Source organism: Canis lupus, chromosome 4 (genome assembly GCF_048164855.1).
Source record: "Canis lupus baileyi chromosome 4, mCanLup2.hap1, whole genome shotgun sequence".
NCBI classification, from domain to species: Eukaryota; Metazoa; Chordata; class Mammalia; order Carnivora; family Canidae; genus Canis; species Canis lupus.
This window is the reverse complement of record NC_132841.1, coordinates 30,231,196-30,363,526: the sequence shown is the minus strand read 5'-3', so window position 1 is coordinate 30,363,526 and position 132,331 is coordinate 30,231,196. Positions and strand designations below refer to the sequence as shown.

Here is a 132,331-nt window from a genome sequence, read left to right as displayed (position 1 = left end):
GGACAGGTGGCCGCTGCAGCCGCGACCCCAGGGGCAAGTGCCGTGCAGACGATGGAGCATGGGCGACCAGAAAGGAGGCGCAGGTCCCCGGCCGCCCCGGCCATGGGATTTAATCTGCACCCTAATGCAGTTGCTTGGGGGGGGGGGGTATGCATGCAAGCCCGGCTGTGCCAGGGGCTGGAGACCCCCAGGGGGTCCGCACGCTGGGGGCGGCTCAGGACCCAACCCTGCACCTGCCACAAAGGACAGGCCAGCTGTGCGGTGGGCAAGCAAAGATGCCCACAGCAGAGAAAAGGAAAAAGGGACTCCCCAATGACTGTGCCCAGGGTAATAATCCAGTATTTGAATTTGTATGTGATGACTTGTGTGTAGACAAAGGAACACACACACGGCTTCTTGCTTTCTGCTGGCGACGGGAAGGGAGGCCACCATAGGCAGTTCTGTACTGTGTTATACCGTAAGGCATAGGACACTTAGGACCGACACCAAACGGATTTCAAGAGTCCTAAAGTGTGATTCCAAAAAATTGGCCTCCACGCCCACGCCAGGAGGGAGGGAGGGGCAGGCACAGCACCTAGAGGTTGGAGTGTCGGGATGGATGAACTGCTCAGGTCATCAGAGGTTCCTAGACCAGAAAAGGGCTTGGAGGCACTTCTCAGCTCTGGCCCTGGGAGGAAGAGGAGGCCAGAAGAGCAGAGGCAGGGAGGAAAGTCTGCAGGCTTCGGCCAAAGTCGAGAAGGTATGAGCACTGTGTAGGGGAGCTGGGGAGCTGCCAGTGGGGACCAAGGCCGCAGACTTGGGAGATATTTCTTATCCCAGGTTCTCTCTGCAGCTACTTAAAATCTTTTTAAAATGTAGATCGTGGCATTCTCTGCTCAAAACCTTGCAAGGACTCCCATTTCCCTCAGAGTCAAAGCCCAAGTCCTCACAGGGGCCCATAAGGTCCTCCAGGATCTGCCTCTCTCCACCCCCTCCCCATAAGCCCTCCCAGCCCCCTCCCTCCCCCCAGGCCCCAGCCTGCTGGCCTCCTGGGCTTTCTGCAAGCACACCAGGCATGCTCCCTCCTCAGGGCCGTCTTGGAGCTGTTTCTTCTCACTGGAACCCACGTGGCTCCAGAGCCTCCTTCAATTCTTTGCTCAAACTTTTAACTCCTCTGTACTCCTGAGCCTCTCTTATTCTGCTCGATTTTTTTTTCATTACTCTGTAAAATGCCATTTTCTTCTTTTGTGTTTCTCTCTCTCTCTCCCTATTAGACAGCACGCAGCGCTTCACTGATGTCCTCAGCGCCTGCCACACTGCTTAGCATGCAGCAGGTACTAGACAAATATCTACTGGAAGAGAATGAACAAAGGAACTTTCAAGGTGGAATGGATTAGAGCCTGTGCAAATGCTAGAGGCGTCCAGAACAGGAGTCTGAAGTGAGGTTGCTGGAGACTTGGACGTAGGCATCATGAGCAGCTATGAGCAGATAGTCTAAGTCTCTGGGGCATTAGGTAGACTGACAGCCCTGCCATAGGCCACCTGCCCTGGTTGCCGCCACCCCGCCCCCCCGCCGCCATGTCCTCACCACATGGTCCCTTGAAGGCAGAGCCCAGTGATGGCCAGAGAACCCCATCATTGTGGCCTCGGGAAGCCTGGGCACAGCCACCATACAGGATCAGTGACAGGAAGTATCTCCTTATGTCCACTCACCTCCCCTGTCATAGTCCCGTGGGGAAGCTGCTCCCAAGAACACACTTAGGATCACAGCTGGCCTCAGTTCTGCGACCCGTGGGCTCAGTAAAAGTCGAGAGTGGGTTCTGCATTGTCACCAGTTAAGCTCCACTGAAAGATCATAGTGGCCCTAAGGAGTTCAGCTACCACTTAGAAAACACAGTGCGAACAAGCTCCCACTCCCAGAAAAACCAGATAGGAAATACTGAGAACAAATTCGGCAAAGTGGGGAAGCAGAATGCCTTTTATTCTCTAATCTCAAAAGTGACAGATTACCCATTCCAGCGTTTTCCTTTCGTGGCCCAGAGCAACCCTAACACACGTGGGGCGGCTGCACAAAGTCACAGATACCAGGCAGCGGGGAGCCCTGGGGAGCCACGTTGGAGGCCAGCTAACACAGGTGAATTAGACATTTTATGGCATTAGATCTCTCTGACATGAATGTGGTATGTCCCTGTGCTTCCCCTCCTTGGGTTCTCTCTCTCTCTCTTTCCTCACTTTGGGGAAGCCATGTGAGCCCCACCTGGTAGGGAGCCGATGTCTCCCGCCAGTAGTCACGTGACTGAGTGAGGTTGGCAGAGATGGTCAGGTGAGGCACTGCAGCTCAGGCATTCCTAGATTCCCAACCCTCAGAAAAGGTATCAGACACGTATGTGTTGTTTTCAGCTGTTAGGCTTTGGGGTGATTTGTTCTGCAGCAGTGCATAACTAATGCAATATCGAATTAGTCTACGCTTAATGCCATTTCAGGCCAAACCTAAAAATTGGTTGGGAAGTGGGGGAGAAGCTTAAGAAAATGATTGCCAAGTTAAAAAAAAAAATGATTGCCAAGTTAGACCCAAAAAAACTGAATAGATGAGAACAGCCTAAAAAACACTGAGGCATACTGAACTCGGCACTGCCCCATTTGAACTCCTAAAGCAAACATCTCAGTTCGACACAAGAACAGGCAGATGGGAGTGAGAAAGCCCAGACATGGATCCAGATAGATGTCCAGAGAATTCTTTAGTACGTGGTCAAAATGGCAGCTTAATAATAGGGGGGGAAGGATGGATAACCGATCAATAAACAGACCAGAAACAGTGAGCTCGACCCTTGTCTGTCCCCTGTGATCCTACCAGGACGTCCCTCAGTGGCCACGGACTCCGGGGTTCTGCAGCACTAGTCATCAGAAGAGGGAATATTTCGAAGTAACTGTTGGGTTCAATAGACAAGGTTTAGGTTAGGAAATCATGGCAGGTCAACAGGATCGGAGGCTATACAGCCATGAGAATTGCCGCTGAGAAGAATATCTGTTGACATAAAAGGGTTCGTTACGCATTGCTAAGGCAGAAGGCAGGGTGTAAAATAAGGGTGTAATAATAATCATGTGTAGTATGGGCTCAGTTTTATGAACGAGGAAAAGAATACTTTAACCCCCACTGCCTCCGAAGGAGACTAAGCAGGTCCACCTAAAAAGGAAAGGCCCGGGATCTGGAAACCTGGCTGGGTCTGGACGTGCTCACTTGGGAGGCCGCGCAGGGGTGAACTGAGCAGCTCTATGTGTCACAGGCTGGACACCAGGTTCCAGAGTGGCAGAGATGGCAGGGGAAGGAGACAGAGAGATGACCACACCCTCCACAGCTGTGGACCATCCCGTCCCAAATCATCATCAGGACTATTTAATCCTCGGGTGCCTGGGTGGCTCAGCCTATTGTCTGCCTTCAGCTCAGGTGATGGCCCAGGGTCCTGGGATCGAGCCCTGCATCAGGCTCCCTGCTCAGCAGGGAGGCTGCTTCTCCCCCTCCCTCTGCCTGTCCCCGTCTGTACTCTCTCTCTCAGATAAATGAATAAACTCTTTAAAAAAAAAAAAATGATTTAATTCTCAAAAGGTTCACTATGAGATTTATTTACAGGAAAAACAAACAAACAAAACAAACCCTTAACCTCTATCCAATTCTTCCAGGAAAGAGGAGACCACCAAGGGGTCCAGGAGTTGGAGGCACAGGGGGGCTAGGGTCCCTGGAATTGGCAGAAATCGTGGGGAGGGTGGGGGCTCTCCCCACCGGGGAATCCGTGGGATCCGAGTACCTCTGAAGGGCCAGGACACCACGCTGACAACCGTAAACAACAAGACAACAGTACAGACACAACCACACATTTGTGAGAGGAGCAGCAGAGCCCAGGGCTGCCGCCAGCCCGGCCTCACCTCCCGGCCAGTGTGGCTCCTTGCACCGCTCATGTTCCTCCTGTGTATGCAGAAGGCATCAGGGCCCTGCACAGGGCTGGCATCAGCATCACACACACAGGTGATGTCGGAGTGGGCCGTGCATTCAGTAGGCGCCAGCGTGAGCTCTGCTCCCCCCACCCAACCCCACCCTGCTCCTTAATCTGGAGCCTGGTTCCCCAGTGACTTGGTGAATCCAACTATAGGTGGGGGGTGAGCTGTGGCTGCAAACTGCCCGACGGCTTCCACAGACATGCATGTGCCTTGGCCCGGGACTGACACACCTGCACCGGGAGAAACACGCTGCTTTCCTGCCACGGCTGGGACCTGGGGCTGCTGACTGTCCTGTGTCCCCGCAAGGAGGTCAGCCTGTAGGAGAGAGCAAGGCTGACACGCAGAGAGGGGCAGACACCCGCACGGAGGGAGCACCCTGGTAGTGCCAGGTCCCATCCTACCCCTAGGCCTCTAAGAATGTCCCCCTGTCCCTCCCTGCCATAGGAACCAATAACCTTGAGTTAAGGTCGCCGCCACCCCTGTGTCTGACTACCCGGGGGCTCTCTCTCTCCATTTGTCTTGCCAAGGATGCTTCAGGACAGGACAGGACTGCAGGCAGGTGCATCTCTAAGGGCTTTTCCCGAGGGTCCACCTCTCACAGGAAGTCCTCCCAGACCCGGGTGTCTCTCTGAATGCACAGTCCCACATCCTCGCTCCAGGAAAGCCAGGGACACCCCCCCACCCCCACCCCCATCTCCCTCCAGGAAACCAGGGACACAGCCAAGGAAGAGGCAGGTTCCAGAGGAGGTGAGCCATTGGTGCCTGTGCACAGCTAGTAGGGTGGGAAGCTCTATGTCCTCAGGGTGGGGGGAGTCCTGAGCCAGCTGCCCCCCCACCATCTGACACAGACAAACCACCTCCACTGGCCTGCACTCCTGCCCCCCACCCCCATCTCCCCTAGAGCCCCAGCCCTGCCAATGAGGAAACACTCCGCTCCCTCCAAATTCCCCTGGAACCAGGCCACTCAGCACAAATACAACCGACTGGCTACGGCGCAGCCCAGCGCTGAGCTCATTAACTCAAAGGGCAGAAGGCAACTCTAGAGACACAGATGGCAAACAGGCCACACCGCGGGCAGCGGCCCCCCAGGCCCCGAGGCCGTCCTGACTCGCGGAGAGCAGCAGCGAACGCCCAGAACCCGAGGGGGCCCAGCGCCCCCACCCCTGGGCAGGTTCTCAGGCACCGGGGGAACCCTGGGCCCCCGTCCAGGCCTCCCCAGAGGAGCAACCAGGGAAGAGCCGCTGAGGTCTCTTGCCTGCCCACTGTGCGGCAGCAGGCCCTGGGCCGGGGCTTGCTTTCTCCAGGATCTCATTTAATTCTCAGAACAAAATTAGGAAGAAACTCTATGATCCCAAGCTCAGCTTTATTGTTCCGGCCAAACAGCTGTTAAGGGATCCTGGACTCAAACCCATCATATGCTGAGCTGGAAGGGGCCCTCCCCTCCCCTCCCCTCCCACCCCTACTCTTATTCCGAATTGGACAGTCCTTCTGGGGCCCCGGAGCTGGGCCCACACCTGCCCCCTGGCCGACCTGGAGGGCCCCGGGGGAGCTCAGCGTGCGCGGTGCACTGAGCCGCTGGAGGACCACATCCGTGCCCTGGGGAGCCCACACACCTGCCCAGCATGGCGAGGGGCCCGGCGCCTCCAGCCACCGTGGAGCATGAGGTGGCAAGCCAGCCCTGCAGATGCTGGAAGACAGTAAATCCAGTTCCCGTCTTCGCTTCCCCAAGCTGTGGGACTTGGGGCAGGGACCACTGGGGTCCTCCTGTCAGACCTGTCCTCGGCTTCCTGGCCAGGTGGGTGGACCTTCACCGGCCCCTGGTGATTCAGCGCAGCCCCTGCGTTCCGGCCGCTGGGACGGGAGCCCGAGTGTGCAGGCCACCTGGGCTGCGTTCCTAAGGCGTCCCCCGCCCTCCCTCCTCCCCTTCTTCCCCAACCACGGGGAAGGGCAGCCCGGTGGTGCAGTGGTTTAGTGCTGCCTGCAGCCCAGGGCGTGATCCTGGAGACCCTGGATCGAGTCCCACATCAGGCTCTCTGCATGGAGCCTGCTTCTCCCTCTGCCTGGGTGTCTCTCTCTCTCTCTCTCTCTCTATGATAAATAAATAAAATCTTAAAAAAAAAAAGAAAGAAATGACTCCGAAGACCTGTATGTGTTTTTCGAAGTCACCAAAGTTTAGGGGAAGCCTGTTCTGACTCTAGCCCCATGCAAACTGGAGCACGCATCACGATCCCCTAAGGACTGGCGAAAAGACTCTTGGGCTCCCTCCCAGGTTTGTGGCTCCGTAGGCCTGGAGTGGGACCACAGAGTTTGCACTTCTGAGCAGCCCCCAGGTGCCACTGCCGCGGCTGGTCAAGGGACCTTGAGAACCTCAGCACCCCTGCCTGAGCCCCGACCCTCTGCAGGGGTGGAAGTACTCTCCCCATCTGAGGAGACAGCACCCGGTTCCTGGCTCTTGCATTGGCGCTGCTGGCGCCGAGCCCCTCCGGACCTTCCATTGCATTCTCTGTCATCTGAGAACACCCCCTGAGGACACCCCCGGAGCCGTCCGCCCCCTGCAGCTTCCAGGAACCACTTGGGGACCCTCGGGGAGCAGGGTAAACTCTCTTCAGAATGCAGTTATGGGGCAGCCCCGGGGGGTGGGGGGGGCAGCAGTTCAGCACCACCTACAGCCCAGGGCCTGATCCTGGAGACCTGGGATCAAGTCCCACGTCGGGCTCCCCGCATGGAGCCTGCTTCTCCCTCTGCCTGTGTCTCTGCCTCTCTGTCTCTCATGAATAAATAAATAAAATCCTAAAAAAAAAAAAAAAAAAAAAAAGAACACAGTTATGCTCAAAAAGAGACTCAAATGTGCACGTTACACCCAAGGGGAGTCCCAGGGATCCTGCAGAAGGACAAAAGGGACAATGTCACTGAAATCGGTCACACTGGTTGTCGCAGGGAGTGAAGGGCTCAGGAGCTCCCCATCAGACGTTTCTTCTGGAACAGACGCCCTGCATCCTGTTGACTCCGCCCACCCTCCCGGACTGGGCCGCTGGGTGGCCGCGGGCCAGACAGGGCAAGACGGACAGGAACAGTTTGGGGTGTGGGCGGGACCGGGCACTGGGGGAAGAGAAGGCAGATGCGGGTTTGAATGAGGCTCTGGGTGTGTTTGTAGGGGTGCCCGGGGAGCAGCTTTGCAGGCACCCAGGCTGGGGGGCCACAGACACGGCCTGAGCCATCCACCCATTGCCCAGAGGCCAGCCAGTGCCCCCAGGATGCCCCCTATGGGGGCTGACCTTTATGTAGGGCACGTGGGAGATACCCTAACCTCCAGACTCCATTTTTCACAGTAAGAGATTGGCTGCTTTGGATTCCCTGCCTGGGCCCCGTTTACTACAAGTGAGCTGTGCCAGAAAGACAAGAGGCGGAAGGACAGCTTTTCTGGAATAAGCCAAAAGAGATTCCAAGTGTGTCTGGTGGAAAAGGGTGCGTTGTTCAGTGCACAGTCTCCCAATGATCTGCTTCTAGGCTTTCGTTACCCTTGAGCAGCATCACAGCTAAGCTGTAGAGTTAATGCACGACACTTCTCGTCCATGGACGTGCGTCACTGTGCATCATATCTGAATGAAGCCCAACTATCCCCTTTCCCCCTGAAAAAAAAGTCTCCACATTCCTTTACTCCATATAGATTTATGTGATTTCTCCTTCGAAATGACTGTTAATCTTATCAGCTCCTCATTTAATGAATGAGTTAAATAAAAATTTTGACACATGCATATGTAATACTATATAAATAATGCTTTTTGGGGGGGATGGATTATCTCTAACAAAAGGCACAGACCACTGCCTCTCAGAGACGGGAAGGAAGGCTGGCTATGGGCCCTGCAGCACAAAACCCACTGTCAGCCCGACCCATATCACCCCCACCAGGAGACGGCTAGCCTGGGCTTGCACACCTCCAGAGATGGGGTGCTCAGTCCCTCCTGGAGGCCACTCCACCTCTCTCCATTTAGGCCCACAGCTGCAATAATTTTCAAAAAAAGGGGAAAAATAGATCTAAAATTAAAAGAAAATTTTTTTTAAAAAACTAAAAAAAATTTAAAAAATTTAAATTAAATTAAAAGAAAGCAAGGCCTGGGACCAGTCCCTACAGAGAGAAAAATGACTGCATCTAAAACAATCACCTATAAACAGGGCCGGCAACCCGGGGCTCTGTGCAGAGGCGCAGCGAGGCCGAACGGGCCGGGCAAGAGGGGGAGAGGAGGAGCCCCGGCCAGACGGCAGCAGTAGTGACAGTGACTGCAGTGACTACGGAGGTGAGACCACTGGACTCACACTGCCTTAGAACAGAACCTTGACCTGGCCCCCCTGCTGACCCTGGCCCTCCACCCCCGCATGTTTTTAGATGCAGAGATTTCTTTCCTGGGAGCAAGCATAGTGGGGCCCATGACCTCGTCTGACACACACACTCGTCTCCCTGGCTCCTGGCTTCCGTCCTGCAGGGGCCATCCCACCCCATCAGAGGTGGAAGGGACACAGCCGGCCTCCCCGGCTCAGGCCCTCATTCCGAGGCCTCGGCAGGTCCCAGCACTTCCCTGCACATCTGTTCTCATCACCAGACTGGGACCAGGTGGGGTCCACCCCGTCCAAACATGATGTCCTGCCTCATGTGGGGCTTGATCTCTTGCAACACCTGGTTCAGGGCTCTGTCCTTTCCCATCCCAAGCTCCTCAAGCCCCTTTCTCCCGCCACCACCCTTCCTGGGCCTCTGTGTGCAGGCTGTGCTGCTACGCTGCCTCCCGTGGGCCGGCCTCTGCACACAGTCCGGTCCCCTATGGGGGTGAGCGCCACTCTGCTTCCCCTGGGGACACGGGGGCTCTGGAGCTGTGCTGGTTTCCAGCAGGACCCACACTGCAGGTAAGAAGCGGCACCCTCGCCTGCCTCCCCACCTCAATGACACAGAAAACTAACAGACCTTGCACTCTGAATGCCTGCTGAGTCTCCCTACGGAGCTCCAGGCCTCGTTCCTGGGAGGACGGAGACATGGATCCATGGATCGTCTCGCTTCAGCCTGGCTGGAAGGCTGAGCTGTTACTTGGAGCCCAGGCAACTCGGCTTGGGGGGACTCAGTCATCTTATCAGCTGAAATTCAGGAGGCACATGCTAGGGAGCCTGGCCCCGTGTTAAACACTTCACCTGCCCCGTCCCAGTTAATCCTCACAACGAGGACAACGGGGAATTACCATCCCCATATTCTAAAAAGGGCTCGAGGAGGTGAAGGAACTTGCCAAAAGCCACACAGCTAGCGAGTCGCAGGGGGCTGGGGAGTCACGGCTCCCCGCGCTCTCATCTCTGCAAATTAACTGAATATTCCTGGACACCTTGAGAAATGAAGATAAGTATCCCCACTTTACAAGGGAGGAAACGAGGGTACTAAGTTTTAAATTAATTTAATTTTTTTTTTTTTTTAAGCCCAAACTCAACCTCAGGCCTCTCGCCACCACGGCACAGGTCCTACCCCAAACGAATCCCCCCAAACGGATACCTGTCCTCCTCTCACGTCACGACGCTGGTTCCTCAGCCTGCCAGTGCAGGGGAAGCAGAAGAGTCCCCCACAGCCCAACCCCCTCTCCACCGAGGACGTGGTCCCACAGGGCCCAGACCTCCTCCTCTCCCTTGGTTTTGCCTCCATGTACCTGATTCCCTGGGGAAGTGAGCACCACCCTCCTCCAGGAGCAGGGTCAACCAAGCTGCCAGGGGCGGCAATCAGGCAGCGAGCTGTGTGGACCCCAGAGCCCCGTCGCAAGGAACCAGGGCGTTCAGGGTGATGGGGCTGCAAGTGGCACCTCCTAGAGCTTCAGCCAGGCTGGCAGATGCCAGGCTTGTGTCTGCCCGGACCCTGCGGCTCACTCCCTATGCAACCTCGGGGGCAGCACTGCATCTGGAATGCTTGTCCTCCACTTGTTAACAAGGATGCCACCCAACACTGTCCCCATGTGACCCCATCTCCCAGGGCAAAGCAGGTGGCGAGGGCTCCCTTGCCCGACTTGCTCAGCCTCTCTGTGCAACCTGGGCTGTGACAGGGCCACGGGCTCCTGGGTGGAGTCCTTGGAGAGACGTTGCCGCCCCACCACCCAGACTCCTTGGTCCAGAACCAGCCCGTACTTCCATCACGGATGCGCATGCTCGTAGCACCCTCAGCACCCCAGCTACGGCCTCGCAGCGACGGGCATGCCCCACCCCCGAGTCCCCAGGCATTACAGTGTCAGTCCACTTCCCTAGAGAACTCCTTCAAAAACATGTTTTCCTTGCAAAATAATTCTAACAACAAAACACCATGGAGTCTTTAGAAGGCCCTGTAACAGCAGAACACACCAACTAAAACATCCACCGCAGAAGCATCGTGAGGGCTGTTGGCAGCCTCCTCGACGTTCACCCATCCACAGGCGTCTGCTGCCCTGACAGGTGGTTTAAGGGCAAGGACAGGCACGGGGGGTTCTGGTTGGAGGCAGGGGCTTCCCTCCATGGCTTCACTACCCGGCCATTCCATTCCCATCACGGAAAGGCCCCAGGTTGCCCATGATGCGTCTTCCCTGCCTTCTGCCTCGGCTGCCTCCACACGATGGAAGGCACAGCAGAGAGAATAAAAGAAACCAGATCCTGTTGGCATCAATGAGCCACTGGGATCAAACCAACCCCGAAACTCACCCCACCTCTGGACTTTCCAGTTTCAGGAGCCAAAAACCTCCCCTTCATTGTATAAACCAGTTTGAACTGGGTTTTCTGTTACCTGCGACTGTAAACATAATCCCCTGAATAGAGCCAGGTTCATTCACCGGCCGGCCAGTCCCGCCGTGGGCAGTGGGACCGTGACATTGCCCCGTGGATGGGTAGACACTCGCGGAGAGAGGGCCCTGAGATACATGATGCAATGCTAATTGTCAAAGGCTATGTTAAAATACTATGCTCACTTGTGTGAAAAAGATGTTTGAAAAAAAAAATATTTGAAAACACGTCCACATTTTCTGGAAGGGTACTCAACAGTGGTTGCCTCTGGGGAACAGGAAACCTACTCTTTCACATTACACTAGCACGTCTTTAGATTGCCTATACATATAAAATGACTAGTTTTAAAGTTGTTTGAGGTGATAAAATTACCGTAATTTATTTTGGTGGTTATGAAACCAAGTCTCTGAAGCCCCCACTGGACTACAAGATGCAGAGCAGGGCAAGGAGGCCAAGTGAGGAAATACGGTCTCAGACCTCCCCGGGGAAGACTTCATTTCCTCTCCCTCCTCCGAAGCCCGGTTCTCAGAAGTTGGTAACTGTCACCAGAACAGCATCCACGGGAAGGCAGTCTTGACCTTTTCTTCCCCTGGAAGTCATTTCCCAGTCCTTCCTCCACGGCACCCCCTGCAGGCGCCCTGCAGACCCCAGAGGCATGGGCTCGTTGTGAGAACCAGCTGCCCACACATGCAGTCCAGGGAGGAAGGGCCAGGTCTTGCTGAGCTCACAGGGAGCTACGACGACGACGGCACTCAAGGTACGCGGTTCTCGGGATTGCGGGGCGCCCGGGTGATTGGGAACTGCGGGGTGCCCCGTCGGGCCTGGCAGGCCAGGCAGCAGCCTCTGGAATAACACACACAAGCCTATGGAAGCATCTTTACCAAGATCCATTATTTGGGACAAGTTAGCACAGTTTAGGGACAGACAACCTAAAAACCCTGTGGCCCTGTGGGCAGGCCCCGCGCATGACCCTAGGGTTGGAAACGCGCACCTGTGAAGGTCGTCCAGTCACTCCACTCCCCCGGGCCAGCTAAGGCGCTGCGCCTCTGGGTGACTGAGCCCCTGAGCCTGGGCAGGCCCTTCCCAGGACAGGACGCCGCCCTGGGTGCTGGGCTGACTGACTGCAACAGCACCTCGCCTTTCTGTGCTCTGAGGCTGCAGACCAAGAGCCGTCAGGTGGCCCCTGCTACCAACACTGAGGGACACTGAGGCCGTCCCTTCTCTGCTGGTCTCTGGGCTGGCCTCCTCCTCTGGAGGGCTCCTGCCTGGGGTCTGTAAGATTGCAGAGGCCCACACTCCTACGCGTGCCCATCACCACCCCACGGCCAGCTCCCTCCCTAGCATCCCCTGGAGAGAAGGCCGCGTGGGAAAGACCACCCCCTGCGGAAAGACCTCTGTGGGCTTGCCTGGTGGACAGCAGCTCTGGCCTTGCAGGGAAGTGAGCCTGCTGCCCAAAGCCAGGGTCTTGGGAGCAAAGCTGAGCCCCATATTCTCTCAAATCCAGGTACAGATGCATGAACGAGCTCTCCCCTGCCTCCTCCAAACGCCTGTTGAGCCGCCCCAGAGCCCTGTTAGCCGGACAACCTTCAGGAAACTGCTTCTTCCCAGGCTTGCCCTTGGTGTGGCTTTGCTCAGCAGGAGCCGAAATTCCAAAGTCAGAGGGAGCAGACGCCAAACCTACTCTAATGGGTACAGGTTCTGGGGCAGGCTTCCAGAGTTTGAATCTAGAGCTTCCAAATCCTCAACAGGAATTCCCCTTTCGCTGAGTCTCACATTTTGGGCACGAAAACAGCTTCCTTGGAGCTTTCTGGTGACCGAGTTTAACTGTTAAGTACCCGGAGCACTTCCTATGTCCCAGGAGCTTCTGTATCCAATTCATTTTTATCGTTAATCGTGGGGGAAACCAAGCCCAGGCTTCCAGAGCACCAGCACAGATGGTTTTTCTGCCCAGCCTACAGCCTTGCCTTGGGGCAAGGGCCGCCCCTGGAGCCTGGGGAGCCGGGCAGTGGCAGGTGTGACAAGGACGGGCAGGCGAGGGTCAGAGACCTGGTGAGCCTGGGCTACAGAAGCAAAGGATGGTCCAGAGAGAGTACTGGGTGCTGCAGACGCCAACAGCGCTGGGGGCCTGGACGAGCAGACAGGGGTAAAAGAGCCCAGACAATGAGCCTCCCCACGAAAGGAAAGGAGGGCAGGCAAGGGGGCCAGGGCAAGCTTTAGGGGATGGGGAAACAAGTGATGGTATGAGAGGGAGAGAAAAAACGATGCAGCCGAGTCCTGAGAAGAGGGCGTGCAGGAGGGGCACGGGGAGGGTAAGGGAAGAGCCAGGAAGGTTACGGGGAGTACGTGGGGGCGAGCAGGCGACGTGGTCACGCTGGCCTCCCTGGGGTCTGGGAAGGCAGGGAGCGGGGCCTGAGCGGGGAATGGTCTGCTGGAGCTGGCCCCACCTGCACCCCTTCCGCTGGGCCTCCCCTCTCCTCTCAGCCAACCACGCCGAGTCACAGGGGATGCTGAAACGGCCAGCTTTGTCAACTAATTGAAAAACAAACTGAACTTCTGAAAAAGTCATAGGACAAGTTACCACAGTTTAGGGAGTCCTCACCTTGAGCTGGGCTGTGAGCTGCCAAGACTCGCAAGGGGTCCAGCCACCAGGTCGACCTCGACAGGTGGGCCAGCAGGAGCTGTCCGGGAAGCTGAGCTCTCAGGAGTCCATGTACCAGCAGCGACGGTCTGTGCCACCATCTCCCCGGGGCAGGATGGGTCAGAGGTACATGGCAAGGTGGGCAAGGCCACTAACCCTTCACAGACGGGACAGTAGGTCCAGGCCACACTCGTGAGCAGCAGGCCCAGATTCCCACCCAGTGTCCCCAAGCTCTCTTGGCTGGATCGGACTGCCCGGGGCTGAACAGAGGTAGCCTAATGCTTTTCCTCTGGCCTACAGAGTCAACGTTTGCTTCATGCTCCTAGCTGGGCATAACCCACAAACCCACTTGTTCCAGTCGTAACCTCCATTCAAAGGAAAATTGAAAGTGGCACACAGAATCTAAAAGACAATCACTTAAAAAAATAAAATAAATAAAATAAAAGACAATCACTTGATGACAGTTATTTCAGACTGTGCCAACCACGGATTGCCTTTGCCATCCACCGTCCTGTCATGTCTAGCGACATCCAATCCCCTGGTTCCCTTGGCAGCCGGGTTTCCCACTGCGATGCCTAATGCCATCCTGATGGCACTCGAGACAAAAACCACCGAGACGACAGCATTAATATAAAGATATATTCCATAAAAGAGTTTGGCAGTCAAAGAAAAGCATCTCACTTCATGAAAACACAAGCATTCTTCTTCCTCTATTCTACAGAGAAAATTGTAAAAAAACAAAAACTCATAACATCATCAACAAACACCCACCAGTATACACCATACTAGCATGTACACGTCAGCAAGTAAGTGAAGGTAGCACTCAATCCCTGAACGATGAGGACAGAACTGGTACGAGATCCAGAAAAGCATTAGAAAGTAGCCCAGCCAAAGATGCACAAACATCCCAGCTATCCCTAGCGGGGAGGTCGGGGGTGGCGAGGGTGGAGGGGGACCATTCAGTACGTAAGACAGACTTCATTTCCAAGAGCAAGCCCCAGGATAGCCCTGCCAGGAGGGGTGGACATGGTCACGGCAGGTATCCTCATTGGGGACAGTGGAGGGAGGCCTTCACAAAAGTTAGCAAAAAAAAAAAAAAAAATCAACACTATCCCGAGCTCCTACACGGCTGCAGGCTGGGGCCTGCGGCTCCACACAGGGGCGGGGCTGCAGTTTCACTCTCCAGGGAGAGGCAAATGCCAGGCCGGCCAGCGGCCCTTAGCACATGGCCTCGACGGGAGCCCTGGTCGAAGGTTCCGGGCTGGCCGCCTCTGGCTGGGGCTCCCTGGCCTTGCCGGGGGATGGGGGAGAAGGGGTGTGTGTGTCAGGATTCAAGTTCCGGGTGACGGTTTCAGTAGCACCAAGACCAGAAGACAGTGAGGCCAAGCTGGGGAGGGGAGTGGATGCATGTGAGCCGGGGTGCACAGGGGAAGAGGGAGCGTGTATGGGCACCCGGGTTGTTAGGGATGAAAAGGAGAAGTTGATGGGGTTGGTTCTTGAGACACTCGAGGGAACTGAAAGGGATGGCTTCAGTCCCGGACCCCGTGTAAGGCTGCTTGCAGGGGAGGCCAGAGGAAATGAAGAAATGGTGTGAGAACATTCTTATCCCTATAAATAAACTATTTACACGCTTTAAGAAAGGGAGCGCCGACTCTCAGAGGAGAACCCTGCCCGTGCTCCCCATCCCCGGGCCATCGGGGCATAATGCTGTGGAGTGGAGGCAGTTCTTGCCCTGGGAGGGGCAGCAGAGGAGGCACTCCGTGGCACCAGTCCACACATGGCTCAGGCTCACTTGAACATGGCTGAGGATCCTGCAAACACTCCCCGACTTGTGCAGACACCACAGGCCCCAGTGCCATGGTCCACTTGTGCCCCTTCCCCTGCCCGACTCCAGGCAGCGCCCAGCTGCTGCTGTGACGAGCCTTGTCCATGTCTGCTGGGCCACCCCCCCATGTCCCGCTCACAGCAGATGTGGCTGCCCTCCGGGGCAGCACCGATGACCCGATGACACGAGTGGGGAGGCCTGGCTGCCCTGCAGACACACTTAGTCTCCGGGAGAACTGAGTCAGGCCCTTTTCACAGCCAGGGGAGCCTCTGTCCCCCAGGGTCGCCACCCTCACTTAAAGACATGTTCTCTGTCTCTGGGTAGACCCCGAGTGGGGGGGTAGTGGTCCCCATCACAAGTCTGTGCAGGTACGAGGGGGCTCCTCAGTCTTCAGCAGCAGCAAACAGAAACAGAGAGGTCATGTCACGCTGATGCCGAAGACAGGTGCTGGCTCTGGCTCGGTGCATCCACTTCTCACCCTCTGGATGTCCAGTTGACAACAGCGACGGGCTCTGGCCTCCACGGCACGGCTCAGCTCTGCTTGCTCACTTCTCTTCCTCAGAAGTGATGGCCTGCCTTCACCGCCTCAATGTCCGAGATCAAGGTCTTCGCCAGGAAGATGCCAAATATCTGAAACCAAAGCCAGCAGAGCCTATCAGTGGTGGGGCCCGCAGGAGAGGGCAGGCGCAGAGCCCGAGGTGTGCAGGACACCCCGCGCTGCACAGCAGCCCCAGGCCCGCACTGCAGAGACTGAGGACCCGGCACAGAGAGGATGACTGGGTCGACGCCAAGACAACACCCACCCACCAGGAAACAGCAAGTCCTGGGGCCTGTTTTGCTATATCCGTGGGGCCTAGAAGTTTGGGGCAAACGGCAGGCAGCACAGAAGCCCGGCCTCCAACAGGACCAGACACGTCAATACCACGTACCTGAAAAAATAGCAGGGTCACCTGACTGGTTTTGATATAAAATAATAAATCTTGATGTTTCCTGTAAACCTGGTTTCCACCATAAAAACCAGGTCCTCCCTGATTTTAGCTGTGCTGCCTGCCGTCTGACCTCGGTGACCAGAATCATCACGTGGGAAGACGGTTTCTCTACCAGGAACAGACTAACATGAACTCAGAAACCTTAGGAAATTGGCTTTTTTTATTTCCCCTTTAAATTCCAGTTGCGGTTTATATTTGATGAGCCAGCCCTTCTGAAGTCTGATTGCCCATTTGGCAAGTAAATTAGTTCTTTCCTTTTCGAGATGCTTCTGTGTCTAAGCCTCCATCTGAGATCACTCAACACACACCGAGGGGCCAAGGAGGAAGGGGTGCAGGGATGGCTGGCGGCACCGCGGCCACACCAGGCCCCCTTTACACGGCAACAGAACAGCTAAACAATGCACTTTCCATGCAGTGGCGGCAGCTGTCCCAGAGGCTGCCTGGGCACTGCCAGCTTCTCCTCCGAAGCCCTGAGCACCCCGGACACCTCCTGGTTTCTCTGACGTGCCGAGTTCTTGCCTCCACCCCCCACCCCCCCAGTTCTCCTGGCAGCCACCAGCCAGCCAACCCACTGTTTGGCCACCAGTCCTCCCACATTTGAAATCTGGTTCAAACACACAGGTGTGAACCCCAAGGACAAAGAAAGCCATGAAGGGCAGGGGGGACGAACCTGTAGCAGGGAGATGGCGATGAAGACGCCTGCCACGATGTAGATATTGCGCGGCAGCCAGCCCTCCAACGCCTGGATGCAGCCTTTTGTGAAGATGGACTCGTCCCACTTGCTCTTCAGCTGCAGGGAAACAACACAGCGACCTGAGCCCAAGACATGCAGGATGTCCCCACCCGGGCTCCCCAGAGGGCTCCTGAGGCTGGCAGGGGGAAGCTCGGTGGGAGCCAGGGTGCGGGAAGGCAGGTGCCAAGGACAGACGACCTCTTCAGGACACCTGCCACCCACCTGCCTCAGTGTCCACCCACCTCTCATACCCTGCCCGAAGGCTCCCTGCCGGTGGTCTTTACCCACTCCTGTGAGGCCCTCCCCAGACGGAAAGGGGGACTGGTTTGGCACACGCCCTGAGCCCACATCTGAAGGACAGGGAGGGGCCTGGGGGCTCCGAGAAGGAAGATGCCCCTTTAAAGAGAAAAACTAGAAGGGCCTTCAGCATATTCTGAGTCAGAGCAGTTGGCTGGGGAAGGAGGGAAGAGTGGCTTCCCAGAGTGTGGCCCCTGCCCAGCTGAGCTGGGCTCCAGAGCCAGCAGGAACAGTCCTCAGCCAACGGGACTTCTGATCCTTCTGATCCTGCTCCCTAGCGGAGGCTCAGTAGGCACAGGGGAGGTGCCTCCAGCACACAGGGCCCACCTCACCCCCACCTGCCCACATACAGCCTCACCCATGGCAACACTGATGGGACAGTAATCCGTTTTAATGGGGTTAGGGGCTGAACTGGGTCCCCCTAAAATTCAGATGTCGCAGTCCTAACCCCCAATTCATTAGAACCTGATTGCACTTGGAGACAGGGTTTAAAAGAAGTAATACAACCCTTAACCCTAACCCTAAAACACCCCTCTACAGAGGTCTCTAAACTGCAGGATACCAGGCACATACCCAAACCCTAACCCTAACCAGAACCCTAACTCTCAAGTTCTCCCTCTGGAGAGGTCTCTGAACCACCAGACAATAGGCACACACACTCAAAACGTCCCTAACCCTAACCATTATTCTGGCTCTACACCAAACTCTAATCCTAGATATACGGCAAAAAAAGAAAAAAGAAATTTGGTATATTTGTACAGTGGAATAGTATTCTGCCATAAAAAAAAGAATGAAATCTTGCCCTTTGCAACAACACGGATGGATGCTAAACAAACTAACTCCATCAGAGAACGACAAATATATGGAAAAGAAGAGGCAAACAAATTAAAATGAGATTATTAGGGTGGGTGCTAATCCAATATGACTGGGGTCCTTAAAGAAAGAGATCAGGACCCCACAAGACACAGAGGGAGAACCATGTGGGGACACACACAGAAGGCAGTCACCTACAAGCCAAGGAGAGAGGCCTCGGACTAACCTTCCCAACACCCTGATGACCTTCGAACCTCAAGTTCAGAGGAGCGTTTTCGTTGTTTCAGCCACAATCTGCGGGACTTGGGTTATGACAGCCCTAGAATCTAATGCAAGCGACAATGAAAGGCCGAGGTTGGTACAGGCCCGCCCCTGTGCAACGGACAGAGGTCCCTACAGAAGGGCTTCAGGTCTCCCAAACCGGAGGCACATATCCTGGTGTCTATGGCCATCAGGAGGGGCACCTGGAGATGCCCCAAGTCCCCTCGTTCAGAACAGTAGTCACTCATACCACTAAAGGCCACCAAGCAGTGTGTGGGGTGGGGGGTACTCACTTCTCTCCACTCCACGCCCCTTGCAGCCTGAAGAAAGTCCTGGGGGACTGAGCCTTTCTCCTACCATAAGATCCATCTCCTTCCTTATTGTCACCCCACCTCCATATGGTGGCTAAACCAAGCCATGTGCTCCTGCAGCTTCATCCCGAACTGCTATAGAATAGACACCTCCTGGGATCCCCCCAAGGAGCCATTAAAAATGTAGCCTTTGTTCCCCAAACTCTCATCTGACCTCTTTCCACTAATGCAGCAACTGCTAGATTTTGTGACTGCGGTTCACGGGGCTGGGAATCACCCCATCACTGTTCCCCAGAGTCTTACTGCCAGCGGCTCCTACTCAGCTCGCTCCCCGCTTAGATGGCACCTCCCCTAGTCTCACCCACTCCAATTTGCACTTGTGCTAAATCAGGAAGTTGGACCACAGGGAATAAACCTGACGAGCTCCAAGTCGTATGCACTCACCTGGGTCCTGACATCATAGCCACACTGTGTGTTCACAACTTTTTGCTGTAAGAAAAGCAGGAAAAAACGGTCATCTTTGTTCTCATTCTCTTAAGAAGTCAGGTAGAAGGCTCTAGAAAAGTTCCAACCGAACATCAGCAAACACCTGTTCAAATTCCACTAAAGCTCATATCCTTTAATCCCAATGCCAACTAACCTTTCAGACTAGGACAAAGTGGCCTACTGTGTGTGTGAGGGAGGCCCGTGTATGTAGCGACCATTCACCTCTGCTCTCGTAGCATGAAAGGAGACACAGACAATACATAAACGAATGCGTGTGGCCGTATTTCAGTAGAACTTTGTTTATGGATGCTGAAATTTAAATTTCATAAAATTTTCACCTGTCACATAATATTATCCTTCTTTTCACTGATTGTCAACCACTTAAAAATGGCTGAAACTATTTTTGGCTCACAGACCATACAAAAACAGAGAGCAGGCCGGGTCCAGCGCATGGGTCATAGTCTGCCCTTGCCTGTGCTGGGAGATGTAAATTCTACTGGCTTAATACTTCACGGTCACAGTGGGGACCCGGGGCGCCTGCTGTGCAGCCACAGCAAACCCGAGCCTCTCCTGGGCTGGGGAGTCAGCTGTGTGACAGTGGCTACACCCTGCCTGCCCAGAGCCCCAGGGCCCAGTACCAGGCACAGCTGAGCACAAGAGCTGTAAAGGACTCAGTTCTGCCAAACATTCAGTGCTCCTTTGCAAGTCATCCCAAGAGCCCTGTTTCTGGAACCCAGGGACCTGGGCCATGGACTGGAAATGAGAACAGGTGAAGAAGAAAGGAGACACTTCTCCCCCCCGCCCCCAGATGGAGAGTACCCCCACCTCCCCAGTGGGGGCTTCTGTGCACTGGCCATTTCCTCCAGTGAACAGTGAAGAGGGGTCCCAGGGCTCACCACACTTAGAGCATTGCGTTCAGGTGCCCTGAGGCAGAGCCCCTCAAGGGAGGGACCCTACTAATCTTCCCCTGCTTCACCCAGAACACTAGAGCCAGGGCAGGCCATGCAAAAATGTGCCTGGGGTTTATACATATAGGATTTCGGAGCTGCAGGAGCCCAACAGTGGTAGGTGGAGAGAGAGCAGAGCAGAGCAGAGCAGAGAAGCAGCCCAGAGCGCTCAGAGAGCCAGAAACTGCTCGGCGAGCCCCGGGCAGGCGACTCACCGCAGGGTCCGGCACACAGCAGGAGAAGGGCACCCCACACTTCTCGCGGCTGTAGCTAGCACCACTGCAGTTGAAGTAGACGTTGAGGTCCCAGTCTTCAGGGCCATAGGCCCCACAGCACTGGTTCTGTGATCACAAAAGCCAAGAGCTGTCAGGGGACTCTGGCTCAGAGCCAGGGCTGTGACCACCCACAGGGGATCAGGGATTCGAGGTTTAAGCGCTGCCCCACATACCACACAGACAAATCAGGGCCCCCCACTGACCTCCCGCATGCACGGAGATGTGGGGCGTGGTCACCTAGGTAGCCTTTAAAGAAGGAAACCAGGAGCCTCAGCCATGACCACTCCTGGATCCAGCACGCAGCACTGGCTCCGCCAGGACACAGCACTCCGGTCCAGAGCCTCCCCGGAGCGTCCCCTTCCTCCGCTCCCCTCAGCCCAGAGCGGACTCCTCACTCCCGTCTGAGGCCACACAGGACCTCTGATGCAGTTCTCTCGTAGGACAGTGGGCAGTGAGTGTCTTCCTCCCAGAGACCTTTCCAACTTGACCTTGGTTCCCTTAATGTATCTCTTTACAGAAAACAGCTGCTAGACCCCAAGGACAGAACTGCGACGTAACAGTCGCAGTTGAATGAACAGTAACATAATCATTACTCTGCCCCCCTAACCTGGGGTCCCTGCCCTCCCCTTCCCACTACCCCCATCATCTGGTATAGTTACAAAGAGAAATGCCATTTGTCCAAAAAACTGTGAATCCAAACACACTGAAAACAGCAGTGTGAGGTCAACGGCATCCCCGACCAGGAGTGGACTCCCATTTTTACACGTGTCCTTACTGCTGACACGGCTGTGGCCGTGATCACAACAAATACACAACCAGGATTTCTGATTGTCTTCTTTTATTTCTAAGATAAAATGCCGTCTCCCCCGGCCGTCTACCCTGCCATGGTTCCAGCTGCTTTAATGAATACCGAATATTTCAGCATGAGGAGTCTCCACAATTTACTGAATACCCCTGCAGAATTTCTTTTCAAGAGGAAAGGACGACACTGGAGAACACTAACAATGAGGCCCACGTGGCGGGGGTTCGCCCCACTGCATGGGCACATCACACAGCTCGGGCTCGCCCATGCCCAAGCAACCCCACCCAACTGGCACATCCCACTGCAGGCCACGCCCCGCAGCAGGGCTCTCCACCCACTGCAGGCCACGCCCCCACGGCCGGGCTCCACCCGCTGCAGGCCACGCCCCCACGGCCGGGCTCCACCCACTGCAGGCCACGCCCCCACGGCCGGGCTCCACCCACTGCAGGCCACGCCCCCACGGCCGGGCTCCACCCGCTGCAGGCCACGCCCCCACGGCCGGGCTCCACCCACTGCAGGCCACGCCCCCACGGCCGGGCTCCACCCACTGCAGGCCACGCCCCCACAGCACAGCCACGCCCCCACATCCCCAAGGCTCTCCCCAAGGCCAGGGAAGCCATGTGCCAATGGGGACCGGCATGGGGAGGCTCGGGAGGGATGGTGGGGAGGGAGGGTCGGAAATGGTGGGGCTGGGGCTTTCGCAGATGAATGCAGGTCACTATTCCAACGTGGGAAAGGTCCCTGGCCCCGACGTGGTTTTGCCAGATGCCGGGATACAGGACAGAAGGGTAAACAAGTTTCAGGGAACATGAGAGCAGACCACAGTTATTTTTAATGCTTTCTTGATTATTTTCTTCTCAGAACCAAAGTGTTCCATGTGAAGTCCCCGAGGAAACGAGGTTTTCCGGCAGCGCGCAGAGGATCAGACACGCGGGGAGCGGTGCCCCGGGGCGGGGACGCTGCGGTCCAGGCCTCCAGGTGCAGCCGCACGCAGGGGACCGAGGCCAGCTGCAGTAAAGGCCAAGGCCTGGGACGGCTGAGCCAGGCCCCTGGGGACATATTCCAGGGAGGTCACATTCCTCGCCATCTGGGGAAGCTTCCTCCAGGCAGGTCTGCCCTCTCCAACAGGAAGGGGAAAAGGTCCCGGGGAGGAAGTGGACAGGAATAGCCTCAGACGGTGAGTCACGCGCCAGGGGAGGGGACGACCCGTCCCTGGGTACGCACAGCGCTTGGGGGCCTGCAGCCACCTGGCCAGGGCGGAGGGGCCTGGGCCCCTGGGGGAGGGCGCCAGGGCGGCTAGATGCCTGCCTCCTGCAGATGGGGGCAGACACACTTCGAACACGCCTGTGCCAGTGCGCAGGCACCAGCAGCCAAAGCTAAACCGACCAGAGCCGGGAGGCGCACCTCCCACTAGCCAGGCACGTGTGCCCAGAGCAGCAGGCACCACTGGGGACCCCCATGCTCTACCAGGGCGCCCAGAGCAGGGGTGCCTACCGCTTTCTGAAGGGAGTCAATGAGGTTCTGCAGGTCAATGTCGTCCCGGTAGGATCTGATGTTGCTCTCGAAGAACTCCCGGAACCGGTCCCTCACCCAGTCCTGGAATAGGAAGGCCAGCACGGCCACGGCCAGCTCCAAGAAGAAGATGAGCACGATGGTGCCGCAGAACTGCACGAGGACAAGAACCCGATGGAGAGTTATGACACCTGCAGCCTCCAGCCAGGGGAAACCTCGCGGGACCCAGGATCGACGCCTGCCACAAGGCGAGTGGGCTCCACATCCAGGAGACCAGCGCTGGCGCCCCCAGGAATCCCTGGGTCCTGGCCGGCAACCCTGCCCCAGCTCTAAGTGGACACATGCATCCCCACCCACATCACGACAGTGCTGGTAAGAGAGGAGGGAAAGGACGAGAAAGCTCCAGGCCACTGCCTCACCCCTCTCCTGTGATGTAGCCCCCCTACCCCACAAGGAAGCCTCATCCCAGTAAGGGATGGTTAACCTACCCCGCACCAGGCTATTGGCTCCTTTAGGGCTGTGCCCCAGACACAGGCTCTGACCACTTTCCTCACACACACAACCATCCAAGCTGCTAGAAATCTAATGCGTCGCCCACACATTAAGGAAAAGGAAACTGAGGGTCACCCAGGCAGGTAGATTGCTTGAGTATACACAGCTCACGAGGGACACGTGAGTTCCCCGGCAGGGCTCTTTACCACTACCCACCCTGTGTGTGGCAAGACCTCTCCAGAAGCACAGCGCCCCTGGGCACAACAGTGCTGCTCTTCTGCAAGGGCCCACCGCACCCGCACCCCCCACCTGGCAGACATCTGGCCAGCAGTGCGTGAGTTCTCCCGACCATTGCCATCACCGGTCACCCTGCGCTGTAAGCAGCCATGCCACAGCAGCCGAAGGTCAAGGACACGGAAAGCACCCGCACATACACACAGACGGGTGTACACACAGGGCCCTCCAAACCGCAATCACCGCTCACAGAGAAGGAAGGCACTAAATATATTTTTAAGAGGAGGAAAAAAAAAATGAGGGAAAAAAAAACCCACGTGTTTGCTTTTTAAATTAAGCCCAGGGAAGAGAAGGCTTGATCTAATAAATTCCACAAATAATATATTGCAAAACACGATTATGTGTTTTCCCCACCAGGTGCTATTTAATTTTAACTGAATGCATTTCAATGTGAATTTGTATCTAAATATAAAACCAAACTCTTAGTAATTGGCGGTTCTGGCAGGAAATTAAGGATTCTGCACCGCACATCCCAACAGATTTACACACCCTGGAGGAGGGAACCGATTTCCTAACTTTACTGGCAACATCTTTTGATCTTAGCCAAGAAGGGCAAAGGTGAGTAGCAAACAAACAATTCGTTTCAAACTTCTGGAACTTCTGAGGGAAACAGGACGCAGGGGAGGGGGCGAGGAGCTGGCTGCCCAGCCACCCCTTCCCTCAGGGAGCTGAACCCCGGGGGGCCCGGCTTCTCCAGGGCCGGGGAGCCAGCTTGGCCCACAGCTTCCCCGTGGCCTACCATTCGGTGGGAAGCAAGGTACCAACAAGGGCTGCATCCTCCCCACACTGCCGGGGCCTCGGGGGCCCACAAGAGCTACCCCCCCCCACCACGTAAGCTTTCACAAGCCTGCCCAGCAAAGGCCTCACCCCTACCTCCCTGACCCCCCCCCCCCCACCCCTGGATCTGGGGCTACTCACAAACTTGAGCAGGCAAATGTTCTCTCGCAGGGCCCCCACGCAGCCAGCGAACCCCAGCGTGAACATCACCACGCCCACCATCAGGACCAGCACCACAGGGTCGATCCCATGCAGCCGGGTCACTTTGGTGAGGTCAGAAAGCACCCCCTGAAAGAGGCAGAGACAGCATCAGCCTCAGGGAGTCAAGGGTGCCTCGTGGGGAGGGGGGCTTGGTTGTATCCAAAGATAAAATAAGGACAGGGACCTGTCCTCTGAGGCTCCATCCTCTCATTCAAAGCCAGGCCGGAGCACAGAGCGCAGCCCCTGCCCCCTGATCTTTGCCCACCTTGGCTTCCAGGGCCCTCACAGGCACCAATCCTGGGCTGCGCCTTGGCTGTGAGTCCCTCCCCAGGCACACTCCAAGCTTTTTTTGTAGACTGCAGGGTGCCTATGCCAGGCCTGGAGTGGAAGGGGTCCTGGGGACCCCTGAGGCCTCTGGTCAAGGCACCTTAGGGGCCAGAGCCTCACCCTGGCCTCTGGCTATGTGGCGGCTTAGGCCACTTGGAGAACCCCACCATCCTGCGCACACTCTTGTGGAAAAAGCCCACCAAAGGCAGGCGAAGGCCGCGCCGTCCACAAGACCCTTTGTGATCATGGGAGGTGTTCTACACCCGCACTGTCCCTAATGGTAGCCACTGGTCCCCGTGCTAGTGAGCACCTGAGTGGAACTGAAGAACGGAACCTTAACTGGTTTCATTTTAACTAATTTAAATACATACAGTCCCGTGTGGCTGGTGAGAACCAAAAGGGACAGAGCAGTCCTGTAGGGTTCAAAGGAGGGAAGAGAGAGGAGCCACCCGTCCGGGCACCCAGGGGCACCCGGGGGCACCCAGGTCTCGGCTCGGGGCTCAGCTGGAGGAGCTGCTGCTGCTCAGATGGCCACACGGTGGCGCTATGAGTCACGGTTTGCAGGGACAGGGTTGAGAGACGGTCAGCAGGACAAAGCGATATTGCACTTCAGCCCCTGACCTTTAGGGGTTCACAGGCTACCTTGAAGATGCCCCAACCCTAAGGCAGGCCTTATTCACCTCCTAAGGCCATGGCAAGAAAACCTGTAGATCTTTTAGTGCTCCCGCCTCCTTCTCCTGGAAGCAAAGGAAGGTTCCGTGCCTGAGGCCCAAGAGGATGCTGTAATTCCCACCACCTCCTGCCTGGCCCCATGCTCCTCACACCAGCCCTTGTCCTTCTGGACAGGAAGACCCTGGTCTGCCCACCTCACCTCTCCTGCACAGGCTGGGCCGGGAGGTTCCCAGGTGTGTAGGGACCTGGCTCTACCCCTCAGGGCACCCACGGGGCATGTAACACAGCCCTGCCCCTGCCCTCAGAAGGACAAGAACACAGGAATCAACACAACTGTGGTCAGGGACCTGCTGGCTCCCGGAGGCACAGACAGGAGCAGAGGTGGCCCCAGGCCCGCCCTGGACACAGCTGCACACAAGCCCCCAGGCCACCTGAGGCTTCTGGGAACAGCACAACAGGCTCCCCACACTCGCGGACCTCAAAAGCCCAACCAGCCCAGCCCAGCCGTGGCCCCCAGCAGTGACCCCACCACGGGGACGCAGAGCCAGGCCCAGGGCAAGCCACTACCGTGTGCCGGAGTGCTCATTGGGGAGGAGTCTGGATGAAGCAACAATTAAAGCTGAACAAACCTGGTCCGGGCTCCCTGATGCTTACCGTCCTGGTAACATGGACACCTACCTTTTCACTCCATGCCCACAGTCCAACTCCAAGGAAGACAACTCCAGCCAACTAAGCAGAGGAGGAACGGGGCAGTGGGGGGGAGACAAGTGGGGAAGGAGGGAGGGAGGGAGAGAGAGAGAGAGGTTAGATTCGAAATGAGCACCATGAACGTACTTCTTAGAGGAGCATCCACACCACTAGTCAAGGGTCGCTCCCGACAAATGTCCCTGCAGGCAGAACAGGAGCAAGGCAGCCCCCAGTCCCTGCAGGTGACGGGAACTCTACCCCAGAGCCGAGGGAAGGCCATGCTTTGTGCATAACCCACACCTACCTTCCCTGAACCCCTGGACAAACTCCTTCACCCACAGTGGCCCCCTGCCCCAGAGAGCAGAGAGGAAGAAGCCAGAGCAGAGCCTGGAGGCCAGAGTCGCAGACATCAGGCCCTGCCCTGTTTCTTCTGTGATCCGAAAGCCCCTCGGCTCACCTTGGTGCAGGATCTGGGGCACCGTGACAGCTCCACAGGTGCATTCACAGGCTCCCCGGGCCAGGTGAGCCTCTCTCCAGAGCACTGGGCACCACTGCGGGGGACGCAGGGCCCGTGGCACCTACACGCTGCGTGGGGCACACCTGTGCTCCATGGTCCTGGGTTATTAGTTACTGAATTAAAACAGGCCTGTGCCTAAGGACGCGTCCACCCCAGAAAAGGCGCCCCCCGACCCCACTGGGACCAGGTGCTGCCTCACGTGCACCATAACGGAAAGGGTTCCCCGCCCCCCACCGCATACACCCCACAGGCTCCTAAACCAGAGGTTTTTCCATATAAAACAAAACACCTGGTCTCTGAAAATTAAGCTGCCCGATTTTCTGCTTAAGTACTTTATAGGCCGCTGGCACCTGCCTGCCGTTCACCAGGACCTCCTGACAAACAGCAGGGCTAGGCTGGTCTAGGACTCACCTCTCCAAGGCACACCCTCACCCTTCAAGACATCCCTGCCTCCTTTGTTTGCTCCCGGCCCCGGGTGGGGCCTGGGGTGGGCAGGCAAGGCCCCTTCAAGAAAGCCCCAGGAGATGGCCACCTCTTCGGAATCACACAACTTCAGAAAATGCTGACGTGCCCACTGTTTAGGGTGGGACCCATGAGCACCTCCTTTCCCGCCCCAAGTGTCTGACGCAGGCAAGCCTGAGTGTGGCCAAGCACTGACCACCCAGCCCGCAGCCTTGCCCCCACCGCCTGAGGTCCCCGGTGACTTAGCCTCCTGCCAGCCCTGGAGGTCAGGTCTTTTTTCCCAGTTGATTTAACCTGACCAGACACACAGCCGGCCATCCCCTCCTGTCCTGAGGCGCTCAGCTTTGCCGACACGAAGCACTGGTCCCTCTTGCGGCTCAGCCTCCATCAGGGACACCCCCCCCCCGCCGGGTTCTCTAGAGGAGGCCGTAATTCACATGGCTTGAGACACTCTACAAGCTCACCCACGGATCCACCTCCCAAACCGAGCACCTGAGGCCCACCTGACTTGTGCACGGCGGACAGCTGACATTTCAGTCCTGCCACGTGCCCAAAGGGAGCCTTGCTCTCCCCCTGCCCCAACCAGCTCCGCCAACCCTCCCCCTTCTCATTAAACGGCACCACAGCCAACTCAACTCAGTTTCGATCAGAAAACCTGCACGTCACGCTTGATGCCTCTCTTTCCCTCTGACCGCCAATCTCCCTGCCCTCTGTTGGTTCTACCTTCAGAACGAGTAATGCCTCTGGCCGGTTTCCTCCCTGCCCTCTGCTCGCACCTGTTCATGGTCCACCCTGCAGGGGCCTCCTCCCGGCTCCCCAAGCAACTGGAGCCATCCTTTAGAAACAGCTCAGGTAACCCCCCTGCTCGAAACTCACCGAGTTACTTCCTTTCACGCTTAGGATCAAATTCAAACTCCTTGAAGGCCCACAAGGGCCTACGCGGCCAGGCTTTGGCCCGCACACGTCTACGCTCCAGGCCCACCTGGCATTGCTTCTGTTTCTGGAACTCACCAAACTCATCCCTGCCTCAAGGCCTGGACACTCTTCCATCAGCCTAGAATGTACCTCCACCATGTCCCTTGCGGGCTTGCCTCGCTTCACGCCGCCGTCGGTTCACCTCTTCAGAGGCGCTTCCCTTTACCATCCTAGGACAGCTCTCCGCCCTTCCCTCCTGACCTCCTTCCCGCTTGGTTTCCTTCGTGGCACGTACCCTAGACCACACGAGCCATATGTCTACCTACACGCGTACTGTTTTGCTCAGGGCTGCATCCCACGAGCCTGCACAAGGGCGTGGCTGTAGTCGGCACGGGCTAGGTGCAAGTGCGTGAGTCACCAGGGCTCCAAGACCGGGGCGGCCTCTGCCCGTGCTCCCAGCTCTCTCCCAGACGTGCTGCCGAGTCTCATTCCCTCCAAATGCATTCAGAGCAAACGGGGCCAAGTGAAAGCTCCGCCTGGCCCCAATGCACAGCCAGGCCCTCTACAGAGGCATCAGGAGCAGGACAGGAAGCTGTCCTGGAGGTTGTCGCGCCCTATGCCTCATCCAGTGTCCCCAGCAGCACTGCAGCCCCTGCCTAACCGAGTTCTATGACAGCCTGCCTACCATGGAGGGTGGGGAGAGACTCCTGCTCCTCAGAGACCCCTGGCTGAGTCATGGCCAACTCCCTCTGCTGCAGCACCAATTTCCTTCTCTTGCAATGATTGGGGACTAAGAAAGGGGGTCATGTTTTTTTTCCATTCTGATTTAAAGGAATAGCTAACGTTAACTTGCACCAGAATGACAGGAACCAGCAGGGTGGGGGGAATCACATGGCACATCGTGGGTTCAGGATCTTTGGGGACCGATTTTAGAGATGAGCCTGAGGAAGGACCAGACAGGGGAAGTGGTGTGTCTGGGAGCTCACCGAACAGCCCCGTGCATGAGCCAGGCCAGGACCCTTGCCAGGCTTCACCCAGCTTCCAATGGGGCCTCTTCCCTGATCTCTCCGGGGCAGATGGTCCAGGGCTGGGCTATTGTCCCTGGCTGCCAACCATCTGGGAGCGACAGTTCAGCTGGGTGCTTTCCAGCCTCAGACTAACCTTCTTTGTCTCTCTTTCATGACCTGATTAAATCCCCTCCCAAAAGATGGGGCCTAACTCCCACTAAGGGCAAAGGGAGGCCGGCCTTGGACCATCAGGTGGTCACAACGGCAAGCAGTACTGCTCTTTCCTGGGTGCTGAGCAGTGCATTAAACACTTCATACACTTAAAAGACCCCTTTCACACCCCATCACACTGCTACTATTACCCTCTTTTTCAAACAGGAAAGCTCAGATGTAGAAGCATTTGGTTATTTGCCCAAAGTCACACAGCCAGACTGAATGAAAACCAAACCTGGGGGGCACCAGGGTGGCTCAGTCAGTTAAGCGTCTGCCTTTGGCTCAAGTCATGATCCCAGGGTCCTAAGATCAAGCCCCTCATCAGGCTCCTGAGGGGAGCTCAGTAGGGTGCCTGCTTCTGCTCTCCCTCTGCCTGCTGCTCCCCCTGCTTGTGCTCTAACAAATAAATAATCTTAAAAAAATAAAAAATAAAAACAACCCTGGGTGTCTCTGACCGTCCTGAAAGTACATTATCCCAACACCCACAGGGCAGCCTGAGACCTCCTGCACAAAAAGCAGGCCCAGGGACCCCACGGCATGGGAGTTCTGCAGAAGGGGCTTTTGGGCTGTGCAACTCTGAAGCCAAAGGACCCATATCCTCAGGTGGTGAGATCATTCTGTGGCCAGGAAGCACTCTCTGAGTGTCACTGTCCAGATTACTGATCTCTCCACCCTAGGCAAAGCCCCCCTGTGGAAGTGAGGATACTCTTCTGGCATTCTGGGCTGGAAGCTGCATGGAATCCACTCACCATGTGAGCAAGCCTGTGACACTTCACCCAAATAGGGTCAAAGAACAACAACTGAAGTGTAGATCCATTCTGATTTACCTGGCCAGTCCTTGCTGGACGGGAGGGGGGGTCCAACACCTGCAGCTCAAAAGCAGCCCCCATCACCCACGATTTAGTGGCCTGGGCCTCTTGTATGATTGCATTTCGGCGTCTATAAAGGTACTTCAGCAATTCTTGCAGGCCTCAGAGGCCTTTCTGCAGTGAGCTCAAGGCAAATCAGCAGTGGCAATGCGACCCTCTCAGGGTCTGCCCCATTGGCCTCTGGTTCTTGCAAGCCCCCTGGCTGTCAGAGGTTGACATTCACAGAGCTGCTTATGGGAGTCCCAGAGTAAAAAACAGGAGGGATGCCTGGGTCCCCTGGCTCAGCAGTTGAGCGTCTGCCTTCGGCTCAGGACGTGACCCCAGTCTGAGGATCGAGTCCTGCGTTGGGCTCCCTGTAAGGAGCCTGCTTCTCCCTCTGCCTGTGTCTCTGCCTCTCTCTGTGTGTCTCATGAATCAATCAGTCAATCAATCTTAAAAAACAAAACAAAACAAACAAAAAAAAAAGCTAGAAGGAAACCCAAGAGTAAGCCAAAACTCAAGGCCAGAGCAGTGCTGAACAAACAGCACAAGTCAGCTGGTCCTAGTTCCAGTCTCTACTCTGTAACTTCCTGGTGACTGGACTTGGTACTAAGTCCAGGAACTCCTCTGTGCCTGTGATTTCCTCTGCAAAATGGCCTTTCCTGGGTCATAGGAGAGCTGTAAGGATTGAAGGAAGTATCACAAGTGACTTGCTTACCCCAGGGCATGGAGTCAGTCCAAGGGAGCTCTGACCTCCTGCACGGGAGGGGCACAGAGCAGAGACATCGAGGGGCCTTCCAGATGCCACCAATATTTGCTGGCCTAAAGACTCTCCGCGTCACCCACCCCCAATAACTCCGAGCTCCAGTCTTCGTCCTAAGACAAAGTCCTCCTTTCCAGGGGCATCTGTTTCATTAGATCTCAGAGACAACAGTGAAATAGAGTTTAGGGAAACAGAGCCTCTGAAAGGGTTTTTGAGCAAAGTAAGAAAGAATGATGGAAAGAAAATAGGACAGAGTGGAAGCAGCTAGAACACAATGTCAGCTCTGTTTCTAATTCACCCTGTGGCTTTGAGCAAAACATCCCTCTCTTGGAGCTCAGTTTGCCAATCTGCAAAACTGAGCAGCTGGGAGGCCAATAACCTCCAACGGTCTATACACCTCCCACTGCCTAAGCTCTGCCATCTAAATCATTAGGCAGGTGGAAATCCCATGGTCCTGGCACTCTCCGGGATAGGGAATCCTGACTCTAGACCTGGTTAGTTCAAAAAACACCAAAGATGCCTGTGGCCACTTAAAACACCAACAATTCAAATTATTGGCCAGAAAGGACACCAGTGGGCACAGACTGTAACCCAACCTGACCCTGGGCTGAGAGTGAGTCTCAAGATATACCTGTCGGGGTTAGGAAGCCTCATCCCTCAAGACTGTAGCCACTCTGAACCCCGTACAGTTCAGGGAATACCACTGTCATATAGTCCCACATTCAAAGAGTCTAAACTAAGCCACTTCTCAGTGGGAGTCTGGAAGGTCTGGGAGCCAGAAGGGATGCTGCAGCCCAGCTTCCTCATTACAGAGGGAACCAGGGCCCAGGGCAGGATGGTGCCTTGCACAGGGTCACACAGCTATCACACACCAGCTTTTCCTCCTGCCGGAAGGGTGGTTCTGAAAATAAGCAGCATGTGTGCCCTTTCCAACACAACCAACAAACATGCTAGGGGCCCCAGTGAGGAGGGGTAAGGACTACCCAGAGGACTCTGGGGCAGTTTCCACAGATGTCTCTGCATTTCCAGATAACAGAGAACCCACCCCCACCAAGCCCCGCCCAGGAATAACTGTGCCGAGACCTCCCAAAGGAAGGAAGGAGGAAAGGCAGAGTCATCCAAGGGAGGTTATAGGCAGCTCTCCAGGCCATGGAGAGAAGAAGCCCCAAACCAGCCTCGGCCCCACCTTCACCCCAGTCTCTACCACTGCTGGCACAGTTCAGTGAGGACAGTGCAGAGAAGACCAAAATACTAGGCCAGAAGCTGGTATTTCTGTAACGGGCCAGATAGTAAATATTTTCAGCTTTGTGCTGGATAATCTCTGTGTCGACCACTCAATACCGCTTTTATAGCAGGAAAGCAGCCATAGGTAATAAGTAAACAGGCAAGGCTGTGTTCCAATAAAGTTGTAGGTACATAAACCGGCAGAGCACCAGGCCTGCAGGCCACAGTCAGCCAAGTCCTGCACTGGACTATCACACTGCAACCATCTGGACCTCGAGACAAAAGACAGGATTTCCTTCAGCTTGGCACACGAACCCCGGGGCACCCCTATAATTCAAGTATCCAACCTAAACTGTCTTTATAGTACCTAAACAGGTCGTAATAAATAGTCTAAAACTGTAAAAATTCCAAATAATACATTTCCACGATGCGGTATTTTACAGCAGTGAGAATCAATGATCCACTACATACAACAGCATGAATGAATCGCATACACAATAGTTAACAACAACAACAACAACAAAAAATGCCAGAGTCAGAAGACTATTAAGGGAGTGTTACGGACGAGATGTTGTGTTCCTCAAAATCCGTATGTTGATGCCCTAAGTCTCTTAACATGGTGTTTGGAGGTGGGCTTCTGGGAGGTAATAGGGTTAGATGAGGTCATGAGAGAGGAGCCTCCAATATTTGTATCCTTATTAAGAGGAAGAGAGACCGGGACGCCTGGGTAGCTCAGTGGTTGAGCATCTGCCTTAGGCTCCGGTCGTGATCCCAGGTCAGGGGATTGAGTCCCACATTGGGCTCCCTGCAGAGAGCCTGCTTCTCCATCTTTCTGTGTCTACCTCTCTCAGTGTCTCTCATGAACAAATAAATGAGTAAATCTTTAAAAAAAAAAAAAAAAAAAGAGGGAGAGAGACCAGAGCTCTCTCTGCCATGTTAGGACACAGCAAGAAGGCATCCATCTGCAAGCCAGGGAGAGAGCCTCACCAGAACCCAAGCATGCCAAGCACCCCAAGCCCAGACTTCTAGCCTCCAGAAATGTGAGAGATTAAACCTCTGTCCTTTAAGTCAACAAGTCGATGGTATTTTGGGATGGCACCCTGAGCTGACCAAAACAGGAGGAATGCTTCAGTGAAAAAACTACATCTAGTATCTAATCAAAAGTCACTAGACAGGGGCGCCTGGCTGGCTCAGTATCTGAAGAGAGTGGGACTCTTGATCTCAGGGCTGTGAGTTCAAGTCCCACGTTGGGCATAGAGCCTACTTAAGATACAAAAAAAAAAAAATTACTAGATAATCAAGGAGGGAAATAAACATGATCTATAACAAGGAGAAATATTCAGTAACTAGAAAAGGATACAATCAGGACAGAGAAGGTGTAATTAGCTAAGACATGAAAACAGATATTGCACATATCCTGGGGGATTATAAAGGGAAATACAAACATGAGGAAAGAAACAGAGAACAGAAAGTCCAAATGGACTTTAGAAAGTACAACACTGGAAATGAAGAATTCACTAGATGGGTGAATTAGACACTGTAGAAGAAAAGATGAGTCAACTTGAAGACAAAGCAATAGACACTATTTGAACTAAAGGGTAGGGTGTGGGAGGAATTAAACAGAGCCTCAGTGACCTATGAGACAACAGGAATCGGAGAAGAAAAAGGGGAAGAGGGTTATATTCGAAGAAATAATGGTCAAAGTAGTCCTAAAACTAATGAAAACTATAAACCCCAAAATCCCAAAAATGGGTATTATTCTATCAAATTACACCCCAATAGAGGGAATTTTTTTTTTAAGATATTATTTATTTGACATAGGGCAAGAGACCACAAGCAGGGAGACGGATAGAGGGAGGAGAAGCAGACTCCTTGCTGAGCTGGGAGCCCAACACGTGAGGCTCCATCCCAGGACCCTGGGATCATGACCTCAGTCAAAGGCAGACACTTAACCAACTGAGCCACCAGGTGCCCCAGAGGTGATAGTTTTAAAAGTATTTTTGGGAAAAAAAAAAAAAGAGAGAGAGAGAGAAAGAAGAAGGTGGGAAGATGGGAACCAAGATGGGAACTGGGCATGCCCACACACAAGACCAATCAGTAGACTGCGCCATGCCAGCAGTCTACTAGGGGAGGATGCAGAGCTGTACACATTACCAGCTACCTGGCCTTGACACTACCCCATGAGCAGGTAATAGTCATACGTGCCCCGTGAACACCCCTTCCTCAGAAATCCCTGCTGGTGGTCCCAGCCTCCCACGTGCCCAAGTGAGATCAGGAGCTGAAGCCCCGCAGGGAGTAGCATTCACGGTGTTCTAGTGGAATCCCCGATTAAACAATCCTTGTCCTTGGCCAGTGAAAATGTGGAAAAATACACATACACACCCAGGAGATAAGTCGGTCTACTTCGTATAAATTGGGGCAGCCCTTCTAGAAAAGTAACTTTGACTATAAATATGTCAGCCAGGTCAAAACAACATACACACCCCTCCCTCCTGACCCATTTAGTCTCCTGGAAATCTGTCCTAGCAAATCATTTCCCTCCTTTGCCCAGAGGGAGGAATCTGTACCACACCAAACTAATCACTGCATCCTTATCTAGGATAGTAAAAAAAAAAAAAAAAAAACTGGAAACAACCAAAATGTCCAATATGGGAATTTCCAAAAATACAATCAAGAACACTATGTGGCAACCTAAGATTGTTCTGTGCTAGGGGATGCTGACCCACGACTGCAAGGGGCACTCCCTGACCTGGGGGTCAGGCCTTGGGGTGTGGTGTTACCCGGACAGAGTCCAGCTCAACTAAAGGCAATTCTCCATCATCAGTCCAAGTGATCCAGAGACAGGAGCTCACCGCGGGATGTAGGGAGGCCCCTATCAAAGGAGCACAGTAAAGGCCTAGGAACAGTAGACCCTCTGCCCACAGAGATGCTGGGAGCAGGGGGAGGGAGCGGACTGTCCACTCCTGCACCAGACCCGCTCTGCCTCTCGTGTCCCAGCTTGCCTGGGACAGTCCTGGGATACACCTGTCGTTCTGGCTGAATTCTTAATAACCTCTCTTTTAAGGTCTCTGGACTTGGACCATCAACTCCAGGTTCACCCTACTCATGGGAGGCCTTTGTGGCTTTGAAGGAAGGGACCTGAAGCCTCGCTGGTCACAGAGTACAAACACCCATGGCTCTCGGGTCACCACCAAGAAACAGGCTGCCTGTTGGGCTCCAAAGCGAATTCCCGTACACTCCACAAGCAGGGAGCTGGGCTGGGCTCAGACCTGCCTGAGTCTCCGCAAAGGCCAGTGGCAGGGGCCTCTCCTGTCTGTGAAACACAGGCCCATTGTCTGTGCCACAACAGGCCTTGGTTCTTCACTTTTAATCCATCTCTGAAACAGCTCCAGGCAAGGGCTTTATCTGAACCTCTGCAGATTAAACTCAATGCTGGTGGCGGGAGGCAATCCCGGAGTTGCAGACATGAGTTGCAGACATCATCTGAATCATCCCCTGCAGAGGATTTACTCAGTGAAACCAAGAGAGCTCACATTCTTGGTGGAACCAGGTGGGGTGAGAATGAAAAGGGCCACACACAGCTCTTCCTCCAGGGTCTACCTCCCTGGGCAGCCCCTCTTCTGCAAGTCAAAGGAGATGGTTTTTTCTTCTTAAGCTGGGGGGAAAGTATACACAATATACAGTTTAGACATCTTAACCATTGGTGAGAGCATAGCTCAGTGGCGCTCAGGACAGTCACGGCGCGGTGCACCACTGCCACCATCTTGCAAACCTGGCACTCTGTACCCACTCAACACTAACGTACCCCTGTCCCCTGCGCTGGCCGCTGGCAACCAGCCTTGTACATTCTAGCTCTATGAATCGGACTCCTCTAGGTGCTGCATATAAGTGGAACCACACTGCATTGGTCCTTTTGGGATGACGGGCTTGTTTCACTTGGCATGATAGCATCAGAGTTCACCCATGTCGCAGCATGCGTCACAATTTCCTTCCTTTATAAGGCTGAAAAATATTCCACTGCATGTACAGAGTACATTTTGTTTATCTACTCATCTCTGGGTAGACACTGCGGTTACCTCTATCTTTTGGCTGCTGTGAATAATGCTGCTGTGAGCATAGGTGTGCCAACATCTCCCTGACACCCGGCTTTTTAATTCTTTTGGGTCTATGCCCAGCGTGGAATTGCTGGATCATATGGTAATTCTTTTTTTTTTTTTTTTTTTTTTTTTTTTTTACATTTTGAGGAACATCCACACTGTTTTCCAGAGTGGTTGCTCCATTTTACATTCTCCCCAACAGTGCACGCAAGTTCCAATTTCTCCACATCCTTGTCAACACCTGTTACTTTGGGGGGGGTGTGTGTGTGTGTGTGTGTGCGCTTTAATAATAGCCACCCTAATGGGTGCAAAATAGTATCTTCTTGCAGTTTTGATTTGCATTTTTTAAAGATTTATGTATTTATTTGAGAGAGAGAGAGAGAGAGAGAAAATATAAGCAGGGAGGAGAGGCAGACAGAGAGAGAGAGAGAGAGAGAGAAGCAGGCTCCCTGCTGAGCAGGAAGCTTGAGGTGGGGCTTCCCCCCAGGACCCCAGATTACAACCTGAGCCAAAAGCAGCCACTTAACTGACTGAGCCACCAGGACCCCTTGATTTGCATTTTCTTAAGTCAAAGTCATTTTGCACTCGAAACAGGTCTAATATAACCAAAGAATACCAATAATTAAAGAAAAAAGGCAGAGGGACACCAGGCTGGCTCAGTCAGTGGAGCACACAACTCTTGATTTTGAGGTCATGAGTTCAAGCCCCACATTGGGCGTGGAGCCATCATACACACACGTACATACGTACATAGAGAAATACATTAAAAAAAAGTAGGGGATCCCTGGGTGGTTCAGCGGTTTAGCACCTGCCTTCGGCCCAGGGCTTGATCCTAGAGACCTGGGATCAAATCCCACATCAGACTCCCTGAATGGAGCCTGCTTCTCCCTCTGCCTATGTCTCTGCCTCTCTCTCTGTCTCTCATGAATAAATATATAAATAAATAAATCTTAAAAAAAAAAGTAGAACATGCCAGTGCTCCCACAATGCCATGTTGTCTAGAAGCACTGTTTCCCTGACAGTCCGGCGGACAGCCACATCCCCGTTTGTCACCCCAAAAGAGTATTAACAGTCCCTTGGAAAAAAATCTCAGCCCTGAACTGAAGGGAGAGAGCTTTAGAAACCCTGTTAGAGTGTACAGGTGTTGGCTATAAAGCATGCCAGTGTGCAAATAATTCTGAATGAGGCAGAGGCTCAATAAAACCTCATGTTTGTTGTAGCTCCAGCACTGGTCAGAGAAACGGCAGGCTGCCTTCTGTATATCAGAACCTGCCTACTGAGCCCAGGTCTGCCAGCAAGGCTGCAACCCTGTCCCTCTGCTCACTGTTAATTTGTCAAAACAGAACAAATACAGAAACTCTCTGTGCAACACAATTACCTCTGTCCTGCTTCAAACCAATGGGCGGAGGAGATATAAAATTAAACAGGACTGGCTCTGAGTTGTTAAGTGTTGATACAAGGTGATGGGAACATGGGGGTTTGTTTGATTTTGGTATTTCTTCCATTTCAAAAAGAAAACTTCTCTGATGACATAAGGCAGGCATGTGATCGTGTACGTTTCAGCAAACCCTGGGAGGCAGGCGGCAGGCCTGTGACACCGACATTTCACAATGAAAACACGAACACTACGCAGGATCACTCAGTGTGGGTGCGAGGCCAGACCAGCCCCTGCGTGAGGGCCTCCCACGGCACCCAACATGCGCTTTCTGGAGGGCTCAGCACCCCACGTCTCGGGCCTCCCCCTACACTGAGCTCCTGTGCAGATGAAAGCAAGTTGCTACCAGGGACCCAGCAGGGAGGCGTCTGGGCCATCCTCCCAACCAAGCTCTCTCCTGCCTCGTTTTCCTGACTGCTCCTTCTCGTCCCTTCGCACACTACTTGGGCCCCAGTGCACACTAACTGAGAAACGGACCCTGACCACATGCACTGTCGGTCCTGTGGAAGGCCGAGAACACAGCAGAACCCTTCAATCAAGCAGCCTTGCTGTGATTCCAGATGCAGGACCTCCACTCTGCCAATTGGGCTGCCCAGGTGTCATTAGTGGGCAAGTTGGTAAAGCTTCCCAAGAGCAAAGAATCTGTTCTTTAAAAAAAAAAAAAAAAAAAAAAAAAAAATTATTTATTTATTCATGAGAGACACAGAGAGAGAGAGGCAGAGACAGGCAGAGAAAGAAGCAGGCTCCCTGCGGGGGACTCAATCCCGGGGCCCGGGAATCACACCCTGAGCCAAAGGCAGAAGCTCAACCACTGAGCCACCCAGGCATCCTGCAAAGAATCTGTTCTGCAAAGAATGTGAAGAAACGGAGATTAGCAGGGCCCTGCCCCAACAACGGGAAGTTTTGCTCTCTCTGCAAAATTCGGGACGATCTTCAGAGGACAAGGCACAAGACCAAGCAGGCACAGCCTGGGGGTGGGAGGGAACAACAGGACTGCCGGGTGTACCAGTGTCCAAAGTGTCAGACCGCCTGCCTAGGCCAGGGGACCCTCCACCAGACACCTGGCCAGTGGGCGGGGCCTCCAGGTGCGCCAGGGAGGGAACATGGCAGTCCGGAAGCCCTTCACTGAGGAGATAAGGCAAGCACAGGCCTCCCATTAAGAGAAGCCCGTGGAAACCACATCGAACGCCCTGTATTAATCTTGTTTCAAGGGAAATGATGAAGTTGCTGGTGACAGCTTGTTCAGGGACAGAAAAAGATGAGGGGTGAAAGGCCAAGCCACTGAATCCCACCTTGTTTCTCTAGGACAGAAAGCCCCCAAAACTTTGAGATAAATCATTAGGAGATGATGCTGTGAATAATCAATGGTGAAAGCTGAGAAGCCCCCGTAAGTCTGCTTTGTTTGCAAGAGTTCTGGCCCAAACAGGCCGCACCAACAGCCACAGTAGAAGCACAATGTGGCGTCACGGCCACTCGTCCTGTCCCTCCTTCTCCATATGCACCCCCGCCCCCCAGAAGGTGACAAGCAATGCTTGCTGAAGATGCGCAATCACGTCCCCTCAGCCACCTGCACAGACTCCGCGTCTGCTTCTTCCGGGACGGATCACACTGGTGACACACACAGGCTGCGATACCTCCCCCGGTGCCCTGACCATCTCCGGCCAGTGCCCGGGTTTTCTGCTCTTCTTTAAGGCAGGGGTCCTTGGAAGAACTGTCCTGAGTCACAGTCTCCACTGGCTCGCATCCCATTGGCTCCTCAGCCAGCTCCAGGGGGTCTCCACCCCCCGGAGCACACGGCAGCCCCGGCCAGGGTCACCAACAACCTCCACTGTGTCAATGTCCATGCCGATTTTCCATCCTCATCCTGTGTCATTCCCACCCCCCACCCCCAATGGCACAGCTGACTGGTCCTCTCTACTTGAAAGGCTTCTCCGGCACCAAGTCTCCCGGCCTTCCCTCGGCCCACCTGCTCACAGCCAACTCTGGAGTGCACTTTCCTCTTTGGGGTCACCTCTAGCACCCCAGGGCTCCAGAGTCACACCTCTCCCCTTCTCAGTCTATAAGCCCCCTTCACGTCTCTGTTGTCACTTGTGTCCCCTCCCCCTGTACTCCCCGTGCTCCAGCCCCATGGCCTTCTCTTGGCCCCTTGCACATGCCTAGTGCATTCCGGCCTTTGCAAATGCTGCCCTTCCAGCCCACAGCTTTCTTCCCAGACCCCCCACCCGCTGCCTCTTCACTGATATTCTGGTCTTGCCTGCCTAAGTCACCTCCCTGGAATGTCCTGCCCCGGACTCCCCAGCCAAGGAGCTTCTCCCTCCCTGCTCTGCTGCTCATCAGTAGGCTAATGCCATTACTGATTAAACACAAGCACCGTAAGAAACAGGGCTTTACTGCCCTTGTCCACTCTTACCTCTCAGAGCCTAGAACAGGGCCTGGCCCCCAGTCAAAGGTGCACGAGGCACCCTGCTGCCGATGTCTCGTTGGGAGCACTCCCAGGGCAGGGAAGGGGGAAAACAGACATGCACGTGGGCCAGAGCTCCAAGTGTTCCTGAATTTCCAAGTCTGGGGCGGGGGCCCGTTAACCCGGCTTTCGGTCACCCCGGCCTTCCTGTCAAAGTACTTACCAGTCTACTTTATAACTAACCTGCCGCTGGTTCTGCCAGGGCAGGGCTCGTTAACCTTGCCTACCTTCTCCTCCAGAGCCTTGCAGGGGGCCTGGCACATCAACTGTACAGAAAGAATCACGATCTACTGAATAAAGGATGAAGCGAGGAAGCGAGGCCGCTCTCAGTGACTCACCCAGAAGACAATGTTGTAGCTGAAAAGGAGGTACTTGTACCAGCAGCTGACCTCGGCATTAGAGTATCTATAATAGTGCATCTTCTGAGAAGCGGGATCTGTGGACAGACATGGGAGTGATGAGAAACTCAGTTACATAACATCTCCTACCAAACCCACTCCCCAAGAAAAAGCAAAGGTGAGGTTCACACACAGACTCCAGAAATCTCCAAAGTGTTTCTGTGTTCCTGCATGAGTCTAGGCATAGCTTTACTACCAGTGCCAGCGACAGACTAGGCAAAAATCATGTTAAGTCAACTCTCCAAAAACAGACAAAAAAAAAGAGAATTTTGAAAGAATGGAGGATGCCAATTTTTATTTCTTTTTTTTTTAAAGATTTTGAGAGAGAGAAAGAGCGAGCGAGAGAGAGAGAGAGCATGCAAGAGGAGCGGGGTGGGGGGTAACGGGAGAGGGAGAAGCAGGCTCCCTGCTGAACAAGGAGCCCCACGCAGGGCTTGATCCCAAGACCCCGGGATCATGACCTGAGCTGAAGGCAGGTGCTTCACCGACTGAGCCACCCAAGAGCCCTGAAGATGCCAATTTTCAAAGTGTCTCCTAGATACCAGGCCTTCCCAGACATTTATCTCATCACCTCTCCACTGGGTGTTGACTTTTCAACTTTTCAGTTAAGGAAAGAGGAGTTAGGAAGGAAGGTCATGGGATTTGCCCAAAGCTAAGACAAAGAAAAAAAAAAAAAAATACTCGACGAGGCCCAGGATTTGAACCAAGGACAGGGGGTTCCACAGTCTACATCCCCTCCACCCAACCACTACCTGGGGTAGGACAGCCAGGGGTAGGGCGAGCCAATGGAGAAATGGAGACTTGACCACTGAGAGGCACTTTGGGAAGAAGAGATGAAAAGCAGGCATGACCTAACCCAGGCCAGGGAAGAAAAGTCAGAAATAAGGCCCCATCCCATTATTTGTTCAGCTAACATGTTCTCAGACAACCTCCCAAGCTCTGTCCTCACAGAACGACGAAGGTGATGTGGCCCCAGGAGCCCACAGCAGCCAGCATACACCCCATTCCTCCCTCCCGTCCCTCCCCTGCCTAACTCCCCCCCCCCACCAGGTTCGGCCTCCTGAGGCTGTGAGTAAAGCTCAGACCACAGAACATTCTGAGGGCTGCACAGAGTGGGCGGGACGGGGAGGGGCATTTTTGCTTTAAATCTGTGTTCATTGTCCAAAGCCCCTCAGAGAATCCTACAGAAAGGAGGGTGCCCTCCAAAGGGAATTCTGAGGACCTGACCCACCTTGACTACTTTCCATTCTGAACCCAATAGCAAACAACCCAGGTGGGCCCTAACTCCTCCACCCCCCAAACCCACTGCCAAAGCAGTGGCTCAGTGGTGGGAAGGAGGGGGTGGCCTCACGCTGACCCATGGATGGGGGGTGGGCAGGACCTAGGGCGCACAGGGGAATGTTCACCACCCGCCATCCTCAGTTCACCTCCTGCTTCCCGGGGGTGAGGAGAGGGGCAGATCCGACCAGGGCCTGGGAGTGACCTCCGTGGCCTGGCTGGAACATTCCATCAACACAGTGATGACAAGCAGGGCCAGGAAAACCACATCCCTCTGGAAATGGGTGCTGTGACCACTCAACCCTCCGGGTGCAGCACCAACGGGCACAGCAGGCCACGACACCACCACCCAGCTCACCTCCTCCCTTGGGGGGGGCGCGGGAGGGTCTGGCCCCTGTGGTCTCAAAATCCAACTAGGAAGGGGACAGCAACCCAGCTACCACCCACCTCCCCACCCCCCGCCCCACCGTCAGCACAGCACTTGCTCAAAGGTCCCCTCCAGGAAGGGAGCAGGAGGGCAAGCCCAGGTACCGAAGGACACCATGGGTCACAGGCCACACAGGAGGCCTCAAAGCAGCCTGGGCCATGCTGGGCGGCTGAAGGGCCCCACTCCTTCCTGGGGCCACACCAACTGCCCCGGGCCGTTCCTGCCCTCTGGAGGCCCCAGCATCCTCACCTAGAACTGACCCTAGCGTCGCTGGTGTTGAGGCCCAGCTGGCAGCATCAAAGGACTTACTCCAGACACACCTCGGGGCTCCACCCTCTGCAGGTTCTGCGGACAAGGTGCGGGGTGGGACCCAGAATCCACATTTTTGACAAATTCCCCGGCGATTCTGACACACAATCACGCCTAACATACCAGGCATTAGCCTGGGGCTTCTGCACAGGTAGAAGGCCCTGCTTGTGCGGCCAGCACACGGGCCAGGCCTGCGGGCGAGACGGCTCTCAGGAGGAAGCCAACCACGTTTCACACATTACAAAAACCCCAGAACGCTGGGTTTTTCTCCAACTACAGAGGCCTGTCTTCGTGCATATAGACAAACACTTCTTTTAAACCTAAAACCCAGGGATCCCTGGGTGGCGCAGCGGTTTGGCGCCTGCCTTTGGCCCAGGGCGTGATCCTGGAGACCCGGGATCGAATCCCACATCGGGCTGCCGGTGCATGGAGCCTGGTTCTCCCTCTGCCTGTGTCTCTGCCTCTCTCTCTCTCTCTCTGTGACTATCACAAATAAATAAATTTAAAAAAACAAAAAAAAAACAAAAAAAAACACTAAAACCCAGGTCAGTTTATCCCACAGAACAGTCTGCTTGGCCAGAAATGGCCTAGAAGGAAACACAATGCTCTAAATGGTGGAAACCCTGTTAGGGGCAAAACAGGCTGCTCCTTGGAATCATCCGGCACGACTCTTCACGGTCCCTAGAGAGGCCCAGGTGGGTGGCCGTACCCCCATGGAACTGGCCCCCCGACACGGGGGAGAGCTGCTCAGGCGCGGGCCTGCAGGTCAGGAGTCGAGGGAGGGCGCCCTGGACAGCTTCAGGCCACCGTGGTGAGGCTCTGGCTCTCAGGGCCCTGAAGCACTACACACAGCCCGACTCCCCCAGGAGACCCACTGATCAGCGCCCGTCTGTCTGTCTGTCTTCCGCAGCATTGGCACCCTCACCCCTGCCCCGGCTTGGGGCCTGTGGGAAAGGACCACCCTGAGGTGATACGGGAACTCTCCCCGTAGAGACCCCTGTTCTCCAGCTCTGGCCTATTAACGGTGGAGAACACAGGCCGCAGGGACTTCATGGCCTGCAGGCTCTGGAGAGGGATCTCTCCTCCCTCACCATAGGTTTCACCCTCTTTCATGTGGTCCCGAAGGCCTCACCCCACAGACACACACAACCGCCCAGGAAAATCTCTGCTTTCATAGACGTCGGGCTCCAAACCCACACCCAGAGAATCTCAACAACTGGGACATAAACTCCCAGCCCTTATTTCCTGGAAACTGAGCCATCTGGAACAATGCTAGCCAGGTCCACACCGGGAAGGACTAGAAACACCCACATCATCCACGTACCACACTCCGACGCATCCCCTAAACACCTGCCAGGCCCATCCCAGAGCATTCACACCGGGCATCACACCATTTCTGTTGAACCAAGATAATTCTAGGAGGCCTGGGGGTGGGGATGTCCCAATGACACTATTTCCCCACCCAACTCACAAATGAGGAAACCGGGGAGGGGAAGCAGTTCAGTCTTTCTTCACCCACTTGTTTAGTCCTCCCCATGGGACGATAAGGCACTGAACTAACCACGAGGTGGGGAGAGTCACCCCACTTCCCTGCCCCTACGGAACCTAGGGAGCAGGAAGGAAAAAGCTGCCTCGGGCTCTTGCACAGCTCTCTACTCTGCTGGCCAGGGGGTGGAGAAGCAGATCCTAAACTGCAATGTCACCAAAAGATCCTGTCTCCATAGGGGCACATCCCAGAGTATAAACTGAAGGAGGCAAGGGGAAGGTCTGTTTAAACCCCAGGCTGCGCCACATCCTCCCACACAGGGCCCTTTGGGTGGAGCCTCAGTTGGAGAAGGCCAGTGCTGAGCTCTAGAGGTCTGGCTCAGCAGCTTCACCGCCTCAATGAAGGAAAAAGAACGCACAGGTACACCTGAGGTGCCAACCTGAGAGTTACCCACAAAGAACCCCAAGGTGGACAAACGCACTGGGGCGGCAACTAGAACCCAGATCTGACTCAACATTCAGCAGAAATGACTCCAAAGTGACTGTGTCCCTGACAGCTCACCGTATCTCCTAAACCAAGTTACATCAGAGGAAAGCAGAACTTAGATCCCCAGCAACAAATTCAATTCAAACCAAGGCCATTTAGGGGCACCTGCTGGCTCAGTCAGTAGAGCATACAACTTTTGATCTTGGGGTTGTAGGTTTGAGCTCCACGCTGGGTGTAGAAATTATTAAAAATACCATCTTTTAAAAAACAAACAAACAAAAAAAAACAATCAAGGCCATTAACCTTAAAATACACACACACACACGCAAAGAATCTTATTTTAGCAAAATAACAAAATATCCTAAAAGATGAATCAACTTTTCACAAATACTAATTATCACTGCAACAGAGAAGACTCTCCAAAAGCTATTCTGTAGCTTTTGTATTATGTAGAAATACACAGAAAACCACCATCAGAAAAATTTAATTCCAAGCCCTCAAACTGTCTCCGTTCCAGAACTTATTAAAACAGAATAAAGCGTTTACATGGCAAATAGGAGGCATGTTGTTTGTCAAAACATCAACTTCTCGAAACAAGGGGGAAGGTTAGAATCCTTTAACAGTGCTGAGAGAGCTGGCTAGCAGTCTGGGAGCTAACTAATAAGCCAAAATAAATCTAAATATTTAAGGTTGCAAGCACACACACACAACACAGCATTTCAGGACATCACCTTCACTTTTGAGCCAACAGGAAAAAATAAAAGTATTAAAATACCAATATGAAACAGTGTTCATATTCCCATACAATTAAAGGTAGCATTATCTTAAAGGGAACACCAATGATGTCTTCAGCAGCTGCAGCGATTATGACGAAGGGTAAAAATCTACAATATATAAAAATCCATACTTAAAAGACTCCCAGCATTAGACACGAGGGCAAAGGATATGGACATTATATGAAATGGAAGGACAATATAACCAATACACGGCAAAATAACCAACACATCCCCAGAAGTGAAACCTAAAAACAATCCAGAGACCCTACTTCATGTTACACTTTCCAACAAAATCACCATCCTACTACTGACAAGCCCATGGTGAGGATGGGCAAGTTCGTACCAGGTTGCTGGGATGCAGAGTAAACTGCTACTACCTTTGGGTAAGTGATATGGTCACCATATTCAAAACCAAAAAACGAAAAAGTCACACCCTTAATCCAATAAAGTCATGACTAAGAATTTGCCTCCAGAAAATAAACCAACAGCGGAAAAAAAGAATACGCATTAAGTATGAAATCTGAACATCATGGTTTGCAATTATGGAACAATTTGTAACCATGCGGTTGAAGGCCAAAATGGAATATAAAAGTATGGAAATGGTTGCACGGCGCGGTGGACTTCTAAGTGGTTCTGGAAAAACATCTCCAGTGTTGTACTTACCATGACCACCTCTGCAATGCAAACTGGCCATTGCTGGGGAGAGGGTGTGTCAATCTCAGAGGTTACTGGCCCCCCAACGTGATCACCTCTACTGGCATTATAGACAGGGCTGGTCTACCTTGGGATTATTTCAACCTGTACGATTCCTTCCTTCTCCCTCTCCCTGTTTATTTATTTTTAAAGATTTTATTTATTGGAGAGAGAGAGTGTGTGTGCACGTGGCAAGGGGAGCACAAGGAGGGAATCCTCAAGCAGACTCCCAGCTGAGCACAGAGTCCAACTGAGGGCTCGATGGATCCCAGGAGACCCTGAGGCCATGACCTGAGCTGAAACCAAGAGCCGGACACTTAACCAAATGAGCCACCCGGGCGTCCTAGCTCCCTGTTTATTTTTAATTAAAAAAAAAAAAAAGCACATGCTCAACTGTAAAATAGTTGGAACAGTTCAGAAGTATAAGAAGTGAACTGGCAGTGAGAAACCACTGAACACTGGTTTTCACATTTTCACCGTGACCCACAGTACGAAACACACTAACAAAATCAAGCCAGCGCCCACATACTCGCAGGTGCAACTGAGCCTCATGAAACAACACCTCCTCTTATGGTGTGTCATGCATTCTAGATTTGCTGTTTCAATTTTTTTTTCAAGATCATGCCTGAACTTCCTTTAAGAAACAATTACTGTAAAAGTTTTTTGAGAGAAAGAACAGGGCAGCCCGGGTGGCTCAGTGGTTTAGCGCTGCCTTCAGCCCAGGATCCAGTCCGACGTTGGGATCCCTGCATGGAGCCTGCTTCTCCCTCTGCCTGTGTCTCTGCCTCTCTCTCCCTCTGTCTCTCTCATGAATAAATAAATTTAAAAATCTTTAAAACAAAAAAACAAAAAACAGAACCTAAGCCAGGCCTCCCTTCACCTTTCCAGGGGACCCTTTCAATTGTTAGCTGGTCTTGATATTTATACCCCATAGAATGGCTCTTAGAAATTTCTGTATACAATAAATAGGCCTGTGTTACTATTCCTTGGCTTTCCAGGTCTAGGTACTACCTACCTACTTCCTACCCTGGAAGGAAATGAGGGGACTCTTTTTACTCCCCCAGAAACCACTTGGCCCCCAGGCCCCTTTACTCTTCTCCTTTCCTGTACCTCCACCCCAATTAAACTCTGGCCATGGCTAGAGTGATTTTCACAGTTAACATTATTATGACCACTTCTGCCATCAAAGTGAACCATATAAACCATAATTACTTTTCCTGCACAACTTCTTGTTCTCTGGAGTTAATAATTCTCTTATTTTTCTGTTTGATTTCCTCTAAACTTCTCAATATTCAACCCCAAATTCAATGCCAGTTGTCCAAGTCTCCTCTCAGTAAGTTCATTCACACTAGATGTTCTATTTCTGTTTCTTCTTCCAGAAGAACACTTCCCTGGAGCCTATGGAGTTCGATCTGGACTGGTGCACAGAAGTCCCCTTACCTCAATTCGGGATACAGCCCGTGAAAGATCCAGTCTTTGCTCCCCTTGGTGAAGAAACGTTTCAGCGCAAAAGGCACAGTATGCCTGAAAACAGCTTTAGTCTATCTTCATTCCTGAACAGAAGTTTGTGTACAGAACTGGAAATCAATTTCATGGAGAATGACAGGAGTGTCACTCTACCTTCTTCTATATTCCAGCGTACCGAGAAGCTGTGAAACCACTTGGATTTCTGATCCGCATGTTTGATGTGTTTCTCTCGATAAAGCTGTAGGGTCATCCCTTTCTCCCCAGCACACTGAAACTTCAGGGTACTGGTCTGGGTTCATCTTTGTCCACTTGGCTCAGCATCTGATGAGCCCTTCCAATATGGAAACCAGTATCCTTTTAGGCAAAATTTTTTTTGATCATTTTTCTCACTGAATTTCTCTCTTTCTGCAACTCCTATTAGGTAATGGGAACCCTGCCTCATCCTTCTGCTCTATTATTCATCTTATCTTTTTTTTTTTTATCTGTTTCCTAGAAGACTAGTTCCTTGAATCTTACCTTCTAATCAGTCTGATACTCTTGTCCTGCCCTTATCTTTTAAACTTTTAATCATTTTGGTTTCAAAATATCCTTTTTTATAGGGCCCTGTTCTTATTTCATGGATAGGAGATTTCTCTTATCTCTGGGAAAAGGTCTAATTTTTTTCAAAATGTTCTTTCTAAATAGGATGTTTCTCTCAAGTTACTTTCTTTGTTCTCTGTTTTGCTTCCTTTCACGTTAGGCATCTTCTTCAGATGTTGGTATTTCTCATAACGAAATAATTGTCATGAGGAAGGGTAAATGCCTAAAAACTAGCTAGAAGCCTTGAGTTCTGGGGCAGGTGAGTTTCTGTGTAGGCTGATCCAGAATTTGCTGGGAAATCCTTGTTGTTGGCTTCACTAATTCTTTCCTCTTAGGCCACTCAGGTTCCCTCAATGAGGACTCTCCTCCCTGGAAGCCAAATGGAAGTAGAAGGCTGGGATGTGGTCTTCCATATGCACCTCCAGAAATCCCTAGAGTTTCATAGGTCCCTGGTGTTTCCTTCTAAAGAATAAATCTCCAATGTCCAGCAAAGGGGAGAGGGTGTCACCAAGCATCACGGAGGAAAGAAAGTAAACCAAGTATCTAACCATGTCAGCTACTTTCCACTAATTCTTACATTTGGCCATGTCGGCTGCTTCTCTGAACCCCAAACCCAAAATAACAATGTGGTGACACCAACTTCCATATTTTAAACTGGGTCACTCATCCATCTATTCCTGGCTGGCAAATTTTTTCTTGTCATTTCTTCTCCCATTCCTCCTGTCCTTGTAGACAGATTCCTTTTTAAAAATTCCCTTTACCTTGGGGCACCTAGGTGGCTCAGTCGGTTAAGCGCCCTGGGCTTCAGGTCGTGATCTCAGGGTCTTGGGACTGAACCCCACGGTCGGGCTCCCTGCTCAGAGAGGAGTTTGCTTGAGGATTTTCTCTGTCCCTCTGCTCCTTACCCTGCCCACTGGCTCTCTCTTTTTCTCTCTCTCGAATAAATAAATAAAGCTTCAAAAATAAATAAATAAAAAGTCTCTTTAACTTTTGTGGAGTTCTATAATAAAGTTAAGTTAGGTGTGTCCCAATCCACCCATTTACACCCAGATCTCTAGGAAGACTGCAAAATACTTTTAGTTGCCATCTTTTTACTGAGCAAAGTGAAAAACCAGGAAGCGTAATTTATCACCATATAAAAGAAAGGGAAAAAAAAAACAAAAAACAAAAAACTTGCAGATGTAATTAAGATAACTGATCAATCAACCTTAAAACTGTGAAATTATCCAAGTGGGTCCCATGTAATTTATGCGAGCCCTTAGAAGCAGAGCTTCCCACCAGCTGAGGGCAGAAGTAGAGAGGTTCCAAGCAGGAGAAGGATGCAGTGCCCTGTTGCTGGATCCCAGATCCAGGAGCCACGTGTGGAGCAGGAGTTAAGGGTAGCCTTGGCTGACAGTCAGCAAGGAAGCAGGACCTCAAACCTGCAACAGTCAGGACCTGAATGCTGCCAACTACCAGCATGAACTTGGAAGTAGATCAGTCCCAGAGCATCCAGAAAGGAACGCAACCCTGCCAGCACCCAGGTGTGGGCCACGCAGAACCCTAAGCAGACGTCCCAGCTGAACTATGCTCTACCCAGCAGCACTGTCCACCTGTAACCTGAGCTGGGACCCCCACCCCCCACAGTACCCTTGCTGTCTCCTCTCTCACTCACTCTCCAGTCAGCCATTCACCAAGGCTCGACCTTTCCACATGGCTTGCAAGGCCCCAGCATCAGCATCTGGCCTAATCAAGGCCCATCCCAGGAAAGGGAAGCCGGATTCCAAGGGAGCTGGGGGTCCTGCTGCACTTCCAGGTAACACAGCTTAAGCCCTGGACATCCCTACCACCCAAGACGAGATGGGATGCCCGGGGGGCTCAGCGGTTGAGCACCTGCCTTCAGCTCAGGGCGTGATCCTGGGGTCCCGGGATCACACATCGGGGAACCCGCTTCTCCCTCTGCCTCTCTCTCTCTGGGTCTCTCATGAATAAATAAATAAAATCTTTTAAAAGAGAGAGAGAGGGATCCCTGGGTGGCGCAGAGGTTTAGCGCCTGCCTTTGGCCCAGGGCGCGATCCTGGAGACCCGGGATCGAGTCCCACGTCAGGCTCCCGGTGCATGGAGCCTGCTTCTCCCTCTGCCTGTGTCTCTGCCTCTCTCTCTCTCACTGTGTGCCTATCATAAAAAAAATAAAATAAAAAAATAAAAAATAAAAAAAATAAAAGAGAGAGAGAAAAGAGAGTCCTCAGGGCTCACTGGGTGCTGGGGAACATTCTCAGGCCAAAGAAAGAGGCAGGCCTCAGGCGACAAGTCTAGGAAGGGATGGGTAACTATGGAATGGGAATAGGTTCCAGTGAGAGAGAGGGTCACAAAGGCAGGCCAGAGTGGGCTGGCTCATTGCCCACAAGAGTGAGGTGGCCTCAGCCCCAAGGCACAGCCACCCACAATGAGAAGGACTCAGATCCACAAGTTCTCAACTGCTCTCTGAGTCATGCTCAGAGTCAGAAGCCCCATCTATGCCCTGCTCTAGCCCTTTCCCCTGAGGGCCCAACTCCTCATGGCCAGGGTCTGCCAGAAACAGTGTGAACTGACATGGTGGCAGCAGCCACGCAGAGGTATCCAGAAGTTTGATTCTTCCTCAGGGCAAGACACTATAAAGCTACACGAGGATGAAGGTGGCACCCTCCCTTAACACGGGGTCACAAGCACCCTGCTGGTACACAGGTGTGGGAAAAGGAAGGTTCCCAGTGTTCAGAGACTGGAGGCCCAAGGGATGGCCTCCATGTGGATGTCCAGGAAAAGCCCAGGCCACCAGCTCCAAGCCCCAGCACACTCCCCCATGAGCCTGGGGTTCTAACACTTGGTTTCCTGTATGAAACCCTGAACTTTAGCAAACACAGCATTAGGAGTTTCCACCACCAAAACCCACAACCCAAAACCTGCTGAGTCTAAGGCGCACCAAGGGGCCTCCTTGTCGATCCGGTGAGAGGTGAGACCTTTGTCTACCTTAGTGCTGTCACCAGGAAAGAAGCAGAGGGAGGGAGAGAAGTGGGTCGGAGGAGGGAAGCGGAGAGCCAAGGGCTCAGCGGGAGCCATGCTGGGCCTGGAATGGAGGTCACTTCATCCAGTGATTTTCAAACTTACTATTTTTATTACTTTGTAAGCTATAGGAGTTTTTGTTCAAAGAAATTCTGACCCAGAAACCCAGCACGAAGACAGACAGAGCAGGTCACTCATCTCAGGAGTCTGGGAGGAAAAGGGGAGGCTCCGTGAGGCACACACTTGAAAATGAGGGGTCTGGCCCAGAGGATCCCAAATTCCAAAGAACATGAGAATCACTCAAGGAGTGCTTGCCAAACTGCACACGGAGAGACTAGTCCAATAGAACTGTGACAGACCTGGAAATTCATGTTTTTAAGAGCTGTCCTTCACAGCAGTCAGTGTGAAGGGACCCTTGCTGGCCAAATCTGGAAGAATCTGAGCATCAGAATAATCAATTATAGTAAGTGGATTTTTAACTCACTGAGTAAAATAAGAATCAGCGAGTCCACTTTGATATACATAAATACGTGGATACATAAACGGAGAAGAGAAAGTTCTTTACAGCAGAATGCCAAATGATGAATGTAGAAAGGAATTCATGGAAATAAAATATCACTGTTCGACAACCAGGACAGAAAGAAATTGTCCAGAATCTTCTGTCAAGAATCATCAGTGGGGGATCCCTGGGTGGCTCAGTGGTTTGGCGCCTGCCTTTGGCCCAGGGTATGGTCCTGGAGTCCCAGGATCGAGTCCCACATTGGGCTCCCTGCATGGAGCCTGCTTCTCCTTCTGCCTGTGTCTCTGTCTCTCTCTCTCTCTCTCTCTCTGTGTCTCTCATGAATAAATAAATAAATCTTAAAAAAAAAAAAAAAAGAATCATCAGTGTTTGGGTCCGTTGGTTCTGTTTGGGTCCGTTACAGCTGCTACAAAAAAAGTGGCACAGAGTGGGTAGCTCATAAAGAAGGGAAATTTCCTTCTCACAGTTCTGGATCCAAGATCCAGAAGGATCCTTGGATCCAAGGTCCAAGATCAAGGCCCCAGTATGGTTGAGCAAGCCTTCTTCCAGGCTCCAAGCTGGGACCTTCGGCTGGGCCCCCACCTGGAGGAAGAAGCAAGGGAGCTCTGTGGCGTTTCTCTGAAGGGTGCTAATCCTATCCACCAGGGCTCTTCCCTCATGACCTAAGTCACCGGGCTTAGGTCATGATTTCAACATGTGAATCTGGGAGACACCTTCAAACAGGAACAGGTTCTAAAAACAAGTTGATGAAAGTTTGATGAGAAACAGCATGTTTATGTCGTCTCAGAGTATCTCCCCATAGGACACTTATTAATTACAGAGAACATAAAAGTAACTCAGCAGGGGAGAGACCCAGCAGAGCCCACCTTATTAACTAAGTCATCACGGTTTCCATCACCCGTAATGAGGCAAGCCAACGTGGGTCCCTCCAAGAGAGGACACATTTCTGTGGTATCCCTGATGAAAGCACAGAACATGAATCTAATCCGAAGGAAAAATCTAAGAAATTCCAATTAAGGGAGTTTTTTTTTTTAAAGATTTTATTTATTTATTCATGAGAGACACAGAGAGAGAGAGAGAGAGAGAGAGAGAGGCAGAGACACAGGCAGAGGGAGAAGCAGGCTCCGTGCAGGGAGCCCGACATGGGACTCGATCCAGGATCAGGCCCTGGGCCGAAGGCAGGCAGTAAACCGCTAAGTCACCGGGTCTGCCCTGATTAAGAGAGATTCTACAAAATAAGTAGCCTCAAATCAAAATGTACAGCTTGTGGCCATTTTCCTTAAACAAAGAAACAAACACCAACAAACAGAACTACAACCTTAGGTCAAACAACCAGCCTGGGGCCCCGGGAGAGATCCTGAGGATGAGTCATCCCACAGCTCACCGGGCAGCATCCAGATGTGCAGGCCCACCCAGGTGAGGCAGGGCTTAGTCACCCACAGCTGCTGCCCCCCAACTTCTCAGAAAGCTGGGAAAGGAGGCCCCGCACCTCCCTGTCTTCCCAGCTGCCGTCCCCTCTGCGGTGGCAGGTGAAGCTGTGGGCTGGCCAGACGCCGGGGAGCCCCCGCTGCCTTGGGGCCTGGCGCCCCGATCAGCCCTAAGTTCTTGAAACGTCTGCCCCCAGAAGCGGGTAGTACACACAACGTGGAGCATCTGGACCCCGTTCACAGTGACATCTCCAACGTGGGCAAGACCCCAGGAGGCCAACACGCTGCGAGGTGCAGACCTCGGGAGGCTCGGGGTGCACCCCAGGCCCCCCTGAAATCTCAACTAAGGGCCCGGCGCAGGGCTCCCTAGGCTGGCGTAGGTGTGCCAAGGAATCCTCCAGTGTGCAAACCCGCTAGGCCAGTCCCTCCCAGTGCAAAGGCTTTTGTTGTGGGAGACAAACACCCCAGACTTGATTCTACATGTCTGGGCACCTGCTGTGTGCAAGGCACCCAGAATGAGGCTGGGGAGACCGAGAACTCACCCTGACACCCGGGCCTGACTCAGGGGCCTGGGGCCACACCACCCTCCGTGAATCCCGGAGTCTTGAAGGTGCTGGAGGGCAGGAGCCCGCAGGAAGGAAGGAGGAGGAGGCGGGAAGCTGGTCAGGAAATGCTCTACAGCAATGATGGATTAAAGGTGAACGAGGTGAGAGCTCCGCCTCCAGACAGCTGCCAACTTGCCCTGACATGGGGACACCACACTGCAGCTCAGCAGAGTACCCCCCAACTGTCCCACCCACAGCACCCCACCCGGGGGGTGCCCCAGCTCAGGGCCAGGCCTTGTGGATGAGACACTGGGCGCGGCTGCCCCCGCAGAGCTGCCCCCGCTGGGGCCCCAACAGCACACGTTCCGGGTGATGAGGGGGCCCACGCGTGGGGAGAAGTCAGCTCTGCTCCAGTGACTGCGTCTTGGCCACCCCTTCCGGGGAGGGTTGGGCCTGCCCAGATCTGCAGTGTGCTCTCTGCAGGAGTTTGCCCTGCGCGCGCCCGGCTCACCCCCGACACACAAAACTATGTAAGAGACTTAGAATTACACACACTGCCTCCCTTTCCTCCCACTTTCCATGCCTGAAATGCCTGAAGATTGTGGTTCCAAAATATCAAAAATCTCTGTACCCAAAATTGCACAGTCTGCTAACGGTAATACTGTGTTTTGAGACAACCAACCCACTTCACTCCAGGGACAGCACTGGGAGCACCCCGGAATCCTGCTCGGGTCCGCAGCCCTCTGAGGCCTGAGGCCAGGGCAGGGCCTGGCTTCTGGCTTCCTCCCAGCAATGCAAACAGCCCGGGGTGGGGGCGGGGGGGAGGTTCACAGGGCAAAGAAAACAAAACAAACTTCCCAAACAAGCTAAGAAAAATGAAGCCTGCTAGGAAAAAAATAAAGAAAACTTCGTGCCCCAAAAACACAAAGAGAAAAGGAATGGGGGGGGGTAGTTTTTTTTTAATGCAAATCAATGGTGGGACACTGCTGGAAAAGGCTGAGAGGGGTCAGATTAGCAGCTCAGTCCCTAAGCAGAGTCCCAGAAGGCCAGCCTCCCCCCCGCCCCCCGCCCGTGGCTGTGCAGGGAGCCCTGTCTCCTCCAGCCTGCAGACTGGCGCCCCCAAACCCCCCCAGAACGAGGTGGGCAGGCGATCCTAGTGCTATCAAGGGAGACCTCAAACTTTGTTCTGCTACAAAAATAAACGTGTGGTCCTTTCTGAACTATTCATTTGAACTTCAACATACACCATAACCTCCTTCTAGAGAATGTTTTGTGTTTCTATTGAAAAAACAACATTTACAACCTGATTCTGATCCTGTCGTCCAGCTGGGACAGATGGGGCGGGGCGAGTGGCACCAGATGGCTGAGGGAGGCTCCCTGCCACCCTTCACAAAGGAGGGCTCCGATTACCCCCTCTTATCCCCTCGGCTCCGTGCCCCAAGGATGACCTCGCCAGCAGGCTTGGAGGAGGTGCCCGCAGCTGCCGGCAGAGGGGCTTCCTGGGGGCCCCCCCCCGGGGGTCCCCCTCCCCGCACCCAGGGATAGCTGCTGGAAACCGCACAGCCCAGTCGGCAGGGCCAGCAGGGCCGGCAGGGCCGTCAGGGCTGCCAGACCTGTGTGAAGTCGACGACTTTCAGGAGGGCAAGAGGGCGCGGTCTGCAAAACCACAAAACAGACTGAGGAAGGTGCTAGAGCAACAGGCAGGCAACAGGCAGGCGCAGCCTAACTCAGGTGCCTGAGCCAGGGCTTCTCAAACTTGAAGTGTATGCAGATCACCTGGGAATTTTGTGAAAATGTCAAAGCAGCTCAAAAGCTGCTCACGCAACTCCCAGGTGTTGCCCAGGACAGGCCTGTGGCCAGTGCTCTGAAGGGAGAGGACCTGAGAGAAAAGCGACAAGCCTTAGGACAAGTCCTGGGAGGAAAGTCCACCCACCCTGGTTGCGATTAGATTTCCGGGTGCGTAATCCGCTTTCCTGGAGTAGTTTGGGACTTTGGTATTTTAATGCATCCCACTGGATCCTTACAGGTTATTTTTATTCCCATTTCACAGCTGTGGAGGCTAATGTAACCCAGTGACTAGAGAAGCTGGACTCCCTGCCTCTTGGGCATCTTCCAAGAAGGCCTCCCGTGACGTCTGGCAGGAACACACTGCCTAGAGCAGTGACACGGAGGCTGATCCTGGCGAGGCAGACAATGGGAGGAAAGCCACTGGGGCCGCTAGGCCCAGGAGGCCCAGGGGATGAAGGCTGGGTGGGGAAAGGCAGATAAAGGGCCAGAAACCAATCCTGAAGGGGCACCAGCGAAAGAGACAGTTCTGGCTTCTGGGATCTACAACTTTTATCTTAGAGATAAAAGTTAAACCTAGCCCCCCCCACAGGAAGAAGAGAGGGAATATTTATTTATGTACAGAGGGTATCTTTCTGTCAATGTTTCTGTTTTTCCTTAAAACAGCCTGGCCTCACTTTAAGGGAAGGTAAAATGCAGAGCTTTTGCTTTCTTCCCCTGAGTCCACCATTCAAAAAGGGAATGCGGGCCTTGGGGACTCACTCGGCCACACCCAGCCCTTGAGAACTGACAGTACAGGTTAGGCCTTGGGGTGGGTGGGCTTCTATATAAAAAAACAGACATCGGCGGAGGCTGACCATCACCACCACCCCTCAAGAACCTAAGAAATGCCTTCCGTTAATCCCATCTGATAAACTTTCTTCCCCCAAGAGATCCTGAATTAGCAAGAGGGGCTGTCAAGGTAGTGACCAATCACTTTGGAATTAGAAATCAAAGAACTCAGAGTCATAGCTAAAAAATTTCGGCAGTTCATCTGTGCAACCAACCCTTGCATTTTCCGAGACCGGAGCCCATGGAAAAACTGCCAAGGTCACCCGGAGCGAGCAAGTGGCAGAGCTGTCTTTCCCCAGCCTTGCACCTCCATGAGCTTTTTCCAGAGCACCTGCTGCTGCAGTCATGACCTTTCCCAACCCCTCTGCGTCCAACTACCATCAAGGCAGCACCGGCGTTTTAATGCATCTAAAAGGAAACTTAGCTCTTTTTGCTGCGTCTTGTACAGCATGTGCCGAAATGACAAACACTCCAAACTGCAACCCTGTCCAGGGCTGGAACTCACTCCCTAATTTGTGAGACCTGGCTAATGAGGAGGGGAGCAGGATCTGCAACCCCCAAATCTGCCTCTCTGGCATAAGGATTATCTTGATCTCATTATTTTTAAAAAAAAACAGCAAGCAGGGGAAAAGCTCTGAAAACCACGTAGAAGTTACTGAAGGGAAATTTACATTTACAAGGTAAGTCTCCACTTGAAAGGGTGTCTCCTCTCAGCACCAGGAAGAGGAGGGTGACACTAAATCACAAGAAACTCTTATCGGGAGACAAAGCCCAACTTAAATCTGCATAACAATCTTATCCTGTTTCCAGGTCTTCTCTCCCAGCCCCAATCATCTTTCTTGTGTCAGTAGCTGGAGAACATATTTAAGGTGACGGCTTGGGCCATTTTCAGGGAGTTCCTCAAGTTCTCCTGGATCGCTCTCACGGAAGCAGGTGTACCTGTTACTCAACTTCTGTTTTTCTCCTGCTCATCTATCTCTTATTACAGGAGCTCTCAGTCAAGAACCAAGAAGGGCAGAGGGAAAATTCTTTTTCCTCCCCTGCAACGAGCCAGGCTGATTTCAAAGATGGCTAGGTTTTGGACGGGTAAGATAAAATTCTAAACACAAGAAAAATAGTGCAAATTACTCGTTCTCATGCAAAACAACTCTACTTCAGAGGCAGGTGACTGTTCAGAGTCTGGCTGCGGTTTAGAAAGCAAAGCAAGAGACTTCTGGCTTGGGGTGGGCACAACTCCAGAAAAAGGTGCCAGGGAGTAGCCCTCAGCATTGCCTGCAACCCCCCATGTGGGTGAAATCGCCCCCCCCCCCAGGAGGGAGCTCTTGTTACGCCCACCAAAACCTGAGGGAGGTGAGACACAGGCGGACATGAAGGGGCAGCTGGGAGAACAATCCCCACAACCAAACAGAGACCAAAAAAAAAAAAGAAACTTTCTCAACCACCTGTGCCACTAACTGCCAGGAGCTCTTCCTCCCAGGACTTGATCATGGACTCCACGGAGGAGGGGGGCCAGAGCCAAGGAAGACCACACTGGTTGCCTGGGAGGAGCTTTTCCTGTCAAAGACCAGGAGGCCTGTGCTCCCGAGGTGCTGTGTGTTTTTCTCGCCCTCTCATCTTTCTCACCCCCTCAGTGGCCACTAACAGGTGGGATCTCTCCAGGCCCCCACTGTACAAGTCACCAAGATTCTGATCCAGTAAGGAGGGGTGACCTCTAATCAAACAGATCTTGACACTCCTGGGGGAATGGGGGTACAGCTGGGAGAACCGAGTACAGCCAGGGGACCGCCTATCTTTGCCTCAGTGGGAAGATTCCTGTCCTGGGGGCTTCCACTGGTGCTGCACACCTGCCTCCTGCCTGCTGCCCCCCAGCCTGCCCCCCCCCCAGCCTGCTGACTTCCCACCCTGGGGCAGCCCGGGGGGCTCAGCGGTTTAGCGCAGCCTTGGGCCCAGGGCCTGATCCTGGAGACCCGGGATGGAGTCCTACGTCGGGCTCCCTGCATGGAGCCTGCTTCTCCCTATGTCTCTGTGTGTGTGTGTCTCATGAATAAATAAATAAAATCTTAAAAAAAAAACCCACCCTGCTGCCCCCCAGCCTGCCTCCCCCTGCCTGCTGCCCCCCACCCTGCTGCCTGCTGCCCCCCACCCTGCTGCCTGCTCCCACCCCCCTGCCTGCTGCCCCCCACCCCCGCCTGCCGCCCGCCCGCCGCCGCCGCCGCCGAAGGTTCCAGAGCGCGGACGCGGCAGAACAAAGGAAAATGGCCGTGGCTCAAGCGGCGTGGAGTCTCCGGGCAGAGACCGGGCCGCGCCAGGCGCAGGGCCAGCGGGGCCTGGGGCCGACGGCTCCTGGCGCACCTGGCGCACCTGGCGCACCTGGGCCCGGGCGCCGGCGCAGGAGAGCTCCGGCAGGGGCGGGGGCGCTGGCTCTCGGCTCTCCGCTCCCCGCCCGGCTGCTCAGAACTCTGGCGGGAGACCTGACCTGGCTGACCTGGCGTGACCACCCCGTCGGGGGGGGGGGGGGGGGGGAGGCAACCAGCGGGGGGGGCCAGCGACAACAGCAGCCGGGCCGCCCCCCGCCCCCCTCCCTGCCCCGCGCAAAGAACCCACAATGGGAGGCAGCAGGAAACCAGGGCGGCCTGTGAATAGCCCCACTGTCACTCCCCAGGCCCCACCCCCTCGGCCCTACAGGTCAGCCCCCGCGGCCACCAGGCCACAATGGGAACCTCTGTACTGGCAGCCCCAAGCCCCAGGCAGCAGCGCCCTGGGCACGGCCGCTCTGGACTTCCCCGGGGGGCAGCCAGTGATGGCCACGGTGGGAGAGAGGGGGCAGGGCACCGGCAGCAAACCCTCTCCGTCAGGGTCGCAGCAGCCCCCTTTCCTCTGCCTGAAAATCTCCCCACTGGCCCTGCCACCGACGGAATGACTGTGGTCACTTCAGAGGCACACAGTGGCCACGGGGATGGGGAAACGGATGGAGGGCTCCCAGAAGTCCCAAGAGGATGCCAGGCCATGGCTCCCACAAGCACCCTCTCTCATTCCTCCCTCCCTCCTCCCAGCCCAACCCTGGAGGAAGAACTCAGCTGCCTTCACCCCCCACCCCCACCCCGCTTCTGCTCTGAAAGGAAGCCGTCTGAGAAAACCCATCTATTATTTACACCAGGTGCCTTCCACACTGGCTTTTTAAAATCACAGGGTGGCAATCAGACACAAAGTGGCCTAAAGTGCAGAACAGGCAAGAGACGGGGAGGGGCGCGGGGGGCATCCCAGAAACAACAAAGGCTCTGGTGAAGCCAGGACAGGAGGCCTGACTCTCACACCAACCCCTGAAACCGAAGGAGGAAGTGGATGCGAGAGCCCCTCCTGGCTTCTCAGCCAAGACTCCCAGGTCAAACCCCTACCCAAGTCCAGCACAAACCCACATCTGCAAAGCCTCTCCTCCCTCCCCAGACCTTACCTGGCTCCGGCTGCCTCCTCTTACACACTTTTGGGTATGCACAGGGCCCAGCCAAAAGCTGCAAACAACAGGTGCTCTGCGGAGACAGGCTAACCTGAGCTGAACCAAAACCAGACCGTGTTGGGAACCAGGCCACCAGCACCCCACAGTGTGCCCTCCAGCTCCGGGCTCTGCCTGCAGAAATAAATACAAGATCCCTCAGAAAAAAAGCTTGGAAACTTTCCTTCTCCCTCTTGGAATCAAAACAACGTGCCTCTCTTCTCGTTAAGCACTCAATGCCGGGACTCCTCTTCCAGCCGTCTACTACAGACCTGTGAGCATGTGCGAGGCACTCCTGCAGCTTGGCTTCCAGAGACAGAATTGGTACTGAAAGCAACCTCAACGTCCATCAATAGGAGGCTGACAAAGTGAATCACGGTTTACCACGCAGCAAAAGAACATGTTACAGGAGAGTGGACTGTACTGGGCTGACATGGAGCAATCCCAAGATAAGCTTTAGGGTAAAAATCACTAAGTACAGAACAGAGTAATTAGTATACTAGCAAGGGGATAAACAAGAGGAGTACAGAGAGGAGACGCTTGACTAGGCAAGCCAGCAGCTGGTGATGGAGGCCTCAGGGGAGCAGAACTGAAGGGGTCAGGCATGGAAATGCTAATTTTCACTGTGTATCTTTATGTGGCGGGTTTTTTTTTTATCATGTATACATTTTTTAATTAAAAAAGTCAAACCTAAATTGACATTTAAAATCCCTCACGTTTGTGACTGTAAGCCAAAACAAAATAAAACAAAACAAAACACACCTGTAGCTCTCCGCCTGCAGCTTCTGGTATCTCCCCAGAACAGAGGACGGGGGAGAAGTGGGGGGAGGAGGGGGAAGGGGTGCCAGCCTCTGTCATCAAGAAAAGAGGACCAACTCAGAGAGGTCCCTGCTCACAACTCCTCCCTGGGTCCCAAAATAGAAGTTTTCCCAGGAAGACCAAGAGCAGATTCTGCCAAAGGCGGAAAAGACACTTGAAGGAGGGCCCCTGGGGGCAGGTCTCCTCTCTGGGGAGACTGGAAGACCCCAAGCTTCAGGCAATGTGCGCATGTGGGGCTGAGCCTCAGGCATCCCAGGCCTCAGACACGGACCCTTCTCAGGGCCCTCCCCAGCCGCTGGTGAGGCTCAAGATCCTAGTGGTAAGAACCCATCCCAATTTTAGCAGCTAAAGAAAGCTATTTCAACAGATTTCTAGGCCTGGCCCAACTCCAAGTACAGGCTAAAAACAGTTTCTCCAAAATCCCAGCTCAAAACCCTGATCCCTTAGCCACTAAACCCCATGCATATACCTTTCGGGAAATGGGAACTGCAAAATGGAGTCAGCGAGATGGGTCTGTATATTTATTTCTTACTAAAGGGATACACACATGTTGTTTAAAAGCCTCCCTTAACTGCATGTCAATACTCTGCACTCAGAAGCACTGATGTATTTCCTCCAAGTGATTTTACCCCTAAGGAACAATATAATAACCATCCCAGTCTCTCCTGCTTCTGAAGGGTATGACACAATGCCTAGTACCACCACGATTGGCCAGGCTGTTTGGGTGAGACCATTTGGAAGGCAGGGAGTGGCTCGTGAATGGAGCTCTTCCTCCAGAGCGGAACTAGGCCCCCACTTAGTGCCACCACCCCCAGGCCGCCACCGCAAAGATCTAATGACCTCAAGCTCACAGGCTGCCCAGGCCTCAGAGAAAGAAGGCTGCAAAGGGGCGAAGTGTATGTTTGGCTCCCCCGTTCCAGAAAATGCTCTCTGATGGCTGCTCAATGTTCAACTAGTAGCCCCCCAATTAAAGAGCACAAATGAGATTTCACAACAAGCAGAATCAGGCTGGCACTGGGAGCCGTCAAACCTCAGCTGCCAGGAAACAAGTCCCTGCCCCTCTCAGCGAGCCCTCCGCAACCCCTCAGCAGCTCTTGCCCTGAATACTAGAACCCTCCATCAGACCAAGCCCAGCCCCTCTCCAGGCATCTTCCTGCGTGAGTGGGCCAGGCCCCCACCCCTAAGTAAGCACTGATCCTCAACACACCCAGTCCTGTGGCACCTCAACTGGCACCTGCCCCACTACGTCATCTGTCTGCCCTCACCCAGAGGGGCCCTGAGCCACCCCGGCACCTGGGTACATGCCACTCCCTCCTCCTTGCCCCCTGGGAATGAAAACCCCGCCACTACCACCACCTGACTCCCTTGTCAACATGCCCCCTCCAAATGTGTCCACGTTTACACCGTTGCTTGTATTTCACGGAAAACACCTAGGACTCAGGAGACTATGAGGGTACAGGGCCAGCTTCTGGCCTGGAGCCTTCAGGAGTGAGGATGGCCCCCAAACCACAGCCAACAGGTGCTCTTCAGACCCCCTTCTTTCTCACAGTAGCAGGTGGCCTCCTTCCTAAGCAGCTGGCTGCTGAGGCAGGAGCTGTCCCAGGAGCAGAAGATACACCAAACCAGATCATCAGTGTGGGGCCTGACCAGGTTGAGAGGAGGGACAGAGAGAAAACAAGGAGTAGCACAGCAGCATGAGTGGTTGGCTGGAAACAGGGATGGGAAGGGCGGGGAAGGGGGAGGAGCTGCGGGGCTCCCACCAGAAGGCCCTGGAGTACACAGTTCCCCCCACACCCCCCACACACAGCACCTCCCTGGGTCCCACTCAGACAAATGAGGCAGCTCAATCCCTAGGAGGAGGGTGAGCCACAAAGTTGTCAGACTGGTTGGCCCAGGATGGAGAGAACAGGAAATACAGGGTACAGAGGCCAAAGAACAAGGGCCAGACAGGGAGGGTCGTCCAGCCCTAAAGGGCTGCTGTCTGGCACCCCGACAACTTTGGCAACAGGAGCCAGTGGCAGGGTGGGCGGTGGGGGGCGCTGCAGGGAACCCAGGCCCCGGGCTTCGCTGTTTCGCGGGTGCTGAGGGGTGATCCAGCAGCCGAGAGTAAGGAGCCGGGAGATGCTAAAGAGGAGGACTCAGGTTTCTGGAAACAAGGAGAGCCACCACTCCTGAGGAACAAGAGTGGACAGTGAGGAGCTCAGGGCAGCGCGAGGACCAGGAGCAAGCCTCGGAACCCTGACAGACGGGCTCTCCTCGACCAGACTTAGCCAGGCTCTCTGGAGCCCTCCGCGAGGCCAGGCCTGACCCAGGGCTGCCATCTCCGTCCTCGCACAGGCCAGCTGCCGCGAGACTCCTGCTGAGTCTGTTCAGCCCAGAAGCCCTCACCCTCCATGCCTGAGCACCTCAGCTTCTAAGAACCCCGGGGTAACAGCGGATCACCCTAGCCTGCCTTCCTGAGGTCAGTCATCGAAGGATCACCCTACCCTCTCCGAGACGCCCCATCCGCCAACCCCCTCCACTCTGCCCCTTGGCTATTAATCTCCGCTTTTCCAGGCTGTATTTGAGGTGGAGCCCAATCTCTCTTCCCCGCTGCAAAACCCCAAGCAGAAGTCCTCCTCTCTCTTGCAGTAGTCCTACATCAAGTCCGCTTTGCTGTCTTAACAAGTGTCAGAGTAATGCTCTTTAGCAACATGGAGCTCCAAGCCTTCGGGGACCCAAAAAGGTGGGACCCACCTGGCCTGGGGCTGGGGCTGGCCTTCCACACCAAGGCCCAGGGACAGACCCATCGGCCTGAAATAAGACCGCCAATGTGCAGGCGGGCCAGGCAGGAGGGAGGTCTCTTCATGGCAAAAGCCACTCCATGAGCAACCAGAGCCTGTCTCCAGAGCAGTTGGTGACAGCAGCCGGGAGGCACAGATGGAGGATCACGACGTTCCTGCTGCTGAAGGTCACACGGTGGCGTGAACTGCTGCAGTGGGTGTGTGGGGCCCAGTCACCCCTCCCCGGGAGGCCCACATCTGAGCACGAGGTGGCTCTTTTCCTTAATGCCACCTTCTGATAAGCCAGGCTTTTCTCGGGTGGCCCAGAGGGCTGGCTTCTGAGACTGTGAGCATGAAACCCTGCCTTGGGCTATGTGTCCTGGGAGATAGATGCTCCAGCTCTCGGCCCTCCCAGGCTCACGGCTCAGACCTCTGGATGTAGATGATGAAACCGATTCAGGGGACACTCGTTTCATTCCAGCAGCTGCTAGGGACTCTCTCCTGGGTGTCAGGACTAGGAATTCCTCAAAGCCTCTCTTTTAAAAGCTCTCTGGGCCCTGCAGATAGCTTGGCACAGGCCCCAGCAGCTGGTACACGTAGTCAGGGAAAACCCAGAAAGGTCATCAGACCTCTTCTCAGCTCAAGCCCTGCCCAGCCCCTTGTCTTGGCCTGCGTCTCCCCAAGTCTTAACCCCCAGGAAAGCCTAGCCTTAGCTCTCCCAAATCCCAGGGAACACACAGTCTCCGAGAGCACCAGGAACTCACCTCTCACCCACGATCCCAGAGGCCACTTTAGAGCCAACTGCCGCGGCTCGCAGCCACATGGCGCCCGCTGACAGAGCCCAACAAGAGCGGGGCCGGTCCCTCCAGTTATCCAGCTGATGGACACCAGGACTCGAAACCTTCTCCCTGGCTGCTCAGCAAGGGAAGCAGAACAGACCCCAAGAAGTGAAGGGTTTAACCCCACCCTGCCCAGGCCCACTGCAGCTCGGCTGACCAGGCCTCCAAGAGAGAAACCACAGCACAACAGAGCCCGGCCCAGCCCTACCCAACTCCACCAAGCCCAAGAGTAGAGGAAGTGGGGTTCCCAGAATCAGCTCCAGTGAACACTCTGCCGAGAGCTGTCACTGTGACAGCAGCAGCCCCCAACCAGAGCGTCGGGCCTCACTAATCCTGGGGCTCAGGTCCTGCTTCTCAGACCTGAGGTTAGTGTACGGGAGCTTCCCAGTAACCCCACGAGAGACAGAAAGGGCAGACTCTTCTCTCATTACAGAGGAGAAAATCATACGGGGGAGGGAGGATTAAAGACAGATACTCTAAGTCACTCAGCTAGAAAGCAGATACAACCTGAAAGCTGGCCTCCCCACTGTCTACCCTACAAGCCAGACAATGTTATTCGTCTTCGTGCTTGACTGGCAGAGGCACTGAACACTTCCCACCACCAGCCAGGGCCTGTGCTATTCCAACACAGGCACCTGCCCTTGTCTGAACCAAAAAATATGCTCTTAGGTAGAAAATGGATGTAGAGACATCATGAATACCCCACACTGATTCGGAGAGGACACTGCTGTAACGGAAGAGAAGACAAACCAGGAACACTGGCATCCACCTAGGCCAAATAGTACCCTGGGAACTCTGCTGAGCAGCCAAGAGTGCAACCACTGCCGTAAACCCCCGTGACCTCGCCCTCTATTCCAGGTGGGAAAGCAGAGAGGCCCCGGAAAAGGAGGAGTTAGGAGTAAGGACAGGAAGTGAACCCAATACAGAAGAATCTGGGGTCTCACCACCTCCACCTCCAGTGCTTCCTGGCCCTGCTGGAAGTCACCAGAGACCATGCAGGTGACAAAGCACAAAAGCAAGGTCCATAGTGTGGCTAGCTCTTTAACACCCCGCAAGGGTGACTCGAGTGGGAAACTGCAATTAACAGAGAGGTTCTGACCCCTTCGCTAGGCCAGAGAACCATCCGAGCCCCACACTCAATCAAACTTGCTCTCCGTATGTTTCCATCTTTTAGTGCCCTTGTTACCTTTCCTTTCCATGCCAGCAGGCCTACAAGCTCAGCCCCAAGGTCTCAGAAATGGAAGAGGAAGAGCAAGACCTACCTGTTACTGCTTCTAGAAAAGGTGGCTGCCCCTACCAGCCACACACAGGTAAAGCATGGGGATGTCCAAAATCTTCAGGGCTGGGGTGCCAGGGCTGTGATGGGGAGCGGAAGCCCACTTCCCTTCCCACGGGCATTAACATCCCTCTTTAAAGGCCACCAGGACCCAGCAACAGAAATCCAGGGTCATCATCCCAGTGCACAGCCCTCAGCACGGGGCTAGGAGCTGAACGTGTGCTTGGGGGGAATCCACGGCCTGGGACTCACCACGAGTCCTTGGGCCCATGAACAAATAAATGAATGAGCAAAAGAAGACCCAAGGAACTCCCATAACTTGCCCAGGGTCGGAAAGCAGGCTGCCTCCACAGACTACCTGGTATCACCCTGACGCGCACTCTCGTTCACCCCACCGTGGCACCTCAATTCACCTTCTGCCTCAACTGTGTTTCTTTAATTTATGATCAACGTTTCCAGTGACACTCCAACCCAGGCCTCGAGAACAAGTCCCAGAGGAGGACACAAGGGCAGGCAGATGGGAGGCATTCCAGTGCTGTTCACCAAATGTCCCCAGTCCTCTTCCTCGCCCCACACTGTACGTATAACTAGGGCCACATGGCTGCTTCGGCCAGCAAAATGCCGCTTCTGGGCGGAAGCCTTAAGAACCAGGGGGAGACTGATCACATTCTCTGTCCCTCCATCCAAGTGTCCAGGAATATTCCAATTAATCGGTAGGGGTTCACAGTGAGAACAACAGAAAGATATGCAATGGATCGGGTGTGAGCAGTAAATAAACCTCCGAGATTTGGGGACTGTCACCACAGCAGACCCTGATCTATCTAGACAGACAGAGGCCGTGACTCACTCCCCAATCTTCTCTACACGGCAGTGCTGGGCTTCCCATTCCCAGGCCCATAGGAGACAAAATCGATGTCAACAATTATGCAACAGGGGTCAAGGGTGACTGCTAGGTGCCCAGACAGACGAGACGCTTTCAGAAGCAGGGGATAAAAGGATCCTGCGCTGCAGCACCTACCAGTTCCGCTGTGGACTGGCCATGGGCAGCACACTGACCACCTTTCGATTAGAAATGACGAGAGCTGCTACCATGGAGACCTTGAGCAAGTCACTCTGTGACCTCTCTAGAACAGTGTCCTCCTCCATCATATGGGACATAAATGTTATCTATCATACTGTGTCGGTTCAAAGGTTAAGTGAGTTAATGCGAGTGAAGCTTCTAGGATGGCACTTGGTGTACGCGTCCATGAAGAGCAAGTCTCAATAAACTCTTTGTTACCATATATATATATATATATATGATTTTACTTACTTATTTGAGAGAGAGAGAACATGAGGGGAGGGGAGGAGGCAGAAGGAGAGGGAGAAGCAGACTCCCCACTGAGCAGGGGCCTGCCGCCAGGACCTCAGGATCAGGACCTAAGCCAACGGCAGACGCTTAACCGACTGAGCCACCCAGGCGCCCCTGTTACTACTCTCAAACCCTCCAGAGAACTGCTGTAAGCTTGTCCATAACCTCTGCTAGGTTTTAAATCCAGCGCAGGTCGCCCAGCACTGGCACAAGGGCACTCTGGAGGCTCGGCCAAACTGACAATGCGTCAAATCCCTGAGCACCTGGTGACCGGGCTTCCAAAACACCCTGGCCTCCACAATCACTATGACATCCCGTCCCCTCCTACATGTGTATGAGCTCTATCCTCCCGGACTCAAGCATGGGAAGGGAGGCACCCTCACCTGTCCTGGGAGATTAGCACAGCTGCCCAGCTGGTAAAGAAGGGGAACTTGCCTGGGCAACCAACCCTCCACAGGCCCTTCTTCATGCCTTTTCTTCCTCTGGGCAGCCACCTCCAGAAGCCCCACTGGGTTTGCCCTCCTGCTTGCCTGAATAATGCCGCTTAGACTGAGATCAAGGGCAGATCAATAACCACCACCACCCACCCCCCCAAGCACATCCTACCTGTGTCCGGCCTGGGCTCTAAGACCACACAGACCTTTCCTACAGGTCAGTCAGAGGGTTGTGGGCCTGGAACAGTGCCTGCAATCAGCACCTGGCACCTCTGGCATCCCATAGACTCTCAATCATGCTTTTGTTAAATGACCTGAAGGTCACATTTGATGGTCCAAGCAGTGCAGTTTGAAGATGGAGAAATGGAGAGAGATCAAGAAATGCTCCAGCTGAAAGTGGAGTGCAACAAAGGATGAGGCAGTAGGAGGGGAGGAGGAGAATCCCTCTGGTGGCCTGTCTGCCAGACACACAGGATCCTCAGACCAGGACAAAGTTTGGAAATAGCAGAGAGGAGCTAGAAGGACATATGGGGCCAAGATGGAAGAGTGTGCATTCTGAGGGTGCCAGGGCCCAGGAGGATCCCTGGAAGGAAGGGTGCCTCTGCCAACCACATGGCTAGTTGAATGCAGAAGCATAGAGGATGCTGGGGGTGCTCTGATGGCCTAGACACCACGTTTCCCTTCACAAATGGGGAAGGGTGGCCTAAACACTCAGTAGGCACTAACTTCCCCTAATTTGAGGTTAAAGGGTATGAGGAAGGCTACTTTTGAGGATTTGGCAGGCAGCTACACCCACTCCTATGGGCCCAAGCAATCCCCATCCCAGAAGGGAGACCTCTAGAGAGCAGACACCGATGCCCCCGGACACCAGCAACGCTGGACGGGACAGCCACTGAGCCTGCACATACCAAGACGCTCGTCACAGCCCGCAGCCAGAGGCCAGGCCCCCACCAGGGCCCACGTCTTCCCCCAGACTCCCCCCAGCAGGCACTGCTTCTAGCAGGAGACCAACTCCACACACATCCCAGAGGTCCCAGGACTGAAGTCTACACACACACTTCCTACCAACCTGCACCACCATTGCTACACACACACACACACACAAACTTCCTACCCATTGCACCATCGTCCTCACACACACTTCCCACCTGCACCACCACCCCTCCACGCACACACCTCCCACCCGCCTGCACCGCCACTGTCAACACACACACCTCCCGCCTGCACCACCACCCTCCACGCACACACTTCTCACCCACCAGCACCACCACCCTCCACGCACACACCTCCCACCCGCACCGCCACCCTCCACGCACCCACCTCCCGCCTGCACCACCACCCTCCACGCACCCACTTCCCACCCGCACCCCCACCCTCCACGCACAGTTCTCACCCACCCGCACCCCCACCCTCCACGCACACACCTCCCGCCTGCACCACCACCCTCCACGCACACACCTCCCACCCGCACCGCCACCCTCCACGCACCCACTTCCCACCCGCACCCCCACCCTCCACGCACAGTTCTCACCCACCCGCACCACCACCCTCCACGCACACACCTCCCGCCCGCACCACCACCCTCCCCAGCGGCAGGAGCGGCGGCGAGACCAGGCAACTCCGTACCCGCAGACCCAAGTCCCCCGGAGCTCCAGGGCGTCCGGAGTCGGGCTTTGCCCCCAGGCACAGCCTCCACGGACAGCGCGAAGCCTCGGTCCCCGCCGCGCCGCCCCCGGCCGCCCCCACCCCGCGCGGGGCACAGCGGGGCACGCGGGGCGCTCCTCGGGGCACACCCACCGCGGGCGGCAGGAGCCCCGGCGCCAGGCCGCTCCCCGGCGGCGCCCACCCCGCGCGGCGCCCGGCCGGGCCCGGCCCCCGCGCCCGCGCCCGCGCCCGCCCCCGCCCCCCGCGGGCCGCCGCACAGACAAAGCCAGCGCCGCCCGCGGGGCCGCCTCGGGGCAGGGGCGCGGACGCGGGGCGGCGGGGCCGGGGGCCGGGGGCCGGGGGCCGGGGGCAGGGCAGCCCCGCAGGGCGCGCGGGGCTGCCCGAGACAATGAGGCCGCAGGGCCCGACGCTCCAGCGGGGACTCCGCGCCCCACTCACCCGGGCGCGGCGGCGGCGGCGGCGGGGCGGCAGCGGCGGCGGGAGCGGCTCGGCCCGGTCGGCCGAGGAAGTCAGAGCAAGTTCGGAGGCGCGGGCGGGAGGGCGCGACTCCAGCCGTCCGGGCGCTGGGGGCGGGGCGCGGCGGGCGGGGCCGGGGCGGCGGGCGGGGCCGGGGCGGCGGGCGGCGGCCGACGAGAGAGCGCCCTGCCCTGCGCCGCGCCGAGGCCCCGCCCCCGCCGGGCCCCGCCCCCGCCGGGCCCCGCCCCCGCCAGGCCCCGCCCCGCCCGCACGGCCTTTCCGCCCGCGCTGCGGCCGCGGCTGGGGTCCGCGCGTGGGCCCGCCCCTTTGTCCGGCTTGGGGGCCGCGGGCGGCGCTCGACCGGGGGTGCCCCGCGCGGAGGCCCCGCCCCTGCAGGCCCCCCCGCCCCTGCAGGCCCCCCCGCCAGGCCCCCGCCAGGCCCCGCCCCCTCCTGGCCCCGCCCCGGCCCCGCCCCCAGCCCACCCGGCCTTTCCGCCCGCGAGGCGGCCGCCGCTGGGGTCCGCGCGTCGGGCCCGCCCCTTTGTCCGGCTTGGGGGCCGCGGGCGGCGCTCGACCGGGGGTGCCCCGCGCGGAGGCGCCGACCGCCCTGCCCACGCCTCGGCGGGCCCCCAGCCCGGGAGAAACCCCGAGTTTGGAGGCCGAGGGGAGCCCACATCCCCGGGGGTCCGGGGGTGACCGGTAGGGGGGAGGGAGCGCAGGATTAGAAAAATGACCATATTGCAACTAGGCGGGGCGCGCCCAGCTGGCTCCCACGGCGGAGCGTGCGACTCTTGATCTGGGGGGTCCTGAGTTCAAGCCCCTGTTGTGCAAAGAGCTTACTTTAAAAGAAAAAAAAGAGAGAGAGAGAGAAAGAAAAGAAAAAAAAGAAAAGAAAAGAAGAAAAGAAAAGAAGAGAAGAGAAAAAAAGAAAAGAAAAGAAAAAAAGAAAAAAATAGGCGCTCCTGCCTGGCCTGGGAGGCCGGGCGGGAGGGTGCTTCAAGAGAAGGGCAGTAAGTTAACATTTTGCATTTCTTTGTACACTGGGCAGCAAAGACCTGCTCCTTCTAGTCTCGGTGCTAAAAATACCCAGCTTTCTTTGGACCGCCTGCTGAGATTTGTTCCTAAAATCTGTCCTGGGGACATGGCTGAGAGCACTCTTGGGAGGAAGGAGGGAGACCCGAGGTATGGCTTGCACAGGGGTGGTCACGCCGCTGCCTGGTACTGAGATTAGAAAGGCTGACCTCAGCGGTCTCCTCCGGCCTCTGTGTGAGGAGGCGCAGGCACACTTCTGATTCTTCAACTCCTTCAAGTGGAAGAGGGTGAGGTGGGCAACAGGAAGGTGGCAGCTATCGAAACTGGGCCACGTTCTGGTGCCAGCAGCCAACAGGTTGGTTTCTCCATAAGGAGGACATCTTGCAAGGAAGACAGTTCTTATTAAGGAGAAGGCAGCCTGCTTGTGACATCCCAGGCAGCTGAGGGACCTGCACAGGGAACCTGTCCATTCAGTCACCCTTAGGCAGATAGTGAGTGCTTGACTGAGGGCGTTATCTGTCCCAGGCCCTATTTTGACCCTGAGGATGCAACAGTAAACGTGCAGCCGAAGCCTCTTGCTCCACAAAGCCACTTTCAATGGAGCTGGCAGCGAGGGTCTTTGAGAAGAAGATGCTGAAGTCAAGTGGATGAGGAGACGGCCTGGGGAAAAGCCAGGCGACACCTTCCAGGTTGAGAGTAGCATGTGCCAAGGCCCTGAAAAAAAAAAAAAGGTAAGCTCTGGATGCGGGAAGGAGCTGATGGAAAACAGTGTGGCTTGAATAATAGCGGGCCTGTGAAGGAGAATCAGGATGAAGTGGGGAGGTGGGCAGGGCATGCGAGACTGTCTCGCATGGAGGCTTTATATTAAACCATTGAAGGGTTTTATGCAGAAGACTAACATGTTCTGATTTACTGTGTGAGGAAGACATTGCGGGGGTGGGGGGTGGCAGGCAGAAATAAAAGCAAGAGGACAATTAGGCTGTTGTGGCAGCCCAGGCCAGAGATAATGGTGGTTTGGACCAAATTGTGGCCACACTAAGATGAGTAGTTGAGAGAAACTATTTTGGACATGAACTCAACAGGACACATAGGGAGGACGGATGTCGGGAGGAGAGGGAGAAACCAAAGATAACTGCAATTTCTGGCTGGAGTAAGCAGGTAGACAGGGCCTCATTTGTTGGATGAGGTTACCTAGATGAAAGGCACTCTATAGCTCGGGGAGAAGCGTCGAGAATTCTGCTTTAGCAGTGTTGACTTTGAGATTCCCGCCAGAGACTCAGTTCAGTTGTTGAGATGAGGAGCTCAGAAGAGAAGCCTGGGCTGGAGGTGGGCCTTTGGGAGGCATCATCTTAAAGACGTAGAAACTGTGGTATCTGAGGAAGTCACCTCAGGTGAGCCGGTAGTTGCAGAGGAAGGGAGGGCTCACGAGGAACCCAGAGGAGCCAGAGCAGGGAAGAAGACGGAAAGGCTGAGCAGGCAAGGGGAGAACCAGGAGACTGCTATGTCCCAGAGAGGGAGAAAGGAAAGAATTTCTAGAACAGAGTGGTCGGCTGAGTTAGATGCTACTTAGAGCTCAGACCAGCTGAGACAGGGAGGGATCCATTGACTCTGGCAGCATGAAAGACATTGGCGAATGTGATAAGGACAGCGTGCCTGGAGTCCTGGGACAGAAGCCAGACCATGGTGGAGCTATCGTGTTTGGACAGCCTGTGTAGCAGGGAACAAGAGAACCTGGGAGGGGTCTCGAAATGGACGTGGAATCACAGGAGACTTTGGCAGAGATTGCTAGGTGACCCTGATAGCCATTCTCCCCCTGGCCATGTGGCTCCCCCAGAATAAAAGCAAGTTGTCAGACTCCCTTGCAGCTAGTTATGGTCCTACGACTTAGTTCTAGCCAACTAGCAGCAAGGCGGGGCAGCGTCAGGTGTATGTGTAGCTGAAGCTCAAGCAACCATATTAGACTTCAAAGTGGAAGGCATGTGTTAAGGATGTTGTCAGTGCTACAGGTTAGAAGACATCGGGGTCCTAATGTGTAGGGAGCCACCATACCTGCTCTGGAAGACCTGCCTCTTGACTTTGTGAAAGAAAGAGATTTCTGTCTTGTTTAATCTTTTGTTTTCTGATACTTGTAGCCATATCTAGTTTTAACTTTTAGAATACAGAGGGGGTTCATTGAAATATGGAAGTTGCTAGAGCAAGTTTAGGGACTGATAGGAATGATCCAAGAGAAAGGCAGGTGTGAGGATTCTGAAGAAAGGGAGATGGGGCGTGGGCCCTAATGAGAGGACACCTCTGATAGAGGGGCAGACACCTTCACCATTCTCGAGGGGGGTAGTGGAGGCAGAGATGTTGGCAGTGAGGTTGGCCTTGAAAAGAGAGTCATTCACACCTGATGACAGCTGCTGAATTCTGGATGTGAAGGACGTTGTGAGCTTAGAGCAAGGAAGAGAGAGAGAGGATGAAGCCACCAGTAAGCACCAGGAACTAGATGGTGGAGGTCCCGCCAGCCTCAACAGCATGAGGACTAGCTGTGAAGAGGGTGGAGGAAATGCCCACAGAGCCACCATGGCCTCCACCCACCCCACCACCCGGCCTCACTTAACAGTTCCTTTATGCCATTTCCCCTGCCAAATGAGACCCACTAAGCCTTACCTGACCCGTTTTTATGGGTCACCACTTTGGGTGCCTTCAGAGCATCGGGGATACACAAAACAGAGCAGGCCCATTTTATTTTCCTGTTTTAAAAAAATAAAACGAATCCAGAGATGGACAGCCCCAATCCGTAAAGGGGCCGACTGTATTATGACCAGTGACTTGGTTTCCAAGTCTGTAATTACCGAGAATATGGCTGAATTACAGTGCAGACTAGAAGCCTGAGCTGTGGATTATGGGAACAAAAACCAGTACAGGAAGGAAGAAAAAGAAGCTGACAGACAGGCTCCAGGCTCTTCTTTTCCTGGACCTGCAGTCGACTGTAAGTAAAATTTTATTTTATTTTATTTTATTTTATTTTATTTTATTTTATTTTATTTATTTTATTTTATTTATTTATTTTTGTAAGTAAAATTTTAAATGGCAGAGCTTGGTCTTTATTGTCCTCTGACTTCCTCCTTCCCCCCACTGGCTCCATCCAGTTCCCATTTGGTGCTGCCCTCGGTGTACGGCCAGGTGGGCGGAAGGCACTTGAGGAGAAGTGGGGCTCGGTGTTCGAGAAGTCCCTGGGTGAGCGGGGCGAGGCCGGTCAGAGCTCTCCGCTGCAGGAGGAAGCTGGGCATCACCCCTTCCTTCCTGAAACCTTCCGTGCGCTTGACTTGTATGCACACCGGGCTCCCGGCCCTGCTAGGGCCCCACAGGCCACTCTTTCGGCCTCCAGGGCCCTGTCCTCGATAGATATCGTCCTGCTTCCCCGAGTCCCTGTGCCTCAGAATTCTCCCTTGGTCTTTATCCCGTCACATCTCCCCAGGCTCAGTCCCTCTGCCCCCAGGGTCTTAACTAGTGTTCAGGTGCTCCCTCTTCCCTACGTGCATCCTCTCCTTTCAACCCCGCGTGGGAACCTGCTTTTTCAAAATTACACTCCGCAGCCTCCCTTGGATCTAAGACGTGCCACGCGGCCCGACCTGGCCCAGAAGACCCCAGCAGGTGTGGGGGGGATCCAGTTCAGGAAAGTTTCACTTCCCTCACACATGTGCCGCTGCTCTCTGCTTTTTGCCCTTCTGCCCGTGTCGAGTGCACGTGGGAAAGAGCTAGAGCAGCCCTCCCGGGACCACCAGCCGCTGTGAGGAGGGCCGCTTCCTCAGTAAGGAGAGCCCGAGCAGACCTACGGAGCCGACGGGCCTGAATGGAAGCCTGTGCCGGAGATGACCTCCCAGTGCCCTTCCAGCCCTGCCCCTCCGTGAGTCACCCATACCGGAATCACTTCAAATGAGAGAAGATGGCTTTGCCAAGATGTGGCCAGATGAGACATGAGAGGGAGGGAGCATGTCAGAGAGGCTAAGACAAGGCCCCGTGAGGCTGCCTGCCCTGCCCCCCAGCTCTGTCCCTCACAGCTGGGATGTAAGGGACAGACACAGAAGTGAAAGTCACCTGGAAGTGCAAAAAGTGCTCCTTCGGGAATAATCTCATGTGAACTGACCTTCACAAAGCTATGCATTTATGAAACAAATGTGGTAAGTGGTCTCAGGGCGTCACACAGCCCATAAGTGATAGAAGCAGAACCATCAGCTTTATGTCCAATCTTCCCCCCCAACACTGTGCCCCTGGGGAATCATTAACACAGGGATTTGGGGATCTGCTGCTGCGCCCCAGGGATCTCTCTGCTCAGGCCCTGTCAGAAGGAATCCTGGGACTCTCTTCCCAGAAAGGGGAGAGAGAAGCACCCACACACGCCTGAAGCAGAGCAGAGCATTGGTGGATGCTGCAGGCATCGTGGGTGACTCCGGGCCCCTCACAGCTTTTTGCTTGCTGGTCCCCTGGGAGAGCCCCGCTGCCCCCCTTCTGCTGGGCAGTTCCTGTCATGTGCGCACACTGCCATCTAGGGGCAGTTGGCTGACCTGGGTTGATCAGGCCCCTGCCTGGTGCGTGTGTTGGGGGAAGGGAGGAGGGCTTCTCAGTCCTTGTCTGACGCTGTGGAGCTCGCCTTCCAGGGGCTTCTGTTCCCTTGGCACTCCTATTTAGCCACCCAGGAAGGTCCACGTATTGCACACCAACTCCTTGGAGCCTCCTGATCTCCCCTCCTCGTAGGTGTTGCTTCCCTTCCCAGGCTCTGCGCTAAGCCTTCCCCCTGCCCTCTCGCCTCCACAGGCCTGTGAGGTCTCAGCCCCTCCTGTGTCTTTAGGCCTCTTCTGTGCACTGGCCTCGCTCCACGTTTACTGCCAGTCCTGCTCCCTCTCCTGGGCCACCATCCCAGTCTAGAATGGAAATCGGATGCCGTCAGCCGCCTCCTCTAAACTCGTAAAGTTGTTTTCACTGAATGTTCTACAGAGACTGACCAGGTGCGGTCACTGCAACCACCTCTCTGACCACAGGCCACCCTCCCACATTGACCCGGCCTGGCGCCTGGGTGTAGTGGCAGCTGCACGCACGGCCCTTCAGGACCAGGTGTGGGAATCGGGTCTCTCAGGAGGGAACTGCCCCCCTGGCAGAAGGAAGCTGCTTCACCCAGGGCTGGGGGGCCCAGCGCTCACCAAAGCCCCCTTCTGTCATTTCTGGACAACTGATGAGTGGCCCCAGCCCCTGCCTCCCCCTGGAGCAGTTAAGGCCTTCCTTGGAAGGGCCTCCTAGTTCATCCCCCACCCCCACCCCCCCAGACATGCACTTCCCCTCACTTCCTGCACACAAGTCTCTGGATCTGCTTCTGTTTTCTGTGTGCCTGGCCTCCTCATGTGCCATCACCTCAGCTATGAACCTCTTCTGTCCCTTCCCTTTGACGGTGTGAAGACCTGCAGCGACGTAGAAGCCACTCAGGCTGGTCCCTTAGCCAGATTCTTCAGAATACGCCTGGAGGTGCAGCCACGTCCCTGGCTCCCACAGCGTCCCTCCTACTCTGACACTGGTGTGTCTCGCTTTGTTGCTGCTGTTCCAGCTGCCACTGGCCAGCTGGTCACCGGCCTCCCTGGTGCTCCTGCCTGGCATCTGCCCACTGCCTCTGTGGTGAGTCTTTGGCTTTCGCCCTCTTCCTCTGAGTGGCACCTGCCGGTGCCCCAAGTGAGTTACTGGTTGCTTTGCTCAGCTGTCACCACCCACATCCTTTCTTAGGGAGAACTTTTGTGCCAGTCTCGTAGGTGCCCGGCCAGCCCACGAGGTCCTACTCGGAGTCCGGAACCCATCCCAGGTCCTCGGATCCACTGTGCCCGGGGTGGATGGTTGGTGGCAAGAGACCCGGAGAGGGGCCTCCTGGAGGAGGTGCAGCGTGCCAGCTCTCGCAGGTCCCCAGGAGAGGGTGGCGACACGTGGCATACGGGCACATGTCTATCCTGTCCCCTCTTAGGGCTGCTCAGACAGACAGATAATAAGAAACAAATTTACATCCGTGCAGTAGCATTTTGTAACCAGTCTTAGTATGAGTGTGCAGATCCGGTGTGGTGATGCCTGTGTTCTCCTCGATTTTGGAAGGTGGCTGAAACATTTATGAGACTCTGAATCATTAGAATTAGGAAGAGGGATCCCTGGGTGGCGCAGCGGTTTGGCACCTGCCTTTGGCCCAGGGCGCGATCCTGGAGACCCGAGATCGAATCCCACATCGGGCTCCCGGTGCATGGAGCCTGCTTCTCCCTCTGCCTGTGTCTCTGCCTCTCTCTCTCTCTCTCTGTGTGACTATCATAAATAAATAAAAATTAAAAAAAAAAAAAGGACAAAGTTTAAAAAAAAAAAGAATTAGGAAGAGCGTAATTGATTACATGTAATGTTTAAGTGTTCGGGGAAATCTACTTTGTTAAAATCATAAAAATTCAATTTATTAGTTGTAGAAATAATGCAGGCATCCTTTGCCTTGTGCTTTGCTTTCAGAGGCTTTGCAGATACTGCATTCGTCACAAACTGAAGGTTTGCGGCCACCCTGTATCCAACAATTCTGTAGGTACCGTTTTTTCTGACAGCACTTGTGCACTTGTTACATTCAGTCATTCTCATAATATTTCAAAGTTTTTCATTATTACTGTATTTGTTCTTCTGATCTGCGATTAGTGATCTTTGCTGTTATTATTGGCATTGTTCTGGGTGCCTCGAAACGACGCCCATGTAAGACAGACTCTCGGGACACCTGGGGGGCTCGGTGGTTGAGCGTCCACCTCTGGCTCGGTGTGATCCCGGGGTCCCGGGATTGAGTCCCGCATCAGGCTCCCTACAGGGACTCCTCTGTCTGTGTCTCTGCCTCTCTCTCTGGGTCTCTCATGAATAAATAATAAAGAAAATCTTAAAATTAAAAAAAAAAAACTTGCATTTGTTCCATGTGAACACATTGACTAATTAAACATTTTCAACAAAGTACTGAAAAACTTCAAACAAAGTACTGAAAAAGCACACACTAGGCTGTGTGCTTAGTAAACCTCAGCAGCTGGTTCACTGGCCGGAAGTTTTTGTACCCCCCCCCCCGCCCCCAGGGCTCCAGGTGTGGTGTGAAACTCAGGTCACATCAAGCTGCACAAAATTCCTAATGGTCCAAGGAGCTTGGGGAGCCCCACTGGCCTGCTTGGGCAGAGGCTTTAGGGGAAATGCAAATTCAGAGAAGCCTGTGGGAGAGCTGCCCCCCTGGAACCAGCAGACCTAGGGGAATGGAGCCTTCCGTGTACGCCCCGACGGTGCTGGGTTTGCCTGGGGGAGGGAAGGCGGGTTCTGCCGCCCAGGCCCTCCCCTCGGCAGGTGCAGGCTGGAGGAGGAGACCCGCTCCCTCGGGCCCAGAGACACAGCCAGCTCCTGGCCTGGGCGCTGCTGCTGGCCCTTTGAAGCAAGGAGCTCCTGAACTTTCCCTCGGCTGCCTTTATCCGGCTCTCATCTTCCCCTCAGGCTTCATGACTCAAGAGAACCGTGGGGCAGACCTCAGGCCTGCGCGCAGTGAGGGTTTGGGGCGCCAACAGCAGCGAACCCCTCAACCCAGGGCAGGGCCAGCTCCTCCCACGGGTCCCAGCTGGGCCAGGTGGCCCAGCACAGGACGGACACCCTCCTGTCCCCCGCACGGACAGTGCAGGTCCCACGCCCTTGCCTGGCTCCCAGCCCCCCGTGGGGCTCCCCACCGCTGTTCTTTACCACCCAGGGGGCTCTGCGCACAGAGAGGAGCACGGAGCTCTACACCTCGTGTGATGTGCAAGGGAGGGAAAGTGAAACCGCCTCGCTCTGCATATTCACGGGCAGGCACACCTCGGAGATGCTGTGGTTCCGTTCCAGGCTGCACAGTAAAGCAAGTGAAACGAAGTTTCTGGTTTCCCGGTGCATATAAACGTCACGTCTCCACCACAGTCTCTCACTTGCATCTATAAAGGATGCAATGGCCTATGTCTGAAAAGAAACCCAGTGGACATGCCTTCATCAGAAACTGCTTTATTCTGCTTCTCCCTCTGCCTGTGACTCTGCCTCTCTCTCTCTCTCTCATGAATAAATAAATAAAATCTTTAAAAAAAAAAAAAAAAGAAAGAAAGAAACTGCTTTATTGCCCAAGGACACTAACCATCTTTTTGCTGGTAGAGGGCCTGGCCTCCGTGTTGATGCTGAGACTTATGGGGGTGGGGGGCGCCCGGGGCAATTTCTTAACATAATTCAACAATGAAGTTTGTTAACCTCCATCGACTCTCCCTTTCACTTGAACACTTGGAGGCCACTGTAGGCTTATTAATTGGCCTGCTTTCAATATTGTCGTGTCTCAGGGACTAGAGAGCCCCAAGGAGAGGGAGAGAGATGGGGCAATGGCCGGTGGAAGCAGCAGTTAGGACGCACACAACTATTTATCAAGTGAGTGCTCTTTCTTTTTTTTTTTTTAAGATTTTATATATTTATTCATGAGAGACACAGGCAGAGGGAGAAGCAGGCTCCATGCAGGGAGCCTGACACGGGACTCAATCCCAGGACCCCAGGATCACACCCCAGGCCCAAGGCAGATGCTCAACCGCTGAGCCACCCGGGTGTCCCCTATTTCTTCTTATGTGAGTTTTGGCAGATTATGTCTTATGTGGAAATTGTTCATTTTATGTAGGTTACCACATTTGTGAGTCTAGTTATTCACAGTATTCCTTTATTATCCTCTTCATGTCCGAGGGGACTGTATTCATGTCCATTCTTTCATTTCTGATGATAGTAATTTGTGTCTTCTCTCTTTTCTTCTTAGTCTGGCTACAGGTTTGCTAATTTTAGGGATCTTTTCAAAAAATTAACTTGCTGGCTTAGTTGGTTTTTCTCTATTCATTTTCTGTTTTCCATTGCCTGGATTTCTACTCTACTTTTTGTTTCTTTTCTTCTGCTTACTCTGGATTTACTTTGCTTTTCTTTTTTACTTTCCTAAGGCAGAAGCTTAGATTAATTGATTTTAGATCTTTCTTCTTTTCTAACACATGTATTCTATGTTATAAATTTCCTCTAATCACTCCCCTCACTGCATCTCACAAATTTTGATAAGTTGCATTTTCACTTTCACATAACTAAAAATATTTTCGTAGTTCTCTCTAGACTTCTTCGTTGGCCCATATGTTATTGAGAAGTGTGTTGTTTAATATCCAAGTATTGTGGGGTTTCCAGCTATCTTTGTGTTATTGATTTCTAGTTTAATTCCACAGTGGTCTGAGAGGAGACATTGTAGAATTTCAATTCTTTTAAATTTGTGTAGTTGTGTTTTATGCCTCAGACTGTGGTTGGTCTTGGTGAGTGCTCCATGTGAGCTGGGGGGAGAATATGTATTTGTTGCTGTTGGATGAAGCAGTCTATAGATGCTCATATGTCCAGTAGATTGATGATTATTGTTGAGTTCAATTATATCCTTACTGGTTTCGGCCTGCTGGTTCTATTTCTGATGCACAGGTGTTGAAGTCCCCAGCTGGAATAGTGGATTCATCCATTCCTCCTGTGGTTCTATCAATGTTTGCCCCATGTATTTTGATGCTCTCTCGTTAGACACATACACACTAGGATTATTTTGTCTTCTTGGAGAAGAATGCCTATATCATAGGTAATACCCATCTTTATCCCTGATACCTTTCCTTGCTCTGAAGTCTGCTCTGTCTGAAATTAATACAACTGCTTTTGTTTTCTTTGGATTCTGTTAGCATGGTGTATCTTTCTCCATCTCTTTACTTTTAATGTATATGTGTCTCTACATTTAAAGTGGGTCTCTTGTAGATAACATATGGTTGGGCCAGGTCTTTTGATCCACTGTGATGATCTCTTTCCTTGGTGTATTTTGACCATTGCATTTAAAGTGGTTACTGATAGAGGCACCTGGGTGACTCATTCGGTTGGGCATCCAACTCTTGGATTTGGCTCAGATCATGATCTCGGGGGTGGGATCAAGCCCCACATTGGGCTCCATACTCAACGTAGGGTCTGCTTGAGATTCTCTCTCTCTTCCTCCCCCTCTGCCCCTCCCCATTCCCACTCTGCACTCTCTCTCTCTCTCTCTCTCTCTCGCTCTCTCGCAAGTAATAATTGAAATCTTTAAAAAAAAGTGGTTATTGATAGAGTTAGATTAATATCTATAATATTTGGGGCAGCCCAGGTGGCTTAGTGGTTTAGCGCTGCCTTCAGCCCAGGGTGTGATCCTGGAGACCCAGGATCGAGTCCCACGTCAGGCTCCCTGCATGGAGCCTGCTTCTCCCTCTGCCTGTGTCTCTGCCTCTCTCTCTCTCTGTGTCTCATGAATAAATAAATAAAATCTTTAAAAAATATATCTATCATATATTTTGCCTTTTTTGTTATTGTTCCTATTTTTGTCTTCTACTTTTTTTATCTTTTGTGGTTTTAACTGATTATTTTTTTATTCCATTTTCTCTTTGTTAGCCTATCAGTTATTCTTCCTTTTACTTTTCTCAGTGATTGCTCTAGAGTTTGAAGTATACATTTGCAACTAATCCAAGTCCAGTTTCAAATAACTCCACACTACTTCATGAGCACTGTGAGTACCTTCTAATAACAAAATAATCCTAATTCCTCCTTTCCACCAACTGCATCATTGCCGTCCTTGATTTTACTTATACATAAGCATAAATATAAGTATATATAATTGAATGTACTGCTATTATTTTGAACAAACCTATCTGTTAGATCAATTAAACATAAGAAAAGTGTTTTTATTTTACCTTCCCTTATTCCTTTAATGCTCTTTCTTTATGTAGATCTGAGTTTCTGATCTATATCATTTTCCTTCTCTCTAAAACAGATATACTTGCAAAAAGTCCCTCAATTTATGTTTGTCTTCGAAAGTAATTCTCCTTCATTCTCACGGGATAATTTCACAGGATACAGAATTTTAGGCTATGCTAATTTTTCCCCCAACACTTGAAAAATTACACTCCACTCTTTTCTTGCTTGCATGGTTTCTGAAGTCTGGTGTAATTCTTATCTTCGTTCTTTGATAGGTAGGGTATTTTTTCCTCTGATTTCTCAAGATTTTTTTCTTTACTTTTGATGTTCTGTAATTTTAATAGGATATACATAGGTGTACGGCTTTTGTTGTTATTGTTTGTGGTTTTTTTGTTTTTTGTTTTTGTTTGCCATTTATCCTGCTTGGTTGGTGTTCCTTGGGTTTCCTGCTTCTGTGGTTTGGTGTCTGACATTAATTCGGGGGAAATTCTCAATCACCATAGTTTCGAATATTTACCTCGTTTCTCTCTTCTCCTCTTTGTATATATTCCCATTATGCCTGTGTTATACCTCAGTTTTAGTTGTCCCAAAGTTCTTGGATGTTCTTTTCTATTACTTTCAGTCTCTTTTCTTTGCTTTTGAGTTTTGGAAGTTTCTCTTGAGATATCCTCAGGCTCATAGATTCTTTCCTCAGCTGTGTTCAGTCTGGAAGCAAGATCATCAGAATCATTCTTCATTTCTATTACAGTGTTTTTTATCTCTAGTTTTTCTTTTTTATACTTTCATAAATTTCTCTGCTTACATTGTCTGTTCTTGCATGCTATCCTCCTTTTTCCTTTTAAGATTTTATTTATTCATCTGATGGAGACAGAGCACAAGCAGGGGGAGTAACAGGCAGAGGGAGAGGGAGAAGCAGACTCCCCGCTGAGGAGGAAGCCCAACATGGGGCTTGAACCCAGGATCCTGGGATCATGACCTGAGCCAAAGACAGACACTTAACTGATGGAGCCGCCCAGGCACCCTGCATGCTGTCTACTTTATTAGACACAGCATATTTATCATAATTGTTTTAAATTCCCAATCTGATTATTCCAACATCCCTACCATATCTGAGTCTGATCCTGATGCTCATTTTGTCTCTGTAAACTTGGACTTTTGCCAATTAGTATACCTTGTCATTGATGGACATGATGATGGGTGGACATGATGTGCTGGGTAAAAGGAATTGCTGTAGGTCCTTTAGTAATATGGCAGGAGAATTGAGTAACGGGTGTGTTGGCAAGAGACTGTCCTATAGTCCCCTGATTAAGTGTGAGTCTTTTATTGAGCCTGCTTCTGTGGACTGTGAACTTCATAAGTGCTCCTCAGTGCACCCCAACTCTCACCAGCCCCCGTAAGTGGCATGAGATGGCCACAGTGGGTCACAGTTCAGCATCTCCCTTCTCCCACACGGCACTAGAGCCCGCTGGTGTTAGCTGTGGTAATCCCTCCATTTGGCAGGGGGTATGTTCCAAGACCCCCAGCGGATGTCTGAAACCATGGATAGTACTGAACTCTATATAAGCTATGTTTTTTTCCTGTACATACATACATATGATAAAGTTCAATTTATAAATTAGGCACAGTAAGAGATTAACAATAATAACTAATAATAGGACAATGATTATAATGCCATACTGGATGAAAAGTTATATGAATATGGTCTCATTCTTTCAAAGTATCTTAGTGCACTGTACTCACCCTTCTTCTTGTGATGATGTGAGGTGATAAAATTCCTATGCAATGAGAGGAAGTAAGGTCATGATGTTAGCATGTGATGTAGCGTTAGGTTACTGTTGACCATCTGATGATAGGTCAGAAGGAGGATCATCCGCTTGCAAATTGTGGTTGACTGTGGGTAAATGAAACTTCAGCAAGCAAAACCACAGATAAGGCCACTCTATCTCTCTTCCCCTGGGTCAGTTAGGCTCTGACAAAACTGCATCAGGTTATGCTCCCGTTAAATCGTTTTTTTCCCTAATACTTTGTGGGTCTTTTGACTTTGCTTATAGTTCTTGTGCCATCCAAGTTCTATTATTTATTGAGTGCCAGGCTCTGTCCTGCCTGCAGAGGAAACCTGAGTGATCAAAACCAGCATTTCCCTGCTTTCCTGGAGTTTCCAGTCCATCAATCCAGTGGAAGATGGAACAGCACCAAGATCGAGACTATAGGTTTGGTCCTGATGAAGGAATTGTAGGGCCTGTGGCTACAAAGTCTAGAATAGTCCCTATGTGGTACAGATGGAGAAACAGGCCCAGAGGAAGAAACCAGACCAAGGTTTCCTGGCAAATTGGTGGTCTAGTTCTGGAGACTTAGAGCTCTCTTCTATCAAAAAGCTGTTCCTGGGATCCCTGGGTGGCTCAGCGGTTTAGCACCTGCCTTTGGCCCAGGGCGCGATCCTGGAGTCCCGGGACTGAGTCCACGTTGGGCTCCTGGCATGGAGCCTGCTTCTCCCTCCTCCTGTGTCTCTGTCTCTCTCTCTATGTCTATCATCAATCAATCAATCAATCTTAAAAAAAAAAAAAAAAAAAAAAAAAAAGCTGTTCCTGACCAGCGCTGGGTCTTATAATATCATCACCCCAGAATTCTATTTTCGTTCTAAAAAAGTGAGGGGTAGGATCAAGATTTTAACTGATTTCATCTGTGTTCAGGAATATTTAGAGTAGGAAGCAGACTGCCACATCCTGCTGGATAAACAGTGCAGATACAGGCCTCATCTGCTGAGGGGGAAGCTCTGCAGGCAGCTGCCCTATAGACCAAGCCCGCAGGCATTACCAGGGGCTTGGCTTCTCCCACACCATTTCTAACTGTGGCCAGACCAACCCTGAAGGAGCACTTCTGTAAGAGACACTTTGCTCCTGAAATCTTTGATTACTCTGAAGTGACAAGGGCAAGTTAGAGGCTTACTGCTATCCCCACCCCCACCCCCACTTTATTTATTTATTTTTTATCATCCCCACTTTTAAAATGAACTGATTTCTTATCAATATCCAAAACATTTTTTTAAGGATCATTATGAACTTACGGTTTTAAACACATATGACATGCTTTAATCCATCACAATTATGATACCCAAACTGCCCCATCTTTAGCAAGGAAGGATCTTCTCCCAGGGTGGATCCTGAGTCCTTTCTTTCCACAAGCCTTCAGTGGTCTTGGAGAGCTTGATTCACATTTGGTACAAGATGTTCCAGGCTTCTCTTGTACACTTTCTGCCCCAAGCCCACAATCAGCCATTTCCCTAAGGAGTCCATTGGATATCAGAAGGCTCCAGGCTGAGCTTGGCTGTCCCAAGGCAAAGTTTCTTCACATTTCCTGGCTGAACAACATGGAAACCAGGGCATGGGTGTCTCTTGCCTAACTCTAACACAGATACTCTGTCCAGGGGTGCCTGGCTGGCTCAGTTGGAGGACATGCGAATCTTGGTCTCCAAATCATGAGTTTGAGCCCCACATTGAGTGTAGAGATTACCTAAATAAACTTAAAAAATAAAATAAATAAAATAAAATAAAATAAAATAAAATAAAAATAAATAAAACATACCCTGTCCAAGGCTTAGACATAAAAAGGGAAAGTTCCTTGTGCTTCTCAGATTTCACAATCATTTCTCAATTTAAGGCATTGGTTTTCCACCTTGCCTGCATAGTGGATTCCCCAGAGAGCTAAAAAAAAAAAGGATGCCTGGGTCCATCCCCAGACATTCTGGGATCTGTCTTGAGCAATAGGATTTTTTAGAGTGTAAAGCAACCAGATGGTGCTCAACCCTGGCTGCACACCGTTTATCATTCCGTATGTGTTTTTACACTTCACTATGTATGTATGGAGCTCTAAACAGTACTGTTGTACGTCTGAAAAATTTATGAAAATTGCATCCTATTGAGTGTACCATTTAGAAGCTTGTTCTTCACCCTGACACTGTTTATATGCAGCCCGAGTTGATACTTAACACCTCTGGTTTGATCGCTGTAAGTGCTGGAGCACATTAAAGCCTTTCCTCCAACTCATCATCTTTTGTCCCCTCGTCTCCGAAATTCATGTGCAGTTTAGTTGCACAGGCCCCAAATCTTAGAGTCATCCTTGACTTTCTCTTTCATCCCACCTCCAGTTGTTCATGAAATCCTCTTAGCTCTGCCTCTAAAGATAGCTGGCATCTGGCAGTTCCTCACCCCTCTACTGCTACCCAGGTCCACCCATCATTATCTCGCCTGGATTTGTGCAACCGTATCCTAAGTGGTCTCCCTCACGGAACCTTTGATCCTGTACAATCATTATCTCAAAGCAGTCAGGATAATATAAATCAGATCGTTAGTCCTCTTCTCAGAACCCTCCAATGGATCCCCATCTCTCTTAGTAAAATTCAGAATTTCTCACCATGACTTGTCAGAGCAACATGGCATGCCGGTCTACCATCTTCCCACCTTCGGCTGTCATCTCCTACTTTCCCCCCCTTACTCCTGTTGCTCTCGCACACCTTGAACGTAACAATCCCATCCCCACCACTGGGCCTTTGTACATCGTTGCTGTTTCCTCCACCTGGAATGTTCTTCTTCCAATATCCCTAAGACTGTAAAAATTAATAAGAAGAAATCTCACTAAAGGAGAGTCGGCAAGCTAGAAGGGGGAGCCATAGCACTCGATGTCAATTATAGGAAAAATGGTCAATAACAAAATCCACAACAGGAAAAAAAATCAATTTCAGGCCCCAACAGGAAAATGTGTATATTGTAGCTCCTACAGGAACTTGACAACTCTGGGGCAGAGATCTGCCTTTGGCTCAGATCGTGATCCTGGGGTCCTGGGATCAAGTACCACATCCGGCTCCCTGCATGGAGCCTGCTTCTCCCTCTGCCTATGTCTCTGTGTCTCTCATGAATAAAGAAATAAAATCTTAAAAAAAAAAAAAAAAGGAAAGAAAGAAGAAAAGAAAAGAAATTGACAACTCCTTGCAACCCAGCCAATGAGAAAACATTGTCTCCCTGAAACCTTGCTTTCCTCTGATACACTTTAGTTCAAAACAACCCCTCCCCACTTCCTCCTTGTTCTCCACAAAATAGCATTCCTCTCTTTTGTTTGTTGGACTCGCCTATGGGTTTGCCACAGCTTATAAGGTCATGAGTTGCAATTCTCCTGAATAAACCCATCTTTGCTGGTTAAAAACTTATTTTTGAGGTAAACAAAACCTACTTTCTTCTGCTTCTAAGTTTCTGCCCAAATATGTTATGAAAGAGGCCCCCTCTAATCATCTGTCTCCAGTAGACATCCCATCAGCCCCTGTGCTCTTACTAAGTTGTGGGAAGAACTAACTTCTACTTTCTTTTGTTTTTTAAGATTTTATTTATTTATTCAGAGACACAGAGAGAGAGAGAGAGAGAGAGAGAGAGAGAAGCAGAGACACAGGTGGAGGGAGAAGCAGGCTCCATGCAGGGAGCCCGACGTCGGACTCGATCCCGGGACCCCAGGATCACACCCTGGGCTGAAGGCAGCGCTGAACCGCTGAGCCACCCGGGCTGGCCTGACTTCTACTTTCAACAAGTTTGTTGGGCTGGCCTGGACCATCATTACATAACACAGAAGAGTGGCCCAGTCTACCAGGGAAAGAGTCCTTGAATGGATTCCACACACCGCCCCCGCCAAATCCAGGGACCCCCTCCCATAATCATCCTTCATGGCAATTGCTTTAAAAACAAACCAACCTCAAAAGAGACCCTTCTCCTTTAGACCTAGAAAAGGATTTGAGGGATTAAACCAGAACAAGACAATTTATCCATCCCCTCCGTTCCCAAACATAAACTCACAAATACTTCCCTGCCTGCTTGCCCCGTGGGACATACGCACTGAGAAGAGAGGAAAGGTAGCCAGGGCCGAGGAGCAGTGTTCAGCCTAGAGTTCAGTCTGGACCCTCTGAATCCAATCCACCCTCCACACACACAACCCCCTCCAGCCTCTTCCCCGCAGCTCACCTTCTCCACCAGCCCTCCAGCACCCCCAAATATGCCTGGCTCTGGGAAAACGGGTACTGCTTTCCAGGTGCCCCACCTCCACCCCCCAGTAAAATAATTTTATTTTAAAATAGTCACCCATGTGGAAAGGGCACACTCCTTTTGAGAAATCCGTGTATTGGGCAAGAGGACGTTGAATCAGGTAAGCAAAACCCATCAGACTCCTCCCTGTTCCCTCATACCTACTGTTTACCTTTCCTCTGGCTACACCTCGGTTCAGGGACTTGATCCTGCCTGAAATGACCTCTTTATCCAAATCTCCACCTTGAAAATTCAGTTCCAGCCCAGCTCCCCACACATCCACATCCAAAGCACCCCTGACCCTTGCCAACTGAGTGACTATTTTCCAAACTCATCAGAGATTATCAGGAGCCCCCTGGTTCCGTGTCAGTTCTCCTAAAGCTGTGACTGCTGGTCTTCCAAACTTGACCCTGACCTCTTTGGGGATGGTTCTCAACCTGGGAATATTGGAATCATCCTGTAGCTTCGAGAAATCCTGTTGCCCACAGATTCTGATGTAATGGACTTGGGGGTGTAAACAGGCATCAGGTGGTCTTACTGTGTATCTATATTGAGAACCATCAGCTTTCCAGCAAGGACTCTTTCTTGGATTCTTTTGGTAGTTTGCTTTATTCTGGATTGCCAATTCCTTTTCAAAGATTTTATTTATTTATTTACTTATTTACTTACTTACTATGATTCATGAGAGACACAGAGAGAGAGAGAGAGAGGCAGAGACCAGGGCAGAGGGAGAAGCAGGCTCCATGCTGGGAGCCCGATGTGGGACCCGATCCTGGGTCTCCAGGATCAGGCCCTGGACTGAAGGCAGCGCTAAACCGCTGAACACCCACCCCACCCCCTCACCCCACCCCCGGGCTGCTCAATTCCTTTTCAAATAAAGAAAAGGGAACCGGCTAATTAATGCGTGTCAAAGGCTGCTGAAGCTTCAATGGCCAAAGCCCACAGATACTAATGTCTTTGATTTCTAGCAGCGTTTAGATTCTTGCTTCTCAGAGTGTGAGCCATGGACCAAGAGAACACTTGAGACCATCAGGAACTTGTTAGAAATGCGGAAACCCCAGCCCCGGCCCCGGCGTGAGAACTGTAAAACCTTGAGCATAAATGATTTTGTCTACCCACCCCCCCCCTCCCCAGGGGACTTGAACAAGCACTAGCATAGTTTCTAGCAGCTCAAGACTGTCTCCGTGAGACAACCCAGCACCCTTCAAGTCCCTGCCTGGGAAAGCTCAACGCTGCAAAAAGAATTTACCGTTTGTTCCAGCCAAACACCTGACCATAGCCCTCTGACCTCCCTTTTCTTAGAGTATTTACTTTAAAGAAATGTTTTTTTTATACTTGCAACTCCTTTCTCTGTCCCTTTGAGATGTCTGTGCATCTCCTGAAATGCAAGAGTGTCTGTCTGTCCCAAAGACCTGAGAGTCATCCCTTTGCAGCACAACCATCAAGGCACAGGACTGCACCTCTCGGTCTCTGGGGGCGGGGGGCAGAAGCCTAACCTGGCAAGCTAGCCAGCTAGCAGAGACCAGCCTGTCACCTTGACCAGCCCTCACCACCCACTTTCGGTAATTTTCCACTTCTCTGACTCTGCTCAAGGCATCGTTGGTCTCCTGCCCCCCTCCCTCTTTAAAGTTCCAGTAACCTCTGCACAGAGCCCCGCCGAGCTCAGTCCCAGATGGAGGCCTCTCCCCCCCTGCAGTGGTCACTGGATAAATCTGTCTTTCCTGCCTTTAACGAGCGTCCAGCTTCTCTTTAACTGTCTCCATCTTAACAAGATTCTTAGGCCCTTTGCATGTACAGGAAAGTCTGAGAAGCATTGTGTCATGCTCATCATTCCCCCAATGACTTTTTTTCCTAAAGATTTTTTTTTAATTTATTTATTCATGAGAGACACAGAGAGAGAGGCAGAGACCCAGGCCGAGGGAGAAGCAGGGTCCCTGCGGGGAGCCTGATGTGGGACTCGATCCTGGGGTCCCTGGGGTCCCACCCTGAGCCCGAGGCAGGCGCTAAGCCGCCAAGCCCCTGGGCGCCCCTCCCTCACAGCCTCCGATGAGCAGCCCTGAATGAGCAGTAGGCAGGAATCACGATGCCCCTTCTGCTGAGGCTGGAGCCCCGCCGGCACACGGTTCCACGGAACGGACTGGGTCACGATGTCGGGTCACGATGCGGCACTAACTGGAGAGAGGAGCCCCCAGCCCAGCGGGGCCCAGCAGCCACAGCACATGGCGGGGAAGGAGCGGGCCTGTCCTCACGCCCCATCCCCGCCGTGTCCTTGCAGGCTCTACTCTTCCTTAGTTGCAAGAGAACCGTTTTTGCAAGCATTTTGTAGGCACCAGCGAATTCCGATCCGAATGTCTGGAGTCCCGGGGAGCACAGCCACCGACCCACTCGGAGACAGAGGGGGCCTGTCTCAAAGTCCGCAGAACCCAGGCCTCCGCACTGCACTCATTGCTGCTGCTCTCCTTCCAGCCCCACCTCCCACTGTCCCCACCCTTGCTTCCCTTCCCCTCCTGCTGCTCTGCTCCCCGCTTCTCTGGCCTCCCATCCCCAGGGCAGAGCCCCCGCTTCGGGCTCAGACTTACATGTGGGACAAAACTTCAAACGTAACACGTAAGTGAATTAGATTATATTTCACCCTCTGTGTCCCTTCTGCTCATTCACCTCACATCGGGCTGAAAGACTATCAGTAGGAAAGTCGCTACCAACCTTAAACAGCAGTCATTCCCCCAGGGAGACCGCAAGATCACCAACACCAAGGGCAGGATGAGGTTACCCGGGCACCTGCAGGCCTCGGAGAGCGTGAGCTCGGGAGATCCCCCGCCGCTACCCCTCCCTCATACACACGGAGAAAGCTGCTTTTTCATGCTCAGCGTCTTTGGCACCAGTGATTTAAATTCAGCCATCGTTACAGTAAATATTTTTATTGTTAAGTTTTATCAGAAAAACTTGAATTACAGGCAGTTTATGGGACATTTTATTAGAGCCAGAGATGATCACTTCTTCTAGACACACAAACTTCTGAGGTTAGAATGGAAGATTTAAAAAAAAAAAAACAGATTTCACTTTATAATTTACTTTTAGTAAGCCATCAGGAGCCCGCCAATCCTCTGCAAGAATATTACTTTAACGTTGTAGAACGGGTCAGTAGACAACACAAGCCCCTGACCTTCATATCCTGAATCTTCAAGTCCATCACCTCTTCTAAGATTTTTGAAGACATGAAAATAAAAGCCATTTCAAATAGTGGCACTCATACACCATGTACGTTGTAGGGAGGCGCAGCTGTCATGACAAGGCTAAGCCTCCTATTTTCCAGGTTTTAACTGAAACTACCCTCACTGGTTTCTTAGATTCTTCTCAATAATTTTGCCTCATTGGGCCTAAAGAGAGCACAGTATTAATACGTGAATGATCTCTACTGACACGATGGCATGAGCAGGTTTCTAACTCTCTGGGGACATGAGTGGAGACACAACATGTCCCAGGAAACAGGTGAGTGCCCCTGGTTATCCCTGAGCGGGGCGGTTTCACACAATCACTTTGTCTCTGCGGCGGAAGTCTGGGTTTGGATCTTCCTAGCAGCTTCCAGAACAGACACTGGGTTCACTTTGTCTCCAAATTCCTTCTCTCGATGCTCGAGCAGAATGCCCTACAGGGAAACAAGAGGGAACATCAGTCCTCACTCACTCTTGAGTCGCTCGTTCATGGGGCAGACACGGAGCGGCAGCTTGGGCAGCAGGGGCCGGAGATCCGAGCCAGGCCTGGCTCTGCTCCTGAGGGGTTCAGCTCTGGCAGCAGGGCTGGGTCAGGAAGAGGCTACGTCACAAGGGCTGGGCCGTATAAGCAGCACGCCGGGAGCAGACGTCAGGAGTGCCATTGGTGATACGATACCATGGGGCGATCAGGGAAGGCTTCACAGAGGATACAGCAGGGGAGGCAACCACACGAAAGGAAAAGAACACACCAGACGAAGAGCGTTTACGCCAGATGAGCTTCCGGAGAAAAGCCTCAAGGTGTGGAAGTGAATGAAGCTCAGAGGTCACACTCTGACCATCTGCAAAGGGAGACAGAGCCTCTCTTGGGTCTTCCTAAAAAAGTGGAGGCCACTCCTGCTACTGGGAGGCAAAATGCTCTAGGAGAGGATACACCAAAGTACCCCAAAGTGGTAAAAAAAACACAAAATAGTATGTTTGAGATCAGTATCTAGGAATCCTGTGAAAGAGTTCTTTGGCCTAGGACATCAGGGAACTCATCCTAACTAAATAAACATCTAATATATATGTTTGCTGTACCACTATTTATAAAGACTTTTATAAAAACCCCAAAAGTGAGGCCCCTGGGTGGCCCAGTCAGTTAAGCACCTGCCTTCAGCTCAGGTCATGATCCCGGGGTCCAGAGATGGAGCCCCGGGCCGGGCTCCCTGCCCAGTGGGGAGGCTCTTCCCCCTCTTGCTCTGCTCTTCTCCCTGCTTGTGCCCTCTTTCTCTGTCAAATAAATAAGTAAAAATCTTTAAATAAACAAACAGGGGCGCCTGGGTGGCTCAGTGGTTGAGCATCTGCCTTCAGCTCAGGTCGTGATCCCAGGCTCCCGGGATCGAGTCCCACGTCGGGCTCCCTGCATGGAGCCTGCTTCTCCCTCTGCCTGTGTCTCTGCCTCTCTCTGTGTGTCTCTCATGAATATATAAAGTCTTTAAAAAGAAAAAAGAAAAGAAAAAAAAAGCAGCATCCTGACATTAAAAACACTGAGGAAGAACATATAATGACATAGGAGATGTTCATGAAAACTGTTAAATGAAAAACAGAATCTAATTTACTAAGATCCCATTTTCTAAGAAGACAGAAGGCTTCTCAGCTGAGCTGTTCTGTTCCAGTGGGTTGTGCGTGGTGGCTGAGCTAATAGAATGGCTCTCCTCACCTTCTACCATTGCATTTCCAAATGTTCTATGTTGAAACACATTACTTCTTTAAAGTAAGTGTGCTTTAAAGATTATTATTACAAGGACACCTGGGAGGCTTAGTCAGTTAAGCAACTGCCTTAGTCTCGGGTCATGATCTCGGGGTCCTGGCATCGAGCCTTGCTTTGCATCAGGCTCCCTGCACAGCAGGGAGTCGGCTTCTCCCTCTGCCCTCCACCTCTGCTGGCTCATCTCGTCTCTTTCTCTCTCAAATAAATAGATACACCCTTTAAAAAATAAAAATACAGATTACTATTACAAACGGAATCGCCACTGGGTGGCAGCTGGCTCAGAGGGACTGCAAAACCTCTGCTCTCCATAAACACGGAGGCAAGTACTGAAGCTCAGCCAGCCCGGTCCACCCTCCACCAGGAGAAAGGAGGCAGCACTCCAGGGAGCACTAACAGAGCCAAACAGCACACCTAGCAACACCAGGACTGTGCCAGCGAGGCTTGGGGGGCCTGTGAGTACCAGATGCGTCACTGCCAGGCTGCCAGGTGAGCTATGCCCTGCCCTGGAGGCTGAGGGAAGGCCGAGGTAGGGAGGAGGAAGGAATCCCGTACGCTAGAGCCAGAAGAGGCTGAGTGATTGATCCTCACAGGGAGTGGCCTGCCCAAGTGCAAGGGCATCTGGAAGGGGTCTCTGGGAACTGTCTCTGAAGAGAGGCTATGGGCAAGGGAAGCGTGGGGTCTCTGGCGCAGTCATATCTCAGCTCCTGAGTCCATCTCCACTGTACCACTTAGCAGCTGTTTATCTGCTGGCTGAGTTATTTCGTATCATTCACAATTCATTTCCTTACACGCAGATGGGAATAAAAATACCTAACATCCTAGATGGGTTAGGAAGTGAGGAAGATAGGAGATCACGCATTTGAGGACCCAGAACAAGGCAGGCCCTCGCTGGCAGCCATCGTCACTAAGACATTTTGATGTATTTACCAGAAAGGAAGCAACCAGGTTTGTTCTACAGACACCAACCCATGCTAGATCCTAACACAGCAGAGCAACAGCAGTGACCGAGGCTCGGAAGGAAGGGACGAGAAGTACAGCTTCAAACTGAAAGACTTCTAATCCTGTTAACTTGTATTCCTCCCCAGTTGAGAAGAGCCTGCAATCGTTAACGTTGGCAGGGAGCTCCACTACTGTCACGATAGAGGACAGGCATGACTGTCATGCCCAAAGTTGATAGAGACAGGACTAGAAGTCAGGCTGTGAGGGTCAAGGTCCTGCTGGGCCCTGTGCATCCTCACCCCAGCCCTGCTCTGTGTCCAACTGGCATGTGCGGGTACTGCCTCCCAGCACAGGGCAGTGCCCCCAGCTCCAGGCTGCCCAGTCTGACATGGAGCATCCACCCCCTTGCCTCCTGGGCCCACAGGGTCCCTGTGTGACTCTGGGCCCTCAGAGCCAGGGCCCCGAGCACCCTGTCTGCAGAGAAGCCTGTTACCTCTCGGGGAGAGGGACCCCGCAGGGAAAAGTACTGCCTACAAAACTCCCAGGCCATCTAGGGATGCGACTGATGAGTGGGAGGTGGCCTGTGAGCAGGTGTGTGATAAACGGTAATTCCCCTCCCTTCCCCTTCCACATGTTTCCTGGCTTTCTGGACAGAAGACCGTAAGCCTCCAAGTAGGGAAGGTCACCCCTCCCCCCATACCGGGGTCTTGTGCCCCCAGACGCAGACACCCACAGATCCACACATGAACACGAGGAACTTACCTGTTTTCCTGGTCCCACCACAAACACTCCCCCGAGGATGAAGCCTTCCCCTTCCAGGTTTCCAGAAAAGCCTCCGTTCCGGGCCCGGAAGAAGTTGTACCACACACCCAGGCGGACAAATCCCATAAACATCATCTTCCGCCTTTGGGGACCGTAGAACTTTTTCTGTAGGAGCAAGAAACACCGGAGCCCCATTGAGCCACCTGTATGCCTGCCTCCCCAAGGAGGCCAGGTCTCCCAGGAGGGCGTTCGTTCTCAAAGACCCACAGCTGCTGTCTCGTGTCTTCCCCCAACCTAGCCCCCACACACAGCTCCCATTCAGGAGCACTCTCTGCTGCCCGGGGAATGAGAAGCTTGCGGGCAGCTTCTGACCTCAGGGCAGGCCCGCACTCAGGGACGGATATGCAGCTAACTCCAGCTCTAACCCCTTGCTAGGGACCCACAGGGCTCTTGGCCCAACAGGCTGGTAGCAGTCCGGCATCCTGCGCAGGAGGAGAGGGGAGAGAAATACACCCACGGAGAAGGGACGGGGGCCCGTGCTGGTCCCCACCCACATGGTTGAGAACCCAGTGGGGCCTCGGCAATCTCCTCGGCTCCCAGGCCCAGATGACAGCTCAGGAAGGGCTCCAGTACCAACCGAGAGGACACCTTCCAAGTGTCCCAGCACGCTTGGCCCAGGGACCGGGGAGCCCTGGCTGGGTATGTCAGCTGCAGGCCAGACATACCCTGGGCCAGCGAGCTCTCTGCCCCTGAGCACGATGCCCGCCAGTCTGTGACAACAGGCTCACAGCACACCCACCTTTTCATCCAGGAAGATCTCCCCTTTGAAATACGGCTGGAAGTCCTGCACTTCAGTCCTGATCTGCTCCTTCACCACAGCGTACAGGGGGACTCCCAGCTCATCCAACTTGGGCTTCAGGGAAGACAGGTCCGCAGCCTCCTGCAGAAAACAGGCAACTTGGGAGTCCTGTGCTGCTGCCACCAGCCAATACCCGCTTCCCTACAGGCCCCGCGTGGGCTGGCACTGGACGCCAAAGAACAAAAGCAACAGGATGCCCAACACAGCAAAGGCCTGTGTGGCTCAGCACTAGGTCTCAGGTGCAGGGTGTCCGGTCCCCTCCTCAGCCCAGGCCTCTTATTTTCTCCATGAGGGAACGCAGAGGCAAGGCTCCGAGGATGGGTGTCCTGACCATGGCCTGGGGCGCATCCAGTCACAGAAAGACTGCACCCCATCGTGGTCCTGCACTTGTAGCCACGACACCCTGCCCCTGCTTTAGACTGAACCAGAACCAGCACAGCCGGGGAGGCTGAGCCAGTAGCTGCCTCCAGGCCTTCGCTCAGCCGGCTCCCCACGGCATCCCCCACCCCACGACAACCTTCCTTGTTCTCCCGCTCAAATCCCACCCTCTAGAAAGGGGTCCCTGTTCTGAAAGTTCTCCTGGGCTAGTCCACCCTGGAGGAAAGCTCCAAATCTCTCTGTGCCTATCCAATCTTTCTGCGTGGAGACTTTCCCGGAACGGAGTCTGTGTGTGACCACCAAGCTGAGTACAGTCACTTAAGTTCCCAAGGGTGTCTATCTCATAGACACTGCATTCTCCAAGTCCTGTTGCCCTCCGTGCCTCGCACATGGCTGGATACGTGGAACCTACTACATACCAGGCGGACAGATGTGAAGGTGAAGGTGGGCAGTGTGGAGAATAGCCGAATTGAGAAATCCAGACATCGCTGGCACTCATGAGTTACACGCTGACAGAGAAAGGAAACTACACGTGACGTGGCAAGGCTGCACCTTTCAGAACAGATTCTTCACGTCTGGGGTCGAGATGAGATAGCAGCCCACTTGCCTCCAAAAGAAGTATGTCGCTGTACGGGAGCAGCTACATTTAATATTTTGTTTATTTTCTATGACGCAGGATCCCTTATGATGCACTTACCGAGAGCCTCAGTGAGTGGCAAGCTCTGCCCCACAGCAGAGAGAACTAGATGTCTGCTGTGGCCAAAGGCCACCTGTGTGTGGGAAGAAAGGACTAACTCCCTGGTCCAGGGCTCTGTACTCTGCTGCGTCACTATACAAAGCCATGGAGTGGAAACCCAGTCCTACGCCTCTGGTCTGGGCCGCGAAAATAACACAGACCACCCTCCACCACGCAGTTTTCACAAAACGTCCTGCCAGGCAGAGACCAGGGCACAGGCCGGCAGGTTGTAATTAGGGAGGGCAGCTGCTCTTGGGCTCTCGTGGGTTTAACCGGCCTAGGGAAATCTGGTCACAACAGGCTTCCATGTTGGTATTTGAAGGCCTCACAGACTTTGAACCAAGAGCCCTGAGTTTTTAGACTTCCCTTGCCATGGCAGGTGGAATAATACTGTCTCAGGCTACCCACACCCTAACCACGGGAAGCTGTGAGTCTGTTTTGTTACAGCGCCAGGGGAAACTAAGGCAGCAGATGGTTGCTAACCGACTGATCTTAAAGGGGATGATCCTGTATTATCTGGGTCCTTAACCACGGGTCCTTAAATGTGCAAGAGGGAAGCCGGAGTCAGTGACATGGTGATGCAGTGTGAGAAAGACTGGACTCATCACTGGCTGTAAAAACGGAGGAAGGGGCCGTGAGCCAAGGAACGTAGGTGCCACAACAAGTGGAGAGGAAAGGAAATCACTTATCTCCTGGAGCCTCCAGAAGGAATGCAGCCCTGCTGACACCTTGATTTTAGCCCAATGAGACCAATTTCAAAATTCTGACCCCTAGAAGTGTAAGCTAATAAATCTGTTAAAAGCCATCAAGTTTGTGATCATTTGTTAGAGCAGCAACTGGAAATTAACTGGAAATCAACATGCCGCCCCACGGCACTGTGGTTTGATGCCGCCCCTGCACCTCCGTACCTCCATTTCTTCCCCTGTAAAAAAAAAAAAGCCATATTTTCCAGGGATATGCGAGGGAGACACAGGCGCTGAAGTGCCCTGAAGGGAGGACCCTCTCTGTCAGCCAGCCACACAAGCAGGGGAGAGATCACAAGGCTGAAAGGAATGCCCCCAGGCTCAGCAAGGACAACCAAGGGAGGCGGATGACTATGTAGACAGGGCCAACGCCACCACTTGAGAAGCAGTGCTATCTCATTCCCAGTTCTCCCTCAGCCAGGGCAGATTGCGGAATCTAAGTCTGCCATTGACTGTGTGACCCGGGCAGGTCACCAAACCACCCTGGCCTTCAGGTTATCCCACTGTAAAGTGACAAGGCTGGACCCTTCATGAGCTTCCTCACTGAACAGGTGACGGCTGTCTGGTAACGATCCAGACTCTGCGTTTCAGTAAGCAGGGGCCTGTGCTGAGCATGAGGAACACGGAATCAGGTCTGGTCCCCACCCCGGATTAAATGGGGAGCCGGCCCTGGACACAGACAGTCCATCAGAGTGCGAGGGCCTGAGAGCGCCAAACAGAGTCAAGAACGTGTGCTAACCCCAGGATGCGGCTAGTTGTTAAATGAATACAAACAGGGTATAAGTCAAAAGAAATAATCTAGAGCAAATAACCGTGCTGATCGAAGGTCAGAGTAGGTCCACAGGCCATTGGTCCCGGCTGGGAACGTGTTGGCCCCACTTGCTAGGATCGTTTTCTCTGAAAGGATCTTTGATGTACTCACCTCTCGACAGAGGAAACAGCCGGGCCTGCGCACAGCCATAATCACAGCTCCATTCTTTTCCCAGAGCTCCTTTGCTTTGAAAGTCCTTGGTTCTGGGGAGAAAAAGCAACTTAATACTCTCTCCTCCTGGCCCAGCCTCCCCTCAACCATGAGGCAGCTCATAAATGGCACCAGCCTAGCAGAGGACTTGGAAACAGGAAACAGGAACTAGTCATAGTCACCCTTCAGAAGAAAATGAACACAGTGTAAGGATCCTACTGTATACCCAAAAGGGCCCTCCCCCATTGAAATCTATTGGCAAACTTGAACATCCCAAACTGGAACATTTCTGAAAAAATGGCAAATTCCTTTGCTGGTATCAGTGGACACTGTAATGATGCTTTCAGGCAGATACATGGCCAAAACCTGAAAGAGATCCTGCACTTTGATCAAAAACACCCTTAACTTTTATTTATTTTTTTATACCCCTAACTTTAAAAAAAAAGTATTCTAAATAAATAAATAAATAAATAGATAAATAAATAAAAGTATTCAATGGGAATAAGTTAACAAATTTTTATGAAAAAAAAATTTTTTTTTAGATTTTATTTTTAAGTAATCTCTACATCCAACATGGGGCTTGAACTTACAATCCTGAGATCAAGAGTCACATGCTCCACCGACTGATCCAGCCAGGGACCCCAAATCGATTCTTTTTTTTTTTTTTTAAAGTAGAGCTTGAAGTCATGACCCTGAGATCAAGACCTGAGCTGAGATGGAGTCGAACACTTAACCGACTGAGCCCACCAGGGGTCCCCTTACAAAAACAATTTTTGATCTAAATATGTTAACTGCGCTATTTACAGAGAGGATAGAGGATGCCCAACATGGCAATGCCTCAGGGCAGTACGGTTCTGCACCTCAAGCCAGGCCGTGGTCAGACAGGGCCTGCATCTGGCGGGCTGGTCTTGGAGACACACCAGCTCCTCCCCAAACCTCAGTTTCCTGATTCGTAAGTGTAAACAGCTGGCAGCTCCACTGTGACTGCAGGGGGCATCAAGGGATGGGTAGAGGAGTGCCCCCCGCGGTGTCGGCTAACACAGAGTTTGCGAGGGCTCGGCAAGTACTGACTCCTACCGTCTTAGCATTTCTCGGAGGAAGCTGTGTTCCTGTGGGATGCTACATGGAAAAAAAAGGAGCAGGCTGGGTCCTGTGATCGAATGAGACCAGGAAACCCTGGGATGAACACAGCCAAACGGGGGTCCCTCCACAGGGCTTCTTCGTCCTCCAGAAGGTGACCTAAGCCCTCATTCTGTGGTCACAGTCCCTGCCTGCCCTTGACAATCAGCTTCCTCAGTTACAGAACAGGTGATGATGGCCTCCCTTGGAGGGGCCAACCTGGAGGCCCCTTGGGTCAGTGAGCCCCAAGTTTCATCAAACTCATGCCAACTCTATCCGCACCACTGGCATCCCTGAGCTACCAATGCCACGAGCACACAGTGGGGCAGCAGAGGAACCACATGCAAACCTGTGGCTCTCAGGTGTCCACCAGGGACTCCAGGTGGGCTCCCCAAGAGGGAGACAGGTAGGTCCATTCTCAAAGTGTGACCTTGTGCTCCCCACCCCGCCGCGTGTGTGCGGCAGCACAGGTGAGGAGGGCTGCCCAAGGCTGTACCGGTAACAACCCAGACACTGCACTTCGGTAAGCAGGGGCCTGTGCTGAGCATCAGGAACGTGGAATTGCATACAGTGATTCTCAAACGTAATGGACCCAAGAGCTCCCTTTTTATGAAGATCCAGGAAACAACAGCAGATAGTGAAAAATGCTTTTGATAAGAGAAAGCTAAGTGTAAGATACCGTGTCCAACAAGATCACAACTGCATACTGTGTACACATGGAAAGGAATGTGCAAAAATAAAAATGAGTGCTGTGTCCGGGTAACGGGCTTATCAGTAATTTAAAAGATGTTATCAAATCTTTCCTAATGTTGTTATAGTGCCTTCTCAATTAAAAAAGAGAGAGAGAGAGAGAGAGAGGGACCTTTTATAAGGAAAACAATGAGTAAGTCTGCATCCCGGCACCTTGGAAAAGTACTGAGGCCCGTGGGATCACTGCTTACCCTTCTCCAGGGTTTTCAGGTCTATGTCTTCCAGATACTCCAGCGTCGCCTTCTGGGACTTAGACAGAAACACGTCTGTGTTGGCCAGGAGCAGGGCCAAGGCAGCCGCCCCCAAGGCCCCCGCGCCAATGGACCACATGCCCACGCTGAAGAAACTCGGATCCTGGAGGAAAGACATTTCTGGAGATTGAGAGGAAGGAAGATGATGTTACTGCTTCCACGTTGAAAGAGCTGGAGTCTGGTCTCCGTGCAAGTCTCTGGCTGGGCAGCCGAGCAGGAGCCCAGAGGCAAAGGACGGGCGCAGGGGCGTCAGAGACGGGGCCGGACCAGGGCATCTGAGCACCTGCCACTGCAAGAGCTTGGGGTTATAACAGACACGCGGAGGCTCCTGCCCCGAGGAGCTCGCACACGCATCTGAAGTGAGAACAGAGAAACGACAGCCCCCTGAGCCGCCCGGCCCGCCGTCCGTTCTCCTGTGCCCAAGGCCGGGGCTCCAGCTCTGTGGTGTGTCCACGCCAGGTCCCCTGGAGGCAGCCTCCTTCCCTTCCCCTCCCTGTCAGTGGCTGCTTTTCCTTCATAGTCCGGGAGTCTCTGCTATCACCCCCCTTGGGGACAGGCAGCTTTCTCTTCTTTGATCAAAAAAGCACTCAGAACACCAATCACACTGTTTTGTTACCTTATCCTTCTTCCTCTTCCGATTACAACTCTCCTCCCATACCCTTCCTTCAGCTCCCAGACAGTGCCCAGCAGGCCCTCACTGGTGGGTGGGAGGGAGGGCAGGCAATCTCAGTACTTCCTTGCAACTGAGAATAGCTTTATATTTCATTCATTACACAAATAAAATAGACTCATATTGAAAATAAAACAAAGGTCAAAAAAGAAGCAATACCGGGCAACCCCAGTGACCCAGTGGTTTAGTGCTGCCTTCAGCCCAGGGCGTGATCCTGGAGTCCCGGGATCAAGTCCCATGTCAGGCTCCCTGCATGGAGCCTGCTTCTCCCTCTGCCTGCGTCTCTGCTTCTCTCTCTCTCTCTCCATGTCTGTCATGAATAAATAAGTAAAATCTTAAAAAAAAAAAAAAAAAGCAATATCTAAAACCAGAGTCAGTGAGAAAGTAAACCACCCCAAGTGTCTACCAGCTATTGAACGACACAGGTGAACAGCGGTGCCCACCACTGAACACCAGTGTCTAATCTGATGTGCCCCCTGCCATGGCAAGAACTACACAGCTGTCTGTCGAACATAGGGGAGTGGACAAGAGCAGGCGTTACGTAGGAGAGAGCACGCTGCTGGGTATCTGGCACGAGGTGGCTGCGTGGGTCATGGGGCTCTGCAACTCAAATGGGGTTCCAGGCGGGTCCCACAGAGCCCAGCCTTGCTCCAGCTCATTCCTGGGGGCCTCCCTAAGGCTTCCTCTGGTTGGGAAGCCTCGTGCTTCTGAGCGGGAGCTCCTCGAAGCAGCACACCCCTCAGACAGCAGCAGGTACCCCACCTGGCCCTCCTCCTCCTGGCAACTATTGAAAATACCTGTCCCCATGGCCCTCCAGCCAGCCTAGGGTCTTATACCGGAGCCTTCCTTCCTAAGTACCAGCATGACTGCGTGTGGAGATCACTGGGTACAGACCCGGTGTGTAGGTGTGTGGCACACCTAACCAGACATGTGTCCCCTACAGCACTCAGCTGGGGAGAAGATTTCTCCAGGGGATTACGCAAAGGCCCAGAAATCCACATGCCACTGCCAGAGGATGGGCTTTGAGAGATCCTCCACCATAAGGTGGGGCTGGGAGTACCTGGTGGTAAGGACTTTGGGAAGAGAGGGCAGGCCAGGCTTATGTGGGGCCAGCGTGAAAAACTGGAATTTGAGTTAAGAAATAAAAGAAATGGCCCCCCAGGCAGGGAGGCAGGGAGGAGGAAGGACCACATGCAAAGAGCACCACAGAAAGGAATCTGGCATCTGCACGCTAGGGAAGGGGAGAAGCGGAGGCTGGTGTGTGCTGCCAAGAGGGACTGGACTGGAAGTTTCTCGCAGCCTCACTTCTGCCGGCCCAGCAGCATGGGCATCGCATCGAGGTGCAGATCTCAGGCCTGCCCTCGGACGAGCGAATCATCGGCTGCCTTTCAATCGGACCAGGCAGGCAGTTCACAGGCACACGAAGCCTGAGAAGCACAGTCTCAGCACAGAATCCAGGACTTTCCACTTGGGTGGCAGGAAGCCAAGTACAGGCTGGCTCCCTTCTCCCAGCTCCCCGCGGCGGGTGGCGGGGCTCACGGGGGACACAGCTCCTGCCTCCTCCCCGAACGGCCCGCCTCGCCCGTCCCACCCCCCAGACCCGGGCGGCCCCACCAGAAGGCTTCCTGGGACTCTGCCCGCCTCGCCGCCGCCAGCCATGGCACTGCCCACAGGCCCCACACGAGACACGGACCTACGGGCTCTGACTCAGTTCCCCTGGACTCTGCCCCTCAGTTCGTCTCGGAACTGCCGGGCCCACACCTGCCAGCGTGGGACACAGTGGGCACCTGGAACTCAATGGAACTGAATGATGAGGACGATGACTCATGGAGAGCCCAAGTTCTTGGGCCAAGTGGGAAAGAACCTTCCAAGGTCGGCTTCCAGTTCTTTTGTGAAACAAAGTTACACATTACTGGATTAGAATTCACAGAACAATTAGGGGCATTCATGGCTCTCACCCGCGTGCTGTCAACAGGAGATCCCCCAGAGCCTGGAACAATTGCTACACCTTCACTGCAACCCAAACACGCCTGGATCTCCTACATGTGTGCGTGATTCAGGAGCATACAGCGCGGCCTCTGATCACAGATCTGATCATGTTTCTGTGGCAGCACACAAAGACCAGCTTACGCCTACCCTACCCGACACAAGGGCTCGCCTCACCTCCTGAAACACTTGGGTGCGTTGCAGGAAGTCCATAGAGCCTCGCACTCCGCTCCACGTCCTCCCAACACACCACGGCTGCTCTTACCGGCCAACAGGCTCCATCTTCCCACCAACAGCCTGTTAGCCTGTCTGCTCGTGACTCAGGGAACAGGACTCAATGAGACTCAACATTTATTTCCCATCATTGATTCAGCACCAACCTGTTCAATAAATGGCAATCTGGGAGGACGTACAACGGAATGATACCCAATCCTCAAGGACACACAGGCCTAGAGCACAAAGAATAGAAATTCAAGTGGAAAGGGAAGCCACCTTGGGCTGGGTATGAACACAAAGCTGTAGGGGTGAAAGCCAGCTCCATCTGATCTGGAAGCACCCAGAAGGAAGTGGCTCTGGGGCTGCTGTGGGACTCAGGGGCTGAATGGAAGGCCTAGGCCTCGCCTGGGCTGAGTAAGCCTGGGGAACACCAGGCTGGCTGGGGGTGGACATCAGTGCTCAAGGCACCAGGAGATTGCAAGCTTCCATGTCCCAAGGGCCCCCCAAGCCCTTACCTCAAGTTTAAGACAGAATACAAGATGTGGATGTGGCTTACCACCCCACCCCACCTCGAGCTGTGACCCAGGAGCATGGACTTCACTCTCAGGCCCAACAGCACTAAGAGGTGAGAGCGGTATTAGCTCCAGGGGTGAGTCAGGCCTCCCCGTGAACGTGCGCTCCCCGTGGGCCTCTAGCAGCTGGCTCTTCTGCTGGGGTTAGCGGTGAAAACTGACCCCTGCAAACACCTAGAGAATGTGCAGGTCCAGCCCCTCAGCCAAGCCTCCCTGAGCTACGAAGCGATTCCCATCCTGGCACGTCTTGGAGCATGGACCGCTGCAAACGCTGCAGAGCGAGACTGACCGAGGATCCTGGATCACAGCTCTTCCCACGACAAAGAGAGAGGGGAGGGGAGGGGAGGGGAGAGGAGGGGAGGGGGCCTCACTCCCTCAACAGAACAAAGCATGTCCACATGGGCCTCTAAGCTACTGGGGGAAATAGGGAAGCCAGTAAATTAGCATCTATTTGGTGTCACTTGACACTCAGGGCCTAATTTCATTCACACAACAGTCTTTGATGCAGGTATTACCCTGTTTTGCAGTTGACAGCACAGAATTCAGAGTTCAGGACTTTCTCCAGAAAGAGAGGGCCAGCAAGCAGCAGTACTGTGGCCTGGACCCAGATCACTAGGGTTCTGCAGCCACACTTCTACTACTGCCGTACCTTGCCACCCCGCGCATTCATTTGTGGGTTTCTGGGGGGTCAAGGGGGATGATCCCCTCTGTCTTAAAGAGCATTAAAACAGACTGACTTGTTTTCCCAGTCATCAAATACAGCCAAACTGTTAAAGGAAATTTACCATATGGCAGATGTCCCTTCTCCGTCCGCCCCCCCATCCTCATCCGTTCAGAAAAAGGTCAATTCTCCGAGAGGCAAGAGCGAAGTCATTTACAGAAGCCAGCCCCCCACCTGACCCGGCTGCAGCCCTCAGTTCCCAATGTGGGGCTTCTCTGGTCTCATCCTCTCCCACAGAAGGTGGTGAAGCGTGATAAGACCACAGGCAGAAACAACAACGGTGGCAGCTCAGAGTGGCCGCTCTGGGGGCTGGGGAGAGAGCATGGTGTTGCAGGGAGAAGACCCAGCTGGGCTCCCTAGGCTATGCTGGGGTGCCCCCCTCTACCAGCCTCATTTTCCTCCACTCCAAAATGACAGGGTGGGACCAACTGAATGCTAAGGCTCCTTCAAGCTCCCCCGGTGCCATCATGTGGGTCTATCACTAAGAGCTCCTTCGGAGTCGCCCCCTTCTTGGGTCCCCATCAGAACTTTCCCAGTCCATTCCAGTTTCCACACTGTCTCTTCCCTGCAGCCTAGAGCTCCCCAAGCCACTCCCCACCACGGTCCCTGATCCCCAACCTGGGCAGTTCAACCCTGGGAGCAGGGCACTCACCATCCACAGCGTCCACACTCGCGCTTCTGCCCACAAAGAGGCTGACCCAGCAGGAGCCTCGGGAGGCAGGCTGCCGGGAGGGCTGGGGGCGGGGCTCTGGAGTCCCGCCTCTGGCCTCAAGCTCTCTCTCTCCCACCATGGGCAGGACCTGGCCACCCAGAAACCCTGGGGCTCCTTCAGCTGTGAACACTCAATCTCCAGAAAACATCGAAATGGACAGCTGCCAAGGCCCCCAGCCCTTCAAATAGCTGAACACAGTTTGAGTCATTTGCAGTCATGCAGACTGTAACATTTATCAAGTGCCAACAGACCTTCCCTGCTAGCCTATCCGGCGCAGATGAACCAAGTGAAGGCCTTAACACGGCCCACGTGCCACGCTGAGAGCAGTGGGACATGTCCCTCTCGCTGCGGCTCATCGCCCCACACCCAAGGAGTCAGCTGGCACCACCCAGGCCCCCCACCTGCGCTATCAGTTCTTTCCCCTCCCTTTGCCTTCCCTTCTTGCTTCCCCGCCTACGCCTACGTGGCTCCCCTCACCCTCACCCTCACCCCTTCCTGAGGACCTCACCTACCTCCAGCTCACCACTCCCACGCCCTGGTATTGACTTCCAGGTTCTGACTGCTGTTCCTGACTCAGAGTTTGCACTTGGGGGTCCTGTAGGTCAGCAACTTTGCACCATGTCCAAAACTGACCTCCACCAGAGTCAGGGTTTCTTCCGGAGTTCCCCAGCCGACCCAGGCATCTGGCTGACCGCTCAAGCTAGAAGCTGAGAGACACCACACTCCTTCTCCCTCGCTGCCCACCTCTAATCAGTCAGGAAGTTCAGTCCATCCCATGAAACATGTTTGCCTCCCGACCCCCGGGTCCCTCGTCAGCCTCCCTGAGCCAGGTGGGCCCAGGCCCCTGTCACTGCGCCGGCCAACTCTGAGAACTACAGAACAGGCTTGGCCCAAGCCAGGGCATCTCCTGCTCGCTCTCCAGGCTGCAGCCAGACTCACGGTACAACACCTTGACCTGCTCGAGTCCTCGCCTTGTTCTGGGCTCTCAGAACTCCTCAGCGGGGCCAACGGGGCCCTTCATAGCTAAGCTGCAGGCCACTGTTCTGACACTCCGTGAGGTGCAAAGACTGTGACGTGTCTTGTTAGGCCTCCCAACTGTTGCTGTGTTGTTTCCTTTGCCCAGGATGCCCCTCCCCGCCATGCAAACCATGTAAAGGCCCCGCACAAGCAACACTCTGTTCTCCAAAGTGTCTTCCTGAAAGCCCCAACTATCAGCTGTTCCCTCACCTCTGATGATAGAGCAGGCATGTGGAAAAACACACACACACACACACACACACACCTCTGCACACCACACAAGCAAATGAACTCCGCATGTTTTAGTTACTGGCACGACTTTGTACACAGTGTGGTAGAGCAATCTGAGGGCAGGGGCTGCTGTCTTATTCACTCGTGCACCCCCAGCACTTAACACAGATCCTGCTAATCAGCAGCCCTTCGAGGTCTAATGAAATTATCTGAACATTATCTTTTAAACTCCATGTTGGAACAGACTTGGAGGCACCCAATTTCAGCTCAGTAGCAGGAAGTAATTTTGCACAGGGCTGGCTTGACCTTAAATAAAACACTCAAGCCTGGGGTTTAGGTGATCTTAGGTTGGGTGCTCGCTCCACTGTTCAATGGCAAGGCAATCTGACATAAGCTATGAAGACACTCTGTAGCGACAGAGGAAGGAACTAGCAGCAAATCTATGAGGTTATCCCGGTTCTGACATCCAAAGACTCTAAAGTACCGCACTGGCTGCAAGTCCAGGGTTCTGACATCCAGAAAGCCTTGGGGGCACCTGCCACCACCGCTCTCCTGCTGGGTGTGCAGTCTCACTCCCTGTTTCCCCAGGACTAATTCCTGCCTGTTCAAGGAGCTGCCTCTGGGCAGGAACTGATAAAGTCTTCATAAAACAAAGTATCAGCACTGGGTGGGATAATTCATGCCTGAAACAAGTAGAGACAGCATCATATTCTATATACAGAGGGTATATCTGCCCAGCCCAGCCCCACCCAGGGAATCCTCCCTCCCCAGAATGAGCTGGCTTGAGACAGGCCAAAAGGAAGAAAGGGGTGCTGAGGAAGGCAAAGGAACCTAAGAGTGCACGTGGGCCTCCTTGCCTCCAGCCCTCAGTGAAGAGGCTGGAGGGACATTTCATCTTCCTTCTTTGCTCTCCTGTCCCCTCTCCTTCCCTTAGAGCTCTGATCGGCCCCTCCGTCACTGAGTAAATGAGGAAACTAAGGCCCAGAGAAGGGGCTGGCTAGTCCAAGGTCACATGACTGTGCTGGGACTCAGGTCTGGGTCTCCCAACCCCCAAACCATGATTATTTATCCTGCATTAGACACTCCTGCAGAAGCTGAAACAGGGCGGGGCGGGGTGTTGTGGGGTCCAAGGTTCAGAAAGACGGGGGTGAGGGGCGGTTCCTGAATTCTGCTCACTGGCCTGAAGAAGGCTGAAAGCAAAATTGCTCCTGAACAGGGCCTGGGAAATCTATCGCTAGAGGGAGCACCAGTCTTTTTCACAGGCCTAGTGCTTTGCAAGCAGCTTACAATGCAAAGCCCATGTTTTTGCCCACTTCGAGCTGAGAGGCCATTCTGCATCTCTCCTCCCCATAGTAACAAGGTCCTGTAACTCCTGGAGGATACAAGGACAGGCTGAAATATGCCAGTTTAGCAGGCTGGTGACCTAGGGCCCCAGGAGCAGTAGAGGATGCATTCCCGCCCACCCTTGTCATCAAGGACCATGGACCTAGCCACATGGAGCCGCAAGCTCTCTCCTACTTGCCTCAGTCTCCAACTTCCTGTTCTGCTCCGTGGGGTGATGGTCTGTCAAGCTCTGGCTCAGCTGTCCTCTCAGATGCCAGAGCCAGGAAGTTCTGAACAGATGCTGAAAGCAGAACAAGAGGACATAATCGGCTACTGAGAAACCGTGAGACAAAGACAAAAATCCTCTCATCAGTGATTGAAGCTACAGAGCCCCCAAAATACGTGGCCATTCTGTCCCTTGCTTGCACAGCCTCCTGACTGGGCTCAGAACACCAGCTCTATCAAGTTCTATGGGTGCTGATGGGAGGGCAAGGGCGGTACCACAAAAGACCCTGGGCTTTGGGATGAAATTCCTGGGTTTCCACTCTTTGAGAGGTCACCTGTCCTTCAGTATCTCCTTCCTAAAAACAAGGGAACTTTAAGGGGTTGTCCAGAAGAATTTACAAGAGCATCATACAACACGATAAAGTACTGCAGGATACTTTGATTTTTTTAGTACTGCAGAATTTGAGGCATGCTCTTTCTCTTCTTTAAGGGGCTCAGATTCACTCATTCTCCGCAGGCAGGTAATTTGAAGAACACAAAACACTGAACAAGTTCTCCAGCTGTGCCACTCTGGCTGTTTTACTGCAGGCCTGCCTCCTGGCTGTACCTCTGGGCCTGGAGGGAACCATGGCTGGTCCCAGGCCCCTCTGGCCTAGCCGTCCACTCTACGAAGCATACTCCCTGCCGTGCCTGTCAACACTGTCTTCCAGACCAACAGCACCAGGGAAGGCAAGGGTACTGTCCAGCTGAAACCTCCTGGGCCAGAGGCCACTGAGCCCAGAGGTGAGGCTGGTTCCCCCAGCCTCTGGACAGTTGTTGCCACACAAGCCTCAGCAGAGGGAGGCTTGGGAGTCTCTCAGCTCCACATTTCACAAAGAGGCAAGAATTTGGCTGGCAGGAGAGCAGTATTCTGAGATACTGACAGAGCCTGGGGTTTCGAGCCCCAGAAATCTAGTTCCTAATCAGTGACACAAGCTGATAAGACAATCATCAGAAATGTCTTCCGTCAGAACATGAGAGACTAACTAACTTCCTTCCTTCCTTCTGTCAGAAAATGAGAGACTTCCTAACTCTGGGAAACGAACTAGGGGTGGTGGAAGGGGAGGTGGGTGTGGGGTGGGGGTGACTGGGTGACGGGCACTGAGGGGGGCACTTGATGGGATGAACACTGGGTGTTATATGTTGGCAAACTGAACACCAATAAAAAATAAATTTGTAAAAAAAGAAAAAAGAAAAAAAAAAAGAAATGTCTTCTGTACTCCTAGGGGACAATGTCTAAGATCTGAACGCAATGGCAAGCCCTTGCACAGGGGGACATGGGAAAAAGTCACACCAGGAATAAAAACCTACATCAAATTCCTACAGGTTGTAGAACCTGGACAAGGCACCATTGTAGAACCTAGACTCATGCACCGAATAGTAGATAAAGAGTACCCGTATCTTTGTGATTACTGGAAAATAGTCAATGGTGAACGATTCCCGAATGACCTTCTACCGAGTTGTAAGAATCAGATTAAAGGTACAGATGGTGCCTGGGTCGTGCAGCTGGTTAAGCAACAGACTCTTGATTTCAGCCCAAGCCCTGATCTTAGGGCTGGGGCCCTAAAGTGGGGTTCCAGCTCTGCACACCAGGCTCCCCTCGCAGAGGGCTTGGGATTCATCCTCTCCCTCCCCCCTTCTAAAAACAAATCTTTTGCAAAAACGTATAGATGGTGCTTTGTAAGCTACCTCACTAAAGCGCAACACAAATACAAGGTATAATTCTTGCTTCTAGATTAGTCAAGCATTGCCCCTAAAATGTAGTCCATAAACAAAATGGTAGCTTTCTGATGACTGGGTGTGCATTCAGAATCCCAATTCTTGGGCTCCAGGACTAAGCGAGAGCAGGAGCATCCAAGCAGGTTCCTAGACAATGTTTTTCAAATAAATCCTAGATGATTCTTTTTAACCATCTGCCAAGTTCAAGGGAAAACACACTGAAATAGAAAACTAAAACTAAATCGAAGTCTAAGAAACTGAACCGCGGAAACAGCATGGTCTTGAAGGAAAAAAGGCCCAGAGTCAGCTGGGTCTGAACCCGGGCCAGCCTCGGGCTCCCTCCACCCCCCCCCTCCCGGGAGCCCGGGGCCTTCACCCTTTTGCTTCCTCTCCTTCACCTCCCTGCACCTGCCACAATCCGGACAGGGTCAGATCTGCGCCTCGTCCATCTTTTCATTCCCAGACTTCAGCACAGGGATTTTACATGCACGCTTGGGACTCTTTCCAAGCCTGGCAGGGGCGTGTCACTTGTAAAAGGAGGGAGCAGGTGCATGTAAGAAAGAGAAAAAGGGACCCTAAGGGAAGGGGGGTAACTGGGTGGAGAGACATCAGAGAGGGAGACAAACCAGGAGAGGCCCCTGACTCCGGGAAACACACAAAGGGTCGCGGAAGGGGGGGCGGGCGGAGGGAGGGGGTGCCTGGGTGCCGGGCACCGAGGAGGGCACGTGATGGGATGAGCACCGGGTGTTATAGGACCTGTTGGCAAATGGGATTTAAATGAAATATTAGAAGAAAAAAAAGGGAGGGAGCAGGTGCCTGAGATTCCGAAGGAACCGTGGCCCCATAAACCCCGACCCCACGGAAGCCGGTCGCGACCTCGGGGGGGCTCACCTGCGGCTGGCCCGCCCGCTCCCCCGGGGCTAGAGCCCGCTCACTCGGGGCCTGGGGACCGGAGGCGGCAGCGGGGCGGGGCGGGGCGGGGCGGGGCTGCGGCGCGGGCCCCCGCTGACCCGGGCGCTGGGGGCGCTGGGGGCCGCCGGGGCCTAGCAGGTGCGGCCGCGCCCCGCGGCTCCGAGGAGCGCGCACCCGGCCCGGCCTCGGTTTCCTCACCTGCGCCGCGGACGTCACGTGCGCGCGTGCACCTCGCCCCGCTCCCCCCGCCCTCCGGGGCCCCGGCGCCCGCAGGCTCCCGCGCCAAGCCCGCCCCGCCCCCGGGGTCCGGCCCCCGCGCCTGCGCCCCTGGGCGCCTCTCCCACGTGACCGGCCCCGCGCCTGGTAGGAGCCCGGCCTCCACGCCACCCAGGCCCCGCCCCCTGTGGGCGGAGCCTCGGCCCCGCCGCCGTCCTGCTGCTGCGGCGCCGCGCCTCTCCCACGTGACCGGCCCCGCGCCTGGTAGGAGCCCCGCCTCCACGCCACCCAGGCCCCGCCCCCTGTGGGCGGAGCCTCGGCCCCGCTGCTGCGGCCCCGCGGCGGGTGCGGCGGGTGCGGCGGGTGCGGGGCTCGCTTTTCCCCCCGCTGACAACCCTCGACCCGCCGCTCGCGCGGTCCCTCGTCGCTTCGTTCAGTCCTCCGTGAGCGGTGACCTTAGGCCCCTGACCCCTTCCGTAGGGGCACTGCCGTCGCTGCCTTCCTTGGATCTGAAAGCACCTGCCCTGGAGCCCTGGGCCCAAGACACCTTTTCAGCTCGGGGATTTTTTGAGCAGGTTTTTTAGGGACTCTTGAGGAATCTTTCCGACAGATGCATTCCGATGAGGGTCCCTTCAAGCTTTAGGGACGAATTCAGAATTGCTAGACCGTAACTCCATTGCACATTCTCTTCACACACACACACCCATCCTGGCCATTGGGCAGAAGATAGGGGGCAGTGGCCTGGAGCGCGCGGTGGCCTGGAGCACACGGTGGACTGCAGCACGCAATGGCCTGGAGCGCGAGGTGGCCTGCAGCACGCGGTGGCCTGGAGCTCGAGGAGGCCTGCAGCGGTGGCCTGGAGCTCGAGGAGGCCTGCAGCGGTGGCCTGGAGTTCGCGGTGGCCTGCAGCACGCGGTGGCCTGCAGCACGCGGTGGCCTGGAGCACGCGGTGGCCTGGAGCACGGGCTCCTGGGATGTTAGTGGACTCCTGGGAGTCTGAGTAACATGGTCTGGTTTGGCCCATACTCCTCTCTCCATTCGCTCATTCTGTACTCCTCATATATTAGGTGTCCACAGTGTTTCATGAAAGCAGGCAATTGGGAGAACACCTTTTCAGAGACAGGAAGAACTGACTCACACATTTAAAATATCACTGGGACAGTGGGGTCAAAAGTCACCGTGTTGAATGGAGTAGCAAAGCGGGTGGACAAGCCCCATCTGCCTGCAGGGTCTTCCCCTCATTCACCTAACGCACCACTGACTGGTGTGCAAAGTTCAAAGGCTTCCCTGATTTATCTTGGCCTCCAACTCAATCTCCAGGTTCTTTGTAAACTTATAGACCTGAAGGGCCAACTCAAAAGTTCTCTCCTTTACCCAGACTGTGAGTTCTTTTGCTCATCTGTGGCACCCCAGAGTCTGGCCCAGGGCCAGCAGCACCAGGACATACTTGGGAAGCGTTATGAAAAAGAGAGTGTTTCTAGATTGGGAGTGAGAAGGATCACTTTAGGGGATCATGCAGCCTTCTTGCAGGAGTAGGTAGATATTTAATTCGAAAGCCTGGAAATGAGGAATCCCTGGGTGGCTCAGTGGTTTAGTGCCTGCCTTCCGCTCAGGGCATGATCCTGGAGTCCCAGGATCGAGTCCCACATCAGGCTGCCTGCATGGAGCCTGCTTCTCCCTCTGCCTGTGTCTCTGCCTCTCTCTCTCTCTCGCTCTGTCTCTCATGAATAAATAAATAAAATATTTAAAAAAAAATATATATATATATATATATTAGAAAGCCCAGAAATATTTGGTATAATTTGGTACAGGGTAGGTATACTCATGAGACAAGACGCACGTTCTCACTCCTACCTCATTCCTCCTCACCCCTTGAGGGGGAGGGGATAAAGGCCCATTATCTCCACCCTGCAATAGGATCATCAACAGTAGGAAGGTTGCAAGGAAGAAGGGCCACTTGGAACAAAACAGGAAGCCATTTCCTTTGGGTCTGGGTCCCCAGAGACCAGCCATTAATGACAGAACTATTCAGGAGTCAGAAGTAGCAGAATCCTGAGGTGGGAATCTCCCTGAGGTTTCAGCTGAGATATAATTAAGAAATGCAAAAAGCCATGATTGTATTTACACTTCTGTAACATTCCAAAGCTCTGAACTTCAAAAGCCAGGCTAGATCTGATAGCTAATTAACACACTCCTGATTTGTCCAAGAAGGCACAGACTGAACTCATTAAAAAACAGTCATCAGACCAGAAGAATAAGTTATGGGCAAGTAGGCACAGGAAAGAAAATTTACAAAGCTCAAGGATTAAAAACAAAAACACCAATCTGCCAAGTTTTAAAGAAAAAAGTAATTCCAGCTTTGTAAAGGCCATAAAATAGCCTAGGTTTTGAATTTAAGGGAGTAGACATCAAGGTTGACTAGCTTTGTGACAACTTCTGTAACTTTGGTATATTGTCCTCCTGACGGGGACTAGGAGAGTGTTTTGTCCTTCACGAACCCCATAGGGAAGGCAGAAAACGTTGCTAGCAGGAAGGAGACGTGGGTAAAGACTTGTGATTCTTACAGCATCGCAACTACTTCTAGATTCAGCTAGCTTCGTCTGCTCACTCAGCAGCAATCCATGCCAGCAGTGTAACACAATTTTTAAAGCTGATTGGTCCTGCAGTCTGTCTGGGCTCTGTGAGAACAGTTTGGGAAGCAGCTAGCATTAAAGTGAAAATAAAGCAAAAAATGGGTGCTTGACTTCATCAGGCCTAAATTCTCATTTTGTGGATACATGAAAGTCTTAGCAAGATCGAGAAATATATGAACCACAACAATGTGCACATATCAGCTGCAAATATCTTTTTACTTGCCAATATCCCTGATTCCCACTCTTTCTAGTTTTTGAAAAGTATATAAATGCCCTACTTCCGCAGTGTGCCTCACACCAAAGCCTTCCATGAGGACATGGAGTCTTCAATAGACATAACCAATGGCTTACCAGGTGGATCAATGACTAACTGGGGGTTGGATGGTGGGATCATTCCATTCCCAGGTTGGGGAAATAAGACTGCCTCTAGTGTGCCCTCTAATCATCGTTTGTTCTATTCTTTGACTTTTATTGAGCCTTCCTTTGGCTGGGCAACTTTGATTTGCAAGAAACAAGAAAACCCAACTCAAACTGCCTTGAGATTGTCCATAATAGACACCAATGTTCCACGTTCTTTAGCTTCTCTGCTTTGTTATTCATGTCTTGGTTTCATGTTTGGGCTGGTTCCTCCTGTGGTCATAAGGTGGCTTTCAATAACCCAGTATGGGGAGGGGGCATTTAGACCCAGGGGTGAACCAAGCCCAGAACCTCACTCTGACTGGCCAATCGCTGTGGCCAGCTACTGCCTCGCTCTGCTTGGTCTAACCTGGGTTAGTTTCCATCTCATGCATCATGTAGAAGTGAAATAAATGTGTTAAGGTTTTCCTAAGTCTCACAGGCAAAGTCTAACACTTCTCTATCATTTTTGGACTCAGAGTCACTGATGTTTGCATTTGTCACACAATAGTATCCTTTGGCTGTTAGGAACACTGGTGATGGAACATTTCTTAAACAGTGCTCCACTATTGTCTTCTGCTCAAAGTTGGCAAGAAGTTTTGATAAATAGATTTTTGACATCTTAATGATAGTCTTTCAAAACACATGAATTGATGGCACCACCTCTCATTGCTTTGGAATTTATTTTATCTATTTCAAGAGTTTGAGTAAATTTTCCATTGCATTACAATCCTTTTGCATGTATCCTTTTGCAAAACACGATAGATTTTATTTGGGTGGGGGGGTTGGGCTTTCTTTCGTAGTTTTAGAAAGCTCTTGATCATTGCTTTGCAAGAAAATAGAAAAATGAAGTCATTTCTCTGATGACAGATTTCCTTTACTAATACCAAATTTATGTTCCACTGCTGCTTATATGCATTTCTGCATTCACAATAACTTTTTCACTTCAGTGCCAAATCATCATGTAATGTTTGAGAAGATTTTTATACAGCAATTAAACTTAACTCGTGGAGCATAAACAATGTGCACTTGTAACTGAATGCAACTTAACTAATACAGAATTCAAATTTGTTAAGGACCCTAAATGTCTGAGAGTAGTTATGAAAGATACATGAAAGAACAATGAGGCAAAACTTGCCTTACCAAATATCAAAATACATGATAAAGTCATTGTAACTCAAATGAATATGGCTATTGTCTAAAAATCTTGCTTTATCTGTAGTTTCTCAATCATGGTATGAATTTACTTCACCCTTTTTTTTTTTTTTTTGCTTGAATTTAAAAATGGGTAGACCCAGATAGTAACAATGGGATTTAGGGTAAGGAGACTGAGATTGGTCACATGGGCCACCATTCAGACTCACATGATTGAGTCTCAACAAAAACTGTGGACACCAAGGCGTGGGTGAGCTTCTCTGGTTGCTAATACTCTGTATGTGTTGTCACACATCACTCCTGGAAAAGTAACGCTGCTCATGACTCCACAGAGGACAACTGGAAGCTCTGAGTTTGGTCCTTTCTTAAACTCTGCCCTCTGAATCTCTTTCTTAGGTTAATTTTCATCTGTATCCTTTAACCTATAAAAAACTTCAACCAGGAACATAAGAGCTTCCAATGAGTTCCTCCAGTGAATTAGCAAACCCAAGTGTGACCTCAGGAGCTCTGAACTTGCAGTTGGTGTCAGAGGTCAGGGTAGTTTGTTTCAAACTCACTGTCCTTGTTAGGTGTGGGGGTATCTGGGTTATGTTAGCATGGTAAAACTGGTTAAGAACTTGATTCAGTTTATTAAATTCTACTTTTCTGAAACATCGCTCATTTCAACTAACTTTTAAGATGTATTTATTCAAAGTCGTTCCCTAAATAATTTTCTCAAAACTCTGCCTTATAGACTTATGTCCCATTTCTCAATCCAGGTCTCAATTTCTTTGTCACTTTATTTTTCTTGAATTAAACATCATCTTCATCTTTATTACATATAAATATTTATTAAGTTATAGTTGAGGTAAACACATTTTAAGTGTTCAATTTGAAGAGTTGTGACAAACATATACAGTCATGTACCAGCAACACCGTAATCATCATAGAGAATGTTTCTATTTCCCCCTATAGATCTCCCATAGCCTTTGGTGGCCAATCCCCTTCCCCAGGCCCCTGGCCCCAGGAAACCACTGATCTGCTTTCTATCACTACTGTTTTGCTTTTTGTAAAATCTCATATAAATGGAATCACGCAGTATGTCGTATTTTACGTCTGGCTTCTTTGACTTAGAATAATGTTTTTGAGATTCAGCCATGTTGCAGTGTGCATCAGTATGTTATTCTCTTTAAAAAAAAAAAAGATTTATTTATTTATTTATTTGGTAGGGGTGGAGAGAGTGAGAGAGAGCATGAGTGGGAGGAGGGGCAGAGGGCGAGGGAAAGGGAGAAGCAGACTACCTGCTGAGCAGGGAGCCCAACTCTGGGACTCTATCCCAGGACCCCGGGATCATGACCTGAGCCGAAGGCAGATGGTTAACCAACTGAGCCACCCAGGAGCCCCAGGATGTCATTCCTTTTTGTCGCTAAGAAGCATCCCATTGTATAGATATGCCAAAATGTATTTATCTATTCACCAGTTGATGGATATATTTGGGTTGTTCATAGTTTTTTGGCAGTTGTGACTAAAGCTCCTATGAACATTTGTATGCAGCCTTGGTCTGGAGATATGCTGTCATTTCTCTTGGATCAATACCTAGGAGTGGTTATATGGTAAGTGTATGCTCAACTTCATGAGGCACTCAATCTGTGCTCCCAAGTGTCTGTATGATTTTCATTCCCACCAGCAACATATAAGAGTTCTAGTGCTCCACATCGTCACTAATATTTGGTATTGTCGATGGCCTACTGTGATTCCCTCCGCTGTTAGCACACCTGCCCTGAGACGCTGAAGCCACTCTCTGTGGTTTGATGCATATGGTTCAGTCTCTACAAAGATCCTGCAGGAATCCAGAGACTGAGAGGACTCAGACCCTCCATCATGTTGGGTGTCTCTAATCCCATCGCTCTGTTGGTCTTAGAAATTCCAACATCCCAATGCACCTGGCTTCTCCAACCTTTCCTCCCCTCGTATATTGGCTTGTTTTTCTTGTTTTCCCTAAAGAGATACTCCAATAGGTCAAGGTCCTTCTCTCAGTTGGCTGGAAACAAAAACTCTTGCTCTTCTCTCTGTGTTCATAGGATCCTACCTCTTCAGATTCCCTGTCCTGGGTGAACAAGAAGGAATCACCGCCATCAGATAGGTCTCTAACCCTATCTCTATCCCAGTTCTGGTTCTGTCTCTCTGTGTCTACACCTAGCTATGTAGGTCTGTCTCAACCCGCTGACATTGTATGTGCCTCGAACCAGGGTCTCCTCCATACAGGTTGCCATCAAGTGGTACCTATGCCACTGCGATGCAATACCTTTCTCCATCCTTGGCCTTAGGCGCTCAGGCCCACAGGGCAAGCTGTGGCTTCTCTCTGGTCAGACAAGGTGGACACCCAGGGAGACCAGGAACCTGACTGGCTCTGCACTGGGCTCCTGGTGGGAGTCCCTGTGGGTAATGTGGCCCTGTTCTGGAGCACCCACCCTTCATCAAGAGGGCCTCATGTGTCTTAACCTCACATGCCATCTGTTACTCAGCCATACTGCCATTCTTACATGTTTCCAAACAGTAGGACATCTCTGCACACATGCTGTTCCTCTAGCCCAGATGGCCCTTCCTGCTGCTTTCCTGCTTAACCCTCCTCTTCATTCTTCACTGCCCAGGTCAAATATCATCCATGCAATGCTGCCCCACGCAGTCTGCCTGAGGTAGCTGCCTCTTCTGAGCTCCCAAGGTTAGTTCCCTCTTCTACTACCACAGCCCCTCCCTCTGCCTCCCCCACTGGACCAGCATATGCTCTTCATATCCACCCTCCCAGACTGGGGCTTGGGGTGGTTATTAAGGCTTGGTTCTCCCCATATGTATCACCCCTGAGACAGGAATTCTGATTATGGAAATGAACCCAGCCAAGGAAGTTTCAATGCATCAGCCAGGTTTCGTTACAGTTTTCTCTAAAGAGGATTTGGGGATTAGTGACTGAAGTTACTTCTGTACCACAACCAGCAGGCACACCTTTGCTAAAAAATTAATCATCTAACAAACACCCACCACCCCACTGAGTCATTGTGCTGGAGGGGCAGGTTCCAATATTTAGGAACATTGCTGCAAGCCTGATCCTTGGCCAGACCTTTCAACCGTGCCATTTAGGAGAGAGAAGCAAACCTTTATTTCAAAGGAAAATATATGGATTCGAAGTGTTTTTCCCCTGGGGGTACAGTATACATGACTGAATTTGAAGGATGTTTTTCTGCACAACTGGCATAAAACCTTCCATATTTTCGCAACAAGTCCATGCATGACTCATCCAGCAAATGATTTATATTAATAGATACCCATTATCCGTAGAAAGGGTTTTCTGGATAATGTTGTGACCGAAGTTGATAATTATGCTACGGAATGCCAGGACTCTCTCCCGGAGTGGCCCAGACTTAGGACTGTCCTCTCCTCCCTGTGGCGCAGCTTTAGGAATTTGTTGAACATCAAACTATTACTTTTGAGTTTCCAAATGTCCTAAAATAAACTTGCCCTGCAGCATCTGATGTGTTCATTTCAATTTGTTCACTCTTAAAGATATTCTGTGTTTTGGGGGTATTTTTTCTTGTTTGTTTTTTTAAATAAAGCAGTAATAAAACATGCAACCAGACTTGTTGCGTCTTAAGCCTGGGAGTCAAGCAGAGTCTCAAAAAGATATTTGCACACGCACTTGTATACCAGCATGATTCACAATAGCCTGGAGTTAGAAGCAACCCAAATGTTCACCGATAGGTGACTGGGTAAACAAAACTTGCCATATATATATATCGGAATATTATTCAGTCTTAAAATGGGAGGAAATCCTGTCACAGGCTACAACATGGATGCACCTCAACGACATTGTACAAAGTGAAATAAACCAGTCACAGAGTGACAAATATTGTATGATTCCACTTATATAAGGTATGCAAAGCAGTCAAACTTCTAGAAACAGAAAGTAAAGTGGTGGTTACCAGAAGGGCAGGGGAGGGGTGGATGTGGAGAGTTGTTTAATGGGTATGAAGTTTCGGTTTTACAAAATGAAAACGTTCTGAAGATCAGTGGTGCAATGAGTGATGTGAGTATACAGCATATTGAAGTGCAGGCTTAAAGATGGCTAAGATGAGAGATTTTATGTCTTGCAATTTTTTTTTTTACCATGATAAAAAAAGTGGAACAGCAACAACAGCAAAACAAAATCTGAAGGCTCTTCAGGATCACCTGGTCTGTCCTACTATTTTACAGATGATACAGAGATCGACCCACAGCTGGCCACTTCCTGTGCTCCAGCAGCCTGCCTTTCCAGCAGTTCTGTTGAGTTTTCCTCCTCGTCTATCAGGGAAAGGAGGGACCCAAGGTCCTGTGGTGCTCCCAGGGCAGTGGGGAGAGGGCCTACAAGGCACTTGATTCTCACCACTAGCAGTTTGTTTGTTTTTTTTCTCATACGACCATCAGCCTCTTGGGTGGTTCATTTTTACTGGGTACAAGTGTAGATAACTGTGGAAACAAGTCACATGCCCCTTTGAGTCCTGAAGAGGAGAGAAACCCAGAGTATTGCCAAAGAATGGCAGTGTGAGCATACCCAGTACCTGGGAAGCCTTTCCCTGTGCCCTGGACCTGGAGTCCCACTCCCAGCAGACACCGCCCTATACCAAGTCAGAGAGTTTCTGGCCTGTACATTGGGTTGTTTGTTGGCTTGAGTCTGCATGCAGACCTTTCTGCTCAGGCTCACAGAGGCTCTGCTGCATCTTTACAGCCTCCAAAATGTTCTCACTGCAGAGCTTTAGCACCGCTGAAGGTCACATGCTGCTAGGTATTCAAGGCCATCTCTGACCGGACCCTAGTGTACTTGTCCAGTCGTATCTCACTGGAATTCAGCACTGCATAACGGCTTTAACTAGGGATTGGGGTCTGGGTTGAATTCCAGTTTTAACAGCCTTTAAGAAACCTCTCTTAAAGAATAGAGATGATAGTATTTAGTGTGCGGGAGATATGATGAGGTGATGCATTCCAAACCTGAGCCCGGAACCCTTAAAACAGAAGCAGTCTTTGAAGCTCCTGGAACTGGAGCTCTTGTCAGGGCCACAGGTGTCCTCTGCTCCAGCAAAATAGGCACATCTAGACATGGTCTGTGCATTCCCACCTCTGCTGCTATCTTATTTGCTCTTCTTCCTTCCCGGGCCATCTTCCCCAAATCTCACCAAGGCCCAGATCAATGCCACCCGCTTCTTGAAGCCTTCACTGACCTCTCCAGGAGGCAAATGTCTGTAGTAGTGGTTGACTTGTATGGCTCCGGGCTATAATTAGCCATAAGGAAACCATGTTACCCGTGTTATAGGGTCTTGCTAAATGCATCTACAGGGGTGGTGGAATGTAAGAAGTTCCAGCACCGGAGATAAAGGCTTAATCTTTCTCTAGGCACTTTGGAAAGTTCTCTGAGCAAATTCCACAGTTCCTCTCTTCACAGGAATTCTGTGAGACCTCAGGGAGGTGCCTTTGTGACACCGTTTGTCAGCTACTGCAACCGTTAGGGAAGATAGAGGCTTTTTGAGTATATTGAATGGAACCTTCTAGATGGCTGCAGGCTGTGTTCTGATTTATTCAGCAAATGGAACACTGGGTGCTAAGGTTGACTTCCCTCTGCACCACCTTGGGTACATAGGGCTGACCTTTGCCCCTGTATTCCCTACCCATGTTTAGATACAAAGGTCTAGGCTAATTTTCCTTTCCTATCTTCACAGCAACTTCTCCTGCTTTGGAGTCTCTGGGGACTTGGGGTTCCTCTCTTGGGATATGATTCCAGTCAGCTTGAGTAATTATTATCTGGTATATGATTTGCTCCTTAATCGGATTAGAAGCACCTTGGATAAAGGATTATGTTGGACAAATTTCTCTATGTGTGCAGAGCCAAGCATGGTATCGGCTCATATTTGGTACTTACTGGTCTTGTGTTAACTCTTATCACAGTGAAGACAATAGCTACCAGTTGCCATATACTCACGACTGGCCCCGTTCTGCGTTTTACATCCATCATCTCAGGAATCTTCACGTCAGTTCCGTAAAGAAAGCATTACTATTCTCTGAAAGATGAAGATTAGAGAGGTTCAGTGACTTGGGGAAGGTCACAGTGCAAGGAAAACATAGAGATAGGGTATAATTCATTTCCACATAAATGGATAGATGCACGGATGGCCAAGTGAAACACATATTGACACATCAATTTCCACCTCACACCTGAAACCAGCCATGCAAGCCTGAGGACAGCTGGCCTCCTCCAGACAATAAGGCCCAGCATCATGACATGGTCTGCCTGTCTGGGGGCTGTGGTTTGTCCAGACCCAGGTTGGGGCTGCCAAATTCATAAGCTGCCGCACTGAACAAGATGATCTGCACTGTGGCTTCCCTGCCTTCTTTAGCTTCATCTTCATAGCTGGCATCAATTTACTCTGTAAACTCCACGAGGGCAGGGGCTTTCTCTCCCAGGACGGTGCCTGCACCAGGGAAGTGCTCAACAAATAGCCGTTATTTGTAAGTTGCTCCTTATATGAGGTCTACTTATATTTTCTTTTTTTTTAAATTAAAAATTTTTTAAAGATATTTTAATTTATTTGAGGGAGAGCAAGCAAGCCCACAGAGGGAGAGAGAAAGAGACAGAGAGAGAGAGAGAGAGAAGGAGACTCCCCACTGAGCAGGGACCCCAACATAAACCTCATGACCTGAGCCGAAGGCAGATGCTTAACCCACTGAGCCACTGAGGCTCCCCTTTTTTAAATTTTTATTTATTTATTTTTATTTAAATTCATTTAGCCAACATGTAGTACATCATTAGTTTCCGATGTAGTGCGCAATCATTTATCTGTCGCCTATCACACCACATGCCTTCCTTCATGCCCAGTTACTCCATCCCCCCACTCCCCTCCCCTCCAACCACCCTCAACCTGTTCCCCAGAGTTAAGAGTCTCTCCTGGTTTGTCTCCCTCTCTGATATTTATATTTACTTAATGAGAGATTTGGAGGCTGAAGCAGGGGGATTTTACACAAAATAAAGTCGTAAGTAAACTTCCATGGAAACAAATGCAAAAAAAGGCATCCTGTCTGCCATCTATCAAAAGTCTGTCTGTCTGTGCCTGGTTCTTTGTGTAAGTAGCCACGTGGGCCGATGAGCCTCCTTGGGGAGAGGCCTTCTCAGACCACAGTCTGTGAAGTGCTGGTGACACCATCTGGCTGTGAGAGGAAGCACAGCCTGGGGCTTAGGTGGCCTTAGAGGGGAGAAGGGTGCAGGTGCTGGGGAAGGAGGTGGGGGTGCGTCCCCACAGCGCTGACGCTGCTACAGGTTTGAAATTATGTGATGTTAGCCTAACCCCAGCGGGAGGGATGGCAGCAGCCCCTACCCCGGAGGATCTGGCCCCGTGCCACACACACCCCTCTGTGCACTGTCTGTGACTTAACTCATTTCAGTGTCACCGGGGCTAGTGGCAGCCAGAGGTGGGTGATCACAGGTGGAATTAGCAGAGACTGACTTTCCCGACAAGGAGGCCCCTGATGCTCTATGCCTCGCAGAGGACAGTTAGAGCTGTGCTGATGGTGGTTGTGTTAGTGACCGAAACAGTGGCTGCGGGCATCGGATCATGGCCATTGCAAAGGCTGTTGCAATCATTCTAATTGGAAGGGCAGCGTTATGACACGAGAGCAGGTTCAGTGGGTTAGACGTGCAGAGCCTCTGACAAGAACTTAGGCTCCCGAGACCATCCGGAGGGCACCAAACAGTGTCACGTTGAATGCACTTCATCTGCCCAGCAGAGAAATGGAACCCCACGACCAGCAGGCACACAACAATCTCAACTGCAGGGAGGTCAGTTCCCTTCCCAGGGGGAAGGACCGTGGAGAAAGCAGCCAGAAGAACTGTGGTCACATTCCAGAGGCTGGTGCACAAGAATCCTGTTGAAACCCAAACACCGGGGAATGAAGCATCCCAGCTAACAGTCACAAAGAAATGTATATTTCAGACTTCTATTTTTTTGAAGATTTTTTATTTACGGAGAGACACACAGAGAGAGGCAGAGACACAGGCAGAGGGAGAAGCAGGCTCCCTGCAGGGAGCCCGATGTGGGACTTGATCCCGGGTCTCCAGGATCACGCCCTGGGCTGAAGGCAGATGCTCAACCACTGAGCCACCCGGGCGCCCCAGACTTCTTAAGGTAAAAAAAATTGAGCTGCTTAGATTCATATGGATAAATTTTACTTTTATTTATTTATTATTTTTTTATTTTTTATTATTTTTTAGATTTTTTCCTAATATTTATTTATTTGACAGAGCACAAGCTGTGGAAAAGGCAGAGGCAGAGGGAGAAGCAGACTCCCCGCCGAGCAGGGAGCCCAACTCTGAGACTCTATCCCAGGACCCCGGGATCATGACCGGAGCCAAAGGCAGAAGCTCAACTGACTGAGCCACCCAGGAGCCCCTAAATGTTACTTAAAAAAAAAAAATTATTTCCTTAGTGGGAAAAATTGTTTTATTTCTTTTTAATTTTATAGCATCCATGATCATTGTTAAAGAAGTTTAAGTGATCCAGGAAAGCGTTAATGACGCCAACATTGAGCAACGGTCCTATGGCTCGGATGAGCGTCTCTGGGTAGGTCTCTGTGCACAGAGCGCACACACGCATGCACACAGGCCCTGAGATAGCACATCGGCTACGTCCTCACATATGTCTCTACGTTATTGCTTTTGACGGCAGCGCTATAGTCACCACAGAATGTTTTCGCAATGAATTCTGATAACGCCCCTGGTTCTCTCCATCTACCCCTCTGTCCCAAATACACAAACCACTAAACACCAAATCAAAGCTCTCCTTTTGCAATCGCCCTTAAAATGGTCAGTCTCTGCATCTATGTCTCTGCTTTTGGTGTTCAGGAAATGTCCCTCTCTCTGTTTTAAGGAAAGTTTCCACGCTAAGCATGGTGGAACCTGGGATGCAACCCTGAAAAAATTCTGGAGTTTGTTTTGACAGTTTTGTAAAACAAAACCCTTAGAGGGGACTGTGGGGGGCAGGCAGGGCTTGCAAAAGCTCCCTAAACCTGGAGCCCCTCCCCTCCCTCTGTCCCTCCTCCATCCTCTGTCCTGCCTCCCGTGGTAGTGGTGGCGCAGTCAAGCCAGAGGCCCCAAACCCCCATCACGTCCTTTCCTCCTCTTCCCGTTCACAAGGATGCTAAAAGGGCTCTGCTTACGCAGGGGGGAGAAATGATACGAGACAGAGAACCTTTATTTCTAGTTATGTGGATTCTGAGTCTTTTAAAACAGTTTTTGGAATAAGGCAAAAGGCCCCGATCCCTTTTACAGCATCTTTTCAAACCCCTGACCTTTCTCCCACCTCCTTCTCTCTGTCTGTCTCTCCTTTTTTTTTCAATATTTATTTATTTATTTATTTATTTATTTATTTATTTATTTAGAGAGAGAGAGAGAGAGAGAGAGGCAGAGACACAGGAGGAAGGAGAAGCAGGCTCCATGCCAGGAGCCTGACGTGGGACTCAATCCCGGGACTCCAGTATTGCGCCCTGGGCCAAAGGCAGGCGCCAAACCGCTGCGCCACCCAGGGATCCCCTCTGTCTCTCCTTCTGTCTCACACACATACACTGACAGACACACATACCAAAATCACAGGGTCACGCAGACCTGCTACCACGGCCCCCCTGCTTGCGGGCATTCTAAGTGCTTTGGGCTTTTCATTACCGTAAACATATTTTGCTGGACAACTTTGCACATACGGCTCTGTACAGCTTGATACATTGACAAGCGCCTTCTCATGCCGCGCTTCCTTTGCAGGAGCAGAGGAGGAGCAGGAGGCACAGAGTGGCCAGAGGTTCCTTTCTCCACCTCTACCAGAATGCCCCAAGGGCTCAGAGCACTGTCTGGGGCCTACGGTGACGGTGATGGTGAGGTGACGCTTCAGCCCTCGGAGGCACCCTGCAGGTGGCAGGGAGCAGCGACTGGTTGGCCACCTCCAAGCCACTCTTCAGAGAGCAGAGGAGGCAAATTCACTGAGCAGGAGAGACCTAGGTGGCATCGTATGTGTGCTTACAGGACATATCACCGGGGATGACACAATCTAGGGAGGAATCTGAACTAGTATGTGGGATAAGATCGCTAAAATATGGGTAATCACTCTCAAGCAATAGTCTTCAGAGGCCATATTGAGCTGGGAAAACATGGCAAATAGCTGCTGTTTATTGAGCACTTCTATGGGTTGCCCCATGGAAACCCCAAAACAACCTTACATGGGAAATCCTACAAGTGTGCTGGTTTTAGGGGAGGCAGCATCTGGGGCACAGAGAGATTAGTAGCTTGCTTGCAGCATGTGGCTAGTAAGCATCAGGGCTTGGATTTGTATGCAGGTCCTGCTGAACCCAAAATTTTTGTTCTTAATCATTATGTTATGTTTCTTTCTGATTAAAAAACAAATTACTTGAGGGGAAAATCAAGTAGAAATTGACCAATCGGGATCCCTGGGTGGCGCAGCAGTTTAGCGCCTGCCTTTGGCCCAGGGCGCAATCCTGGAGACCCGGGATCGAATCCCACATCGGGCTCCCAGTGCATGGAGCCTGCTTCTCCCTCTGCCTGTGTCTCTGCCTCTCTCTCTCTCTCTCTCTCTCTCTCTCTGTGACTATCATAAATAAATAAAAATTAAAAAAAAAAAGAAATTGACCAATCTTACTATCAATTCTTTTTGTTTGTTTGTTTTGCTTTGTCTCCCATCTTCATTGAGCTAAGAAGCTACACACCTCTCATTTTTTCCTTAGGTGCCCAGATAGTCATTTACGTTTTCTTCTGGAGTTTCCAAAGCATTTGAGGCTCTTTTAGTCTTGGTATTTTGTTACGTTTCGTATTGATGATCTATTAAGAAACAGTTTCTTAGGTGACTTCACCATTATTCTTTTCTCCCTTCTTTCTTTTTTTTTTTTTAAGTAGGCTCCACGCCCGACTCACAACCCCAGGATCAAGAGTCAGATGCTCTCTCGACTGAACAGGCCAGGCACCCTTCACCATTACTCTTCATGTCGAAGGAATATCATGTAAGCACAGTCCAGAAGTTAGTCTCCTGTAAAATAACCACTTTTGAGAAGGAATTTGAATCCGAGTGTGGGGGTATGAGGAGCAGTGCAGCTTTGATGAACAGCCTCCAGGGAACTTCTCTCTCATGATGAAACTTCTTTGAAACACTGGTATCTGCCCACTGGCCTTCCCTCCCACATCCACCTCTCCTGGAGAAGCAGTTTGGTAACATCCCCTCCCAGCTGCTGACTTGTCTCTGAAGGCAGACACACTCTGGCAACTTCATCCCTCTTTAAAGGGAAGTCTTTGGGAGTCCTTCTTTGGGTACTTCTCCTGAACGACCTCGCTCTATGGTGCCGGACTTTCATTTTTGTTTGCTGAGATGTTCATCTGAGTCTGGAGTCTTCTCTTGTGAAACCTTTTTTTTTTTTTTTTTTTTTTTAGGTTTTTATTTAAATTCCAGGTAGTTAACATACAGTGTAACATGAGTCTCAGGAGCACAATGTAGTGATTCAACATGTCTATACGTCACCCTGTGCTCATCACAGTAAGTGCCTCAATCCCCATCACCTATTTTACTCATCCCCTCACTCACTTCCCCTCTGGTAGCCTTCAGTTTGTTCTCTATAGTTAAGAGTCTGTTTCTTGGTTTCTCTCTCTCTCTCTCTCTCTCTCTCTCTCTGTCTCTTGTTTCCCCTTTGCATGTTTGTATTGTTTCTTAAATTCCACATGCGAGTGAAATCATATGGTATTTGTTTTTCCCTGATTAATTTTATTTACCATAATACTCTCTAAGCCCATCCATGTTATTTCAAAAGGCAAGATTTCATTCTTTTTTTTTTTTTTAAGATTTTATTTATTTATCTGAGAGAGAGAGAGAGAGAGAGAGTGAGAGACAGCACAAGCCGGGGGGAGAGACAGAGGGAGAGGGGGAAGCAGACTCTCCACTGAGCAGAAAGCCCCCAGTGGGGCTTGATCCCAGGACCCTGGGATCATGACCTGAGCCGAAGGCAGACCCTTAGCTGACTGAACCACTCATTCGTGTTTATGACTGAATAATATTCCAGCGTGTGTGTGTGTGTGTGTGTGTGTGTATGTGCATGACATCTTCTTTAGCCTTTCATCATTTGATGGACAACTGGGTTGTTTCCATAATTTGGCAATTATAGATCTTGTGAAAACTTTTGAAAAGATTGTTTTTGAAGTAGAGGGCAAGCAAATTAAACTAAAAGTGGAGAAAATCTTCACACCTTCGTGGACACCTAGAAAGGGGTCATAGAACACGGAGGAAGACTGCCCTCTACAGCTGTGGCTTGGGTAACACTGACTCCAGAGTTCGCACTACTATGTGACATCTGTGGGACTACGTGGCCCGGATGTGCTTTCCCTTGGTTATCTAATTTTCCTGAAAAGAGATTAATTGAGACCATGGAACTTTTTTCAGCAGAGGTAATTTCTACAGGAGAGACAATGCTGAGCACTTCTTCCTGATGGGCTTAAGCAGATGGCATCGTGAGCTCAGTGGCAGCTCAGCCTGGCTCTAAACTACTCCCGATTCCTAAGACATTTGTCTTGGCTATCTTTCTCTAAAGATTTTTTTTTCTCTTGATTAATGTTTGCCAGGGAACTTCACTGAGTTGGATCCTCTCCACAGATTTTCTGACAGCATATGCTGGGGAGAATTGCCCTGCCTCAAAGTATTCATTACTTGTTCCTCTTCTAAAGAATTGCTTGGGAGATTTTTAATCTGACTAATCTTATACTTGAACCTTTTAATCTCCAGATGGCATTATTTGACCAGACTCCTATACTACTATTTGTGGTGACATTTGCTGAGAAACTTGTTCTTTCTTGGGGTCTTTTTACTCAGTAGCTCTACCCATAACAATGATAATTCTTTGGATATTTTGTTTTGAGGGGATCTGGAGGTGGAAACTAATGTGTCTAAAGTCACGTTCTCAGGAATATTGTCCTGCAGAACCTCGTGGGCAAACCTGTTACTCCTGAAGAGTAAATCCCAAGAAACTCTGCCCAGGGGCTTGCCCTTATACATGGGTTAAATTCCTCTTGATTTCACGATTTACTTAGTTTTATCATTTCTCAGTGATTCAACAAATCATCCTTCAGAGGCGGCCTCTTTTGAGGTTTTGTTCTGAACATTTTGATCTTGGGGCATTATTTTTATATATGAATTTTCTGAGTGCCTTCCTTTCTGGCCAACCCTATTGGTGGAAGCTTCTCTTTCTAATGCCATTTTCTCTGTAATTATGTCCTAAATGGAACAGTTCTTCCAGACCAGACTTTTGGGGGGAATTTCCTTCTGCATTTCTGCTAATTGGATCCAACTGCTCCTGAATAGACTTGTGAGAGAGCATATCTTTGTCGTCATCTTTTCTGCATGATAGCCTCCCCTGAGGGAGTTGCTTGAGGAGCTGGTCCCAGTCACATTTGCCCACTGATGAGATATCCACTGATGTCACTTAAAGAATATGCCCCAATCACGTCTTTAAAAGAGAGAGAGAGAGATTGAAGTCACCAAGTATAAGTGTATTATTATCTAAGTATTTCTTCACTTTGGTTAATAATTGATTTATATATTTGGTAGCTCCCACATTCGGAGCATATATATTGAGGATTGTTAAGTCCTCTTGTTGAATAGATCCTTTAAGTATGATATAGTGTCCCTCTTCATCTCTCACTACAGTCTTTGGGGTAAATTTTAGTTTATCTGACATAAGGATGGCTACCCCTGCTTTCTTTTGAGGACCATTCGAATGGTAAATGGTTCTCCAACCTTTTATTTTCAGGCTGTAGGTGTCCTTCTGTCTAAAATGAGTCTCTTGTAGACAGCAAATAGATGGGTCCTGCTTTTGTGAAAGGGAAAATAAGGGAAGGGAGAAGAAATGTGTGGGAAATATCAGAAAGGGAGACAGAACGTAAAGACTGCTAACTCTGGGAAACGAACTAGGGGTGGTAGAAGGGGAGGAGGGCGGGGGGGTGGGAGTGAATGGGTGACGGGCACTGGGTGTTATTCTGTATGTTAGTAAATTGAACACCAATAAAAAAATAAATTAAAAAAAATAAAAGAGAGAGAGAGAGAGAGAGAGCTACGTGCATACACACACACACACACACACACACACACACGCATGCACACAACTTTAAAAAAATTTTTTTTTAAGTAGGCTCCAGGTCCAACATGGGACTCAAACTCATGACCCTGAGATCAAGAGTCACATGCTCTACCAACTGAGCCAACAAGGCACCCCCACATGCACTACTTTTTGAAGAGCCTTGTCTTGAATATGTTTATCCAAGGATTCAGGCCTCCAAGGGACCCTGTTGAGCTAATTATTTTGTGGCTAATTTTACTCGTGGAATCTCTTTATTCAGCACCTGGTTTTTGAGGGGTCTCATAAACACTGATTTTTATGTACTGTTGATGACAGTGATGAATATCGAGGAATTTTCCCTTGGCTAACTTTTCTCATAAAATTGCTTCCTATTGGTCATTATTCACAAAGGTTTTTCCTTGGTCAGGCTCATCCTTAGAATTTATCTCTCCTGGTGATAATTCTTGCAAAGTCTCTTCCCAGCTATTTGCATCCATCTAGTTAGTTTCTCCAGACAAATGGTGTGGAGATATTGCATTATGCCCCATTTTGGTTCTGGAATATGTCCCCAGGAGTGACTATCTGAGAGGAGGGGTGGGGATTGATGGCAGTCTGGCTGAAATGGCCATGAGTTTCATCATTAGGGGCAATGCTTTCTTACAAATTTCTCCCTTCTTGGCATGATATGTGGATTTTTCTTTTCTGGTGCCTCTTACAGAGCAATTTTTGCTCCAACGACCCCTATCTATGAACTGTCGTCTCTTGATATTTTTGATCATTCCATTTCACTTTGCCTCAACTTATCTACAAGTGTGATATTTTCAGACAATAGTGTCTTTGGATCCTGTCATCTCTATTCCTAAGAGTTGTCCTTTTGGACATTGGCAACCACAGAATTGTTTCCTTTTCTAAACATTCCTCTGGAACGAGTGTCTTTTGACCATGACTCTAGAGGACACAGACCCAAGAAACCCTATCAGGTGCCAGCATGACTTCTGACCATGACTTCCAAAGGTCTGCTTTCTGGGAACACTAACTGAAATTCTCTTCTTTCTGTGATATTCAGATTTGCCTTTTGCTGAAAGACATCAGAAATTTCTTCTTGAAAAACAGAGCTTGAAAGCAGAAAGACCTAGAGGACTTTCCTTTTACTAATATGAGACATGCAATGTGACTCAGTTGTAAGCCTCCTTGAGGAGCTACTGGCTCAAGCATCTTTTTTTTTTTTTTTAAAGATTTTATTAATTTATTCTTGAGAGACAGAGAGAGAGAGAAAGAGAGAGAGAGAAAGAGAGAGAGGCAGAGACACAGGCAGAGGGAGAAGCAGGCCCCATACAGGGAGCCCGATGTGGGCCTTGATCCTAGGTCTCCAGGATCACGCCCTGGGCTGAAGGCAGGCGCTAAACCACCAAGCCACCCAGGGATCCCAAGCATCTTCACACAAATCATAAATTTTAATACTGCCGTGCAAATCACTCACCGGTTTTTTTTTATTGACAAGTATCTTCTTAAAGCCACATTCTTGGTTAAAACAAGCTATTTCATTTTCAAATTCTTAATGAATCTGGTTGTGAGATCATAGCTTTTGTATTTGTTCCCCAAAGGTCATCCTTCTTATCCTCTTTCCAAACATTTTTTTTAAAGATTTTTTATTTATTCATGAGAGACAGAGAGAGAGAGAGAAAGAAGCAGAGACACAGGCAGAGGGAGAAGCAGGCTCCATGCAGGGAGCCCGACGTGGGACTCGATCCTGAATCTCCAGGATCATGCCCTGGGCTGAAGGCGGCGCCAACCCCCTGAGCCACCCGGGCTGCCCTCCAAACATTTTTAAAGGGGTATTTCTTTCCCTATAAGATATTATTCCATTTGAAAAATATTTACAATCTATACAGAAATATAAGAATGATATCAATCAGTACTTTTTACTCAAAAGAACATTTTCACTGGAAGACATTATTGTGTCACTGGGAAAAACTTTAGCTGGTGGACTTTATGCCTTTCACGGCTATAACAGCATCCCGAAAGGACCTAAGATGAAATTTTGAAGTATCCTGTTTGGGGTTGCAAATGCTTAGAGCATCGGTTAATTTTGGCTGATAATCAAGACAATAAAATATGCATAAGTGAGCGTAAATGCTTCTGAATAACAATGATCATTTGAAAGCTCTTTGAAGATTTAATTTCATCTAAAAGGTAAGAAGAAGACAGTAATTGACTTGGAGCAAAATGTCCATGGACAAGGGAATTAGACTTCCTCTCTCAGTAAGTGGGACGCAACCCAGCCTGGCAGTCAAGTGCGTGAGCTCCAGACAGGCAGACCTGGATGCCACCTCCTGGCTGTCTGACCTTGGGCCAACCATTCCTCTCTCAGCCTCAGTTGTTTCCTGAGCTGTAACGCGGGGATTATTAGAGTGCCCATCTCGGGGAGCTCAGAGAGCTGAATGAGGTAATGTAATTAAGCACTTAGCGTAGTGCCCGGTATATATTAAATATCCAACATGAGTCAGATAGTTGTCTTGAAAACAAAGACCATGCTTCTTAAACTGTATGTTTCTTTCTTTCTCTTTCTTTCTTTCTCTCTTTCTTTTTCTTTCTTTCTTTCTTTCTTTCTTTCTTTCTTTCTTTCTTTCTTTCTTTCTTTCTTTCTTTCTTCAGATTTTATTTATTTATTTGAGAGAGAGAGAGAGAGAGATTATGAGCAAAAGGTCTGACTCCATCCCAGGTGCCACCCAGGTGCCCCTGTATGTGGGATTGAAGAAACAAATAAATGAGCCAAGGGGGGAAAAGAGAGAGACACACACACATACACACACACACACAAACCAAGAAACAGGCTCTTAACTCTAGAGAACAAACTGATGGTGACTAAGGGGAGGTGGGGGGGGTAGTAGGTGATGGGGATTAAGCGGTGCCCTTGTCGATGAGCCCGGCTGATGCATGGAGGTGTTGAAGGACTCTAGTACGGACCTGAAACTAATACCACATGATATGTTAACTACACTAGGATTAAAAGAAAAACTTAAAAAAAAAAAGTATAGAAAGTCTGATTGACACATGTCCTTTGGGGGGAAAGCATTCCATCTTGAACCTTTGCCCTTTGGGAACGGTCCTGATATTAAAGTCACTTCAAAATCAGCCATTATTTTGGAGCAAATTGATGCAGCCCCTTCCTTTCTCCCTGAACCGTTCTGGTCTTCTCCTTCCCACTCTCTGTGGAGCGCTCCCCACCCCCCAGCCTCTCCCAGATCCCACTCTTCCCCTGCACCCTGAGCCTCTCCGGCAGCTCCAACCCGGGCACCCCGTGGATGCCCTAGTGAGTTCTCCTCCTGCCTCCGAGCCTTTGTACATGCCCTCCTCCCGGGGAAGTGTTCCACGCGGTGTCTTTCACCTGCTGTCATGCACTGTCTCCCCCTGCACTGGACTCGCTGTGGTTGGTGGACATCTCCCCTGGACTCAGCACGGAAACTCCTGCCCATCGCAGCTGCCCATCGGGGGGAGGCCTGTGAAGAGAGCTGCCAACCATGAGAGCTAGTGAGGAAAACGTGGTTGTCCATCCTCGGGGTCGTCTTTAGTTGCTCGCTGAAAGCAAAGCCAGCTGGGTCAGAGGCAGGATATGTAATGTTATCTTAGGAGAGAGGCGAGAAAGACCACACACTGCGTGAAGGCCTCGCACTTCCTCTAGAGGACGTGTCCATGGGAAGGGGCAGCCCGGGCATTGGCAGTGACCTCCAGCCACTGCCCTGGGGAGAGGGGAGGGACGTGGCTGTTTTGCTTCGCCACTCAGTCCCTGGGCAAACCTAGCTCTTGGTAGAACCTATGAGCCTCTGGTCACCCGTCATGATCCAGTGTGTCCTGAGCCATGGACCAGAGCCTTCTTTGCTGGGAGAGGGATGAGCCAGGCCGTGAGCCCATGGCCCTAACCAGGTGATTTCCGAGGCTGCTCCTCCAAGGGCCGTGCCCATGAGTGAAGTCAGGCCCTTGAGG

The 132,331-nt window shown here is 52.0% G+C and overlaps 2 protein-coding genes and 3 long non-coding RNA genes across 19 annotated transcripts; 2 read left to right on the top strand and 3 right to left on the bottom strand.

Moving 5' to 3' along the window:
• Positions 1-14,000: 14,000 nt before the first annotated feature.
• Positions 14,001-69,249, bottom strand: TSPAN14 (tetraspanin 14). Of its 5 annotated transcripts, XM_072823796.1 has the most exons (10): positions 69,118-69,232; positions 59,495-59,668; positions 40,357-40,454; positions 26,068-26,118; positions 24,331-24,477; positions 22,609-22,779; positions 20,253-20,378; positions 19,049-19,093; positions 16,860-16,979; positions 14,001-15,830 (listed from the first exon to the last, which is right to left on the bottom strand). In XM_072823796.1, the coding sequence occupies exons 3-10, from the start codon at positions 40,435-40,437 to the stop codon at positions 15,759-15,761; spliced, it is 813 nt and encodes a 270-aa protein (XP_072679897.1). In that variant the 5' UTR covers positions 40,438-40,454; positions 59,495-59,668; positions 69,118-69,232; the 3' UTR covers positions 14,001-15,758. The 5 variants fall into 5 exon arrangements, with proteins under 5 accessions (XP_072679897.1, XP_072679899.1, XP_072679900.1 ...); XM_072823798.1 differs by lacking the exon at positions 59,495-59,668 and having other exon boundaries at positions 69,118-69,249; XM_072823799.1 differs by lacking the exons at positions 59,495-59,668; positions 69,118-69,232 and adding an exon at positions 68,641-68,666.
• LOC140632114 (uncharacterized) lies at positions 62,161-66,475 on the top strand. The gene is made up of 3 exons (XR_012029646.1): positions 62,161-62,813; positions 65,161-65,263; positions 65,370-66,475. It is a non-coding gene; the product is annotated as an uncharacterized lncRNA (long non-coding RNA).
• Positions 69,250-69,702: 453 nt separating the features above from the next.
• LOC140632113 (uncharacterized) lies at positions 69,703-77,217 on the top strand. 7 transcript variants are annotated; one of them, XR_012029639.1, is made up of 4 exons: positions 69,703-70,898; positions 73,027-73,141; positions 73,749-75,816; positions 75,940-77,217. It is a non-coding gene; the product is annotated as an uncharacterized lncRNA (long non-coding RNA). The 7 variants fall into 7 exon arrangements; XR_012029645.1 differs by having other exon boundaries at positions 69,703-73,141; positions 73,749-74,059; positions 74,968-75,816; XR_012029642.1 differs by having other exon boundaries at positions 69,703-73,141; positions 73,749-74,333; positions 75,002-75,816.
• A 481-nt stretch (positions 77,218-77,698) lies between these two features.
• On the bottom strand, positions 77,699-87,070 carry LOC140632112 (uncharacterized). Its single transcript, XR_012029637.1, has 3 exons — positions 86,943-87,070; positions 84,008-84,462; positions 77,699-81,648 (listed from the first exon to the last, which is right to left on the bottom strand). It is a non-coding gene; the product is annotated as an uncharacterized lncRNA (long non-coding RNA).
• Positions 87,071-89,904: 2,834 nt separating this feature from the next.
• On the bottom strand, positions 89,905-110,059 carry PRXL2A (peroxiredoxin like 2A). Of its 5 annotated transcripts, none has more exons than XM_072823795.1 (7): positions 110,004-110,059; positions 107,110-107,211; positions 99,403-99,582; positions 97,304-97,395; positions 94,465-94,605; positions 93,666-93,830; positions 89,905-90,648 (listed from the first exon to the last, which is right to left on the bottom strand). In XM_072823795.1, the coding sequence occupies exons 3-7, from the start codon at positions 99,578-99,580 to the stop codon at positions 90,535-90,537; spliced, it is 690 nt and encodes a 229-aa protein (XP_072679896.1). In that variant the 5' UTR covers positions 99,581-99,582; positions 107,110-107,211; positions 110,004-110,059; the 3' UTR covers positions 89,905-90,534. The 5 variants fall into 5 exon arrangements, with proteins under 5 accessions (XP_072679896.1, XP_072679894.1, XP_072679892.1 ...); XM_072823793.1 differs by lacking the exon at positions 110,004-110,059 and adding an exon at positions 109,785-109,803; XM_072823791.1 differs by lacking the exons at positions 107,110-107,211; positions 110,004-110,059 and adding an exon at positions 104,280-104,432.
• Between the last annotated feature and the right edge of the window lie 22,272 nt (positions 110,060-132,331).

What these genes read in the sequence shown, in the direction of transcription:
- PRXL2A (XM_072823791.1), bottom strand. Translation starts at nt 104,418, where the DNA reads ATGGTGGGAGAGAGAGAGCTTGAGGCCAGAGGCGGGACTCCAGAGCCC. An exon ending in AGATCTTCCTGGATGAAAAG is followed by an intron (nt 93,831 to 94,464) that starts GTGGGTGTGCTG and finishes TTGCTCCTACAG; the next exon opens with AAAAAGTTCTACGGTCCCCA. An exon ending in TGGTGGGACCAGGAAAACAG is followed by an intron (nt 90,649 to 93,665) that starts GTAAGTTCCTCG and finishes GTTTCCCTGTAG; the next exon opens with GGCATTCTGCTCGAGCATCG.
- TSPAN14 (XM_072823798.1), bottom strand. Translation starts at nt 40,437, where the DNA reads ATGCACTATTATAGATACTCTAATGCCGAGGTCAGCTGCTGGTACAAG. An exon ending in GCTACAACATTGTCTTCTGG is followed by an intron (nt 26,119 to 40,356) that starts GTGAGTCACTGA and finishes TCCTCTGCTTAG; the next exon opens with TTGGCTGGAGTTGTCTTCCT. An exon ending in TTGACTCCCTTCAGAAAGCG is followed by an intron (nt 20,379 to 22,608) that starts GTAGGCACCCCT and finishes TTGTGATCACAG; the next exon opens with AACCAGTGCTGTGGGGCCTA.